Source organism: Paroedura picta, unplaced genomic scaffold (assembly GCF_049243985.1).
Source record: "Paroedura picta isolate Pp20150507F unplaced genomic scaffold, Ppicta_v3.0 Ppicta_v3_sca19, whole genome shotgun sequence".
Lineage (NCBI taxonomy): Eukaryota > Metazoa > Chordata > Lepidosauria > Squamata > Gekkonidae > Paroedura > Paroedura picta.
In genome coordinates, this window is record NW_027518616.1 from 3,452,666 (window position 1) to 3,596,844 (window position 144,179).

Below are 144,179 nucleotides of genomic sequence, written 5' to 3' on the forward strand. Positions count from 1 at the left end.
TTTAAATTTTTCTCTTACAGGTCTAACACTTCCGAAAAACCAAAACAACGCCCACCCGGAACAATATATAAAGCTAAACGAACCGTTCACTGGGCACTTATCCGTACGAAAAACCCTATTGATTTACCTGTTTTTACAAGGAAATAAAATGTGAAAAAAATATTTCTACATCCCATGGCCTTTCCCAACCATTTAAATTTTTCTCTTACAGGTCTAACGCTTCCGAAAAACCAATACAACGCCCACCCGGAACAATATATAAAGCTAAATGAACCGTTCACTGGGTACATATCCGTACGAAAATCCCTATTGATTTTCCTGTTTTTACAAGGAAGTAAAATGTGAAAAAAATATTTCTACATCCCATGGCCTTTCCCAACCATTAAAATATTTCTCTTACAGGTCTAACACTTCCGAAAAACCAATACAACGCCCACCCGGAACAAAATATAAAGCTAAACGAACCGTTCACTTGGTACTTATCCGTACGAAAATCCCTATTGATTTACCTGTTTTTAAAAGGAAATAAAATGTGAAAAAAATATTTCTACATCCCATGGCCTTTCCCAAACATTTAAATTTTTCTCTTACAGGTCTAACACTTCCGAAAAACCAATACAACGCCCACCCGGAACAATATATAAAGCTAAACGAACCGTTCACTGGGTACTTATCCGTACGAAAAACCCTATTGATTTACCTGTTTTTACAAGGAAGTAAATGTGAAAAAAATATTTCTACATCCCATGGCCTTTCCAAACCATTTAAATTTTTCTCTTACAGGTCTAACACTTCCGAAAATCCAATACAACGCCCACCCAGAAGAATATATAAAGATAAAGGAACCGTTCACTAGCTACTTATCCGTACGAAAATCCCTATCGATTTTCCTGTTTTTACAAGGAAGTAAAAAGTGAAAAAAATATTTCTACATCCCATGGCCTTTCCCAACCATTTAAAATTTCTCTTACAGGTCTAACACTTCTGAAAAACCAAAACAACGCCCACCCGGAACAATATATAAAGCTAAACGAACCGTTCACTGGGTACTTATCCATACGAAAATCACTATTGATTTACCTGTTTTTAAACGGAAATAAAATGTGAAAAAAATATTTCTATATCCCATGGCCTTTCCCAACCATTTAAATTTTTCTCTTACAGGTCTAACACTTCCGAAAAATCAATACAACGCCCACCCGGAACAATATATAAAGCTAAACGAACCGTTCACTGGGCACTTATCCGTACGAAAAACCCTATTGATTTACCTGTTTTTACAAGGAAGTAAATGTGAAAAAAATATTTCTACATCCCATGGCCTTTCCCAACCATTTAAATTTTTCTCTTACAGGTCTAACACTTCCGAAAAACCAATACAACGCCCACCCGGAAGAATATATAAAGATAAACGAACCGTTCACTGGGTACTTATCCGTATGAAAATCCCTATCGATTTAACTGTTTTTACAAGGAAGTAAAATGTGAAAAAAATATTTCTACATCCCATGGCCTTTCCCAACCATTTAAATTTTTCTCTTACAGGTCTAACACTTCCGAAAAAACAATACAACGCCCACCCGGAAAAATGTATAAAGCTAAACAAACCGTTCACTGGGCACTTATCCGTACGAAAAACCCTATTGATTTACCTGTTTTTACAAGGAAATAAAATGTGAAAAAAATATTTCTACATCCCATGGCCTTTCCCAACCTTTTAAATTTTTTTCTTACAGGTCTAACGCTTCCGAAAAACCAATACAACGCCCACCCGGAACAATATATAAAGCTAAACGAACCGTTCACTGGGTACATATCCGTACGAAAATCCCTATTGATTTTCCTGTTTTTACAAGGAAGTAAAATGTGAAAAAAATATTTCTACATCCCATGGCCTTTCCCAACCATTTAAATTTTTCTCTTACAGGTCTAACACTTCCGAAAAACCAATACAACGCCCACCCGGAACAATATAGAAAGCTAAACGAACCGTTCACTGGGCACTTATCCGTACGAAAAACCCTATTGATTTACCTGTTTTTACAAGGAAATAAAATGTGAAAAAAATATTTCTACATCCCATGGCCTTTCCCAACCATTTAAATTTTTCTCTTACAGGTCTAACGCTTCCAAAAAACCAATACAACGCCCACCCGGAACAATATATAAAGCTAAACGAACCGTTCACTGGGTACATATCCGTACGAAAATCCCTATTGATTTTCCTGTTTTTATAAGGAAGAAAAATGTGAAAAAAATATTTCTACATCCCATGGCCTTTCCCAACCATTTAAATTTTTCTCTTACAGGTCTAACACTTCTGAAAAACCAATACAACGCCCACCCGGAACAATATATAAAGCTAAACGAACCGTTCACTGGGTACTTATCCGTACGAAAATCACTATTGATTTTCCTGTTTTTAAACGGAAATAAAATGTGAAAAAAATATTTCTACATCCCATGGCCTTTCCCAACCATTTAAATTTTTCTCTTACAGGTCTAACGCTTCCGAAAAACCAATACAACGCCCACCCGGAACAATATATAAAGCTAAAGAACCGTTCACTGGGTACATATCCGTACGAAAATCCCTATTGATTTTCCTGTTTTTACAAGGAAGTAAAATGTGAAAAAAATATTTCTACATCCCATGGCCTTTCCCAACCATTAAAATATTTCTCTTACAGGTCTAACACTTCCGAAAAACCAATACAACGCCCACCCGGAAGAATATATAAAGATAAACGAACCGTTCACTGGGTACTTATCCGTATGAAAATCCCTATCGATTTTCCTGTTTTTACAAGGAATTAAAATGTGAAAAAAATATTTCTACATCCCATGGCCTTTCCCAACCATTTAAATTTTTCTCTTACAGGTCTAACACTTCCGAAAAAACAATACAACGCCCACCCGGAACAATGTATAAAGCTAAACAAACCGTTCACTGGGCACTTATCCGTACGAAAAACCCTATTGATTTACCTGTTTTTACAAGGAAATAAAATGTGAAAAAAATATTTCTACATCCCATGGCCTTTCCCAACCATTTAAATTTTTCTCTTACAGGTCTAACGCTTCCGAAAAACCATTACAACGCCCACCCGGAACAATATATAAAGCTAAATGAACCGTTCACTGGGTTCATATCCGTACGAAAATCCCTATTGATTTTCCTGTTTTTACAAGGAAGTAAAATGTGAAAAAAATATTTCTACATCCCATGGCCTTTCCCAACCATTAAAATATTTCTCTTACAGGTCTAACACTTCCGAAAAACCAATACAACGCCCACCCGGAACAAAATATAAAGCTAAACGAACCGTTCACTTGGTACTTATCCGTACGAAAATCCCTATTGATTTACCTGTTTTTAAAAGGAAATAAAATGTGAAAAAAATATTTCTACATCCCATGGCCTTTCCCAACCATTTAAATTTTTCTCTTACAGGTCTAACACTTCCGAAAAACCAATACAACGCCCACCCGGAACAATATATAAAGCTAAACGAACCGTTCACTGGGTACTTATCCGTACGAAAAACCCTATTGATTTACCTGTTTTTACAAGGAAGTAAATGTGAAAAAAATATTTCTACATCCCATGGCCTTTCCCAACCATTTAAAATTTCTCTTACAGGTCTAACACTTCTGAAAAACCAAAACAACGCCCACCCGGAACAATATATAAAGCTAAACGAACCGTTCACTGGGCACTTATCCGTACGAAAAACCCTATTGATTTACCTGTTTTTACAAGGAAGTAAATGTGAAAAAAATATTTCTACATCCCATGGCCTTTCCCAACCATTTAAATTTTTCTCTTACAGGTCTAACACTTCCGAAAAACCAATACAACGCCCACCCGGAAGAATATATAAAGATAAACGAACCGTTCACTGGGTACTTATCCGTATGAAAATCCCTATCGATTTTCCTGTTTTTACAAGGAAGTAAAATGTGAAAAAAATATTTCTACATCCCATGGCCTTTCCCAACCATTTAAATTTTTCTCTTACAGGTCTAACACTTCCGAAAAAACAATACAACGCCCACCCGGAAAAATGTATAAAGCTAAACAAACCGTTCACTGGGCACTTATCCGTACGAAAAACCCTATTGATTTACCTGTTTTTACAAGGAAATAAAATGTGAAAAAAATATTTCTACATCCCATGGCCTTTCCCAACCTTTTAAATTTTTTTCTTACAGGTCTAACGCTTCCGAAAAACCAATACAACGCCCACCCGGAACAATATATAAAGCTAAACGAACCGTTCACTGGGTACATATCCGTACGAAAATCCCTATTGATTTTCCTGTTTTTACAAGGAAGTAAAATGTGAAAAAAATATTTCTACATCCCATGGCCTTTCCCAACCATTTAAATTTTTCTCTTACAGGTCTAACACTTCCGAAAAACCAATACAACGCCCACCCGGAACAATATAGAAAGCTAAACGAACCGTTCACTGGGCACTTATCCGTACGAAAAACCCTATTGATTTACCTGTTTTTACAAGGAAATAAAATGTGAAAAAAATATTTCTACATCCCATGGCCTTTCCCAACCATTTAAATTTTTCTCTTACAGGTCTAACGCTTCCAAAAAACCAATACAACGCCCACCCGGAACAATATATAAAGCTAAACGAACCGTTCACTGGGTACATATCCGTACGAAAATCCCTATTGATTTTCCTGTTTTTATAAGGAAGAAAAATGTGAAAAAAATATTTCTACATCCCATGGCCTTTCCCAACCATTTAAATTTTTCTCTTACAGGTCTAACACTTCTGAAAAACCAATACAACGCCCACCCGGAACAATATATAAAGCTAAACGAACCGTTCACTGGGTACTTATCCGTACGAAAATCACTATTGATTTCCCTGTTTTTAAACGGAAATAAAATGTGAAAAAAATATTTCTACATCCCATGGCCTTTCCCAACCATTTAAATTTTTCTCTTACAGGTCTAACGCTTCCGAAAAACCAATACAACGCCCACCCGGAACAATATATAAAGCTAAATGAACCGTTCACTGGGTACATATCCGTACGAAAATCCCTATTGATTTTCCTGTTTTTACAAGGAAGTAAAATGTGAAAAAAATATTTCTACATCCCATGGCCTTTCCCAACCATTAAAATATTTCTCTTACAGGTCTAACACTTCCGAAAAACCAATACAACGCCCACCCGGAAGAATATATAAAGATAAACGAACCGTTCACTGGGTACTTATCCGTATGAAAATCCCTATCGATTTTCCTGTTTTTACAAGGAATTAAAATGTGAAAAAAATATTTCTACATCCCATGGCCTTTCCCAACCATTTAAATTTTTCTCTTACAGGTCTAACACTTCCGAAAAAACAATACAACGCCCACCCGGAACAATGTATAAAGCTAAACAAACCGTTCACTGGGCACTTATCCGTACGAAAAACCCTATTGATTTACCTGTTTTTACAAGGAAATAAAATGTGAAAAAAATATTTCTACATCCCATGGCCTTTCCCAACCATTTAAATTTTTCTCTTACAGGTCTAACGCTTCCGAAAAACCATTACAACGCCCACCCGGAACAATATATAAAGCTAAATGAACCGTTCACTGGGTTCATATCCGTACGAAAATCCCTATTGATTTTCCTGTTTTTACAAGGAAGTAAAATGTGAAAAAAATATTTCTACATCCCATGGCCTTTCCCAACCATTTAAATTTTTCTCTTACAGGTCTAACACTTCCGAAAAACAAATACCACGCCCACCCGGAACAATATATAAAGCTAAACGAACCGTTCACTGGGTACTTATCCGTACGAAAATCCCTATTGATTTACCTGTTTTTAAAAGGAAATAAAATGTGAAAAAAATATTTCTACATCCCATGGCCTTTCCCAACCATTTAAATTTTTCTCTTACAGGTCTAACACTTCCGAAAAACCAATACAACGCCCACCCGGAACAATATATAAAGCTAAACGAACCGTTCACTGGGTACTTATCCGTACGAAAAACCCTATTGATTTACCTGTTTTTACAAGGAAGTAAATGTGAAAAAAATATTTCTACATCCCATGGCCTTTCCCAACCATTTAAATTTTTCTCTTACAGGTCTAACACTTCCGAAAATCCAATACAACGCCCACCCGGAAGAATATATAAAGATAAACGAACCGTTCACTAGGTACTTATCCGTCCCAAAATCCCTATCGATTTTCCTGTTTTTACAAGGAAGTAAAATGTGAAAAAAATATTTCTACATCCCATGGCCTTTCCCAACCATTTAAATTTTTCTCTTACAGGTCTAACACTTCCGAAAAACCAATACAACGCCCACCCGGAAGAATATATAAAGATAAACGAACCGTTCACTGGGTACTTATCCGTATGAAAATCCCTATCGATTTTCCTGTTTTTACAAGGAAGTAAAATGTGAAAAAATATTTCTAAATCCCATGGCCTTTCCCAACCATTTAAATTTTTCTCTTAGAGGTCTAACACTTCCGAAAAAACAATACAACGCCCACCCGGAACAATATATAAAGCTATATGAACCGTTCACTGGGCACTTATCCGTACGAAAAACCTTATTGATTTACCTGTTTTTACAAGGAAGTAAATGTGAAAAAAATATTTCTACATCCCATGGCCTTTCCCAACCATTTAAATTTTTCTCTTACAGGTCTAACACTTCCGAAAAACCAATACAACGCCCACACGGAAGAATATATTAAGATAAACGAACCGTTCACTGGGTACTTATCCGTACGAAAATCCCTATCGATTTTCCTGTTTTTACAAGGAAGTAAAATGTGAAAAAAATATTTCTACATCCCATGGCCTTTTCCAACCATTTAAATTTTTCTCTTACAGGTCTAACACTTCCGAAAAACCAAAACAACGCCCACCCGGAACAATATATAAAGCTAAACGAACCGTTCACTGGGCACTTATCCGTACGAAAAACCCTATTGATTTACCTGTTTTTACAAGGAAATAAAATGTGAAAAAAATATTTCTACATCCCATGGCCTTTCCCAACCATTTAAATTTTTCTCTTACAGGTCTAACGCTTCCGAAAAACCAATACAACGCCCACCCGGAACAATATATAAAGCTAAATGAACCGTTCACTGGGTACATATCCGTACGAAAATCCCTATTGATTTTCCTGTTTTTACAAGGAAGTAAAATGTGAAAAAAATATTTCTACATCCCATGGCCTTTCCCAACCATTAAAATATTTCTCTTACAGGTCTAACACTTCCGAAAAACCAATACAACGCCCACCCGGAACAAAATATAAAGCTAAACGAACCGTTCACTTGGTACTTATCCGTACGAAAATCCCTATTGATTTACCTGTTTTTAAAAGGAAATAAAATGTGAAAAAAATATTTCTACATCCCATGGCCTTTCCCAACCATTTAAATTTTTCTCTTACAGGTCTAACACTTCCGAAAATCCAATACAACGCCCACCCAGAAGAATATATAAAGATAAAGGAACCGTTCACTAGCTACTTATCCGTACATAAATCCCTATCGATTTTCCTGTTTTTACAAGGAAGTAAATGTGAAAAAAATATTTCTACATCCCATGGCCTTTCCAAACCATTTAAATTTTTCTCTTACAGGTCTAACACTTCCGAAAATCCAATACAACGCCCACCCAGAAGAATATATAAAGATAAAGGAACCGTTCACTAGCTACTTATCCGTACATAAATCCCTATCGATTTTCCTGTTTTTACAAGGAAGTAAAATGTGAAAAAAATATTTCTACATCCCATGGCCTTTCCCAACCATTTAAAATTTCTCTTACAGGTCTAACACTTCTGAAAAACCAAAACAACGCCCACCCGGAACAATATATAAAGCTAAACGAACCGTTCACTGGGTACTTATCCATACGAAAATCACTATTGATTTACCTGTTTTTAAACGGAAATAAAATGTGAAAAAAATATTTCTATATCCCATGGCCTTTCCCAACCATTTAAATTTTTCTCTTACAGGTCTAACACTTCCGAAAAATCAATACAACGCCCACCCGGAACAATATATAAAGCTAAACGAACCGTTCACTGGGCACTTATCCGTACGAAAAACCCTATTGATTTACCTGTTTTTACAAGGAAGTAAATGTGAAAAAAATATTTCTACATCCCATGGCCTTTCCCAACCATTTAAATTTTTCTCTTACAGGTCTAACACTTCCGAAAAACCAATACAACGCCCACCCGGAAGAATATATAAAGATAAACGAACCGTTCACTGGGTACTTATCCGTATGAAAATCCCTATCGATTTTCCTGTTTTTACAAGGAAGTAAAATGTGAAAAAAATATTTCTACATCCCATGGCCTTTCCCAACCATTTAAAATTTTCTCTTACAGGTCTAACACTTCCGAAAAAACAATACAACGCCCACCCGGAAAAATGTATAAAGCTAAACAAACCGTTCACTGGGCACTTATCTGTACGAAAAACCCTATTGATTTACCTGTTTTTACAAGGAAATAAAATGTGAAAAAAATATTTCTACATCCCATGGCCTTTCCCAACCTTTTAAATTTTTTTCTTACAGGTCTAACGCTTCCGAAAAACCAATACAACGCCCACCCGGAACAATATATAAAGCTAAACGAACCGTTCACTGGGTACATATCCGTACGAAAATCCCTATTGATTTTCCTGTTTTTACAAGGAAGTAAAATGTGAAAAAAATATTTCTACATCCCATGGCCTTTCCCAACCATTTAAATTTTTCTCTTACAGGTCTAACACTTCCGAAAAACCAATACAACGCCCACCCGGAACAATATAGAAAGCTAAACGAACCGTTCACTGGGCACTTATCCGTACGAAAAACCCTATTGATTTACCTGTTTTTACAAGGAAATAAAATGTGAAAAAAATATTTCTACATCCCATGGCCTTTCCCAACCATTTAAATTTTTCTCTTACAGGTCTAACGCTTCCAAAAAACCAATACAACGCCCACCCGGAACAATATATAAAGCTAAACGAACCGTTCACTGGGTACATATCCGTACGAAAATCCCTATTGATTTTCCTGTTTTTATAAGGAAGAAAAATGTGAAAAAAATATTTCTACATCCCATGGCCTTTCCCAACCATTTAAATTTTTCTCTTACAGGTCTAACACTTCTGAAAAACCAATACAACGCCCACCCGGAACAATATATAAAGCTAAACGAACCGTTCACTGGGTACTTATCCGTACGAAAATCACTATTGATTTCCCTGTTTTTAAACGGAAATAAAATGTGAAAAAAATATTTCTACATCCCATGGCCTTTCCCAACCATTTAAATTTTTTTCTTACAGGTCTAACGCTTCCGAAAAACCAATACAACGCCCACCCGGAACAATATATAAAGCTAAACGAACCGTTCACTGGGTACATATCCGTACGAAAATCCCTATTGATTTTCCTGTTTTTACAAGGAAGTAAAATGTGAAAAAAATATTTCTACATCCCATGGCCTTTCCCAACCATTTAAATTTTTCTCTTACAGGTCTAACACTTCCGAAAAACCAATACAACGCCCACCCGGAAGAATATATAAAGATAAACGAACCGTTCACTGGGTACTTATCCGTATGAAAATCCCTATCGATTTTCCTGTTTTTACAAGGAAGTAAAATGTGAAAAAAATATTTCTACATCCCATGGCCTTTCCCAACCATTTAAATTTTTCTCTTACAGGTCTAACACTTCCGAAAAAACAATACAACGCCCACCCGGAAAAATGTATAAAGCTAAACAAACCGTTCACTGGGCACTTATCCGTACGAAAAACCCTATTGATTTACCTGTTTTTACAAGGAAATAAAATGTGAAAAAAATATTTCTACATCCCATGGCCTTTCCCAACCTTTTAAATTTTTTTCTTACAGGTCTAACGCTTCCGAAAAACCAATACAACGCCCACCCGGAACAATATATAAAGCTAAACGAACCGTTCACTGGGTACATATCCGTACGAAAATCCCTATTGATTTTCCTGTTTTTACAAGGAAGTAAAATGTGAAAAAAATATTTCTACATCCCATGGCCTTTCCCAACCATTTAAATTTTTCTCTTACAGGTCTAACACTTCCGAAAAACCAATACAACGCCTACCCGGAACAATATAGAAAGCTAAACGAACCGTTCACTGGGCACTTATCCGTACGAAAAACCCTATTGATTTACCTGTTTTTACAAGGAAATAAAATGTGAAAAAAATATTTCTACATCCCATGGCCTTTCCCAACCATTTAAATTTTTCTCTTACAGGTCTAACGCTTCCAAAAAACCAATACAACGCCCACCCGGAACAATATATAAAGCTAAACGAACCGTTCACTGGGTACATATCCGTACGAAAATCCCTATTGATTTTCCTGTTTTTATAAGGAAGAAAAATGTGAAAAAAATATTTCTACATCCCATGGCCTTTCCCAACCATTTAAATTTTTCTCTTACAGGTCTAACACTTCTGAAAAACCAATACAACGCCCACCCGGAACAATATATAAAGCTAAACGAACCGTTCACTGGGTACTTATCCGTACGAAAATCACTATTGATTTCCCTGTTTTTAAACGGAAATAAAATGTGAAAAAAATATTTCTACATCCCATGGCCTTTCCCAACCATTTAAATTTTTCTCTTAAAGGTCTAACGCTTCCGAAAAACCAATACAACGCCCACCCGGAACAATATATAAAGCTAAATGAACCGTTCACTGGGTACATATCCGTACGAAAATCCCTATCGATTTTCCTGTTTTTACAAGGAATTAAAATGTGAAAAAAATATTTCTACATCCCATGGCCTTTCCCAACCATTTAAATTTTTCTCTTACAGGTCTAACACTTCCGAAAAAACAATACAACGCCCACCCGGAAAAATGTATAAAGCTAAACAAACCGTTCACTGGGCACTTATCCGTACGAAAAACCCTATTGATTTACCTGTTTTTACAAGGAAATAAAATGTGAAAAAAATATTTCTACATCCCATGGCCTTTCCCAACCATTTAAATTTTTTTCTTACAGGTCTAACGCTTCCGAAAAACCAATACAACGCCCACCCGGAACAATATATAAAGCTAAACGAACCGTTCTCTGGGTACATATCCGTACGAAAATCCCTATTGATTTTCCTGTTTTTACAAGGAAGTAAAATGTCAAAAAAATATTTCTACATCCCATGGCCTTTCCCAACCATTTAAATTTTTCTCTTACAGGTCTAACACTTCCGAAAAACCAATACAACGCCCACCCGGAACAATATATAAAGCTAAACGAACCGTTCACTGGGCACTTATCCGTACGAAAAACCCTATTGATTTACCTGTTTTTACAAGGAAATAAAATGTGAAAAAAATATTTCTACATCCCATGGCCTTTCCCAACCATTTAAATTTTTCTCTTACAGGTCTAACGCTTCCGAAAAATCAATACAACGCCCACCCGGAACAATATATAAAGCTAAACGAACCGTTCACTGGGCACTTATCCGTACGAAAAACCCTATTGATTTACCTGTTTTTACAAGGAAGTAAATGTGAAAAAAATATTTCTACATCCCATGGCCTTTCCCAACCATTTAAATTTTTCTTTTACAGGTCTAACACTTCCGAAAAACCAATACAACGCCCACCCGGAAGAATATATAAAGATAAACGAACCGTTCACTGGGTACTTATCCGTATGAAAATCCCTATAGATTTTCCTGTTTTTACAAGGAAGTAAAATATGAAAAAAATATTTCTACATCCCATGGCCTTTCCCAACCATTTAAATTTTTCTCTTACAGGTCTAACACTTCCGAAAAAACAATACAACGCCTACCCGGAAAAATGTATAAAGCTAAACAAACCGTTCACTGGGCACTTATCCGTACGAAAAACCCTATTGATTTACCTGTTTTTACAAGGAAATAAAATGTGAAAAAAATATTTCTACATCCCATGGCCTTTCCCAACCATTTAAATTTTTTTCTTACAGGTCTAACGCTTCCGAAAAACCAATACAACGCCCGCCCGGAACAATATATAAAGCTAAACGAACCGTTCACTGGGTACATATCCGTACGAAAATCCCTATTGATTTTCCTGTTTTTACAAGGAATTAAAATGTGAAAAAAATATTTCTACATCCCATGGCCTTTCCCAACCATTTAAATTTTTCTCTTACAGGTCTAACGCTTCCGAAAAACCAATACAACGCCCACCCGGAACAATATATAAAGCTAAACGAACCGTTCACTGGGTACATATCCGTACGAAAATCCCTATTGATTTTCCTGTTTTTATAAGGAAGAAAAATGTGAAAAAAATATTTCTACATCCCATGGCCTTTCCCAACCATTTAAATTTTTCTCTTACAGGTCTAACACTTCTGAAAAACCAAAACAACGCCCACCCGGAACAATATATAAAGCTAAACGAACCGTTCACTGGGTACTTATCCGTACGAAAATCACTATTGATTTACCTGTTTTTAAACGGAAATAAAATGTGAAAAAAATATTTCTATATCCCATGGCCTTTCCCAACCATTTAAATTTTTCTCTTACAGGTCTAACACTTCCGAAAAATCAATACAACGCCCACCCGGAACAATATATAAAGCTAAACGAACCGTTCACTGGGCACTTATCCGTACGAAAAACCCTATTGATTTACCTGTTTTTACAAGGAAGTAAATGTGAAAAAAATATTTCTACATCCCATGGCCTTTCCCAACCATTTAAATTTTTCTCTTACAGGTCTAACACTTCCGAAAAACCAATACAATGCCCACCCGGAAGAATATATAAAGATAAACGAACCGTTCACTGGGTACTTATCCGTATGAAAATCCCTATCGATTTTCCTGTTTTTACAAGGAATTAAAATGTGAAAAAAATATTTCTACATCCCATGGCCTTTCCCAACCATTTAAATTTTTCTCTTACAGGTCTAACACTTCCGAAAAAACAATACAACGCCCACCCGGAACAATGTATAAAGCTAAACAAACCGTTCACTGGGCACTTATCCGTACGAAAAACCCTATTGATTTACCTGTTTTTACAAGGAAATAAAATGTGAAAAAAATATTTCTACATCCCATGGCCTTTCCCAACCATTTAAATTTTTTTCTTACAGGTCTAACGCTTCCGAAAAACCAATACAACGCCCACCCGGAACAATATATAAAGCTAAACGAACCGTTCTCTGGGTACATATCCGTACGAAAATCCCTATTGATTTTCCTGTTTTTACAAGGAAGTAAAATGTCAAAAAAATATTTCTACATCCCATGGCCTTTCCCAACCATTTAAATTTTTCTCTTACAGGTCTAACACTTCCGAAAAACCAATACAACGCCCACCCGGAACAATATATAAAGCTAAACGAACCGTTCACTGGGCACTTATCCGTACGAAAAACCCTATTGATTTACCTGTTTTTACAAGGAAATAAAATGTGAAAAAAATATTTCTACATCCCATGGCCTTTCCCAACCATTTAAATTTTTCTCTTACAGGTCTAACGCTTCCGAAAAACCAATACAACGCCCACCCGGAACAATATATAAAGCTAAACGAACCGTTCACTGAGTACATATCCGTACGAAAATCCCTATTGATTTTCCTGTTTTTATAAGGAAGAAAAATGTGAAAAAAATATTTCTACATCCCATGGCCTTTCCCAACCATTTAAATTTTTCTCTTACAAGTCTAACACTTCCAAAAAACCAATACAACGCCCACCCGGATCAATATATAAAGCTAAACGAACCGTTCACTGGGTACTTATCCGTACGAAAAAACCTATTGATTTACCTGTTTTTAAAAGGAAATTAAATGTGAAAAAAATATTTCTACATCCCATGGCCTTTCCCAACCATTTAAATTTTTCTCTTACAGGTCTAACACTTCCGAAAAACCAATACAACGCCCACCCGGAACAATATATAAAGCTAAACGAACCGTTCACTGGGCACTTATCCGTACGAAAAACCCTATTGATTTACCTGTTTTTACAAGGAAATAAAATGTGAAAAAAATATTTCTACATCCCATGGCCTTTCCCAACCATTTAAATTTTTTTCTTACAGGTCTAACGCTTCCGAAAAACCAATACAACGCCCACCCGGAACAATATATAAAGCTAAACGAACCGTTCTCTGGGTACATATCCGTACGAAAATCCCTATTGATTTTCCTGTTTTTACAAGGAAGTAAAATGTGAAAAAAATATTTCTACATCCCATGGCCTTTCCCAACCATTTAAATTTTTCTCTTACAAGTCTAACACTTCCAAAAAACCAATACAACGCCCACCCGGAACAATATATAAAGCTAAACGAACCGTTCACTGGGTACTTATCCGTACGAAAAAACCTATTGATTTACCTGTTTTTAAAAGGAAATGAAATGTGAAAAAAATATTTCTACATCCCATGGCCTTTCCCAACCATTTAAATTTTTCTCTTACAGGTCTAACACTTCCGAAAAAACAATACAACGCCCATCCGGAACAATGTATAAAGCTAAACAAACCGTTCACTGGGCACTTATCCGTACGAAAAACCCTATTGATTTACCTGTTTTTACAAGGGAATAAAATGTGAAAAAAATATTTCTACATCCCATGGCCTTTCCCAACCATTTAAATTTTTTTCTTACAGGTCTAACGCTTCCGAAAAACCAATACAACGCCCACCCGGAACAATATATAAAGCTAAACGAACCGTTCTCTGGGTACATATCCGTACGAAAATCCCTATTGATTTTCCTGTTTTTACAAGGAAGTAAAATGTCAAAAAAATATTTCTACATCCCATGGCCTTTCCCAACCATTTAAATTTTTCTCTTACAGGTCTAACACTTCCGAAAAACCAATACAACGCCCACCCGGAACAATATATAAAGCTAAACGAACCGTTCACTGGGCACTTATCCGTACGAAAAACCCTATTGATTTACCTGTTTTTACAAGGAAATAAAATGTGAAAAAAATATTTCTACATCCCATGGCCTTTCCCAACCATTTAAATTTTTCTCTTACAGGTCTAACGCTTCCGAAAAACCAATACAACGCCCACCCGGAACAATATATAAAGCTAAACGAACCGTTCACTGAGTACATATCCGTACGAAAATCCCTATTGATTTTCCTGTTTTTATAAGGAAGAAAAATGTGAAAAAAATATTTCTACATCCCATGGCCTTTCCCAACCATTTAAATTTTTCTCTTACAAGTCTAACACTTCCAAAAAACCAATACAACGCCCACCCGGATCAATATATAAAGCTAAACGAACCGTTCACTGGGTACTTATCCGTACGAAAAAACCTATTGATTTACCTGTTTTTAAAAGGAAATTAAATGTGAAAAAAATATTTCTACATCCCATGGCCTTTCCCAACCATTTAAATTTTTCTCTTACAGGTCTAACACTTCCGAAAAACCAATACAACGCCCACCCGGAACAATATATAAAGCTAAACGAACCGTTCACTGGGCACTTATCCGTACGAAAAACCCTATTGATTTACCTGTTTTTACAAGGAAATAAAATGTGAAAAAAATATTTCTACATCCCATGGCCTTTCCCAACCATTTAAATTTTTTTCTTACAGGTCTAACGCTTCCGAAAAACCAATACAACGCCCACCCGGAACAATATATAAAGCTAAACGAACCGTTCTCTGGGTACATATCCGTACGAAAATCCCTATTGATTTTCCTGTTTTTACAAGGAAGTAAAATGTGAAAAAAATATTTCTACATCCCATGGCCTTTCCCAACCATTTAAATTTTTCTCTTACAAGTCTAACACTTCCAAAAAACCAATACAACGCCCACCCGGAACAATATATAAAGCTAAACGAACCGTTCACTGGGTACTTATCCGTACGAAAAAACCTATTGATTTACCTGTTTTTAAAAGGAAATGAAATGTGAAAAAAATATTTCTACATCCCATGGCCTTTCCCAACCATTTAAATTTTTCTCTTACAGGTCTAACACTTCCGAAAAAACAATACAACGCCCATCCGGAACAATGTATAAAGCTAAACAAACCGTTCACTGGGCACTTATCCGTACGAAAAACCCTATTGATTTACCTGTTTTTACAAGGGAATAAAATGTGAAAAAAATATTTCTACATCCCATGGCCTTTCCCAACCATTTAAATTTTTTTCTTACAGGTCTAACGCTTCCGAAAAACCAATACAACGCCCACCCGGAACAATATATAAAGCTAAACGAACCGTTCACTGGGTACATATCCGTACGAAATTCCCTATTGATTTTCCTTTTTTACAAGGAAGTAAAATGTCAAAAAAATATTTCTACATCCCATGGCCTTTCCCAACCATTTAAATTTTTCTCTTACAGGTCTAACACTTCCGAAAAACCAATACAACGCCCACCCGGAACAATATATAAAGCTAAACGAACCGTTCACTGGGCACTTATCCGTACGAAAAACCCTATTGATTTACCTGTTTTTACAAGGAAATAAAATGTGAAAAAAATATTTCTACATCCCATGGCCTTTCCCAACCATTTAAATTTTTCTCTTACAGGTCTAACGCTTCCGAAAAACCAATACAACGCCCACCCGGAACAATATATAAAGCTAAACGAACCGTTCACTGAGTACATATCCGTACGAAAATCCCTATTGATTTTCCTGTTTTTATAAGGAAGAAAAATGTGAAAAAAATATTTCTACATCCCATGGCCTTTCCCAACCATTTAAATTTTTCTCTTACAAGTCTAACACTTCCAAAAAACCAATACAACGCCCACCCGGATCAATATATAAAGCTAAACGAACCGTTCACTGGGTACTTATCCGTACGAAAAAACCTATTGATTTACCTGTTTTTAAAAGGAAATTAAATGTGAAAAAAATATTTCTACATCCCATGGCCTTTCCCAACCATTTAAATTTTTCTCTTACAGGTCTAACACTTCCGAAAAACCAATACAACGCCCACCCGGAACAATATATAAAGCTAAACGAACCGTTCACTGGGCACTTATCCGTACGAAAAACCCTATTGATTTACCTGTTTTTACAAGGAAATAAAATGTGAAAAAAATATTTCTACATCCCATGGCCTTTCCCAACCATTTAAATTTTTTTCTTACAGGTCTAACGCTTCCGAAAAACCAATACAACGCCCACCCGGAACAATATATAAAGCTAAACGAACCGTTCTCTGGGTACATATCCGTACGAAAATCCCTATTGATTTTCCTGTTTTTACAAGGAAGTAAAATGTGAAAAAAATATTTCTACATCCCATGGCCTTTCCCAACCATTTAAATTTTTCTCTTACAAGTCTAACACTTCCAAAAAACCAATACAACGCCCACCCGGAACAATATATAAAGCTAAACGAACCGTTCACTGGGTACTTATCCGTACGAAAAAACCTATTGATTTACCTGTTTTTAAAAGGAAATGAAATGTGAAAAAAATATTTCTACATCCCATGGCCTTTCCCAACCATTTAAATTTTTCTCTTACAGGTCTAACACTTCCGAAAAAACAATACAACGCCCATCCGGAACAATGTATAAAGCTAAACAAACCGTTCACTGGGCACTTATCCGTACGAAAAACCCTATTGATTTACCTGTTTTTACAAGGGAATAAAATGTGAAAAAAATATTTCTACATCCCATGGCCTTTCCCAACCATTTAAATTTTTTTCTTACAGGTCTAACGCTTCCGAAAAACCAATACAACGCCCACCCGGAACAATATATAAAGCTAAACGAACCGTTCACTGGGTACATATCCGTACGAAATTCCCTATTGATTTTCCTTTTTTACAAGGAAGTAAAATGTGAAAAAAATATTTCTACATCCCATGGCCTTTCCCAACCATTTAAATTTTTCTCTTACAGGTCTAACACTTCCGAAAAACCAATACAACGCCCACCCGGAACAATATATAAAGCTAAACGAACCGTTCACTGGGTACTTATCCATACGAAAATCACTATTGATTTACCTGTTTTTAAACGGAAATAAAATGTGAAAAAAATATTTCTATATCCCATGGCCTTTCCCAACCATTTAAATTTTTCTCTTACAGGTCTAACACTTCCAAAAAACCAATACAACGCCCACCCGGAACAATATATAAAGCTAAACGAACAGTTCACTGGGTACTTATCCGTACGAAAATCCCTATTGATTTACCTGTTTTAAAAAGGAAATAAAATGTGAAAAAAATATTTCTACATCCCATGGCCTTTCCCAACCATTTAAATTTTTCTCTTACAGGTCTAACACTTCCGAAAAACCAATACAACGCCCACCCGGAACAATATATAAAGCTAAACGAACGGTTCACTGGGTACTTATCCGTACGAAAAACCCTATTGATTTACCTGTTTTTACAAGGAAGTAAATGTGAAAAAAATATTTCTACATCCCATGGCCTTTCCCAACCATTTAAATTTTTCTCTTACAGGTCTAACACTTCCGAAAAACCAATACAACGCCCACCCGGAAGAATATATTAAGATAAACGAACCGTTCACTGGGTACTTATCCGTGCGAAAATCCCTATCGATTTTCCTGTTTTTACAAGGAAGTAAAATGTGAAAAAAATATTTCTACATCCCATGGCCTTTTCCAACCATTTAAATGTTTCTCTTACAGGTCTAACACTTCCGAAAAACCAAAACAACGCCCACCCGGAACAATATATAAAGCTAAACGAACCGTTCACTGGGCACTTATCCGTACGAAAAACCCTATTGATTTACCTGTTTTTACAAGGAAATAAAATGTGAAAAAAATATTTCTACATCCCATGGCCTTTCCCAACCATTTAAATTTTTCTCTTACAGGTCTAACGCTTCCGAAAAACCAATACAACGCCCACCCGGAACAATATATAAAGCTAAATGAACCGTTCACTGGGTACATATCCGTACGAAAATCCCTATTGATTTTCCTGTTTTTACAAGGAAGTAAAATGTGAAAAAAATATTTCTACATCCCATGGCCTTTCCCAACCATTTAAATTTTTCTCTTACAGGTCTAACACTTCCGAAAAACAAATACCACGCCCACCCGGAACAATATATAAAGCTAAACGAACCGTTCACTGGGTACTTATCCGTACGAAAATCCCTATTGATTTACCTGTTTTTAAAAGGAAATAAAATGTGAAAAAAATATTTCTACATCCCATGGCCTTTCCCAACCATTTAAATTTTTCTCTTACAGGTCTAACACTTCCGAAAAACCAATACAACGCCCACCCGGAACAATATATAAAGCTAAACGAACCGTTCACTGGGTACTTATCCGTACGAAAAACCCTATTGATTTTCCTGTTTTTACAAGGAAGTAAAATGTGAAAAAAATATTTCTACATCCCATGGCCTTTCCCAACCATTTAAATTTTTCTCTTACAGGTCTAACACTTCCGAAAATCCAATACAACGCCCATCCGGAAGAATATATAAAGATAAACGAACCGTTCACTAGGTACTTATCCGTCCCAAAATCCCTATCGATTTTCCTGTTTTTACAAGGAAGTAAAATGTGAAAAAAATATTTCTACATCCCATGGCCTTTCCCAACCATTTAAATTTTTCTCTTACAGGTCTAACACTTCCGAAAAACCAATACAACGCCCACCCGGAAGAATATATAAAGATAAACGAACCGTTCACTGGGTACTTATCCGTATGAAAATCCCTATCGATTTTCCTGTTTTTACAAGGAAGTAAAATGTGAAAAAATGTTTCTAAATACCATGGCATTTCCCAACCATTTAAATTTTTCTCTTACAGGTCTAACACTTCCGAAAAACCAATACAACGCCCACCCGGAAGAATATATTAAGATAAACGAACCGTTCACTGGGTACTTATCCGTACGAAAATCCCTATCGATTTTCCTGTTTTTACAAGGAAGTAAAATGTGAAAAAAATATTTCTACATCCCATGGCCTTTTCCAACCATTTAAATGTTTCTCTTACAGGTCTAACACTTCCGAAAAACCAAAACAACGCCCACCTGGAACAATATATAAAGCTAAACGAACCGTTCACTGGGCACTTATCCGTACGAAAAACCCTATTGATTTACCTGTTTTTACAAGGAAATAAAATGTGAAAAAAATATTTCTACATCCCATGGCCTTTCCCAACCATTTAAATTTTTCTCTTACAGGTCTAACGCTTCCGAAAAACCAATACAACGCCCACCCGGAACAATATATAAAGCTAAATGAACCGTTCACTGGGTTCATATCCGTACGAAAATCCCTATTGATTTTCCTGTTTTTACAAGGAAGTAAAATGTGAAAAAAATATTTCTACATCCCATGGCCTTTCCCAACCATTTAAATTTTTCTCTTACAGGTCTAACACTTCCGAAAAACAAATACCACGCCCACCCGGAACAATATATAAAGCTAAACGAACCGTTCACTGGGTACTTATCCGTACGAAAATCCCTATTGATTTACCTGTTTTTAAAAGGAAATAAAATGTGAAAAAAATATTTCTACATCCCATGGCCTTTCCCAACCATTTAAATTTTTCTCTTACAGGTCTAACACTTCCGAAAAACCAATACAACGCCCACCCGGAACAATATATAAAGCTAAACGAACCGTTCACTGGGTACTTATCCGTACGAAAAACCCTATTGATTTACCTGTTTTTACAAGGAAGTAAATGTGAAAAAAATATTTCTACATCCCATGGCCTTTCCCAACCATTTAAATTTTTCTCTTACAGGTCTAACACTTCCGAAAATCCAATACAACGCCCACCCGGAAGAATATATAAAGATAAACGAACCGTTCACTAGGTACTTATCCGTCCCAAAATCCCTATCGATTTTCCTGTTTTTACAAGGAAGTAAAATGTGAAAAAAATATTTCTACATCCCATGGCCTTTCCCAACCATTTAAATTTTTCTCTTACAGGTCTAACACTTCCGAAAAACCAATACAACGCCCACCCGGAAGAATATATAAAGATAAACGAACCGTTCACTGGGTACTTATCCGTATGAAAATCCCTATCGATTTTCCTGTTTTTACAAGGAAGTAAAATGTGAAAAAATATTTCTAAATCCCATGGCCTTTCCCAACCATTTAAATTTTTCTCTTACAGGTCTAACACTTCCGAAAAAACAATACAACGCCCACCCGGAACAATATATAAAGCTATATGAACCGTTCACTGGGCACTTATCCGTACGAAAAACCCTATTGATTTACCTGTTTTTACAAGGAAGTAAATGTGAAAAAAATATTTCTACATCCCATGGCCTTTCCCAACCATTTAAATTTTTCTCTTACAGGTCTAACACTTCCGAAAAACCAATACAACGCCCACCCGGAAGAATATATTAAGATAAACGAACCGTTCACTGGGTACTTATCCGTACGAAAATCCCTATCGATTTTCCTGTTTTTACAAGGAAGTAAAATGTGAAAAAAATATTTCTACATCCCATGGCCTTTTCCAACCATTTAAATTTTTCTCTTACAGGTCTAACACTTCCGAAAAACCAAAACAACGCCCACCCGGAACAATATATAAAGCTAAACGAACCGTTCACTGGGCACTTATCCGTACGAAAAACCCTATTGATTTACCTGTTTTTACAAGGAAATAAAATGTGAAAAAAATATTTCTACATCCCATGGCCTTTCCCAACCATTTAAATTTTTCTCTTACAGGTCTAACGCTTCCGAAAAACCAATACAACGCCCACCCGGAACAATAAATAAAGCTAAATGAACCGTTCACTGGGTACATATCCGTACGAAAATCCCTATCGATTTTCCTGTTTTTACAAGGAAGTAAAATGTGAAAAAATATTTCTAAATCCCATGGCCTTTCCCAACCATTTAAATTTTTCTCTTACAGGTCTAACACTTCCGAAAAAACAATACAACGCCCACCCGGAACAATATATAAAGCTATATGAACCGTTCACTGGGCACTTATCCGTACGAAAAACCCTATTGATTTACCTGTTTTTACAAGGAAGTAAATGTGAAAAAAATATTTCTACATCCCATGGCCTTTCCCAACCATTTAAATTTTTCTCTTACAGGTCTAACACTTCCGAAAAACCAATACAACGCCCACCCGGAAGAATATATTAAGATAAACGAACCGTTCACTGGGTACTTATCCGTACGAAAATCCCTATCGATTTTCCTGTTTTTACAAGGAAGTAAAATGTGAAAAAAATATTTCTACATCCCATGGCCTTTTCCAACCATTTAAATTTTTCTCTTACAGGTCTAACACTTCCGAAAAACCAAAACAACGCCCACCCGGAACAATATATAAAGCTAAACGAACCGTTCACTGGGCACTTATCCGTACGAAAAACCCTATTGATTTACCTGTTTTTACAAGGAAATAAAATGTGAAAAAAATATTTCTACATCCCATGGCCTTTCCCAACCATTTAAATTTTTCTCTTACAGGTCTAACGCTTCCGAAAAACCAATACAACGCCCACCCGGAACAATAAATAAAGCTAAATGAACCGTTCACTGGGTACATATCCGTACGAAAATCCCTATTGATTTTCCTGTTTTTACAAGGAAGTAAAATGTGAAAAAAATATTTCTACATCCCATGGCCTTTCCCAACCATTCAAATATTTCTCTTACAGGTCTAACACTTCCGAAAAACCAATACAACGCCCACCCAGAACAAAATATAAAGCTAAACGAACCGTTCACTTGGTACTTATCCGTACGAAAATCCCTATTGATTTACCTGTTTTTAAAAGGAAATAAAATGTGAAAAAAATATTTCTACATCCCATGGCCTTTCCCAACCATTTAAATTTTTCTCTTACAGGTCTAACACTTCCGAAAAACCAATACAACGCCCACCCGGAACAATATATAAAGCTAAACGAACCGTTCACTGGGTACTTATCCGTACGAAAAACCCTATTGATTTACCTGTTTTTACAAGGAAGTAAATGTGAAAAAAATATTTCTACATCCCATGGCCTTTCCAAACCATTTAAATTTTTCTCTTACAGGTCTAACACTTCCGAAAATCCAATACAACGCCCACCCAGAAGAATATATAAAGATAAAGGAACCGTTCACTAGCTACTTATCCGTACGAAAATCCCTATCGATTTTCCTGTTTTTACAAGGAAGTAAAATGTGAAAAAAATATTTCTACATCCCATGGCCTTTCCCAACCATTTAAAATTTCTCTTACAGGTCTAACACTTCTGAAAAACCAAAACAACGCCCACCCGGAACAATATATAAAGCTAAACGAACCGTTCACTGGGTACTTATCCATACGAAAATCACTATTGATTTACCTGTTTTTAAACGGAAATAAAATGTGAAAAAAATATTTCTATATCCCATGGCCTTTCCCAACCATTTAAATTTTTCTCTTACAGGTCTAACACTTCCGAAAAATCAATACAACGCCCACCCGGAACAATATATAAAGCTAAACGAACCGTTCACTGGGCACTTATCCATACGAAAAACCCTATTGATTTACCTGTTTTTACAAGGAAGTAAATGTGAAAAAAATATTTCTACATCCCATGGCCTTTCCCAACCATTTAAATTTTTCTCTTACAGGTCTAACACTTCCGAAAAACCAATACAACGCCCACCCGGAAGAATATATAAAGATAAACGATCCGTTCACTGGGTACTTATCCGTATGAAAATCCCTATCGATTTTCCTGTTTTTACAAGGAAGTAAAATGTGAAAAAAATATTTCTACATCCCATGGCCTTTCCCAACCATTTAAATTTTTCTCTTACAGGTCTAACACTTCCGAAAAAACAATACAACGCCCACCCGGAAAAATGTATAAAGCTAAACAAACCGTTCACTGGGCACTTATCCGTACGAAAAACCCTATTGATTTACCTGTTTTTACAAGGAAATAAAATGTGAAAAAAATATTTCTACATCCCATGGCCTTTCCCAACCTTTTAAATTTTTTTCTTACAGGTCTAACGCTTCCGAAAAACCAATACAACGCCCACCCGGAACAATATATAAAGCTAAACGAACCGTTCACTGGGTACATATCCGTACGAAAATCCCTATTGATTTTCCTGTTTTTACAAGGAAGTAAAATGTGAAAAAAATATTTCTACATCCCATGGCCTTTCCCAACCATTTAAATTTTTCTCTTACAGGTCTAACACTTCCGAAAAACCAATACAACGCCCACCCGGAACAATATAGAAAGCTAAACGAACCGTTCACTGGGCACTTATCCGTACGAAAAACCCTATTGATTTACCTGTTTTTACAAGGAAATAAAATGTGAAAAAAATATTTCTACATCCCATGGCCTTTCCCAACCATTTAAATTTTTCTCTTACAGGTCTAACGCTTCCAAAAAACCAATACAACGCCCACCCGGAACAATATATAAAGCTAAACGAACCGTTCACTGGGTACATATCCGTACGAAAATCCCTATTGATTTTCCTGTTTTTATAAGGAAGAAAAATGTGAAAAAAATATTTCTACATCCCATGGCCTTTCCCAACCATTTAAATTTTTCTCTTACAGGTCTAACACTTCTGAAAAACCAATACAACGCCCACCCGGAACAATATATAAAGCTAAACGAACCGTTCACTGGGTACTTATCCGTACGAAAATCACTATTGATTTCCCTGTTTTTAAACGGAAATAAAATGTGAAAAAAATATTTCTACATCCCATGGCCTTTCCCAACCATTTAAATTTTTCTCTTACAGGTCTAACGCTTCCGAAAAACCAATACAACGCCCACCCGGAACAATATATAAAGCTAAATGAACCGTTCACTGGGTACATATCCGTACGAAAATCCCTATTGATTTTCCTGTTTTTACAAGGAAGTAAAATGTGAAAAAAATATTTCTACATCCCATGGCCTTTCCCAACCATTAAAATATTTCTCTTACAGGTCTAACACTTCCGAAAAACCAATACAACGCCCACCCGGAAGAATATATAAAGATAAACGAACCGTTCACTAGGTACTTATCCGTCCCAAAATCCCTATCGATTTTCCTGTTTTTACAAGGAAGTAAAATGTGAAAAAAATATTTCTACATCCCATGGCCTTTCCCAACCATTTAAATTTTTCTCTTACAGGTCTAACACTTCCGAAAAACCAATACAACGCCCACCCGGAAGAATATATAAAGATAAACGAACCGTTCACTGGGTACTTATCCGTATGAAAATCCCTATCGATTTTCCTGTTTTTACAAGGAAGTAAAATGTGAAAAAATATTTCTACATCCCATGGCCTTTCCCAACCATTTAAATTTTTCTCTTACAGGTCTAACACTTCCAAAAAACCAATACAACGCCCACCCGGATCAATATATAAAGCTAAACGAACCGTTCACTGGGTACTTATCCGTACAAAAAACCCTATTGATTTACCTGTTTTTACAAGGAAGTAAATGTGAAAAAAATATTTCTACATCCCATGGCCTTTCCCAACCATTTAAATTTTTCTCTTACAGGTCTAACACTTCCGAAAAACCAATACAACGCCCACCCGGAAGAATATATTAAGATAAACGAACCGTTCACTGGGTACTTATCCGTACGAAAATCCCTATCGATTTTCCTGTTTTTACAAGGAAGTAAAATGTGAAAAAAATATTTCTACATCCCATGGCCTTTTCCAACCATTTAAATGTTTCTCTTACAGGTCTAACACTTCCGAAAAACCAAAACAACGCCCACCTGGAACAATATATAAAGCTAAACGAACCGTTCACTGGGCACTTATCCGTACGAAAAACCCTATTGATTTACCTGTTTTTAAAAGGAAATAAAATGTGAAAAAAATATTTCTACATCCCATGGCCTTTCCCAACCATTTAAATTTTTCTCTTACAGGTCTAACACTTCCGAAAAACCAATACAACGCCCACCCGGAACAATATATAAAGCTAAACGAACCGTTCACTGGGTACTTATCCGTACGAAAAACCCTATTGATTTTCCTGTTTTTACAAGGAAGTAAAATGTGAAAAAAATATTTCTACATCCCATGGCCTTTCCCAACCATTTAAATTTTTCTCTTACAGGTCTAACACTTCCGAAAATCCAATACAACGCCCATCCGGAAGAATATATAAAGATAAACGAACCGTTCACTAGGTACTTATCCGTCCCAAAATCCCTATCGATTTTCCTGTTTTTACAAGGAAGTAAAATGTGAAAAAAATATTTCTACATCCCATGGCCTTTCCCAACCATTTAAATTTTTCTCTTACAGGTCTAACACTTCCGAAAAACCAATACAACGCCCACCCGGAAGAATATATAAAGATAAACGAACCGTTCACTGGGTACTTATCCGTATGAAAATCCCTATCGATTTTCCTGTTTTTACAAGGAAGTAAAATGTGAAAAAATATTTCTAAATCCCATGGCCTTTCCCAACCATTTAAATTTTTCTCTTACAGGTCTAACACTTCCGAAAAACCAATACAACGCCCACCCGGAAGAATATATTAAGATAAACGAACCGTTCACTGGGTACTTATCCGTACGAAAATCCCTATCGATTTTCCTGTTTTTACAAGGAAGTAAAATGTGAAAAAAATATTTCTACATCCCATGGCCTTTTCCAACCATTTAAATGTTTCTCTTACAGGTCTAACACTTCCGAAAAACCAAAACAACGCCCACCTGGAACAATATATAAAGCTAAACGAACCGTTCACTGGGCACTTATCCGTACGAAAAACCCTATTGATTTACCTGTTTTTACAAGGAAATAAAATGTGAAAAAAATATTTCTACATCCCATGGCCTTTCCCAACCATTTAAATTTTTCTCTTACAGGTCTAACGCTTCCGAAAAACCAATACAACGCCCACCCGGAACAATATATAAAGCTAAATGAACCGTTCACTGGGTTCATATCCGTACGAAAATCCCTATTGATTTTCCTGTTTTTACAAGGAAGTAAAATGTGAAAAAAATATTTCTACATCCCATGGCCTTTCCCAACCATTTAAATTTTTCTCTTACAGGTCTAACACTTCCGAAAAACAAATACCACGCCCACCCGGAACAATATATAAAGCTAAACGAACCGTTCACTGGGTACTTATCCGTACGAAAATCCCTATTGATTTACCTGTTTTTAAAAGGAAATAAAATGTGAAAAAAATATTTCTACATCCCATGGCCTTTCCCAACCATTTAAATTTTTCTCTTACAGGTCTAACACTTCCGAAAAACCAATACAACGCCCACCCGGAACAATATATAAAGCTAAACGAACCGTTCACTGGGTACTTATCCGTACGAAAAACCCTATTGATTTACCTGTTTTTACAAGGAAGTAAATGTGAAAAAAATATTTCTACATCCCATGGCCTTTCCCAACCATTTAAATTTTTCTCTTACAGGTCTAACACTTCCGAAAATCCAATACAACGCCCACCCGGAAGAATATATAAAGATAAACGAACCGTTCACTAGGTACTTATCCGTCCCAAAATCCCTATCGATTTTCCTGTTTTTACAAGGAAGTAAAATGTGAAAAAAATATTTCTACATCCCATGGCCTTTCCCAACCATTTAAATTTTTCTCTTACAGGTCTAACACTTCCGAAAAACCAATACAACGCCCACCCGGAAGAATATATAAAGATAAACGAACCGTTCACTGGGTACTTATCCGTATGAAAATCCCTATCGATTTTCCTGTTTTTACAAGGAAGTAAAATGTGAAAAAATATTTCTAAATCCCATGGCCTTTCCCAACCGTTTAAATTTTTCTCTTACAGGTCTAACACTTCCGAAAAAACAATACAACGCCCACCCGGAACAATATATAAAGCTATATGAACCGTTCACTGGGCACTTATCCGTACGAAAAACCCTATTGATTTACCTGTTTTTACAAGGAAGTAAATGTGAAAAAAATATTTCTACATCCCATGGCCTTTCCCAACCATTTAAATTTTTCTCTTACAGGTCTAACACTTCCGAAAAACCAATACAACGCCCACCCGGAAGAATATATTAAGATAAACGAACCGTTCACTGGGTACTTATCCGTACGAAAATCCCTATCGATTTTCCTGTTTTTACAAGGAAGTAAAATGTGAAAAAAATATTTCTACATCCCATGGCCTTTTCCAACCATTTAAATTTTTCTCTTACAGGTCTAACACTTCCGAAAAACCAAAACAACGCCGACCCGGAACAATATATAAAGCTAAACGAACCGTTCACTGGGCACTTATCCGTACGAAAAACCCTATTGATTTACCTGTTTTTACAAGGAAATAAAATGTGAAAAAAATATTTCTACATCCCATGGCCTTTCCCAACCATTTAAATTTTTCTCTTACAGGTCTAACGCTTCCGAAAAACCAATACAACGCCCACCCGGAACAATAAATAAAGCTAAATGAACCGTTCACTGGGTACATATCCGTACGAAAATCCCTATTGATTTTCCTGTTTTTACAAGGAAGTAAAATGTGAAAAAAATATTTCTACATCCCATGGCCTTTCCCAACCATTCAAATATTTCTCTTACAGGTCTAACACTTCCGAAAAACCAATACAACGCCCACCCAGAACAAAATATAAAGCTAAACGAACCGTTCACTTGGTACTTATCCGTACGAAAATCCCTATTGATTTACCTGTTTTTAAAAGGAAATAAAATGTGAAAAAAATATTTCTACATCCCATGGCCTTTCCCAACCATTTAAATTTTTCTCTTACAGGTCTAACACTTCCGAAAAACCAATACAACGCCCACCCGGAACAATATATAAAGCTAAACGAACCGTTCACTGGGTACTTATCCGTACGAAAAACCCTATTGATTTACCTGTTTTTACAAGGAAGTAAATGTGAAAAAAATATTTCTACATCCCATGGCCTTTCCAAACCATTTAAATTTTTCTCTTACAGGTCTAACACTTCCGAAAAAACAATACAACGCCCACCCGGAACAATATATAAAGCTATATGAACCGTTCACTGGGCACTTATCCGTACGAAAAACCCTATTGATTTACCTGTTTTTACAAGGAAGTAAATGTGAAAAAAATATTTCTACATCCCATGGCCTTTCCCAACCATTTAAATTTTTCTCTTACAGGTCTAACACTTCCGAAAAACCAATACAACGCCCACCCGGAAGAATATATTAAGATAAACGAACCGTTCACTGGGTACTTATCCGTACGAAAATCCCTATCGATTTTCCTGTTTTTACAAGGAAGTAAAATGTGAAAAAAATATTTCTACATCCCATGGCCTTTTCCAACCATTTAAATTTTTCTCTTACAGGTCTAACACTTCCGAAAAACCAAAACAACGCCCACCCGGAACAATATATAAAGCTAAACGAACCGTTCACTGGGCACTTATCCGTACGAAAAACCCTATTGATTTACCTGTTTTTACAAGGAAATAAAATGTGAAAAAAATATTTCTACATCCCATGGCCTTTCCCAACCATTTAAATTTTTCTCTTACAGGTCTAACGCTTCCGAAAAACCAATACAACGCCCACCCGGAACAATAAATAAAGCTAAATGAACCGTTCACTGGGTACATATCCGTACGAAAATCCCTATTGATTTTCCTGTTTTTACAAGGAAGTAAAATGTGAAAAAAATATTTCTACATCCCATGGCCTTTCCCAACCATTCAAATATTTCTCTTACAGGTCTAACACTTCCGAAAAACCAATACAACGCCCACCCAGAACAAAATATAAAGCTAAACGAACCGTTCACTTGGTACTTATCCGTACGAAAATCCCTATTGATTTACCTGTTTTTAAAAGGAAATGAAATGTGAAAAAAATATTTCTACATCCCATGGCCTTTCCCAACCATTTAAATTTTTCTCTTACAGGTCTAACACTTCCGAAAAACCAATACAACGCCCACCCGGAACAATATATAAAGCTAAACGAACCGTTCACTGGGTACTTATCCGTACGAAAAACCCTATTGATTTACCTGTTTTTACAAGGAAGTAAATGTGAAAAAAATATTTCTACATCCCATGGCCTTTCCAAACCATTTAAATTTTTCTCTTACAGGTCTAACACTTCCGAAAATCCAATACAACGCCCACCCAGAAGAATATATAAAGATAAAGGAACCGTTCACTAGCTACTTATCCGTACGAAAATCCCTATCGATTTTCCTGTTTTTACAAGGAAGTAAAATGTGAAAAAAATATTTCTACATCCCATGGCCTTTCCCAACCATTTAAATTTTTCTCTTACAGGTCTAACACTTCTGAAAAAACAATACAACGCCCACCCGGAAAAATGTATAAAGCTAAACAAACCGTTCACTGGGCACTTATCCGTACGAAAAACCCTATTGATTTACCTGTTTTTACAAGGAAATAAAATGTGAAAAAAATATTTCTACATCCCATGGCCTTTCCCAACCTTTTAAATTTTTTTCTTACAGGTCTAACGCTTCCGAAAAACCAATACAACGCCCACCCGGAACAATATATAAAGCTAAACGAACCGTTCACTGGGTACATATCCGTACGAAAATCCCTATTGATTTTCCTGTTTTTACAAGGAAGTAAAATGTGAAAAAAATATTTCTACATCCCATGGCCTTTCCCAACCATTTAAATTTTTCTCTTACAGGTCTAACACTTCCGAAAAACCAATACAACGCCCACCCAGAACAATATAGAAAGCTAAACGAACCGTTCACTGGGCACTTATCCGTACGAAAAACCCTATTGATTTACCTGTTTTTACAAGGAAATAAAATGTGAAAAAAATATTTCTACATCCCATGGCCTTTCCCAACCATTTAAATTTTTCTCTTACAGGTCTAACGCTTCCAAAAAACCAATACAACGCCCACCCGGAACAATATATAAAGCTAAACGAACCGTTCACTGGGTACATATCCGTACGAAAATCCCTATTGATTTTCCTGTTTTTATAAGGAAGAAAAATGTGAAAAAAATATTTCTACATCCCATGGCCTTTCCCAACCATTTAAATTTTTCTCTTACAGGTCTAACACTTCTGAAAAACCAATACAACGCCCACCCGGAACAATATATAAAGCTAAACGAACCGTTCACTGGGTACTTATCCGTACGAAAATCACTATTGATTTCCCTGTTTTTAAACGGAAATAAAATGTGAAAAAAATATTTCTACATCCCATGGCCTTTCCCAACCATTTAAATTTTTCTCTTACAGGTCTAACGCTTCCGAAAAACCAATACAACGCCCACCCGGAACAATATATAAAGCTAAATGAACCGTTCACTGGGTACATATCCGTACGAAAATCCCTATTGATTTTCCTGTTTTTACAAGGAAGTAAAATGTGAAAAAAATATTTCTACATCCCATGGCCTTTCCCAACCATTAAAATATTTCTCTTACAGGTCTAACACTTCCGAAAAACCAATACAACGCCCACCCGGAAGAATATATAAAGATAAACGAACCGTTCACTAGGTACTTATCCGTCCCAAAATCCCTATCGATTTTCCTGTTTTTACAAGGAAGTAAAATGTGAAAAAAATATTTCTACATCCCATGGCCTTTCCCAACCATTTAAATTTTTCTCTTACAGGTCTAACACTTCCGAAAAACCAATACAACGCCCACCCGGAAGAATATATAAAGATAAACGAACCGTTCACTGGGTACTTATCCGTATGAAAATCCCTATCGATTTTCCTGTTTTTACAAGGAAGTAAAATGTGAAAAAATATTTCTACATCCCATGGCCTTTCCCAACCATTTAAATTTTTCTCTTACAGGTCTAACACTTCCAAAAAACCAATACAACGCCCACCCGGATCAATATATAAAGCTAAACGAACCGTTCACTGGGTACTTATCCGTACAAAAAACCCTATTGATTTACCTGTTTTTACAAGGAAGTAAATGTGAAAAAAATATTTCTACATCCCATGGCCTTTCCCAACCATTTAAATTTTTCTCTTACAGGTCTAACACTTCCGAAAAACCAATACAACGCCCACCCGGAAGAATATATTAAGATAAACGAACCGTTCACTGGGTACTTATCCGTACGAAAATCCCTATCGATTTTCCTGTTTTTACAAGGAAGTAAAATGTGAAAAAAATATTTCTACATCCCATGGCCTTTTCCAACCATTTAAATGTTTCTCTTACAGGTCTAACACTTCCGAAAAACCAAAACAACGCCCACCTGGAACAATATATAAAGCTAAACGAACCGTTCACTGGGCACTTATCCGTACGAAAAACCCTATTGATTTACCTGTTTTTACAAGGAAATAAAATGTGAAAAAAATATTTCTACATCCCATGGCCTTTCCCAACCATTTAAATTTTTCTCTTACAGGTCTAACGCTTCCGAAAAACCAATACAACGCCCACCCGGAACAATATATAAAGCTAAATGAACCGTTCACTGGGTTCATATCCGTACGAAAATCCCTATTGATTTTCCTGTTTTTACAAGGAAGTAAAATGTGAAAAAAATATTTCTACATCCCATGGCCTTTCCCAACCATTTAAATTTTTCTCTTACAGGTCTAACACTTCCGAAAAACAAATACCACGCCCACCCGGAACAATATATAAAGCTAAACGAACCGTTCACTGGGTACTTATCCGTACGAAAATCCCTATTGATTTACCTGTTTTTAAAAGGAAATAAAATGTGAAAAAAATATTTCTACATCCCATGGCCTTTCCCAACCATTTAAATTTTTCTCTTACAGGTCTAACACTTCCGAAAAACCAATACAACGCCCACCCGGAACAATATATAAAGCTAAACGAACCGTTCACTGGGTACTTATCCGTACGAAAAACCCTATTGATTTACCTGTTTTTACAAGGAAGTAAATGTGAAAAAAATATTTCTACATCCCATGGCCTTTCCCAACCATTTAAATTTTTCTCTTACAGGTCTAACACTTCCGAAAATCCAATACAACGCCCACCCGGAAGAATATATAAAGATAAACGAACCGTTCACTAGGTACTTATCCGTCCCAAAATCCCTATCGATTTTCCTGTTTTTACAAGGAAGTAAAATGTGAAAAAAATATTTCTACATCCCATGGCCTTTCCCAACCATTTAAATTTTTCTCTTACAGGTCTAACACTTCCGAAAAACCAATACAACGCCCACCCGGAAGAATATATAAAGATAAACGAACCGTTCACTGGGTACTTATCCGTATGAAAATCCCTATCGATTTTCCTGTTTTTACAAGGAAGTAAAATGTGAAAAAATATTTCTAAATCCCATGGCCTTTCCCAACCATTTAAATTTTTCTCTTACAGGTCTAACACTTCCGAAAAAACAATACAACGCCCACCCGGAACAATATATAAAGCTATATGAACCGTTCACTGGGCACTTATCCGTACGAAAAACCCTATTGATTTACCTGTTTTTACAAGGAAGTAAAGGTGAAAAAAATATTTCTACATCCCATGGCCTTTCCCAACCATTTAAATTTTTCTCTTACAGGTCTAACACTTCCGAAAAACCAATACAACGCCCACCCGGAAGAATATATTAAGATAAACGAACCGTTCACTGGGTACTTATCCGTACGAAAATCCCTATCGATTTTCCTGTTTTTACAAGGAAGTAAAATGTGAAAAAAATATTTCTACATCCCATGGCCTTTTCCAACCATTTAAATTTTTCTCTTACAGGTCTAACACTTCCGAAAAACCAAAACAACGCCCACCCGGAACAATATATAAAGCTAAACGAACCGTTCACTGGGCACTTATCCGTACGAAAAACCCTATTGATTTACCTGTTTTTACAAGGAAATAAAATGTGAAAAAAATATTTCTACATCCCATGGCCTTTCCCAACCATTTAAATTTTTCTCTTACAGGTCTAACGCTTCCGAAAAACCAATACAACGCCCACCCGGAACAATATATAAAGCTAAATGAACCGTTCACTGGGTACATATCCGTACGAAAATCCCTATTGATTTTCCTGTTTTTACAAGGAAGTAAAATGTGAAAAAAATATTTCTACATCCCATGGCCTTTCCCAACCATTCAAATATTTCTCTTACAGGTCTAACACTTCCGAAAAACCAATACAACGCCCACCCAGAACAAAATATAAAGCTAAACGAACCGTTCACTTGGTACTTATCCGTACGAAAATCCCTATTGATTTACCTGTTTTTAAAAGGAAATAAAATGTGAAAAAAATATTTCTACATCCCATGGCCTTTCCCAACCATTTAAATTTTTCTCTTACAGGTCTAACACTTCCGAAAAACCAATACAACGCCCACCCGGAACAATATATAAAGCTAAACGAACCGTTCACTGGGTACTTATCCGTACGAAAAACCCTATTGATTTACCTGTTTTTACAAGGAAGTAAATGTGAAAAAAATATTTCTACATCCCATGGCCTTTCCAAACCATTTAAATTTTTCTCTTACAGGTCTAACACTTCCGAAAATCCAATACAACGCCCACCCAGAAGAATATATAAAGATAAAGGAACCGTTCACTAGCTACTTATCCGTACGAAAATCCCTATCGATTTTCCTGTTTTTACAAGGAAGTAAAATGTGAAAAAAATATTTCTACATCCCATGGCCTTTCCCAACCATTTAAAATTTCTCTTACAGGTCTAACACTTCTGAAAAACCAAAACAACGCCCACCCGGAACAATATATAAAGCTAAACGAACCGTTCACTGGGTACTTATCCATACGAAAATCACTATTGATTTACCTGTTTTTAAACGGAAATAAAATGTGAAAAAAATATTTCTATATCCCATGGCCTTTCCCAACCATTTAAATTTTTCTCTTACAGGTCTAACACTTCCGAAAAATCAATACAACGCCCACCCGGAACAATATATAAAGCTAAACGAACCGTTCACTGGGCACTTATCCGTACGAAAAACCCTATTGATTTACCTGTTTTTACAAGGAAGTAAATGTGAAAAAAATATTTCTACATCCCATGGCCTTTCCCAACCATTTAAATTTTTCTCTTACAGGTCTAACACTTCCGAAAAACCAATACAACGCCCACCCGGAAGAATATATAAAGATAAACGAACCGTTCACTGGGTACTTATCCGTATGAAAATCCCTATCGATTTTCCTGTTTTTACAAGGAAGTAAAATGTGAAAAAAATATTTCTACATCCCATGGCCTTTCCCAACCATTTAAATTTTTCTCTTACAGGTCTAACACTTCCGAAAAAACAATACAACGCCCACCCGGAAAAATGTATAAAGCTAAACAAACCGTTCACTGGGCACTTATCCGTACGAAAAACCCTATTGATTTACCTGTTTTTACAAGGAAATAAAATGTGAAAAAAATATTTCTACATCCCATGGCCTTTCCCAACCTTTTAAATTTTTTTCTTACAGGTCTAACGCTTCCGAAAAACCAATACAACGCCCACCCGGAACAATATATAAAGCTAAACGAACCGTTCACTGGGTACATATCCGTACGAAAATCCCTATTGATTTTCCTGTTTTTACAAGGAAGTAAAATGTGAAAAAAATATTTCTACATCCCATGGCCTTTCCCAACCATTTAAATTTTTCTCTTACAGGTCTAACACTTCCGAAAAACCAATACAACGCCCACCCAGAACAATATAGAAAGCTAAACGAACCGTTCACTGGGCACTTATCCGTACGAAAAACCCTATTGATTTACCTGTTTTTACAAGGAAATAAAATGTGAAAAAAATATTTCTACATCCCATGGCCTTTCCCAACCATTTAAATTTTTCTCTTACAGGTCTAACGCTTCCAAAAAACCAATACAACGCCCACCCGGAACAATATATAAAGCTAAACGAACCGTTCACTGGGTACATATCCGTACGAAAATCCCTATTGATTTTCCTGTTTTTATAAGGAAGAAAAATGTGAAAAAAATATTTCTACATCCCATGGCCTTTCCCAACCATTTAAATTTTTCTCTTACAGGTCTAACACTTCTGAAAAACCAATACAACGCCCACCCGGAACAATATATAAAGCTAAACGAACCGTTCACTGGGTACTTATCCGTACGAAAATCACTATTGATTTCCCTGTTTTTAAACGGAAATAAAATGTGAAAAAAATATTTCTACATCCCATGGCCTTTCCCAACCATTTAAATTTTTCTCTTACAGGTCTAACGCTTCCGAAAAACCAATACAACGCCCACCCGGAACAATATATAAAGCTAAATGAACCGTTCACTGGGTACATATCCGTACGAAAATCCCTATTGATTTTCCTGTTTTTACAAGGAAGTAAAATGTGAAAAAAATATTTCTACATCCCATGGCCTTTCCCAACCATTAAAATATTTCTCTTACAGGTCTAACACTTCCGAAAAACCAATACAACGCCCACCCGGAAGAATATATAAAGATAAACGAACCGTTCACTGGGTACTTATCCGTATGAAAATCCCTATCGATTTTCCTGTTTTTACAAGGAATTAAAATGTGAAAAAAATATTTCTACATCCCATGGCCTTTCCCAACCATTTAAATTTTTCTCTTACAGGTCTAACACTTCCGAAAAAACAATACAACGCCCACCCGGAACAATGTATAAAGCTAAACAAACCGTTCACTGGGCACTTATCCGTACGAAAAACCCTATTGATTTACCTGTTTTTACAAGGAAATAAAATGTGAAAAAAATATTTCTACATCCCATGGCCTTTCCCAACCATTTAAATTTTTTTCTTACAGGTCTAACGCTTCCGAAAAACCAATACAACGCCCACCCGGAACAATATATAAAGCTAAACGAACCGTTCTCTGGGTACATATCCGTACGAAAATCCCTATTGATTTTCCTGTTTTTACAAGGAAGTAAAATGTCAAAAAAATATTTCTACATCCCATGGCCTTTCCCAACCATTTAAATTTTTCTCTTACAGGTCTAACACTTCCGAAAAACCAATACAACGCCCACCCGGAACAATATATAAAGCTAAACGAACCGTTCACTGGGCACTTATCCGTACGAAAAACCCTATTGATTTACCTGTTTTTACAAGGAAATAAAATGTGAAAAAAATATTTCTACATCCCATGGCCTTTCCCAACCATTTAAATTTTTCTCTTACAGGTCTAACGCTTCCGAAAAACCAATACAACGCCCACCCGGAACAATATATAAAGCTAAACGAACCGTTCACTGGGTACATATCCGTACGAAAATCCCTATTGATTTTCCTGTTTTTATAAGGAAGAAAAATGTGAAAAAAATATTTCTACATCCCATGGCCTTTCCCAACCATTTAAATTTTTCTCTTACAGGTCTAACACTTCTGAAAAACCAAAACAACGCCCACCCGGAACAATATATAAAGCTAAACGAACCGTTCACTGGGTACTTATCCGTACGAAAATCACTATTGATTTACCTGTTTTTAAACGGAAATAAAATGTGAAAAAAATATTTCTATATCCCATGGCCTTTCCCAACCATTTAAATTTTTCTCTTACAGGTCTAACGCTTCCGAAAAATCAATACAACGCCCACCCGGAACAATATATAAAGCTAAACGAACCGTTCACTGGGCACTTATCCGTACGAAAAACCCTATTGATTTACCTGTTTTTACAAGGAAGTAAATGTGAAAAAAATATTTCTACATCCCATGGCCTTTCCCAACCATTTAAATTTTTCTCTTACAGGTCTAACACTTCCGAAAAACCAATACAACGCCCACCCGGAAGAATATATAAAGATAAACGAACCGTTCACTGGGTACTTATCCGTATGAAAATCCCTATCGATTTTCCTGTTTTTACAAGGAAGTAAAATGTGAAAAAAATATTTCTACATCCCATGGCCTTTCCCAACCATTTAAATTTTTCTCTTACAGGTCTAACACTTCCGAAAAAACAATACAACGCCCACCCGGAAAAATGTATAAAGCTAAACAAACCGTTCACTGGGCACTTATCCGTACGAAAAACCCTATTGATTTACCTGTTTTTACAAGGAAATAAAATGTGAAAAAAATATTTCTACATCCCATGGCCTTTCCCAACCTTTTAAATTTTTTTCTTACAGGTCTAACGCTTCCGAAAAACCAATACAACGCCCACCCGGAACAATATATAAAGCTAAACGAACCGTTCACTGGGTACATATCCGTACGAAAATCCCTATTGATTTTCCTGTTTTTACAAGGAAGTAAAATGTGAAAAAAATATTTCTACATCCCATGGCCTTTCCCAACCATTTAAATTTTTCTCTTACAGGTCTAACACTTCCGAAAAACCAATACAACGCCCACCCGGAACAATATAGAAAGCTAAACGAACCGTTCACTGGGCACTTATCCGTACGAAAAACCCTATTGATTTACCTGTTTTTACAAGGAAATAAAATGTGAAAAAAATATTTCTACATCCCATGGCCTTTCCCAACCATTTAAATTTTTCTCTTACAGGTCTAACGCTTCCAAAAAACCAATACAACGCCCACCCGGAACAATATATAAAGCTAAACGAACCGTTCACTGGGTACATATCCGTACGAAAATCCCTATTGATTTTCCTGTTTTTATAAGGAAGAAAAATGTGAAAAAAATATTTCTACATCCCATGGCCTTTCCCAACCATTTAAATTTTTCTCTTACAGGTCTAACACTTCTGAAAAACCAATACAACGCCCACCCGGAACAATATATAAAGCTAAACGAACCGTTCACTGGGTACTTATCCGTACGAAAATCACTATTGATTTCCCTGTTTTTAAACGGAAATAAAATGTGAAAAAAATATTTCTACATCCCATGGCCTTTCCCAACCATTTACATTTTTCTCTTACAGGTCTAACGCTTCCGAAAAACCAATACAACGCCCACCCGGAACAATATATAAAGCTAAATGAACCGTTCACTGGGTACATATCCGTACGAAAATCCCTATTGATTTTCCTGTTTTTACAAGGAAGTAAAATGTGAAAAAAATATTTCTACATCCCATGGCCTTTCCCAACCATTAAAATATTTCTCTTACAGGTCTAACACTTCCGAAAAACCAATACAACGCCCACCCGGAAGAATATATAAAGATAAACGAACCGTTCACTGGGTACTTATCCGTATGAAAATCCCTATCGATTTTCCTGTTTTTACAAGGAATTAAAATGTGAAAAAAATATTTCTACATCCCATGGCCTTTCCCAACCATTTAAATTTTTCTCTTACAGGTCTAACACTTCCGAAAAAACAATACAACGCCCACCCGGAACAATGTATAAAGCTAAACAAACCGTTCACTGGGCACTTATCCGTACGAAAAACCCTATTGATTTACCTGTTTTTACAAGGAAATAAAATGTGAAAAAAATATTTCTACATCCCATGGCCTTTCCCAACCATTTAAATTTTTTTCTTACAGGTCTAACGCTTCCGAAAAACCAATACAACGCCCACCCGGAACAATATATAAAGCTAAACGAACCGTTCTCTGGGTACATATCCGTACGAAAATCCCTATTGATTTTCCTGTTTTTACAAGGAAGTAAAATGTCAAAAAAATATTTCTACATCCCATGGCCTTTCCCAACCATTTAAATTTTTCTCTTACAGGTCTAACACTTCCGAAAAACCAATACAACGCCCACCCGGAACAATATATAAAGCTAAACGAACCGTTCACTGGGCACTTATCCGTACGAAAAACCCTATTGATTTACCTGTTTTTACAAGGAAATAAAATGTGAAAAAAATATTTCTACATCCCATGGCCTTTCCCAACCATTTAAATTTTTCTCTTACAGGTCTAACGCTTCCGAAAAACCAATACAACGCCCACCCGGAACAATATATAAAGCTAAACGAACCGTTCACTGGGTACATATCCGTACGAAAATCCCTATTGATTTTCCTGTTTTTATAAGGAAGAAAAATGTGAAAAAAATATTTCTACATCCCATGGCCTTTCCCAACCATTTAAATTTTTCTCTTACAGGTCTAACACTTCTGAAAAACCAAAACAACGCCCACCCGGAACAATATATAAAGCTAAACGAACCGTTCACTGGGTACTTATCCGTACGAAAATCACTATTGATTTACCTGTTTTTAAACGGAAGTAAAATGTGAAAAAAATATTTCTATATCCCATGGCCTTTCCCAACCATTTAAATTTTTCTCTTACAGGTCTAACGCTTCCGAAAAATCAATACAACGCCCACCCGGAACAATATATAAAGCTAAACGAACCGTTCACTGGGCACTTATCCGTACGAAAAACCCTATAGATTTTCCTGTTTTTACAAGGAAGTAAAATATGAAAAAAATATTTCTACATCCCATGGCCTTTCCCAACCATTTAAATTTTTCTCTTACAGGTCTAACACTTCCGAAAAAACAATACAACGCCCACCCGGAAAAATGTATAAAGCTAAACAAACCGTTCACTGGGCACTTATCCGTACGAAAATCCCTATCGATTTTCCTGTTTTTACAAGGAATTAAAATGTGAAAAAAATATTTCTACATCCCATGGCCTTTCCCAACCATTTAAATTTTTCTCTTACAGGTCTAACACTTCCGAAAAAACAATACAACGCCCACCCGGAACAATGTATAAAGCTAAACAAACCGTTCACTGGGCACTTATCCGTACGAAAAACCCTATTGATTTACCTGTTTTTACAAGGAAATAAAATGTGAAAAAAATATTTCTACATCCCATGGCCTTTCCCAACCATTTAAATTTTTTTCTTACAGGTCTAACGCTTCCGAAAAACCAATACAACGCCCACCCGGAACAATATATAAAGCTAAACGAACCGTTCTCTGGGTACATATCCGTACGAAAATCCCTATTGATTTTCCTGTTTTTACAAGGAAGTAAAATGTCAAAAAAATATTTCTACATCCCATGGCCTTTCCCAACCATTTAAATTTTTCTCTTACAGGTCTAACACTTCCGAAAAAACAATACAACGCCCACCCGGAACAATATATAAAGCTAAACGAACCGTTCACTGGGTACATATCCGTACGAAAATCCCTATTGATTTTCCTGTTTTTATAAGGAAGAAAAATGTGAAAAAAATATTTCTACATCCCATGGCCTTTCCCAACCATTTAAATTTTTCTCTTACAGGTCTAACACTTCTGAAAAACCAATACAACGCCCACCCGGAACAATATATAAAGCTAAACGAACCGTTCACTGGGTACTTATCCGTACGAAAATCACTATTGATTTCCCTGTTTTTAAACGGAAATAAAATGTGAAAAAAATATTTCTACATCCCATGGCCTTTCCCAACCATTTACATTTTTCTCTTACAGGTCTAACGCTTCCGAAAAACCAATACAACGCCCACCCGGAACAATATATAAAGCTAAATGAACCGTTCACTGGGTACATATCCGTACGAAAATCCCTATTGATTTTCCTGTTTTTACAAGGAAGTAAAATGTGAAAAAAATATTTCTACATCCCATGGCCTTTCCCAACCATTAAAATATTTCTCTTACAGGTCTAACACTTCCGAAAAACCAATACAACGCCCACCCGGAAGAATATATAAAGATAAACGAACCGTTCACTGGGTACTTATCCGTATGAAAATCCCTATCGATTTTCCTGTTTTTACAAGGAATTAAAATGTGAAAAAAATATTTCTACATCCCATGGCCTTTCCCAACCATTTAAATTTTTCTCTTACAGGTCTAACACTTCCGAAAAAACAATACAACGCCCACCCGGAACAATGTATAAAGCTAAACAAACCGTTCACTGGGCACTTATCCGTACGAAAAACCCTATTGATTTACCTGTTTTTACAAGGAAATAAAATGTGAAAAAAATATTTCTACATCCCATGGCCTTTCCCAACCATTTAAATTTTTTTCTTACAGGTCTAACGCTTCCGAAAAACCAATACAACGCCCACCCGGAACAATATATAAAGCTAAACGAACCGTTCTCTGGGTACATATCCGTACGAAAATCCCTATTGATTTTCCTGTTTTTACAAGGAAGTAAAATGTCAAAAAAATATTTCTACATCCCATGGCCTTTCCCAACCATTTAAATTTTTCTCTTACAGGTCTAACACTTCCGAAAAACCAATACAACGCCCACCCGGAACAATATATAAAGCTAAACGAACCGTTCACTGGGCACTTATCCGTACGAAAAACCCTATTGATTTACCTGTTTTTACAAGGAAATAAAATGTGAAAAAAATATTTCTACATCCCATGGCCTTTCCCAACCATTTAAATTTTTCTCTTACAGGTCTAACGCTTCCGAAAAACCAATACAACGCCCACCCGGAACAATATATAAAGCTAAACGAACCGTTCACTGGGTACATATCCGTACGAAAATCCCTATTGATTTTCCTGTTTTTATAAGGAAGAAAAATGTGAAAAAAATATTTCTACATCCCATGGCCTTTCCCAACCATTTAAATTTTTCTCTTACAGGTCTAACACTTCTGAAAAACCAAAACAACGCCCACCCGGAACAATATATAAAGCTAAACGAACCGTTCACTGGGTACTTATCCGTACGAAAATCACTATTGATTTACCTGTTTTTAAACGGAAGTAAAATGTGAAAAAAATATTTCTATATCCCATGGCCTTTCCCAACCATTTAAATTTTTCTCTTACAGGTCTAACGCTTCCGAAAAATCAATACAACGCCCACCCGGAACAATATATAAAGCTAAACGAACCGTTCACTGGGCACTTATCCGTACGAAAAACCCTATAGATTTTCCTGTTTTTACAAGGAAGTAAAATATGAAAAAAATATTTCTACATCCCATGGCCTTTCCCAACCATTTAAATTTTTCTCTTACAGGTCTAACACTTCCGAAAAAACAATACAACGCCCACCCGGAAAAATGTATAAAGCTAAACAAACCGTTCACTGGGCACTTATCCGTACGAAAATCCCTATCGATTTTCCTGTTTTTACAAGGAATTAAAATGTGAAAAAAATATTTCTACATCCCATGGCCTTTCCCAACCATTTAAATTTTTCTCTTACAGGTCTAACGCTTCCGAAAAACCAATACAACGCCCACCCGGAACAATATATAAAGCTAAACGAACCGTTCTCTGGGTACATATCCGTACGAAAATCCCTATTGATTTTCCTGTTTTTACAAGGAAGTAAAATGTCAAAAAAATATTTCTACATCCCATGGCCTTTCCCAACCATTTAAATTTTTCTCTTACAGGTCTAACACTTCCGAAAAACCAATACAACGCCCACCCGGAACAATATATAAAGCTAAACGAACCGTTCACTGGGCACTTATCCGTACGAAAAACCCTATTGATTTACCTGTTTTTACAAGGAAATAAAATGTGAAAAAAATATTTCTACATCCCATGGCCTTTCCCAACCATTTAAATTTTTCTCTTACAGGTCTAACGCTTCCGAAAAACCAATACAACGCCCACCCGGAACAATATATAAAGCTAAACGAACCGTTCACTGGGTACATATCCGTACGAAAATCCCTATTGATTTTCCTGTTTTTATAAGGAAGTAAAATGTGAAAAAAATATTTCTATATCCCATGGCCTTTCCCAACCATTTAAATTTTTCTCTTACAGGTCTAACGCTTCCGAAAAATCAATACAACGCCCACCCGGAACAATATATAAAGCTAAACGAACCGTTCACTGGGCACTTATCCGTACGAAAAACCCTATAGATTTTCCTGTTTTTACAAGGAAGTAAAATATGAAAAAAATATTTCTACATCCCATGGCCTTTCCCAACCATTTAAATTTTTCTCTTACAGGTCTAACACTTCCGAAAAAACAATACAACGCCCACCCGGAAAAATGTATAAAGCTAAACAAACCGTTCACTGGGCACTTATCCGTACGAAAAACCCTATTGATTTACCTGTTTTTACAAGGAAATAAAATGTGAAAAAAATATTTCTACATCCCATGGCCTTTCCCAACCATTTAAATTTTTTTCTTACAGGTCTAACGCTTCCGAAAAACCAATACAACGCCCGCCCGGAACAATATATAAAGCTAAACGAACCGTTCACTGGGTACATATCCGTACGAAAATCCCTATTGATTTTCCTGTTTTTACAAGGAAGTAAAATGTGAAAAAAATATTTCTACATCCCATGGCCTTTCCCAACCATTTAAATTTTTCTCTTACAGGTCTAACACTTCTGAAAAACCAAAACAACGCCCACCCGGAACAATATATAAAGCTAAACGAACCGTTCACTGGGTACTTATCCGTACGAAAATCACTATTGATTTACCTGTTTTTAAACGGAAATAAAATGTGAAAAAAATATTTCTATATCCCATGGCCTTTCCCAACCATTTAAATTTTTCTCTTACAGGTCTAACACTTCCGAAAAATCAATACAACGCCCACCCGGAACAATATATAAAGCTAAACGAACCGTTCACTGGGCACTTATCCGTACGAAAAACCCTATTGATTTACCTGTTTTTACAAGGAAGTAAATGTGAAAAAAATATTTCTACATCCCATGGCCTTTCCCAACCATTTAAATTTTTCTCTTACAGGTCTAACACTTCCGAAAAACCAATACAACGCCCACCCGGAAGAATATATAAAGATAAACGAACCGTTCACTGGGTACTTATCCGTATGAAAATCCCTATCGATTTTCCTGTTTTTACAAGGAATTAAAATGTGAAAAAAATATTTCTACATCCCATGGCCTTTCCCAACCATTTAAATTTTTCTCTTACAGGTCTAACACTTCCGAAAAAACAATACAACGCCCACCCGGAACAATGTATAAAGCTAAACAAACCGTTCACTGGGCACTTATCCGTACGAAAAACCCTATTGATTTACCTGTTTTTACAAGGAAATAAAATGTGAAAAAAATATTTCTACATCCCATGGCCTTTCCCAACCATTTAAATTTTTTTCTTACAGGTCTAACGCTTCCGAAAAACCAATACAACGCCCACCCGGAACAATATATAAAGCTAAACGAACCGTTCTCTGGGTACATATCCGTACGAAAATCCCTATTGATTTTCCTGTTTTTACAAGGAAGTAAAATGTCAAAAAAATATTTCTACATCCCATGGCCTTTCCCAACCATTTAAATTTTTCTCTTACAGGTCTAACACTTCCGAAAAACCAATACAACGCCCACCCGGAACAATATATAAAGCTAAACGAACCGTTCACTGGGCACTTATCCGTACGAAAAACCCTATTGATTTACCTGTTTTTACAAGGAAATAAAATGTGAAAAAAATATTTCTACATCCCATGGCCTTTCCCAACCATTTAAATTTTTCTCTTACAGGTCTAACGCTTCCGAAAAACCAATACAACGCCCACCCGGAACAATATATAAAGCTAAACGAACCGTTCACTGAGTACATATCCGTACGAAAATCCCTATTGATTTTCCTGTTTTTATAAGGAAGAAAAATGTGAAAAAAATATTTCTACATCCCATGGCCTTTCCCAACCATTTAAATTTTTCTCTTACAAGTCTAACACTTCCAAAAAACCAATACAACGCCCACCCGGATCAATATATAAAGCTAAACGAACCGTTCACTGGGTACTTATCCGTACGAAAAAACCTATTGATTTACCTGTTTTTAAAAGGAAATTAAATGTGAAAAAAATATTTCTACATCCCATGGCCTTTCCCAACCATTTAAATTTTTCTCTTACAGGTCTAACACTTCTGAAAAACCAATACAACGCCCACCCGGAACAATATATAAAGCTAAACGAACCGTTCACTGGGTACTTACCCGTACGAAAAACCCTATTGATTTACCTGTTTTTACAAGGAAGTAAATGTGAAAAAATTATTTCTACATCCCATGGCCTTTCCCAACCATTTAAATTTTTCTCTTACAGGTCTAACACTTCCGAAAAACCAATACAACGCCCACCCGGAAGAATATATAAAGATAAACGAACCGTTCACTGGGTACTTATCCGTATGAAAATCCCTATCAATTTTCCTGTTTTTACAAGGAATTAAAATGTGAAAAAAATATTTCTACATCCCATGGCCTTTCCCAACCATTTAAATTTTTCTCTTACAGGTCTAACACTTCCGAAAAAACAATACAACGCCCACCCGGAACAATGTATAAAGCTAAACAAACCGTTCACTGGGCACTTATCCGTACGAAAAACCCTATTGATTTACCTGTTTTTACAAGGAAATAAAATGTGAAAAAAAATATTTCTACATCCCATGGCCTTTCCCAACCATTTAAATTTTTTTCTTACAGGTCTAACGCTTCCGAAAAACCAATACAACGCCCACCCGGAACAATATATAAAGCTAAACGAACCGTTCACTGGGTACATATCCGTACGAAAATCCCTATTGATTTTCCTGTTTTTATAAGGAAGAAAAATGTGAAAAAAATATTTCTACATCCCATGGCGTTTCCCAACCATTTAAATTTTTCTCTTACAAGTCTAACACTTCCAAAAAACCAATACAACGCCCACCCGGAACAATATATAAAGCTAAACGAACCGTTCACTGGGTACTTATCCGTACGAAAAAACCTATTGATTTACCTGTTTTTAAAAGGAAATGAAATGTGAAAAAAATATTTCTACATCCCATGGCCTTTCCCAACCATTTAAATTTTTCTCTTACAGGTCTAACACTTCCGAAAAAACAATACAACGCCCATCCGGAACAATGTATAAAGCTAAACAAACCGTTCACTGGGCACTTATCCGTACGAAAAACCCTATTGATTTACCTGTTTTTACAAGGAAATAAAATGTGAAAAAAATATTTCTACATCCCATGGCCTTTCCCAACCATTTAAATTTTTTTCTTACAGGTCTAACGCTTCCGAAAAACCAATACAACGCCCACCCGGAACAATATATAAAGCTAAACGAACCGTTCACTGGGTACATATCCGTACGAAAATCCCTATTGATTTTCCTGTTTTTACAAGGAAGTAAAATGTGAAAAAAATATTTCTACATCCCATGGCCTTTCCCAACCATTTAAATTTTTCTCTTACAGGTCTAACATTTCCGAAAAACCAATACAACGCCCACCCGGAACAATATATAAAGCTAAACGAACCGTTCACTGGGCACTTATCCGTACGAAAAACCCTATTGATTTACCTGTTTTTACAAGGAAATAAAATGTGAAAAAAATATTTCTACATCCCATGGCCTTTCCCAACCATTTAAATTTTTCTCTTACAGGTCTAACGCTTCCGAAAAACCAATACAACGCCCACCCGGAACAATATATAAAGCTAAACGAACCGTTCACTGGGTACATATCCGTACGAAAATCCCTATTGATTTTCCTGTTTTTATAAGGAAGAAAAATGTGAAAAAAATATTTCTACATCCCATGGCCTTTCCCAACCATTTAAATTTTTCTCTTACAGGTCTAACACTTCCGAAAAAACAATACAACGCCCATCTGGAACAATGTATAAAGCTAAACAATCCGTTCACTGGGCACTTATCCGTACGAAAAACCCTATTGATTTACCTGTTTTTACAAGGGAATAAAATGTGAAAAAAATATTTCTACATCCCATGGCCTTTCCCAACCATTTAAATTTTTTTCTTACAGGTCTAACGCTTCCGAAAAACCAATACAACGCCCACCCGGAACAATATATAAAGCTAAACGAACCGTTCACTGGGTACATATCCGTACGAAAATCCCTATTGATTTTCCTGTTTTACAAGGAAGTAAAATGTGAAAAAAATATTTCTACATCCCATGGCCTTTCCCAACCATTTAAATTTTTCTCTTACAGGTCTAACACTTCCGAAAAACCAATACAACGCCCACCCGGAACAATATATAAAGCTAAACGAACCGTTCACTGGGTACTTATCCATACGAAAATCACTATTGATTTACCTGTTTTTAAACGGAAATAAAATGTGAAAAAAATATTTCTATATCCCATGGCCTTTCCCAACCATTTAAATTTTTCTCTTACAGGTCTAACACTTCCGAAAAATCAATACAACGCCCACCCGGAACAATATATAAAGCTAAACGAACCGTTCACTGGGCACTTATCCGTACGAAAAACCCTATTGATTTACCTGTTTTTACAAGGAAGTAAATGTGAAAAAAATATTTCTACATCCCATGGCCTTTCCCAACCATTTAAATTTTTCTCTTACAGGTCTAACACTTCCGAAAAACCAATACAACGCCCACCCGGAAGAATATATAAAGATAAACGAACCGTTCACTGGGTACTTATCCGTATGAAAATCCCTATCGATTTTCCTGTTTTTACAAGGAAGTAAAATGTGAAAAAAATATTTCTACATCCCATGGCCTTTCCCAACCATTTAAATTTTTCTCTTACAGGTCTAACACTTCCGAAAAAACAATACAACGCCCACCCGGAAAAATGTATAAAGCTAAACAAACCGTTCACTGGGCACTTATCCGTACGAAAAACCCTATTGATTTACCTGTTTTTACAAGGAAATAAAATGTGAAAAAAATATTTCTACATCCCATGGCCTTTCCCAACCTTTTAAATTTTTTTCTTACAGGTCTAACGCTTCCGAAAAACCAATACAACGCCCACCCGGAACAATATATAAAGCTAAACGAACCGTTCACTGGGTACATATCCGTACGAAAATCCCTATTGATTTTCCTGTTTTTACAAGGAAGTAAAATGTGAAAAAAATATTTCTACATCCCATGGCCTTTCCCAAGCATTTAAATTTTTCTCTTACAGGTCTAACACTTCCGAAAAACCAATACAACGCCCACCCGGAACAATATAGAAAGCTAAACGAACCGTTCACTGGGCACTTATCCGTACGAAAAACCCTATTGATTTACCTGTTTTTACAAGGAAATAAAATGTGAAAAAAATATTTCTACATCCCATGGCCTTTCCCAACCATTTAAATTTTTCTCTTACAGGTCTAACGCTTCCAAAAAACCAATACAACGCCCACCCGGAACAATATATAAAGCTAAACGAACCGTTCACTGGGTACATATCCGTACGAAAATCCCTATTGATTTTCCTGTTTTTATAAGGAAGAAAAATGTGAAAAAAATATTTGTACATCCCATGGCCTTTCCCAACCATTTAAATTTTTCTCTTACAGGTCTAACACTTCTGAAAAACCAATACAACGCCCACCCGGAACAATATATAAAGCTAAACGAACCGTTCACTGGGTACTTATCCGTACGAAAATCACTATTGATTTCCCTGTTTTTAAACGGAAATAAAATGTGAAAAAAATATTTCTATATCCCATGGCCTTTCCCAACCATTTAAATTTTTCTCTTACAGGTCTAACACTTCCGAAAAATCAATACAACGCCCACCCGGAACAATATATAAAGCTAAACGAACCGTTCACTGGGCACTTATCCGTACGAAAAACCCTATTGATTTACCTGTTTTTACAAGGAAGTAAATGTGAAAAAAATATTTCTACATCCCATGGCCTTTCCCAACCATTTAAATTTTTCTCTTACAGGTCTAACACTTCCGAAAAACCAATACAACGCCCACCCGGAAGAATATATAAAGATAAACGAACCGTTCACTGGGTACTTATCCGTATGAAAATCCCTATCGATTTTCCTGTTTTTACAAGGAATTAAAATGTGAAAAAAATATTTCTACATCCCATGGCCTTTCCCAACCATTTAAATTTTTCTCTTACAGGTCTAACACTTCCGAAAAAACAATACAACGCCCACCCGGAACAATGTATAAAGCTAAACAAACCGTTCACTGGGCACTTATCCGTACGAAAAACCCTATTGATTTACCTGTTTTTACAAGGAAATAAAATGTGAAAAAAATATTTCTACATCCCATGGCCTTTCCCAACCATTTAAATTTTTTTCTTACAGGTCTAACGCTTCCGAAAAACCAATACAACGCCCACCCGGAACAATATATAAAGCTAAACGAACCGTTCTCTGGGTACATATCCGTACGAAAATCCCTATTGATTTTCCTGTTTTTACAAGGAAGTAAAATGTCAAAAAAATATTTCTACATCCCATGGCCTTTCCCAACCATTTAAATTTTTCTCTTACAGGTCTAACACTTCCGAAAAACCAATACAACGCCCACCCGGAACAATATATAAAGCTAAACGAACCGTTCACTGGGCACTTATCCGTACGAAAAACCCTATTGATTTACCTGTTTTTACAAGGAAATAAAATGTGAAAAAAATATTTCTACATCCCATGGCCTTTCCCAACCATTTAAATTTTTCTCTTACAGGTCTAACGCTTCCGAAAAACCAATACAACGCCCACCCGGAACAATATATAAAGCTAAACGAACCGTTCACTGGGTACATATCCGTACGAAAATCCCTATTGATTTTCCTGTTTTTATAAGGAAGAAAAATGTGAAAAAAATATTTCTACATCCCATGGCCTTTCCCAACCATTTAAATTTTTCTCTTACAAGTCTAACACTTCCAAAAAACCAATACAACGCCCACCCGGAACAATATATAAAGCTAAACGAACCGTTCACTGGGTACTTATCCGTACGAAAAAACCTATTGATTTACCTGTTTTTAAAAGGAAATTAAATGTGAAAAAAATATTTCTACATCCCATGGCCTTTCCCAACCATTTAAATTTTTCTCTTACAGGTCTAACACTTCTGAAAAACCAATACAACCCCCACCCGGAACAATATATAAAGCTAAACGAACCGTTCACTGGGTACTTATCCGTACGAAAATCCCTATCGATTTTCCTGTTTTTACAAGGAAGTAAAATGTGAAAAAAATATTTCTACATCCCATGGCCTTTTCCAACCATTTAAATTTTTCTCTTACAGGTCTAACACTTCCGAAAAACCAAAACAACGCCCACCCGGAACAATATATAAAGCTAAACGAACCGTTCACTGGGCACTTATCCGTACGAAAAACCCTATTGATTTACCTGTTTTTACAAGGAAATAAAATGTGAAAAAAATATTTCTACATCCCATGGCCTTTCCCAACCATTTAAATTTTTCTCTTACAGGTCTAACGCTTCCGAAAAACCAATACAACGCCCACCCGGAACAATATATAAAGCTAAATGAACCGTTCACTGGGTACATATCCGTACGAAAATCCCTATTGATTTTCCTGTTTATACAAGAAAGTAAAATGTGAAAAAAATATTTCTACATCCCATGGCCTTTCCCAACCATTAAAATATTTCTCTTACAGGTCTAACACTTCCGAAAAACCAATACAACGCCCACCCGGAACAAAATATAAAGCTAAACGAACCGTTAACTTGGTACTTATCCGTACGAAAATCCCTATTGATTTACCTGTTTTTAAAAGGAAATAAAATGTGAAAAAAATATTTCTACATCCCATGGCCTTTCCCAACCGTTTAAATTTTTCTCTTACAGGTCTAACACTTCCGAAAAACCAATACAACGCCCACCCGGAACAATATATAAAGCTAAACGAACCGTTCACTGGGTACTTATCCGTACGAAAAACCCTATTGATTTACCTGTTTTTACAAGGAAGTAAATGTGAAAAAAATATTTCTACATCCCATGGCCTTTCCAAACCATTTAAATTTTTCTCTTACAGGTCTAACACTTCCGAAAATCCAATAAACACCCACCCAGAAGAATATATAAAGATAAAGGAACCGTTCACTAGCTACTTATCCGTACGAAAATCCCTATCGATTTTCCTGTTTTTACAAGGAAGTAAAATGTGAAAAAAATATTTCTACATCCCATGGCCTTTCCCAACCATTTAAATTTTTCTCTTACAGGTCTAACACTTCTGAAAAACCAAAACAACGCCCACCCGGAACAATATATAAAGCTAAACGAACCGTTCACTGGGTACTTATCCATACGAAAATCACTATTGATTTACCTGTTTTTAAACGGAAATAAAATGTGAAAAAAATATTTCTATATCCCATGGCCTTTCCCAACCATTTAAATTTTTCTCTTACAGGTCTAACACTTCCGAAAAATCAATACAACGCCCACCCGGAACAATATATAAAGCTAAACGAACCGTTCACTGGGCACTTATCCGTACGAAAAACCCTATTGATTTACCTGTTTTTACAAGGAAGTAAATGTGAAAAAAATATTTCTACATCCCATGGCCTTTCCCAACCATTTAAATTTTTCTCTTACAGGTCTAACACTTCCGAAAAACCAATACAACGCCCACCCGGAAGAATATATAAAGATAAACGAACCGTTCACTGGGTACTTATCCGTATGAAAATCCCTATAGATTTTCCTGTTTTTACAAGGAAGTAAAATATGAAAAAAATATTTCTACATCCCATGGCCTTTCCCAACCATTAAAATATTTCTCTTACAGGTCTAACACTTCCGAAAAACCAATACAACGCCCACCCGGAACAAAATATAAAGCTAAACGAACCGTTCACTTGGTACTTATCCGTACGAAAATCCCTATTGATTTACCTGTTTTTAAAAGGAAATAAAATGTGAAAAAAATATTTCTACATCCCATGGCCTTTCCCAACCGTTTAAATTTTTCTCTTACAGGTCTAACGCTTCTGAAAAACCAATACAACGCCCACCCGGAACAATATATAAAGCTAAACGAACCGTTCACTGGGTACTTATCCGTACGAAAAACCCTATTGATTTACCTGTTTTTACAAGGAAGTAAATGTGAAAAAAATATTTCTACATCCCATGGCCTTTCCAAACCATTTAAATTTTTCTCTTACAGGTCTAACACTTCCGAAAATCCAATAAACACCCACCCAGAAGAATATATAAAGATAAAGGAACCGTTCACTAGCTACTTATCCGTACGAAAATCCCTATCGATTTTCCTGTTTTTACAAGGAAGTAAAATGTGAAAAAAATATTTCTACATCCCATGGCCTTTCCCAACCATTTAAATTTTTCTCTTACAGGTCTAACACTTCTGAAAAACCAAAACAACGCCCACCCGGAACAATATATAAAGCTAAACGAACCGTTCACTGGGTACTTATCCATACGAAAATCACTATTGATTTACCTGTTTTTAAACGGAAATAAAATGTGAAAAAAATATTTCTATATCCCATGGCCTTTCCCAACCATTTAAATTTTTCTCTTACAGGTCTAACACTTCCGAAAAATCAATACAACGCCCACCCGGAACAATATATAAAGCTAAACGAACCGTTCACTGGGCACTTATCCGTACGAAAAACCCTATTGATTTACCTGTTTTTACAAGGAAGTAAATGTGAAAAAAATATTTCTACATCCCATGGCCTTTCCCAACCATTTAAATTTTTCTCTTACAGGTCTAACACTTCCGAAAAACCAATACAACGCCCACCCGGAAGAATATATAAAGATAAACGAACCGTTCACTGGGTACTTATCCGTATGAAAATCCCTATAGATTTTCCTGTTTTTACAAGGAAGTAAAATATGAAAAAAATATTTCTACATCCCATGGCCTTTCCCAACCATTTAAATTTTTCTCTTACAGGTCTAACACTTCCGAAAAACCAATACAACGCCCACCCGGAAAAATGTATAAAGCTAAACAAACCGTTCACTGGGCACTTATCCATACGAAAAACCCTATTGATTTACCTGTTTTTACAAGGAAATAAAATGTGAAAAAAATATTTCTACATCCCATGGCCTTTCCCAACCATTTAAATTTTTTTCTTACAGGTCTAACGCTTCCGAAAAACCAATACAATGCCCACCCGGAACAATATATAAAGCTAAACGAACCGTTCACTGGGTACATATCCGTACGAAAATCCCTATTGATTTTCCTGTTTTTACAAGGAAGTAAAATGTGAAAAAAATATTTCTACATCCCATGGCCTTTCCCAACCATTTAAATTTTTCTCTTACAGGTCTAACGCTTCCGAAAAACCAATACAACGCCCACCCGGAACAATATATAAAGCTAAACGAATCGTTCACTGGGTACATATCCGTACGAAAATCCCTATTGATTTTCCTGTTTTTATAAGGAAGAAAAATGTGAAAAAAATATTTCTACATCCCATGGCCTTTCCCAACCATTTAAATTTTTCTCTTACAGGTCTAACACTTCTGAAAAACCAAAACAACGCCCACCCGGAACAATATATAAAGCTAAACGAACCGTTCACTGGGTACTTATCCGTACGAAAATCACTATTGATTTACCTGTTTTTAAACGGAAATAAAATGTGAAAAAAATATTTCTATATCCCATGGCCTTTCCCAACCATTTAAATTTTTCTCTTACAGGTCTAACACTTCCGAAAAATCAATACAACGCCCACCCGGAACAATATATAAAGCTAAACGAACCGTTCACTGGGCACTTATCCGTACGAAAAACCCTATTGATTTACCTGTTTTTACAAGGAAGTAAATGTGAAAAAAATATTTCTACATCCCATGGCCTTTCCCAACCATTTAAATTTTTCTCTTACAGGTCTAACACTTCCGAAAAACCAATACAACGCCCACCCGGAAGAATATATAAAGATAAACGAACCGTTCACTGGGTACTTATCCGTATGAAAATCCCTATAGATTTTCCTGTTTTTACAAGGAATTAAAATGTGAAAAAAATATTTCTACATCCCATGGCCTTTCCCAACCATTTAAATTTTTCTCTTACAGGTCTAACACTTCCGAAAAAACAATACAACGCCCACCCGGAACAATGTATAAAGCTAAACAAACCGTTCACTGGGCACTTATCCGTACGAAAAACCCTATTGATTTACCTGTTTTTACAAGGAAATAAAATGTGAAAAAAATATTTCTACATCCCATGGCCTTTCCCAACCATATAAATTTTTTTCTTACAGGTCTAACGCTTCCGAAAAACCAATACAACGCCCACCCGGAACAATATATAAAGCTAAACGAACCGTTCTCTGGGTACATATCCGTACGAAAATCCCTATTGATTTTCCTGTTTTTACAAGGAAGTAAAATGTCAAAAAAATATTTCTACATCCCATGGCCTTTCCCAACCATTTAAATTTTTCTCTTACAGGTCTAACACTTCCGAAAAACCAATACAACGCCCACCCGGAACAATATATAAAGCTAAACGAACCGTTCACTGGGCACTTATCCGTACGAAAAACCCTATTGATTTACCTGTTTTTACAAGGAAATAAAATGTGAAAAAAATATTTCTACATCCCATGGCCTTTCCCAACCATTTAAATTTTTCTCTTACAGGTCTAACACTTCTGAAAAACCAATACAACGCCCACCCGGAACAATATATAAAGCTAAACGAACCGTTCACTGGGTACTTACCCGTACGAAAAACCCTATTGATTTACCTGTTTTTACAAGGAAGGAAATGTGAAAAAATTATTTCTACATCCCATGGCCTTTCCCAACCATTTAAATTTTTCTCTTACAGGTCTAACACTTCCGAAAAACCAATACAACGCCCACCCGGAAGAATATATTAAGATAAACGAACCGTTCACTGGGTACTTATCCGTATGAAAATCCCTATCAATTTTCCTGTTTTTACAAGGAATTAAAATGTGAAAAAAATATTTCTACATCCCATGGCCTTTCCCAACCATTTAAATTTTTCTCTTACAGGTCTAACACTTCCGAAAAAACAATACAACGCCCACCCGGAACAATGTATAAAGCTAAACAAACCGTTCACTGGGCACTTATCCGTACGAAAAACCCTATTGATTTACCTGTTTTTACAAGGAAATAAAATGTGAAAAAAATATTTCTACATCCCATGGCCTTTCCCAACCATTTAAATTTTTTTCTTACAGGTCTAACGCTTCCGAAAAACCAATACAACGCCCACCCGGAACAATATATAAAGCTAAACGAACCGTTCACTGGGTACATATCCGTACGAAAATCCCTATTGATTTTCCTGTTTTTACAAGGAAGTAAAATGTGAAAAAAATATTTCTACATCCCATGGCCTTTCCCAACCATTTAAATTTTTCTCTTACAGGTCTAACACTTCCGAAAAACCAATACAACGCCCACCCGGAACAATATATAAAGCTAAACGAACCGTTCACTGGGCACTTATCCGTACGAAAAACCCTATTGATTTACCTGTTTTTACAAGGAAATAAAATGTGAAAAAAATATTTCTACATCCCATGGCCTTTCCCAACCATTTAAATTTTTTTCTTACAGGTCTAACGCTTCCGAAAAACCAATACAACGCCCACCCGGAACAATATATAAAGCTAAACGAACCGTTCTCTGGGTACATATCCGTACGAAAATCCCTATTGATTTTCCTGTTTTTACAAGGAAGTAAAATGTGAAAAAAATATTTCTACATCCCATGGCCTTTCCCAACCATTTAAATTTTTCTCTTACAAGTCTAACACTTCCAAAAAACCAATACAACGCCCACCCGGAACAATATATAAAGCTAAACGAACCGTTCACTGGGTACTTATCCGTACGAAAAAACCTATTGATTTACCTGTTTTTAAAAGGAAATGAAATGTGAAAAAAATATTTCTACATCCCATGGCCTTTCCCAACCATTTAAATTTTTCTCTTACAGGTCTAACACTTCCGAAAAAACAATACAACGCCCATCCGGAACAATGTATAAAGCTAAACAAACCGTTCACTTGGCACTTATCCGTACGAAAAACCCTATTGATTTACCTGTTTTTACAAGGGAATAAAATGTGAAAAAAATATTTCTACATCCCATGGCCTTTCCCAACCATTTAAATTTTTCTCTTACAGGTCTAACACTTCTGAAAAACCAAAACAACGCCCACCCGGAACAATATATAAAGCTAAACGAACCGTTCACTGGGTACTTATCCGTACGAAAATCACTATTGATTTACCTGTTTTTAAACGGAAATAAAATGTGAAAAAAATATTTCTATATCCCATGGCCTTTCCCAACCATTTAAATTTTTCTCTTACAGGTCTAACACTTCCGAAAAATCAATACAACGCCCACCCGGAACAATATATAAAGCTAAACGAACCGTTCACTGGGCACTTATCCGTACGAAAAACCCTATTGATTTACCTGTTTTTACAAGGAAGTAAATGTGAAAAAAATATTTCTACATCCCATGGCCTTTCCCAACCATTTAAATTTTTCTCTTACAGGTCTAACACTTCCGAAAAACCAATACAACGCCCACCCGGAAGAATATATAAAGATAAACGAACCGTTCACTGGGTACTTATCCGTATGAAAATCCCTATAGATTTTCCTGTTTTTACAAGGAATTAAAATGTGAAAAAAATATTTCTACATCCCATGGCCTTTCCCAACCATTTAAATTTTTCTCTTACAGGTCTAACACTTCCGAAAAAACAATACAACGCCCACCCGGAACAATGTATAAAGCTAAACAAACCGTTCACTGGGCACTTATCCGTACGAAAAACCCTATTGATTTACCTGTTTTTACAAGGAAATAAAATGTGAAAAAAATATTTCTACATCCCATGGCCTTTCCCAACCATATAAATTTTTTTCTTACAGGTCTAACGCTTCCGAAAAACCAATACAACGCCCACCCGGAACAATATATAAAGCTAAACGAACCGTTCTCTGGGTACATATCCGTACGAAAATCCCTATTGATTTTCCTGTTTTTACAAGGAAGTAAAATGTCAAAAAAATATTTCTACATCCCATGGCCTTTCCCAACCATTTAAATTTTTCTCTTACAGGTCTAACACTTCCGAAAAACCAATACAACGCCCACCCGGAACAATATATAAAGCTAAACGAACCGTTCACTGGGCACTTATCCGTACGAAAAACCCTATTGATTTACCTGTTTTTACAAGGAAATAAAATGTGAAAAAAATATTTCTACATCCCATGGCCTTTCCCAACCATTTAAATTTTTCTCTTACAGGTCTAACACTTCTGAAAAACCAATACAACGCCCACCCGGAACAATATATAAAGCTAAACGAACCGTTCACTGGGTACTTACCCGTACGAAAAACCCTATTGATTTACCTGTTTTTACAAGGAAGGAAATGTGAAAAAATTATTTCTACATCCCATGGCCTTTCCCAACCATTTAAATTTTTCTCTTACAGGTCTAACACTTCCGAAAAACCAATACAACGCCCACCCGGAAGAATATATTAAGATAAACGAACCGTTCACTGGGTACTTATCCGTATGAAAATCCCTATCAATTTTCCTGTTTTTACAAGGAATTAAAATGTGAAAAAAATATTTCTACATCCCATGGCCTTTCCCAACCATTTAAATTTTTCTCTTACAGGTCTAACACTTCTGAAAAAACAATACAACGCCCACCCGGAACAATGTATAAAGCTAAACAAACCGTTCACTGGGCACTTATCCGTACGAAAAACCCTATTGATTTACCTGTTTTTACAAGGAAATAAAATGTGAAAAAAATATTTCTACATCCCATGGCCTTTCCCAACCATTTAAATTTTTTTCTTACAGGTCTAACGCTTCCGAAAAACCAATACAACGCCCACCCGGAACAATATATAAAGCTAAACGAACCGTTCACTGGGTACATATCCGTACGAAAATCCCTATTGATTTTCCTGTTTTTACAAGGAAGTAAAATGTGAAAAAAATATTTCTACATCCCATGGCCTTTCCCAACCATTTAAATTTTTCTCTTACAGGTCTAACACTTCCGAAAAACCAATACAACGCCCACCCGGAACAATATATAAAGCTAAACGAACCGTTCACTGGGCACTTATCCGTACGAAAAACCCTATTGATTTACCTGTTTTTACAAGGAAATAAAATGTGAAAAAAATATTTCTACATCCCATGGCCTTTCCCAACCATTTAAATTTTTTTCTTACAGGTCTAACGCTTCCGAAAAACCAATACAACGCCCACCCGGAACAATATATAAAGCTAAACGAACCGTTCTCTGGGTACATATCCGTACGAAAATCCCTATTGATTTTCCTGTTTTTACAAGGAAGTAAAATGTGAAAAAAATATTTCTACATCCCATGGCCTTTCCCAACCATTTAAATTTTTCTCTTACAAGTCTAACACTTCCAAAAAACCAATACAACGCCCACCCGGAACAATATATAAAGCTAAACGAACCGTTCACTGGGTACTTATCCGTACGAAAAAACCTATTGATTTACCTGTTTTTAAAAGGAAATGAAATGTGAAAAAAATATTTCTACATCCCATGGCCTTTCCCAACCATTTAAATTTTTCTCTTACAGGTCTAACACTTCCGAAAAAACAATACAACGCCCATCCGGAACAATGTATAAAGCTAAACAAACCGTTCACTTGGCACTTATCCGTACGAAAAACCCTATTGATTTACCTGTTTTTACAAGGGAATAAAATGTGAAAAAAATATTTCTACATCCCATGGCCTTTCCCAACCATTTAAATTTTTTTCTTACAGGTCTAACGCTTCCGAAAAACCAATACAACGCCCACCCGGAACAATATATAAAGCTAAACGAACCGTTCACTGGGTACATATCCGTACGAAATTCCCTATTGATTTTCCTGTTTTTACAAGGAAGTAAAATGTGAAAAAAATATTTCTACATCCCATGGCCTTTCCCAACCATTTAAATTTTTCTCTTACAGGTCTAACACTTCCGAAAAACCAATACAACGCCCACCCGGAACAATATATAAAGCTAAACGAACCGTTCACTGGGCACGTATCCGTACGAAAAACCCTATTGATTTACCTGTTTTTACAAGGAAATAAAATGTGAAAAAAATATTTCTACATCCCATGGCCTTTCCCAACCATTTAAATTTTTCTCTTACAGGTCTAACGCTTCCGAAAAACCAATACAACGCCCACCCAGAACAATATATAAAGCTAAACGAACCGTTCACTGGGTACATATCCGTACGAAAATCCCTATTGATTTTCCTGTTTTTATAAGGAAGAAAAATGTGAAAAAAATATTTCTACATCCCATGGCCTTTCCCAACCATTTAAATTTTTCTCTTACAAGTCTAACACTTCCAAAAAACCAATACAACGCCCACCCGGAACAATATATAAAGCTAAACGAACCGTTCACTGGGTACTTATCCGTACGAAAAAACCTATTGATTTACCTGTTTTTAAAAGGAAATTAAATGTGAAAAAAATATTTCTACATCCCATGGCCTTTCCCAACCATTTAAATTTTTCTCTTACAAGTCTAACACTTCTGAAAAACCAATACAACACCCACCCGGAACAATATATAAAGCTAAACGTACCGTTCACTGGGTACTTATCCGTACGAAAAACCCTATTGATTTACCTGTTTTTACAAGGAAGTAAATGTGAAAAAAATATTTCTACATCCCATGGCCTTTCCCAACAATTTAAATTTTTCTCTTACAGGTCTAACACTTCCGAAAAACCAATACAACGCCCACCCGGAACAATATATAAAGCTAAACGAACGGTTCACTGGGTACTTATCCGTACGAAAAACCCTATTGATTTACCTGTTTTTACAAGGAAGTAAATGTGAAAAAAATATTTCTACATCCCATGGCCTTTCCCAACCATTTAAATTTTTCTCTTACAGGTCTAACACTTCCGAAAAACCAATACAACGCCCACCCGGAACAATATATAAAGCTAAACGAACGGTTCACTGGGTACTTATCCGTACGAAAAACCCTATTGATTTACCTGTTTTTACAAGGAAGTAAATGTGAAAAAAATATTTCTACATCCCATGGCCTTTCCCAACCATTTAAATTTTTCTCTTACAGGTCTAACACTTCCGAAAAACCAATACAACGCCCACCCGGAAGAATATATTAAGATAAACGAACCGTTCACTGGGTACTTATCCGTACGAAAATCCCTATCGATTTTCCTGTTTTTACAAGGAAGTAAAATGTGAAAAAAATATTTCTACATCCCATGGCCTTTTCCAACCATTTAAATTTTTCTCTTACAGGTCTAACACTTCCGAAAAACCAAAACAACGCCCACCCGGAACAATATATAAAGCTAAACGAACCGTTCACTGGGCACTTATCCGTACGAAAAACCCTATTGATTTACCTGTTTTTACAAGGAAATAAAATGTGAAAAAAATATTTCTACATCACATGGCCTTTCCCAACCATTTAAATTTTTCTCTTACAGGTCTAACGCTTCCGAAAAACCAATACAACGCCCACCCGGAACAATATATAAAGCTAAATGAACCGTTCACTGGGTACATATCCGTACGAAAATCCCTATTGATTTTCCTGTTTTTATAAGGAAGAAAAATGTGAAAAAATATTTCTACATCCCATGGCCTTTCCCAACCATTTAAATTTTTCTCTTACAGGTCTAACACTTCTGAAAAACCAATACAACGCCCACCCGGAACAATATATAAAGCTAAACGAACCGTTCACTGGGTACTTATCCGTACGAAAATCACTATTGATTTACCTGTTTTTAAACGGAAATAAAATGTGAAAAAAATATTTCTATATCCCATGGCCTTTCCCAACCATTTAAATTTTTCTCTTACAGGTCTAACACTTCCGAAAAACCAATACAACGCCCACCCGGAACAATATATAAAGCTAAACGAACGGTTCACTGGGTACTTATCCGTACGAAAAACCCTATTGATTTACCTGTTTTTACAAGGAAGTAAATGTGAAAAAAATATTTCTACATCCCATGGCCTTTCCCAACCATTTAAATTTTTCTCTTACAGGTCTAACACTTCCGAAAAACCAATACAACGCCCACCCGGAACAATATATAAAGCTAAACGAACGGTTCACTGGGTACTTATCCGTACGAAAAACCCTATTGATTTACCTGTTTTTACAAGGAAGTAAATGTGAAAAAAATATTTCTACATCCCATGGCCTTTCCCAACCATTTAAATTTTTCTCTTACAGGTCTAACACTTCCGAAAAACCAATACAACGCCCACCCGGAAGAATATATTAAGATAAACGAACCGTTCACTGGGTACTTATCCGTACGAAAATCCCTATCGATTTTCCTGTTTTTACAAGGAAGTAAAATGTGAAAAAAATATTTCTACATCCCATGGCCTTTTCCAACCATTTAAATTTTTCTCTTACAGGTCTAACACTTCCGAAAAACCAAAACAACGCCCACCCGGAACAATATATAAAGCTAAACGAACCGTTCACTGGGCACTTATCCGTACGAAAAACCCTATTGATTTACCTGTTTTTACAAGGAAATAAAATGTGAAAAAAATATTTCTACATCACATGGCCTTTCCCAACCATTTAAATTTTTCTCTTACAGGTCTAACGCTTCCGAAAAACCAATACAACGCCCACCCGGAACAATATATAAAGCTAAATGAACCGTTCACTGGGTACATATCCGTACGAAAATCCCTATTGATTTTCCTGTTTTTATAAGGAAGAAAAATGTGAAAAAATATTTCTACATCCCATGGCCTTTCCCAACCATTTAAATTTTTCTCTTACAGGTCTAACACTTCTGAAAAACCAATACAACGCCCACCCGGAACAATATATAAAGCTAAACGAACCGTTCACTGGGTACTTATCCGTACGAAAATCACTATTGATTTACCTGTTTTTAAACGGAAATAAAATGTGAAAAAAATATTTCTATATCCCATGGCCTTTCCCAACCATTTAAATTTTTCTCTTACAGGTCTAACGCTTCCGAAAAATCAATACAACGCCCACCCGGAACAATATATAAAGCTAAACGAACCGTTCACTGGGCACTTATCCGTACGAAAAACCCTATTGATTTACCTGTTTTTACAAGGAAGTAAATGTGAAAAAAATATTTCTACATCCCATGGCCTTTCCCAACCATTTAAATTTTTCTCTTACAGGTCTAACACTTCCGAAAAACCAATACAACGCCCACCCGGAAGAATATATAAAGATAAACGAACCGTTCACTGGGTACTTATCCGTATGAAAATCCCTATCGATTTTCCTGTTTTTACAAGGAAGTAAAATGTGAAAAAAATATTTCTACATCCCATGGCCTTTCCCAACCATTTAAATTTTTCTCTTACAGGTCTAACACTTCCGAAAAAACAATACAACGCCCGCCCGGAACAATGTATAAAGCTAAACAAACCGTTCACTGGGCACTTATCCGTACGAAAAACCCTATTGATTTACCTGTTTTTACAAGGAAGTAAATGTGAAAAAAATATTTCTACATCCCATGGCCTTTCCCAACCATTTAAATTTTTCTCTTACAGGTCTAACACTTCCGAAAAACCAATACAACGCCCACCCGGAAGAATATATTAAGATAAACGAACCGTTCACTGGGTACTTATCCGTACGAAAATCCCTATCGATTTTCCTGTTTTTACAAGGAAGTAAAATGTGAAAAAAATATTTCTACATCCCATGGCCTTTTCCAACCATTTAAATTTTTCTCTTACAGGTCTAACACTTCCGAAAAACCAAAACAACGCCCACCCGGAACAATATATAAAGCTAAACGAACCGTTCACTGGGCACTTATCCGTACGAAAAACCCTATTGATTTACCTGTTTTTACAAGGAAATAAAATGTGAAAAAAATATTTCTACATCACATGGCCTTTCCCAACCATTTAAATTTTTCTCTTACAGGTCTAACGCTTCCGAAAAACCAATACAACGCCCACCCGGAACAATATATAAAGCTAAATGAACCGTTCACTGGGTACATATCCGTACGAAAATCCCTATTGATTTTCCTGTTTTTATAAGGAAGAAAAATGTGAAAAAAATATTTCTACATCCCATGGCCTTTCCCAACCATTTAAATTTTTCTCTTACAGGTCTAACACTTCTGAAAAACCAATACAACGCCCACCCGGAAAAATATATAAAGCTAAACGAACCGTTCACTGGGTACTTATCCGTACGAAAATCACTATTGATTTACCTGTTTTTAAACGGAAATAAAATGTGAAAAAAATATTTCTATATCCCATGGCCTTTCCCAACCATTTAAATTTTTCTCTTACAGGTCTAACGCTTCCGAAAAATCAATACAACGCCCACCCGGAACAATATATAAAGCTAAACGAACCGTTCACTGGGCACTTATCCGTACGAAAAACCCTATTGATTTACCTGTTTTTACAAGGAAGTAAATGTGAAAAAAATATTTCTACATCCCATGGCCTTTCCCAACCATTTAAATTTTTCTCTTACAGGTCTAACACTTCCGAAAAACCAATACAACGCCCACCCGGAAGAATATATAAAGATAAACGAACCGTTCACTGGGTACTTATCCGTATGAAAATCCCTATCGATTTTCCTGTTTTTACAAGGAAGTAAAATGTGAAAAAAATATTTCTACATCCCATGGCCTTTCCCAACCATTTAAATTTTTCTCTTACAGGTCTAACACTTCCGAAAAAACAATACAACGCCCGCCCGGAACAATGTATAAAGCTAAACAAACCGTTCACTGGGCACTTATCCGTACGAAAAACCCTATTGATTTACCTGTTTTTACAAGGAAGTAAATGTGAAAAAAATATTTCTACATCCCATGGCCTTTCCCAACCATTTAAATTTTTCTCTTACAGGTCTAACACTTCCGAAAAACCAATACAACGCCCACCCGGAAGAATATATTAAGATAAACGAACCGTTCACTGGGTACTTATCCGTACGAAAATCCCTATCGATTTTCCTGTTTTTACAAGGAAGTAAAATGTGAAAAAAATATTTCTACATCCCATGGCCTTTTCCAACCATTTAAATTTTTCTCTTACAGGTCTAACACTTCCGAAAAACCAAAACAACGCCCACCCGGAACAATATATAAAGCTAAACGAACCGTTCACTGGGCACTTATCCGTACGAAAAACCCTATTGATTTACCTGTTTTTACAAGGAAATAAAATGTGAAAAAAATATTTCTACATCACATGGCCTTTCCCAACCATTTAAATTTTTCTCTTACAGGTCTAACGCTTCCGAAAAACCAATACAACGCCCACCCGGAACAATATATAAAGCTAAATGAACCGTTCACTGGGTACATATCCGTACGAAAATCCCTATTGATTTTCCTGTTTTTATAAGGAAGAAAAATGTGAAAAAAATATTTCTACATCCCATGGCCTTTCCCAACCATTTAAATTTTTCTCTTACAGGTCTAACACTTCTGAAAAACCAATACAACGCCCACCCGGAAAAATATATAAAGCTAAACGAACCGTTCACTGGGTACTTATCCGTACGAAAATCACTATTGATTTACCTGTTTTTAAACGGAAATAAAATGTGAAAAAAATATTTCTATATCCCATGGCCTTTCCCAACCATTTAAATTTTTCTCTTACAGGTCTAACGCTTCCGAAAAATCAATACAACGCCCACCCGGAACAATATATAAAGCTAAACGAACCGTTCACTGGGCACTTATCCGTACGAAAAACCCTATTGATTTACCTGTTTTTACAAGGAAGTAAATGTGAAAAAAATATTTCTACATCCCATGGCCTTTCCCAACCATTTAAATTTTTCTCTTACAGGTCTAACACTTCCGAAAAACCAATACAACGCCCACCCGGAAGAATATATAAAGATAAACGAACCGTTCACTGGGTACTTATCCGTATGAAAATCCCTATCGATTTTCCTGTTTTTACAAGGAAGTAAAATGTGAAAAAAATATTTCTACATCCCATGGCCTTTCCCAACCATTTAAATTTTTCTCTTACAGGTCTAACACTTCCGAAAAAACAATACAACGCCCGCCCGGAACAATGTATAAAGCTAAACAAACCGTTCACTGGGCACTTATCCGTACGAAAAACCCTATTGATTTACCTGTTTTTACAAGGAAATAAAATGTGAAAAATTATATCTACATCCCATGGCCTTTCCCAACCATTTAAATTTTTTTCTTACAGGTCTAACACTTCCGAAAAACCAATACAACGCCCACCCGGAACAATATATAAAGCTAAACGAACCGTTCACTGGGTACATATCCGTACGAAAATCCCTATTGATTTTCCTGTTTTTACAAGGAAGTAAAATGTGAAAAAAATATTTCTACATCCCATGGCCTTTCCCAACAATTTAAATTTTTCTCTTACAGGTCTAACACTTCCGAAAAACCAATACAACGCCCACCCGGAACAATATATAAAGCTAAACGAACCGTTCACTGGGCACTTATCCGTACGAAAAACCCTATTGATTTACCTGTTTTTACAAGGAAATAAAATGTGAAAAAAATATTTCTACATCCCATGGCCTTTCCCAACCATTTAAATTTTTCTCTTACAGGTCTAACATTTCCGAAAAACCAATACAACGCCCACCCGGAACAATATATAAAGCTAAACGAACCGTTCACTGGGTACATATCCGTACGAAAATCCCTATTGATTTTCCTATTTTTTTTATAAGGAAGAAAAATGTGAAAAAAATATTTCTACATCCCATGGCCTTTCCCAACCATTTAAATTTTTCTCTTACAGGTCTAACACTTCCAAAAAACCAATACAACGCCTACCCGGAACAATATATAAAGCTAAACGAACCGTTCACTGGGTACTTATCCGTACGAAAAAACCTATTGATTTACCTGTTTTTAAAAGGAAATTAAATGTGAACAAAATATTTCTACATGCCATGGCCTTTCCCAACCATTTAAATTTTTCTCTTACAGGTCTAACACTTCTGAAAAACCAATACAACGCCCACCCGGAACAATATATAAAGCTAAACGAACCGTTCACTGGGTACTTATCCGTACGAAAAACCCTATTGATTTACCTGTTTTTACAAGGAAGTAAATGTGAAAAAAATATTTCTACATCCCATGGCCTTTCCCAACCATTTAAATTTTTCTCTTACAGGTCTAACACTTTCAAAAAACCAATACAACGCCCACCCGGAACAATATATAAAGCTAAACGAACCGTTCACTGGGTACTTATCCGTACGAAAATCCCTATTGATTTACCTGTTTTTAAAAGGAAATAAAATGTGAAAAAAATATTTCTACATCCCATGGCCTTTCCCAACCATTTAAATTTTTCTCTTACAGGTCTAACACTTCCCAAAACCCAATACAACGCCCACCCGGAACAATATATAAAGCTAAACGAACCGTTCACTGGGTACTTATCCGTACGAAAAACCCTATTGATTTACCTGTTTTTACAAGGAAGTAAATGTGAAAAAAATATTTCTACATCCCATGGCCTTTCCCAACCATTTAAATTTTTCTCTTACAGGTCTAACACTTCCGAAAATCCAATACAACGCCCACCCCGAACAATATATAAAGATAAACGAACCGTTCACTAGGTACTTATCCGTCCGAAAATCCCTATCGATTTTCCTGTTTTTACAAGGAAGTAAAATGTGAAAAAAATATTTCTACATCCCATGGCCTTTCCCAACCATTTAAATTTTTCTCTTACAGGTCTAACACTTCCGAAAAACCAATACAACGCCCACCCGGAAGAATATATAAAGATAAACGAACCGTTCACTGTGTACTTATCCGTATGAAAATCCCTATTGATTTACCTGTTTTTACAAGGAATTAAAATGTGAAAAAAATATTTCTACATCCCATGGCCTTTCCCAACCATTTAAATTTTTCTCTTACAGGTCTAACACTTCCGAAAAAACAATACAACGCCCACCCGGAACAATGTATAAAGCTAAACAAACCGTTCACTGGGCACTTATCCGTACGAAAAACCCTATTGATTTACCTGTTTTTACAAGGAAATAAAATGTGAAAAAAATATTTCTACATCCCATGGCCTTTCCCAACCATTTAAATTTTTTTCTTACAGGTCTAACGCTTCCGAAAAACCAATACAACGCCCACCCGGAACAATATATAAAGCTAAACGAACCGTTCTCTGGGTACATATCCGTACGAAAATCCCTATTGATTTTCCTGTTTTTACAAGGAAGTAAAATGTGAAAAAAATATTTCTACATCCCATGGCCTTTCCCAACCATTTAAATTTTTCTCTTACAGGTCTAACACTTCCGAAAAACCAATACAACGCCCACCCGGAACAATATATAAAGCTAAACGAACCGTTCACTGGGCACTTATCCGTACGAAAAACCCTATTGATTTACCTGTTTTTACAAGGAAATAAAATGTGAAAAAAATATTTCTACATCCCATGGCCTTTCCCAACCATTTAAATTTTTCTCTTACAGGTCTAACACTTCCGAAAAACCAATACAACGCCCACCCGGAACAATATATAAAGCTAAACGAACCGTTCACTGGGTACATATCCGTACGAAAATCCCTATTGATTTTCCTGTTTTTATAAGGAAGAAAAATGTGAAAAAAATATTTCTACATCCCATGGCGTTTCCCAACCATTTAAATTTTTCTCTTACAAGTCTAACACTTCCAAAAAACCAATACAACGCCCACCCGGAACAATATATAAAGCTAAACGAACCGTTCACTGGGTACTTATCCGTACGAAAAAATCTATTGATTTACCTGTTTTTAAAAGGAAATGAAATGTGAAAAAAATATTTCTACATCCCATGGCCTTTCCCAACCATTTAAATTTTTCTCTTACAGGTCTAACACTTCTGAAAAACCAATACAACGCCCACCCGGAACAATATATAAAGCTAAACGAACCGTTCACTGGGTACTTATCCGTACGAAAAACCCTATTGATTTACCTGTTTTTACAAGGAAGTAAATGTGAAAAAATTATTTCTACATCCCATGGCCTTTCCCAACCATTCAAATTTTTCTCTTACAGGTCTAACACATGCGAAAAACCAAAACAACGCCCACCCGGAACAATATATAAAGATAAACGAACCGTTCACTGGGTACTTATCCGTATGAAAATCCCTATCGATTTTCCTGTTTTTACAAGGAATTAAAATGTGAAAAAAATATTTCTACATCCCATGGCCTTTCCCAACCATTTAAATTTTTCTCTTACAGGTCTAACACTTCCGAAAAAACAATACAACGCCCATCCGGAACAATGTATAAAGCTAAACAAACCGTTCACTGGGCACTTATCCGTACGAAAAACCCTATTGATTTACCTGTTTTTACAAGGAAATAAAATGTGAAAAAAATATTTCTACATACCATGGCCTTTCCCAACCATTTAAATTTTTTTCTTACAGGTCTAACGCTTCCGAAAAACCAATACAACGCCCACCCGGAACAATATATAAAGCTAAACGAACCGTTCACTGGGTACATATCCGTACGAAAATCCCTATTGATTTTCCTGTTTTTACAAGGAAGTAAAATGTGAAAAAAATATTTCTACATCCCATGGCCTTTCCCAACCATTTAAATTTTTCTCTTACAGGTCTAACACTTCCGAAAAACCAATACAACGCCCACCCGGAACAATATATAAAGCTAAACGAACCGTTCACTGGGCACTTATCCGTACGAAAAACCCTATTGATTTACCTGTTTTTACAAGGAAGTAAATGTGAAAAAATTATTTCTACATCCCATGGCCTTTCCCAACCATTTAAATTTTTCTCTTACAGGTCTAACACTTCCGAAAAACCAATACAACGCCCACCCGGAAGAATATATAAAGATAAACGAACCGTTCACTGGGTACTTATCCGTATGAAAATCCCTATCGATTTTCCTGTTTTTACAAGGAATTAAAATGTGAAAAAAATATTTCTACATCCCATGGCCTTTCCCAACCATTTAAATTTTTCTCTTACAGGTCTAACACTTCCGAAAAAACAATACAACGCCCATGCGGAACAATGTATAAAGCTAAACAAACCGTTCACTGGGCACTTATCCGTACGAAAAACCCTATTGATTTACCTGTTTTTACAAGGAAATAAAATGTGAAAAAAATATTTCTACATCCCATGGCCTTTCCCAACCATTTAAATTTTTTTCTTACAGGTCTAACGCTTCCGAAAAACCAATACAACGCCCACCCGGAACAATATATAAAGCTAAACGAACCGTTCACTGGGTACATATCCGTACGAAAATCCCTATTGATTTTCCTGTTTTTACAAGGAAGTAAAATGTGACAAAAATATTTCTACATCCCATGGCCTTTCCCAACCATTTAAATTTTTCTCTTACAGGTCTAACACTTCCGAAAAACCAATACAACGCCCACCCGGAACAATATATAAAGCTAAACGAACCGTTCACTGGGCACTTATCCGTACGAAAAACCCTATTGATCTACCTGTTTTTACAAGGAAATAAAATGTGAAAAAAATATTTCTACATCCCATGGCCTTTCCCAACCATTTAAATTTTTCTCTTACAGGTCTAACGCTTCCGAAAAACCAATACAACGCCCACACGGAAAAATATATAAAGCTAAACGAACCGTTCACTGGTTACATATCCGTACGAAAATCCCTATTGATTTTCCTGTTTTTATAAGGAAGAAAAATGTGAAAAAAATATTTCTACATCCCATGGCCTTTCCCAACCATTTAAATTTTTCTCTTACAAGTCTAACACTTCCAAAAAACCAATACAACGCCCACCCGGAACAATATATAAAGCTAAACGAACCGTTCACTGGGTACTTATCCGTACGAAAAAACCTATTGATTTACCTGTTTTTAAAAGGAAATTAAATGTGAAAAAAATATTTCTACATCCCATGGCCTTTCCCAACCATTTAAATTTTTCTCTTACAAGTCTAACACTTCTGAAAAACCAATACAACACCCACCCGGAACAATATATAAAGCTAAACGAACCGTTCACTGGGTACTTATCCGTACGAAAAACCCTATTGATTTACCTGTTTTTACAAGGAAGTAAATGTGAAAAAAATATTTCTACATCCCATGGCCTTTCCCAACCATTTAAATTTTTCTCTTACAGGTCTAACACTTCCGAAAAACCAATACAACGCCCACCCGGAACAATATATAAAGCTAAACGAACGGTTCACTGGGTACTTATCCGTACGAAAAACCCTATTGATTTACCTGTTTTTACAAGGAAGTAAATGTGAAAAAAATATTTCTACATCCCATGGCCTTTCCCAACCATTTAAATTTTTCTCTTACAGGTCTAACACTTCCGAAAAACCAATACAACGCCCACCCGGAAGAATATATTAAGATAAACGAACCGTTCACTGGGTACTTATCCGTACGAAAATCCCTATCGATTTTCCTGTTTTTACAAGGAAGTAAAATGTGAAAAAAATATTTCTACATCCCATGGCCTTTTCCAACCATTTAAATTTTTCTCTTACAGGTCTAACACTTCCGAAAAACCAAAACAACGCCCACCCGGAACAATATATAAAGCTAAACGAACCGTTCACTGGGCACTTATCCGTACGAAAATCCCTATTGATTTACCTGTTTTTACAAGGAAATAAAATGTGAAAAAAATATTTCTACATCCCATGGCCTTTCCCAACCATTTAAATTTTTCTCTTACAGGTCTAACGCTTCCGAAAAACCAATACAACGCCCACCCGGAACAATATATAAAGCTAAAGAACCGTTCACTGGGTACATATCCGTACGAAAATCCCTATTGATTTTCCTGTTTTTATAAGGAAGAAAAATGTGAAAAAAATATTTCTACATCCCATGGCCTTTCCCAACCATTTAAATTTTTCTCTTACAGGTCTAACACTTCCGAAAAACCAATACAACGCCCACCCGGAAGAATATATAAAGATAAACGAACCGTTCACTGGGTACTTATCCGTATGAAAATCCCTATCGATTTACCTGTTTTTACAAGGAAGTAAAATGTGAAAAAAATATTTCTACATCCCATGGCCTTTCCCAACCATTTAAATTTTTCTCTTACAGGTCTAACACTTCCGAAAAAACAATACAACGCCCGCCCGGAACAATGTATAAAGCTAAACAAACCGTTCACTGGGCACTTATCCGTACGAAAAACCCTATTGATTTACCTGTTTTTACAAGGAAATAAAATGTGAAAAAAATATATCTACATCCCATGGCCTTTCCCAACCATTTAAATTTTTTTCTTACAGGTCTAACGCTTCCGAAAAACCAATACAACGCCCACCCGGAACAATATATAAAGCTAAACGAACCGTTCACTGGGTACATATCCGTACGAAAATCCCTATTGATTTTCCTGTTTTTACAAGGAAGTAAAATGTGAAAAAAATATTTCTACATCCCATGGCCTTTCCCAACAATTTAAATTTTTCTCTTACAGGTCTAACACTTCTGAAAAACCAATACAACGCCCACCCGGAACAATATATAAAGCTAAACGAACCGTTCACTGGGCACTTATCCGTACGAAAAACCCTATTGATTTACCTGTTTTTACAAGGAAATAAAATGTGAAAAAAATATTTCTACATCCCATGGCCTTTCCCAACCATTTAAATTTTTCTCTTACAGGTCTAACACTTCCGAAAAACCAATACAACGCCCACCCGGAACAATATATAAAGCTAAACGAACCGTTCACTGGGTACATATCCGTACGAAAATCCCTATTGATTTTCCTGTTTTTATAAGGAAGAAAAATGTGAAAAAAATATTTCTACATCCCATGGCCTTTCCCAACCATTTAAATTTTTCTCTTACAGGTCTAACACTTCCAAAAAACCAATACAACGCCTACCCGGAACAATATATAAAGCTAAACGAACCGTTCACTGGGTACTTATCCGTACGAAAAAACCTATTGATTTACCTGTTTTTAAAAGGAAATTAAATGTGAAAAAATATTTCTACATCCCATGGCCTTTCCCAACCATTTAAATTTTTCTCTTACAGGTCTAACACTTCTGAAAAACCAATACAACGCCCACCCGGAACAATATATAAAGCTAAACGAACCGTTCACTGGGTACTTATCCGTACGAAAAACCCTATTGATTTACCTGTTTTTACAAGGAAGTAAATGTGAAAAAAATATTTCTACATCCCATGGCCTTTCCCAACCATTTAAATTTTTCTCTTACAGGTCTAAAACTTTCAAAAAACCAATACAACGCCCACCCGGAACAATATATAAAGCTAAACGAACCGTTCACTGGGTACTTATCCGTACGAAAATCCCTATTGATTTACCTGTTTTTAAAAGGAAATAAAATGTGAAAAAAATATTTCTACATCCCATGGCCTTTCCCAACCATTTAAATTTTTCTCTTACAGGTCTAACACTTCCGAAAATCCAATACAACGCCCACCCCGAACAATATATAAAGCTAAACGAACGGTTCACTGGGTACTTATCCGTACGAAAAACCCTATTGATTTACCTGTTTTTACAAGGAAGTAAAATGTGAAAAAAATATTTCTACATCCCATGGCCTTTCCCAACCATTTAAATTTTTCTCTTACAGGTCTAACACTTCTGAAAAACCAATACAACGCCCACCCTGAACAATATATAAAGCTAAACGAACGGTTCACTGGGTACTTATCCGTACGAAAAACCCTATTGATTTACCTGTTTTTACAAGGAAGTAAATGTGAAAAAAATATTTCTACATCCCATGGCCTTTCCCAACCATTTAAATTTTTCTCTTACAGGTCTAACACTTCCGAAAAACCAATACAACGCCCACCCGGAAGAATATATTAAGATAAACGAACCGTTCACTGGGTACTTATCCGTACGAAAATCCCTATCGATTTTCCTGTTTTTACAAGGAAGTAAAATGTGAAAAAAATATTTCTACATCCCATGGCCTTTTCCAACCATTTAAATTTTTCTCTTACAGGTCTAACACTTCCGAAAAACCAAAACAACGCCCACCCGGAACAATATATAAAGCTAAATGAACCGTTCACTGGGCACTTATCCGTACGAAAAACCCTATTGATTTACCTGTTTTTACAAGGAAATAAATTGTGAAAAAAATATTTCTACATCCCATGGCCTTTCCCAACCATTTAAATTTTTCTCTTACAGGTCTAACGCTTCCGAAAAACCAATACAACGCCCACCCGGAACAATATATAAAGCTAAATGAACCGTTCACTGGGTACATATCCGTACGAAAATCCCTATTGATTTTCCTGTTTTTATAAGGAAGAAAAATGTGAAAAAAATATTTCTACATCCCATGGCCTTTCCCAACCATTTAAATTTTTCTCTTACAGGTCTAACACTTTCAAAAAACCAATACAACGCCCACCCGGAACAATATATAAAGCTAAACGAACCGTTCACTGGGTACTTATCCGTACGAAAATCACTATTGATTTACCTGTTTTTAAACGGAAATAAAATGTGAAAAAAATATTTCTATATCCCATGGCCTTTCCCAACCATTTAAATTTTTCTCTTACAGGTCTAACGCTTCCGAAAAATCAATACAACGCCCACCCGGAACAATATATAAAGCTAAACGAACCGTTCACTGGGCACTTTTCCGTACGAAAAACCCTATTGATTTACCTGTTTTTACAAGGAAGTAAATGTGAAAAAAATATTTCTACATCCCATGGCCTTTCCCAACCATTTAAATTTTTTTCTTACAGGTCTAACGCTTCCGAAAAACCAATACAACGCCCACCCGGAACAATATATAAAGCTAAACGAACCGTTCACTGGGTACATATCCGTACGAAAATCCCTATTGATTTTCCTGTTTTTACAAGGAAGTAAAATGTGAAAAAAATATTTCTACATCCCATGGCCTTTCCCAACAATTTAAATTTTTCTCTTACAGGTCTAACACTTCTGAAAAACCAATACAACGCCCACCCGTAACAATATATAAAGCTAAACGAACCGTTCACTGGGCACTTATCCGTACGAAAAACCCTATTGATTTACCTGTTTTTACAAGGAAATAAAATGTGAAAAAAATATTTCTACATCCCATGGCCTTTCCCAACCATTTAAATTTTTCTCTTACAGGTCTAACGCTTCCGAAAAACTAATACAACGCCCACCCGGAACAATATATAAAGCTAAACGAACCGTTCACTGGGTACATATCCGTACGAAAATCCCTATTGATTTTCCTGTTTTTATAAGGAAGAAAAATGTGAAAAAAATATTTCTACATCCCATGGCCTTTCCCAACCATTTAAATTTTTCTCTTACTGGTCTAACACTTCCAAAAAACCAATACAACGCCTACCCGGAACAATATATAAAGCTAAACGAACCGTTCACTGGGTACTTATCCGTACGAAAAAACCTATTGATTTACCTGTTTTTAAAAGGAAATTAAATGTGAAAAAAATATTTCTACATCCCATGGCCTTTCCCAACCGTTTAAATTTTTCTCTTACAGGTCTAACACTTCTGAAAAACCAATACAACGCCCACCCGGAACAATATATAAAGCTAAACGAACCGTTCACTGGGTACTTATCCGTACGAAAAACCCTATTGATTTACCTGTTTTTACAAGGAAGTAAATGTGAAAAAAATATTTCTACATCCCATGGCCTTTCCCAACCATTTAAATTTTTCTCTTACAGGTCTAACACTTTCAAAAAACCAATACAACGCCCACCCGGAACAATATATAAAGCTAAACGAACCGTTCACTGGGTACTTATCCGTACGAAAATCACTATTGATTTACCTGTTTTTAAACGGAAATAAAATGTGAAAAAAATATTTCTATATCCCATGGCCTTTCCCAACCATTTAAATTTTTCTCTTACAGGTCTAACGCTTCCGAAAAATCAATACAACGCCCACCCGGAACAATATATAAAGCTAAACGAACCGTTCACTGGGCACTTTTCCGTACGAAAAACCCTATTTATTTACCTGTTTTTACAAGGAAGTAAATGTGAAAAAAATATTTCTACATCCCATGGCCTTTCCCAACCATTTAAATTTTTCTCTTACAGGTCTAACACTTCCGAAAAACCAATACAACGCCCACCCGGAAGAATATATAAAGATAAACGAACCGTTCACTGGGTACATATCCGTATGAAAATCCTATCGATTTTCCTGTTTTTACAAGGAAGTAAAATGTGAAAAAAATATTTCTACATCCCATGGCCTTTCCCAACCATTTAAATTTTTCTCTTACAGGTCTAACACTTCCGAAAAAAAAATACAACGCCCGCCCGGAACAATGTATAAAGCTAAACAAACCGTTCACTGGGCACTTATCCGTACGAAAAACCCTATTGATTTACCTGTTTTTACAAGGAAATAAAATGTGAAAAAAATATATCTACATCCCATGGCCTTTCCCAACCATTTAAATTTTTTTCTTACAGGTCTAACGCTTCCGAAAAACCAATACAACGCCCATCCGGAACAATATATAAAGCTAAACGAACCGTTCACTGGGTACATATCCGTACGAAAATCCCTATTGATTTTCCTGTTTTTACAAGGAAGTAAAATGTGAAAAAAATATTTCTACATCCCATGGCCTTTCCCAACAATTTAAATTTTTCTCTTACAGGTCTAACACTTCCGAAAAACCAATACAACGCCCACCCAGAACAATATATAAAGCTAAACGAACCGTTCACTGGGCACTTATCCGTACGAAAAACCCTATTGATTTACCTGTTTTTACAAGGAAATAAAATGTGAAAAAAATATTTCTACATCCCATGGCCTTTCCCAACCATTTAAATTTTTCTCTTACAGGTCTAACACTTCCGAAAAACCAATACAACGCCCACCCGGAACAATATATAAAGCTAAACGAACCGTTCACTGGGTACATATCCGTACGAAAATCCCTATTGATTTTCCTGTTTTTATAAGGAAGAAAAATGTGAAAAAAATATTTCTACATCCCATGGCCTTTCCCAACCATTTAAATTTTTCTCTTACAGGTCTAACACTTCCAAAAAACCAATACAACGCCTACCCGGAACAATATATAAAGCTAAACGAACCGTTCACTGGGTACTTATCCGTACGAAAAAACCTATTGATTTACCTGTTTTTAAAAGGAAATTAAATGTGAAAAAAATATTTCTACATCCCATGGCCTTTCCCAACCATTTAAATTTTTCTCTTACAGGTCTAACACTTCCGAAAAACCAATACAACGCCCACCCGGAACAATATATAAAGCTAAACGAACCGTTCACTGGGCACTTATCCGTACGAAAAACCCTATTGATTTACCTGTTTTTACAAGGAAATAAAATGTGAAAAAAATATATCTACATCCCATGGCCTTTCCCAACCATTTAAATTTTTTTCTTACAGGTCTAACGCTTCCGAAAAACCAATACAACGCCCACCCGGAACAATATATAAAGCTAAACGAACCGTTCCCTGGGTACATATCCGTACGAAAAACCCTATTGATTTTCCTGTTTTTACAAGGAAGTAAAATGTGAAAAAAATATTTCTACATCCCATGGCCTTTCCCAACAATTTAAATTTTTCTCTTACAGGTCTAACACTTCCGAAAAACCAATACAACGCCCACCCGGAACAATATATAAAGCTAAACGAACCGTTCACTGGGTACATATCCGTACGAAAATCCCTATTGATTTTCCTGTTTTTATAAGGAAGAAAAATGTGAAAAAAATATTTCTACATCCCATGGCCTTTCCCAACCATTTAAATTTTTCTCTTACAGGTCTAACACTTCCAAAAAACCAATACAACGCCTACCCGGAACAATATATAAAGCTAAACGAACCGTTCACTGGGTACTTATCCGTACGAAAAAACCTATTGATTTACCTGTTTTTAAAAGGAAATTAAATGTGAAAAAAATATTTCTACATCCCATGGCCTTTCCCAACCATTTAAATTTTTCTCTTACAGGTCTAACACTTCTGAAAAACCAATACAACGCCCACCCGGAACAATATATAAAGCTAAACGAACCGTTCACTGGGTACTTATCCGTACGAAAAACCCTATTGATTTACCTGTTTTTACAAGGAAGTAAATGTGAAAAAAATATTTCTACATCCCATGGCCTTTCCCAACCATTTAAATTTTTCTCTTACAGGTCTAACACTTTCAAAAAACCAATACAACGCCCACCCGGAACAATATATAAAGCTAAACGAACGGTTCACTGGGTACTTATCCGTACGAAAATCCCTATTGATTTACCTGTTTTTAAAAGGAAATAAAATGTGAAAAAAATATTTCTACATCCCATGGCCTTTCCCAACCATTTAAATTTTTCTTTTACAGGTCTAACACTTCCCAAAACCCAATACAACGCCCACCCGGAACAATATATAAAGCTAAACGAACCGTTCACTGGGTACTTATCCGTACGAAAAACCCTATTGATTTACCTGTTTTTACAAGGAAGTAAATGTGAAAAAAATATTTCTACATCCCATGGCCTTTCCCAACCATTTAAATTTTTCTCTTTCAGGTCTAACACTTCCGAAAATCCAATACAACGCCCACCCCGAACAATATATAAAGATAAACGAACCGTTCACTAGGTACTTATCCGTCCGAAAATCCCTATCGATTTTCCTGTTTTTACAAGGAAGTAAAATGTGAAAAAAATATTTCTACATCCCATGGCCTTTCCCAACCATTTAAATTTTTCTCTTACAGGTCTAACACTTCCGAAAAACCAATACAACGCCCACCCGGAAGAATATATAAAGATAAACGAACCGTTCACTGGGTACTTATCCGTATGAAAATCCCTATCGATTTTCCTGTTTTTACAAGGAATTAAAATGTGAAAAAAATATTTCTACATCCCATGGCCTTTCCCAACCATTTAAATTTTTCTCTTACAGGTCTAACACTTCCGAAAAAACAATACAACGCCCACCCGGAACAATGTATAAAGCTAAACAAACCGTTCACTGGGCACTTATCCGTACGAAAAACCCTATTGATTTACCTGTTTTTACAAGGAAATAAAATGTGAAAAAAATATTTCACCATCCCATGGCCTTTCCCAACCATTTAAATTTTTTTCTTACAGGTCTAACGCTTCCGAAAAACCAATACAACGCCCACCCGGAACAATATATAAAGCTAAACGAACCGTTCTCTGGGTACATATCCGTATGAAAATCCCTATTGATTTTCCTGTTTTTACAAGGAAGTAAAATGTGAAAAAAATATTTCTACATCCCATGGCCTTTCCCAACCATTTAAATTTTTCTCTTACAGGTCTAACACTTCCGAAAAACCAATACAACGCCCACCCGGAACAATATATAAAGCTAAACGAACCGTTCACTGGGCACTTATCCGTACGAAAAACCCTATTGATTTACCTGTTTTTACAAGGAAATAAAATGTGAAAAAAATATTTCTACATCCCATGGCCTTTCCCAACCATTTAAATTTTTCTCTTACAGGTCTAACGCTTCCGAAAAACCAATACAACGCCCACACGGAACAATATATAAAGCTAAACGAACCGTTCACTGGGTACATATCCGTACGAAAATCCCTATTGATTTTCCTGTTTTTATAAGGAAGAAAAATGTGAAAAAAATATTTCTACATCCCATGGCCTTTCCCAACAATTTAAATTTTTCTCTTACAGGTCTAACACTTCCGAAAAACCAATACAACGCCCACCCGGAACAATATATAAAGCTAAACGAACCGTTCACTGGGCACTTATCCGTACGAAAAACCCTATTGATTTACCTGTTTTTACAAGGAAATAAAATGTGAAAAAAATATTTCTACATCCCATGGCCTTTCCCAACCATTTAAATTTTTCTCTTACAGGTCTAACACTTCCGAAAAACCAATACAACGCCCACCCGGAACAATATATAATGCTAAACGAACCGTTCACTGGGTACATATCCGTACGAAAATCCCTATTGATTTTCCTGTTTTTATAAGGAAGAAAAATGTGAAAAAAATATTTCTACATCCCATGGCCTTTCCCAACCATTTAAATTTTTCTCTTACAGGTGTAACACTTCCAAAAAACCAATACAACGCCTACCCGTCACAATATATAAAGCTAAACGAACCGTTCACTGGGTACTTATCCGTACGAAAAAACCTATTGATTTACCTGTTTTTAAAAGGAAATTAAATGTGAAAAAAATATTTCTACATCCCATGGCCTTTCCCAACCATTTAAATTTTTCTCTTACAGGTCTAACACTTCTGAAAAACCAATACAACGCCCACCCGGAACAATATATAAAGCTAAACGAACGGTTCACTGGGTACTTATCCGTACGAAAATCCCTATTGATTTACCTGTTTTTAAAAGGAAATAAAATGTGAAAAAAATATTTCTACATCCCATGGCCTTTCCCAACCATTTAAATTTTTCTTTTACAGGTCTAACACTTCCCAAAACCCAATACAACGCCCACCCGGAACAATATATAAAGCTAAACGAACCGTTCACTGGGTACTTATCCGTACGAAAAACCCTATTGATTTACCTGTTTTTACAAGGAAGTAAATGTGAAAAAAATATTTCTACATCCCATGGCCTTTCCCAACCATTTAAATTTTTCTCTTACAGGTCTAACACTTCCGAAAATCCAATACAACGCCCACCCCGAACAATATATAAAGATAAACGAACCGTTCACTAGGTACTTATCCGTCCGAAAATCCCTATCGATTTTCCTGTTTTTACAAGGAAGTAAAATGTGAAAAAAATATTTCTACATCCCATGGCCTTTCCCAACCATTTAAATTTTTCTCTTACAGGTCTAACACTTCCGAAAAAACAATACAACGCCCACCCGGAACAATGTATAAAGCTAAACAAACCGTTCACTGGGCACTTATCCGTACGAAAAACCCTATTGATTTACCTGTTTTTACAAGGAAATAAAATGTGAAAAAAATATTTCTACATCCCATGGCCTTTCCCAACCATTTAAATTTTTTTCTTACAGGTCTAACGCTTCCGAAAAACCAATACAACGCCCACCCGGAACAATATATAAAGCTAAACGAACCGTTCTCTGGGTACATATCCGTACGAAAATCCCTATTGATTTTCCTGTTTTTACAAGGAAGTAAAATGTGAAAAAAATATTTCTACATCCCATGGCCTTTCCCAACCATTTAAATTTTTCTCTTACAGGTCTAACACTTCCGAAAAACCAATACAACGCCCACCCGGAACAATATATAAAGCTAAACGAACCGTTCACTGGGCACTTATCCGTACGAAAAACCCTATTGATTTACCTGTTTTTACAAGGAAATAAAATGTGAAAAAAATATTTCTACATCCCATGGCCTTTCCCAACCATTTAAATTTTTCTCTTACAGGTCTAACGCTTCCGAAAAACCAATACAACGCCCACCCGGAACAATATATAAAGCTAAACGAACCGTTCACTGGGTACATATCCGTACGAAAATCCCTATTGATTTTCCTGTTTTTATAAGGAAGAAAAATGTGAAAAAAATATTTCTACATCCCATGGCGTTTCCCAACCATTTAAATTTTTCTCTTACAAGTCTCACACTTCCAAAAAACCAATACAACGCCCACCCGGAACAATATATAAAGCTAAACGAACCGTTCACTGGGTACTTATCCGTACGAAAAAACCTATTGATTTACCTGTTTTTAAAAGGAAATGAAATGTGAAAAAAATATTTCTACATCCCATGGCCTTTCCCAACCATTTAAATTTTTCTCTTACAGGTCTAACACTTCCGAAAAACCAATACAACGCCCACCCGGAAGAATATATAAAGATAAACGAACCGTTCACTGGGTACTTATCCGTATGAAAATCCCTATCGATTTTCCTGTTTTTACAAGGAATTAAAATGTGAAAAAAATATTTCTACATCCCATGGCCTTTCCCAACCATTTAAATTTTTCTCTTACAGGTCTAACACTTCCGAAAAAACAATACAACGCCCATCCGGAACAATGTATAAAGCTAAACAAACCGTTCACTGGGCACTTATCCGTACGAAAAACCCTATTGATTTACCTGTTTTTACAAGGAAATAAAATGTGAAAAAAATATTTCTACATCCCATGGCCTTTCCCAACCATTTAAATTTTTTTCTTACAGGTCTAACGCTTCCGAAAAACCAATACAACGCCCACCCGGAACAATATATAAAGCTAAACGAACCGTTCACTGGGTACATATCCGTACGAAAATCCCTATTGATTTTCCTGTTTTTACAAGGAAGTAAAATGTGAAAAAAATATTTCTACATCCCATGGCCTTTCCCAACCATTTAAATTTTTCTCTTACAGGTCTAACACTTCCGAAAAACCAATACAACGCCCACCCGGAACAATATATAAAGCTAAACGAACCGTTCACTGGGCACTTATCCGTACGAAAAACCCTATTGATTTACCTGTTTTTACAAGGAAATAAAATGTGAAAAAAATATTTCTACATCCCATGGCCTTTCCCAACCATTAAAATTTTTCTCTTACAGGTCTAACGCTTCCGAAAAACCAATACAACGCCCACCCGGAACAATATATAAAGCTAAACGAACCGTTCACTGGGTACATATCCGTACGAAAATCCCTATTGATTTTCCTGTTTTTATAAGGAAGAAAAATGTGAAAAAAATATTTCTACATCCCATGGCCTTTCCCAACCGTTTAAATTTTTCTCTTACAAGTCTAACACTTCCAAAAAACCAATACAACGCCCACCCGGAACAATATATAAAGCTAAACGAACCGTTCACTGGGTACTTATCCGTACGAAAAAACCTATTGATTTACCTGTTTTTAAAAGGAAATTAAATGTGAAAAAAATATTTCTACATCCCATGGCCTTTCCCAACCATTTAAATTTTTCTCTTACAAGTCTAACACTTCTGAAAAACCAATACAACACCCACCCGGAACAATATATAAAGCTAAACGAACCGTTCACTGGGTACTTATCCGTACGAAAAACCCTATTGATTTACCTGTTTTTACAAGGAAGTAAATGTGAAAAAAATATTTCTACATCCCATGGCCTTTCCCAACCATTTAAATTTTTCTCTTACAGGTCTAACACTTCCGAAAAACCAATACAACGCCCACCCGGAACAATATATAAAGCTAAACGAACGGTTCACTGGGTACTTATCCGTACGAAAAACCCTATTGATTTACCTGTTTTTACAAGGAAGTAAATGTGAAAAAAATATTTCTACATCCCATGGCCTTTCCCAACCATTTAAATTTTTCTCTTACAGGTCTAACACTTCCGAAAAACCAATACAACGCCCACCCGTAAGAATATATTAAGATAAACGAACCGTTCACTGGGTACTTATCCCTACGAAAATCCCTATCGATTTTCCTGTTTTTACAAAGAAGTAAAATGTGAAAAAAATATTTCTACATCCCATGGCCTTTTCCAACCATTTAAATTTTTCTCTTACAGGTCTAACACTTCCGAAAAACCAAAACAACGCCAACCCGGAACAATATATAAAGCTAAACGAACCGTTCACTGGGCACTTATCCGTACGAAAAACCCTATTGATTTACCTGTTTTTACAAGGAAATAAAATGTGAAAAAAATATTTCTACATCCCATGGCCTTTCCCAACCATTTAAATTTTTCTCTTACAGGTCTAACGCTTCCGAAAAACCAATACAACGCCCACCCGGAACAATATATAAAGCTAAATGAACCGTTCACTGGGTACATATCCGTACGAAAATCCCTATTGATTTTCCTGTTTTTATAAGGAAGAAAAATGTGAAAAAAATATTTCTACATCCCATGGCCTTTCCCAACCATTTAAATTTTTCTCTTACAGGTCTAACACTTCTGAAAAACCAATACAACGCCCACCCGGAACAATATATAAAGCTAAACGAACCGTTCACTGGGTACTTATCCGTACGAAAATCACTATTGATTTACCTGTTTTTAAACGGAAATAAAATGTGAAAAAAATATTTCTATATCCCATGGCCTTTTCCAACCATTTATATTTTTCTCTTACAGGTCTAACGCTTCTGAAAAATCAATACAACGCCCACCCGGAACAATATATAAAGCTAAACGAACCGTTCACTGGGCACTTATCCGTACGAAAAACCCTATTGATTTACCTGTTTTTACAAGGAAGTAAATGTGAAAAAAATATTTCTACATCCCATGGCCTTTCCCAACCATTTAAATTTTTCTCTTACAGGTCTAACACTTCCGAAAAACCAATACAACGCCCACCCGGAAGAATATATAAAGATAAACGAACCGTTCACTGGGTACTTATCCGTATGAAAATCCCTATCGATTTTCCTGTTTTTACAAGGAAGTAAAATGTGAAAAAAATATTTCTACATCCCATGGCCTTTCCCAACCATTTAAATTTTTCTCTTACAGGTCTAACACTTCCGAAAAAACAATACAACGCCCGCCCGGAACAATGTATAAAGCTAAACAAACCGTTCACTGGGCACTTATCCGTACGAAAAACCCTATTGATTTACCTGTTTTTACAAGGAAATAAAATGTGAAAAAAATATATTTACATCCCATGGCCTTTCCCAACCATTTAAATTTTTTTCTTACAGGTCTAACGCTTCCGAAAAACCAATACAACGCCCACCCGGAACAATATATAAAGCTAAACGAACCGTTCACTGGGTACATATCCGTACGAAAATCCCTATTGATTTTCCTGTTTTTACAAGGAAGTAAAATGTGAAAAAAATATTTCTACATCCCATGGCCTTTCCCAACCATTTAAATTTTTCTCTTACAGGTCTAACACTTCCGAAAAACCAATACAACGCCCACCCGGAACAATATATAAAGCTAAACGAACTGTTCACTGGGCACTTATCCGTACGAAAAACCCTATTGATTTACCTATTTTTACAAGGAAATAAAATGTGAAAAAAATATTTCTACATCCCATGGCCTTTCCCAACCATTTAAATTTTTCTCTTACAGGTCTAACGCTTCCGAAAAACCAATACAACGCCCACCCGGAACAATATATAAAGCTAAACGAACCGTTCACTGGGTACATATCCGTACGAAAATCCCTATTGATTTTCCTGTTTTTAAAAGGAAATTAAATGTGAAAAAAATATTTCTACATCCCATGGCCTTTCCCAACCATTTAAATTTTTCTCTTACAGGTCTAACACTTCTGAAAAACCAATACAACGCCCACCCGGAACAATATATAAAGCTAAACGAACGGTTCACTGGGTACTTATCCGTACGAAAATCCCTATTGATTTACCTGTTTTTAAAAGGAAATAAAATGTGAAAAAAATATTTCTACATCCCATGGCCTTTCCCAACCATTTAAATTTTTCTTTTACAGGTCTAACACTTCCCAAAACCCAATACAACGCCCACCCGGAACAATATATAAAGCTAAACGAACCGTTCACTGGGTACTTATCCGTACGAAAAACCCTATTGATTTACCTGTTTTTACAAGGAAGTAAATGTGAAAAAAATATTTCTACATCCCATGGCCTTTCCCAACCATTTAAATTTTTCTCTTACAGGTCTAACACTTCCGAAAATCCAATACAACGCCCACCCCGAACAATATATAAAGATAAACGAACCGTTCACTAGGTACTTATCCGTCCGAAAATCCCTATCGATTTTCCTGTTTTTACAAGGAAGTAAAATGTGAAAAAAATATTTCTACATCCCATGGCCTTTCCCAACCATTTAAATTTTTCTCTTACAGGTCTAACACTTCCGAAAAAACAATACAACGCCCACCCGGAACAATGTATAAAGCTAAACAAACCGTTCACTGGGCACTTATCCGTACGAAAAACCCTATTGATTTACCTGTTTTTACAAGGAAATAAAATGTGAAAAAAATATTTCTACATCCCATGGCCTTTCCCAACCATTTAAATTTTTTTCTTACAGGTCTAACGCTTCCGAAAAACCAATACAACGCCCACCCGGAACAATATATAAAGCTAAACGAACCGTTCTCTGGGTACATATCCGTACGAAAATCCCTATTGATTTTCCTGTTTTTACAAGGAAGTAAAATGTGAAAAAAATATTTCTACATCCCATGGCCTTTCCCAACCATTTAAATTTTTCTCTTACAGGTCTAACACTTCCGAAAAACCAATACAACGCCCACCCGGAACAATATATAAAGCTAAACGAACCGTTCACTGGGCACTTATCCGTACGAAAAACCCTATTGATTTACCTGTTTTTACAAGGAAATAAAATGTGAAAAAAATATTTCTACATCCCATGGCCTTTCCCAACCATTTAAATTTTTCTCTTACAGGTCTAACGCTTCCGAAAAACCAATACAACGCCCACCCGGAACAATATATAAAGCTAAACGAACCGTTCACTGGGTACATATCCGTACGAAAATCCCTATTGATTTTCCTGTTTTTATAAGGAAGAAAAATGTGAAAAAAATATTTCTACATCCCATGGCGTTTCCCAACCATTTAAATTTTTCTCTTACAAGTCTCACACTTCCAAAAAACCAATACAACGCCCACCCGGAACAATATATAAAGCTAAACGAACCGTTCACTGGGTACTTATCCGTACGAAAAAACCTATTGATTTACCTGTTTTTAAAAGGAAATGAAATGTGAAAAAAATATTTCTACATCCCATGGCCTTTCCCAACCATTTAAATTTTTCTCTTACAGGTCTAACACTTCCGAAAAACCAATACAACGCCCACCCGGAAGAATATATAAAGATAAACGAACCGTTCACTGGGTACTTATCCGTATGAAAATCCCTATCGATTTTCCTGTTTTTACAAGGAATTAAAATGTGAAAAAAATATTTCTACATCCCATGGCCTTTCCCAACCATTTAAATTTTTCTCTTACAGGTCTAACACTTCCGAAAAAACTATACAACGCCCATCCGGAACAATGTATAAAGCTAAACAAACCGTTCACTGGGCACTTATCCGTACGAAAAACCCTATTGATTTACCTGTTTTTACAAGGAAATAAAATGTGAAAAAAATATTTCTACATCCCATGGCCTTTCCCAACCATTTAAATTTTTTTCTTACAGGTCTAACGCTTCCGAAAAACCAATACAACGCCCACCCGGAACAATATATAAAGCTAAACGAACCGTTCACTGGGTACATATCCGTACGAAAATCCCTATTGATTTTCCTGTTTTTACAAGGAAGTAAAATGTGAAAAAAATATTTCTACATCCCATGGCCTTTCCCAACCATTTAAATTTTTCTCTTACAGGTCTAACACTTCCGAAAAACCAATACAACGCCCACCCGGAACAATATATAAAGCTAAACGAACCGTTCACTGGGCACTTATCCGTACGAAAAAACCTATTGATTTACCTGTTTTTAAAAGGAAATTAAATGTGAAAAAAATATTTCTACATCCCATGGCCTTTCCCAACCATTTAAATTTTTCTCTTACAAGTCTAACACTTCTGAAAAACCAATACAACGCCCACCCGGAACAATATATAAAGCTAAACGAACCGTTCACTGGGTACTTATCCGTACGAAAAACCCTATTGATTTACCTGTTTTTACAAGGAAGTAAATGTGAAAAAAATATTTCTACATCCCATGGCCTTTCCCAACCATTTAAATTTTTCTCTTACAGGTCTAACACTTCCGAAAAACCAATACAACGCCCACCCGGAACAATATATAAAGCTAAACGAACGGTTCACTGGGTACTTATCCGTACGAAAAACCCTATTGATTTACCTGTTTTTACAAGGAAGTAAATGTGAAAAAAATATTTCTACATCCCATGGCCTTTCCCAACCATTTAAATTTTTCTCTTACAGGTCTAACACTTCCGAAAAACCAATACAACGCCCACCCGTAAGAATATATTAAGATAAACGAACCGTTCACTGGGTACTTATCCCTACGAAAATCCCTATCGATTTTCCTGTTTTTACAAGGAAGTAAAATGTGAAAAAAATATTTCTACATCCCATGGCCTTTTCCAACCATTTAAATTTTTCTCTTACAGGTCTAACACTTCCGAAAAACCAAAACAACGCCAACCCGGAACAATATATAAAGCTAAACGAACCGTTCACTGGGCACTTATCCGTACGAAAAACCCTATTGATTTACCTGTTTTTACAAGGAAATAAAATGTGAAAAAAATATTTCTACATCCCATGGCCTTTCCCAACCATTTAAATTTTTCTCTTACAGGTCTAACGCTTCCGAAAAACCAATACAACGCCCACCCGGAACAATATATAAAGCTAAATGAACCGTTCACTGGGTACATATCCGTACGAAAATCCCTATTGATTTTCCTGTTTTTATAAGGAAGAAAAATGTGAAAAAAATATTTCTACATCCCATGGCCTTTCCCAACCATTTAAATTTTTCTCTTACAGGTCTAACACTTCTGAAAAACCAATACAACGCCCACCCGGAACAATATATAAAGCTAAACGAACCGTTCACTGGGTACTTATCCGTACGAAAATCACTATTGATTTACCTGTTTTTAAACGGAAATAAAATGTGAAAAAAATATTTCTATATCCCATGGCCTTTCCCAACCATTTATATTTTTCTCTTACAGGTCTAACGCTTCTGAAAAATCAATACAACGCCCACCCGGAACAATATATAAAGCTAAACGAACCGTTCACTGGGCACTTATCCGTACGAAAAACCCTATTGATTTACCTGTTTTTACAAGGAAGTAAATGTGAAAAAAATATTTCTACATCCCATGGCCTTTCCCAACCATTTAAATTTTTCTCTTACAGGTCTAACACTTCCGAAAAACCAATACAACGCCCACCCGGAAGAATATATAAAGATAAACGAACCGTTCACTGGGTACTTATCCGTATTAAAATCCCTATCGATTTTCCTGTTTTTACAAGGAAGTAAAATGTGAAAAAAATATTTCTACATCCCATGGCCTTTCCCAACCATTTAAATTTTTCTCTTACAGGTCTAACACTTCCGAAAAAACAATACAACGCCCACCCGGAACAATATATAAAGCTAAACGAACCGTTCACTGGGTACATATCCGTACGAAAATCCCTATTGATTTTCCTGTTTTTACAAGGAAGTAAAATGTGAAAAAAATATTTCTACATCCCATGGCCTTTCCCAACCATTTAAATTTTTCTCTTACAGGTCTAACACTTCCGAAAAACCAATACAACGCCCACCCGGAACAATATATAAAGCTAAACGAACTGTTCACTGGGCACTTATCCGTACGAAAAACCCTATTGATTTACCTATTTTTACAAGGAAATAAAATGTGAAAAAAATATTTCTACATCCCATGGCCTTTCCCAACCATTTAAATTTTTCTCTTACAGGTCTAACGCTTCCGAAAAACCAATACAACGCCCACCCGGAACAATATATAAAGCTAAACGAACCGTTCACTGGGTACATATCCGTACGAAAATCCCTATTGATTTTCCTGTTTTTATAAGGAAGAAAAATGTGAAAAAAATATTTCTACATCCCATGGCCTTTCCCAACCATTTAAATTTTTCTCTTACAAGTCTAACACTTCCAAAAAAACCAATACAACGCCCACCCGGAACAATATATAAAGCTAAACGAACCGTTCACTGGGTACTTATCCGTACGAAAAAACCTATTGATTTACCTGTTTTTAAAAGGAAATTAAATGTGAAAAAAATATTTCTACATCCCATGGCCTTTCCCAACCATTTAAATTTTTCTCTTACAAGTCTAACACTTCTGAAAAACCAATACAACACCCACCCGGAACAATATATAAAGCTAAACGAACCGTTCACTGGGTACTTATCCGTACGAAAAACCCTATTGATTTACCTGTTTTTACAAGGAAGTAAATGTGAAAAAAATATTTCTACATCCCATGGCCTTTCCCAACCATTTAAATTTTTCTCTTACAGGTCTAACACTTCCGAAAAACCAATACAACGCCCACCCGGAACAATATATAAAGCTAAACGAACGGTTCACTGGGTACTTATCCGTACGAAAAACCCTATTGATTTACCTGTTTTTACAAGGAAGTAAATGTGAAAAAAATATTTCTACATCCCATGGCCTTTCCCAACCATTTAAATTTTTCTCTTACAGGTCTAACACTTCCGAAAAACCAATACAACGCCCACCCGTAAGAATATATTAAGATAAACGAACCGTTCACTGGGTACTTATCCGTACGAAAATCCCTATCGATTTTCCTGTTTTTACAAGGAAGTAAAATGTGAAAAAAATATTTCTACATCCCATGGCCTTTTCCAACCATTTAAATTTTTCTCTTACAGGTCTAACACTTCCGAAAAACCAAAACAACGCCCACCCGGAACAATATATAAAGCTAAACGAACCGTTCACTGGGCACTTATCCGTACGAAAAACCCTATTGATTTACCTGTTTTTACAAGGAAATAAAATGTGAAAAAAATATTTCTACATCCCATGGCCTTTCCCAACCATTTAAATTTTTCTCTTACAGGTCTAACGCTTCCGAAAAACCAATACAATGCCCACCCGGAACAATATATAAAGCTAAATGAACCGTTCACTGGGTACATATCCGTACGAAAATCCCTATTGATTTTCCTGTTTTTATAAGGAAGAAAAATGTGAAAAAAATATTTCTACATCCCATGGCCTTTCCCAACCATTTAAATTTTTCTCTTACAGGTCTAACACTTCTGAAAAACCAATACAACGCCCACCCGGAACAATATATAAAGCTAAACGAACCGTTCACTGGGTACTTATCCGTACGAAAATCACTATTGATTTACCTGTTTTTAAACGGAAATAAAATGTGAAAAAAATATTTCTATATCCCATGGCCTTTCCCAACCATTTAAATTTTTCTCTTACAGGTCTAACGCTTCCGAAAAACCAATACAACGCCCACCCGGAACAATATATAAAGCTAAACGAACCGTTCACTGGGTACATATCCGTACGAAAATCCCTATTGATTTTCCTGTTTTTATAAGGAAGAAAAATGTGAAAAAAATATTTCTACATCCCATGGCCTTTCCCAACCATTTAAATTTTTCTCTTACAAGTCTAACACTTCCAAAAAACCAATACAACGCCCACCCGGAACAATATATAAAGCTAAACGAACCGTTCACTGGGTACTTATCCGTACGAAAAAACCTATTGATTTACCTGTTTTTAAAAGGAAATTAAATGTGAAAAAAATATTTCTACATCCCATGGCCTTTCCCAACCATTTAAATTTTTCTCTTACAAGTCTAACACTTCTGAAAAACCAATACAACACCCACCCGGAACAATATATAAAGCTAAACGAACCGTTCACTGGGTACTTATCCGTACGAAAAACCCTATTGATTTACCTGTTTTTACAAGGAAGTAAATGTGAAAAAAATATTTCTACATCCCATGGCCTTTCCCAACCATTTAAATTTTTCTCTTACAGGTCTAACACTTCCGAAAAACCAATACAACGCCCACCCGGAACAATATATAAAGCTAAACGAACGGTTCACTGGGTACTTATCCGTACGAAAAACCCTATTGATTTACCTGTTTTTACAAGGAAGTAAATGTGAAAAAAATATTTCTACATCCCATGGCCTTTCCCAACCATTGACATTTTTCTCTTACAGGTCTAACACTTCCGAAAAACCAATACAACGCCCACCCGTAAGAATATATTAAGATAAACGAACCGTTCACTGGGTACTTATCCGTACGAAAATCCCTATCGATTTTCCTGTTTTTACAAGGAAGTAAAATGTGAAAAAAATATTTCTACATCCCATGGCCTTTTCCAACCATTTAAATATTTCTCTTACAGGTCTAACACTTCCGAAAAACCAAAACAACGCCCACCCGGAACAATATATAAAGCTAAACGAACCGTTCACTGGGCACTTATCCGTACGAAAAACCCTATTGATTTACCTGTTTTTACAAGGAAATAAAATGTGAAAAAAATATTTCTACATCCCATGGCCTTTCCCAACCATTTAAATTTTTCTCTTACAGGTCTAACGCTTCCGAAAAACCAATACAACGCCCACCCGGAACAATATATAAAGCTAAATGAACCGTTCACTGGGTACATATCCGTACGAAAATCCCTATTGATTTTCCTGTTTTTATAAGGAAGAAAAATGTGAAAAAAATATTTCTACATCCCATGGCCTTTCCCAACCATTTAAATTTTTCTCTTACAGGTCTAACACTTCTGAAAAACCAATACAACGCCCACCCGGAACAATATATAAAGCTAAACGAACCGTTCACTGGGTACTTATCCGTACGAAAATCACTATTGATTTACCTGTTTTTAAACGGAAATAAAATGTGAAAAAAATATTTCTATATCCCATGGCCTTTCCCAACCATTTAAATTTTTCTCTTACAGGTCTAACGCTTCCGAAAAATCAATACAACGCCCACCCGGAACAATATATAAAGCTAAACGAACCGTTCACTGGGCACTTCTCCGTACGAAAAACCCTATTGATTTACCTGTTTTTACAAGGAAGTAAATGTGAAAAAAATATTTCTACATCCCATGGCCTTTCCCAACCATTTAAATTTTTCTCTTACAGGTCTAACACTTCCGAAAAACCAATACAACGCCCACCCGGAAGAATATATAAAGATAAACGAACCGTTCACTGGGTACTTATCCGTATGAAAATCCCTATCGATTTTCCTGTTTTTACAAGGAAGTAAAATGTGAAAAAAATATTTCTACATCCCATGGCCTTTCCCAACCATTTAAATTTTTCTCTTACAGGTCTAACACTTCCGAAAAAACAATACAACGCCCGCCCGGAACAATGTATAAAGCTAAACAAACCGTTCACTGGGCACTTATCCGTACGAAAAACCCTATTGATTTACCTGTTTTTACAAGGAAATAAAATGTGAAAAAAATATATCTACATCCCATGGCCTTTCCCAACCATTTAAATTTTTTTCTTACAGGTCTAACGCTTCCGAAAAACCAATACAACGCCCACCCGGAACAATATATAAAGCTAAACGAACCGTTCACTGGTTACATATCCGTACGAAAATCCCTATTGATTTTCCTGTTTTTACAAGGAAGTAAAATGTGAAAAAAATATTTCTACATCCCATGGCCTTTCCCAACAATTTAAATTTTTCTCTTACAGGTCTAACACTTCCGAAAAACCAATACAACGCCCACCCGGAATAATATATAAAGCTAAACGAACCGTTCACTGGGCACTTATCCGTACGAAAAACCCTATTGATTTACCTGTTTTTACAAGGAAATAAAATGTGAAAAAAATATTTCTACATCCCATGGCCTTTCCCAACCATTTAAATTTTTCTCTTACAGGTCTAACTCTTCCGAAAAACCAAAACAATGCCCACCCGGAACAATATATAAAGCTAAACGAACGGTTCACTCGGTACTTATCCGTACGAAAAACCCTATTGATTTTCCTGTTTTTACAAGGAAGTAAAATGTGAAAAGAATATTTCTACATCCCATGGCCTTTCCCAACCATTTAAATTTTTCTCTTACAGGTCTAACACTTCCGAAAAAACAATACAACGCCCACCCGGAACAATATATAAAGCTAAACGAACGGTTCACTGGGTACTTATCCGTACGAAAAACCCTATTGATTTACCTGTTGTTACAAGGAAGTAAATGTGAAAAAAATATTTCTACATCCCATGGCCTTTCCCAACCATTTAAATTTTTCTCTTACAGGTCTAACACTTCCGAAAAACCAATACAACGCCCCCCCGGAAGAATATATAAATATAAACGAACCGTTCACTGGGTACTTATCCGTATGAAAATCCCTATCGATTTTCCTGTTTTTACAAGGAAGTAAAATGTGAAAAAAATATTTCTACATCCCATGGCCTTTCCCAACCATTTAAATTTTTCTCTTACAGGTCTAACGCTTCCGAAAAACCAATACAACGCCCACCCGGAACAATATATAAAGCTAAACGAACCGTTCCCTGGGTACATATCCGTACGAAAATCCCTATTGATTTTCCTGTTTTTATAAGGAAGTAAAATGTGAAAAAAATATTTCTACATCCCATGGCCTTTCCCAACCATTTAAATTTTTCTCTTACAGGTCTAACACTTCCAAAAAACCAATACAACGCCCACCCGGAACAATATATAAAGCTAAACGAACCGTTCACTGGGTACATATCCGTACGAAAATCCCTATCGATTTTCCTGTTTTTACAAGGAAGTAAAATGTGAAAAAAATATTTCTACATCCCATGGCCTTTCCCAACCATTTAAATTTTTCTCTTACAGGTCTAACACTTCTGAAAAACCAATACAACGCCCAACCGGAACAATATATAAAGCTAAACGAACCGTTCACTGGGTACTTATCCATATGAAAAACCCTATTGATTTACCTGTTTTTACAAGGAAGTAAATGTGAAAAAAATATTTCTACATCCCATGGCCTTTCCCAACCATTTAAATTTTTCTCTTACAGGTCTAACACTTCCAAAAAACCAATACAACGCCCACCCGGAACAATATATAAAGCTAAACGAACCGTTCACTGGGTACTTATCCGTACGAAAATCCCTATCGATTTTCCTGTTTTTACAAGGAAGTAAAATGTGAAAAAAATATTTCTACATCCCATGGCCTTTCCCAACCATTTAAATTTTTCTCTTACAGGTCTAACACTTCCGAAAAAACAATACAACGCCCACCCGGAACAATGTATAAAGCTAAACAAACCGTTCACTGGGCACTTATCCGTACGAAAAACCCTATTGATTTACCTGTTGTTACAAGGAAGTAAATGTGAAAAAAATATTTCTACATCCCATGGCCTTTCCCAACCATTTAAATTTTTCTCTTACAGGTCTAACACTTCCGAAAAACCAATACAACGCCCCCCCGGAAGAATATATAAATATAAACGAACCGTTCACTGGGTACTTATCCGTATGAAAATCCCTATCGATTTTCCTGTTTTTACAAGGAAGTAAAATGTGAAAAAAATATTTCTACATCCCATGGCCTTTCCCAACCATTTAAATTTTTCTCTTACAGGTCTAACGCTTCCGAAAAACCAATACAACGCCCACCCGGAACAATGTATAAAGCTAAACAAACCGTTCACTGGGCACTTATCCGTACGAAAAACCCTATTGATTTACCTGTTTTTACAAGGAAATAAAATGTGAAAAAAATATTTCTACATCCCATGGCCTTTCCCAACCATTTAAATTTTTCTCTTACGGGTCTAACGCTTCCGAAAAACCAATACAACGCCCACCCGGAACAATGTATAAAGCTAAACAAACCGTTCACTGGGCACTTATCCGTACGAAAAACCCTATTGATTTACCTGTTTTTACAAGGAAATAAAATGTGAAAAAAATATTTCTACATCCCATGGCCTTTCCCAACCATTTAAATTTTTCTCTTACATGTCTAACACTTCCAAAAAACCAATACAACGCCCACCCGGAACAATATATAAAGCTAAACGAACCGTTCACTGGGTAATTATCCGTACGAAAATCCCTATCGATTTTCCTGTTTTTACAAGGAAGTAAAATGTGAAAAAAATATTTCTACATCCCATGGCCTTTCCCAACCATTCAAATTTTTCTCTTACAGGTCTAACACTTCCGAAAAAACAATACAACGCCCACCCGGAACAATGTATAAAGCTAAACAAACCGTTCACTGGGCACTTATCCGTACGAAAAACCCTATAGATTTACCTGTTTTTACAAGGAAATAAAATGTAAAAAAAATATTTCTACATCCCATGGCCTTTCCCAACCATTTAAATTTTTTTCTTACAGGTCTAACGCTTCCGAAAAACCAATACAACGCCCACCCGGAACAATATATAAAGCTAAACGAACCGTTCACTGGGTACATATCCGTACGAAAATCCCTATTGATTTTCCTGTTTTTATAAGGAAGTAAAATGTGAAAAAAATATTTCTACATCCCATGGCCTTTCCCAACCATTTAAATTTTTCTCTTACAGGTCTAACACTTCCGAAAAACCAATACAACGCCCACCCGGAAGAATATATTAAGATAAACGAACGGTTCACTGGGTACTTATCCGTACGAAAAACCCTATTGATTTACCTGTTTTTACAAGGAAGTAAATGTGAAAAAAATATTTCTACATCCCATGGCCTTTCCCAACCATTTAAATTTTTCTCTTACAGGTCTAACACTTCCGAAAAACCAATACAACGCCCACCCGGAAGAATATATTAAGATAAACGAACGGTTCACTGGGTACTTATCCGTACGAAAAACCCTATTGATTTACCTGTTTTTACAAGGAAGTAAATGTGAAAAAAATATTTCTACATCCCATGGCCTTTCCCAACCATTTAAATTTTTCTCTTACAGGTCTAACACTTCCGAAAAACCAATACAACGCCCACCCGGAAGAATATATAAAGATAAACGCACCGTTCACTGGGTACTTATCCGTATGAAAATCCCTATCGATTTTCCTGTTTTTACAAGGAAGTAAAATGTGAAAAAAATATTTCTACATCCCATGGCCTTTCCCAACCATTTAAATTTTTCTCTTACAGGTCTAACACTTCTGAAAAACCAATACAACGCCCACCCGGAACAATATATAAAGCTAAACGAACCGTTCACTGGGTACTTATCCGTACGAAAAACCCTATTGATTTACCTGTTTTTACAAGGAAGTAAATGTGAAAAAAATATTTCTACATCCCATGGCCTTTCCCAACCATTTAAATTTTTCTCTTACAGGTCTAACACTTCCGAAAAACCAATACAACGCCCACCCGGAACCATATATAAAGCTAAACGAACCGTTCACTGGGTACATATCCGTACGAAAAACCCTATTGATTTACCTGTTTTTATAAGGAAGTAAAATGTGAAAAAAATATTTCTACATCCCATGGCCTTTCCCAACCATTTAAATTTTTCCTCTTACAGGTCTAACACTTCCGAAAAAACAATACAACGCCCACCCGGAAGAATATATAAAGATAAACGAACCGTTCACTGGGTACTTATCCGTATGAAAATCCCTATCGATTTTCCTGTTTTTACAAGGAAGTAAAATGTGAAAAAAATATTTCTACATCCCATGGCCTTTCCCAACCATTTAAATTTTTCTCTTACAGGTCTAACACTTCTGAAAAAACAATACAACGCCCACCCGGAACAATGTATAAAGCTAAACAAACCGTTCACTGGGCACTTATCCGTACGAAAAACCCTATTGATTTACCTGTTTTTAAAAGGAAATAAAATGTGAAAAAAATATTTCTACATCCCATGGCCTTTCCCAACCATTTAAATTTTTTTCTTACAGGACTAACGCTTCCGAAAATCCAATACAACGCCCACCCGGAACCATATATAAAGCTAAACGAACCGTTCACTGGGTACATATCCGTACGAAAAACCCTATTGATTTACCTGTTTTTATAAGGAAGTAAAATGTGAAAAAAATATTTCTACATCCCATGGCCTTTCCCAACCATTTAAATTTTTCTCTTACAGGTCTAACACTTCCGAAAAACCAAAACAACGCCCACCCGGAACAATATATAAAGCTAAACGAACGGTTCACTGGGCACTTATCCGTACGAAAAACCCTATTGATTTACCTGTATTACAAGGAAATAAAATGTGAAAAAAATATTTCTACATCCCATGGCCTTTCCCAACCATTTAAATTTTTCTCTTACAGGTCTAACACTTCCGAAAAACCAAAACAACGCCCACCCGGAACAATATATAAAGCTAAACGAACTGTTCACTGGGTACTTATCCGTACGAAAATCCCTATTGATTTTCCTGTTTTTACAAGGAAGTAAAATGTGAAAAAAATATTTCTACATCCCATGGCCTTTCCCAACCATTTAAATTTTTCTCTTACAGGTCTAACACTTCCGAAAAACCAAAACAACGCCCACCCGGAATAATATATAAAGCTAAACGAACGGTTCACTGGGCACTTATCCGTACGAAAAACCCTATTGATTTACCTGTATTACAAGGAAATAAAATGTGAAAAAAATATTTCTACATCCCATGGCCTTTCCCAACCATTTAAATTTTTCTCTTACAGGTCTAACACTTCCGAAAAACCAAAACAACGCCCACCCGGAACAATATATAAAGCTAAACGAACGGTTCACTGGGTACTTATCCGTACGAAAATCCCTATTGATTTTCCTGTTTTTACAAGGAAGTAAAATGTGAAAAAAATATTTCTACATCCCATGGCCTTTCCCAACCATTTAAATTTTTCTCTTACAGGTCTAACACTTCCGAAAAACCAAAACAACGCCCACCCGGAATAATATATAAAGCTAAACGAACGGTTCACTGGGTACTTATCCGTACGAAAATCCCTATTGATTTTCCTGTTTTTACAAGGAAGTAAAATGTGAAAAAAATATTTCTACATCCCATGGCCTTTCCCAACCATTTAAATTTTTCTCTTACAGGTCTAACACTTCCGAAAAAACAATACAACGCCCACCCGGAACAATGTATAAAGCTAAACAAACCGTTCACTGGGCACTTATCCGTACGAAAAACCCTATTGATTTACCTGTTGTTACAAGGAAGTAAATGTGAAAAAAATATTTCTACATCCCATGGCCTTTCCCAACCATTTAAATTTTTCTCTTACAGGTCTAACACTTCCGAAAAACCAATACAACGCCCCCCCGGAAGAATATATAAATATAAACGAACCGTTCACTGGGTACTTATCCGTATGAAAATCCCTATCGATTTTCCTGTTTTTACAAGGAAGTAAAATGTGAAAAAAATATTTCTACATCCCATGGCCTTTCCCAACCATTTAAATTTTTCTCTTACAGGTCTAACGCTTCCGAAAAACCAATACAACGCCCACCCGGAACAATGTATAAAGCTAAACAAACCGTTCACTGGGCACTTATCCGTACGAAAAACCCTATTGATTTACCTGTTTTTACAAGGAAATAAAATGTGAAAAAAATATTTCTACATCCCATGGCCTTTCCCAACCATTTAAATTTTTCTCTTACGGGTCTAACGCTTCCGAAAAACCAATACAACGCCCACCCGGAACAATGTATAAAGCTAAACAAACCGTTCACTGGGCACTTATCCGTACGAAAAACCCTATTGATTTACCTGTTTTTACAAGGAAATAAAATGTGAAAAAAATATTTCTACATCCCATGGCCTTTCCCAACCATTTAAATTTTTCTCTTACATGTCTAACACTTCCAAAAAACCAATACAACGCCCACCCGGAACAATATATAAAGCTAAACGAACCGTTCACTGGGTAATTATCCGTACGAAAATCCCTATCGATTTTCCTGTTTTTACAAGGAAGTAAAATGTGAAAAAAATATTTCTACATCCCATGGCCTTTCCCAACCATTCAAATTTTTCTCTTACAGGTCTAACACTTCCGAAAAAACAATACAACGCCCACCCGGAACAATGTATAAAGCTAAACAAACCGTTCACTGGGCACTTATCCGTACGAAAAACCCTATTGATTTACCTGTTTTTACAAGGAAATAAAATGTAAAAAAAATATTTCTACATCCCATGGCCTTTCCCAACCATTTAAATTTTTTTCTTACAGGTCTAACGCTTCCGAAAAACCAATACAACGCCCACCCGGAACAATATATAAAGCTAAACGAACCGTTCACTGGGTACATATCCGTACGAAAATCCCTATTGATTTTCCTGTTTTTATAAGGAAGTAAAATGTGAAAAAAATATTTCTACATCCCATGGCCTTTCCCAACCATTTAAATTTTTCTCTTACAGGTCTAACACTTCCGAAAAACCAATACAACGCCCACCCGGAAGAATATATTAAGATAAACGAACGGTTCACTGGGTACTTATCCGTACGAAAAACCCTATTGATTTACCTGTTTTTACAAGGAAGTAAATGTGAAAAAAATATTTCTACATCCCATGGCCTTTCCCAACCATTTAAATTTTTCTCTTACAGGTCTAACCCTTCCGAAAAACCAATACAACGCCCACCCGGAAGAATATATAAAGATAAACGCACCGTTCACTGGGTACTTATCCGTATGAAAATCCCTATCGATTTTCCTGTTTTTACAAGGAAGTAAAATGTGAAAAAAATATTTCTACATCCCATGGCCTTTCCCAACCATTTAAATTTTTCTCTTACAGGTCTAACACTTCTGAAAAACCAATACAACGCCCACCCGGAACAATATATAAAGCTAAACGAACCGTTCACTGGGTACTTATCCGTACGAAAAACCCTATTGATTTACCTGTTTTTACAAGGAAGTAAATGTGAAAAAAATATTTCTACATCCCATGGCCTTTCCCAACCATTTAAATTTTTCTCTTACAGGTCTAACACTTCCGAAAAACCAATACAACGCCCACCCGGAACCATATATAAAGCTAAACGAACCGTTCACTGGGTACATATCCGTACGAAAAACCCTATTGATTTACCTGTTTTTATAAGGAAGTAAAATGTGAAAAAAATATTTCTACATCCCATGGCCTTTCCCAACCATTTAAATTTTTCCTCTTACAGGTCTAACACTTCCGAAAAAACAATACAACGCCCACCCGGAAGAATATATAAAGATAAACGAACCGTTCACTGGGTACTTATCCGTATGAAAATCCCTATCGATTTTCCTGTTTTTACAAGGAAGTAAAATGTGAAAAAAATATTTCTACATCCCATGGCCTTTCCCAACCATTTAAATTTTTCTCTTACAGGTCTAACACTTCTGAAAAAACAATACAACGCCCACCCGGAACAATGTATAAAGCTAAACAAACCGTTCACTGGGCACTTATCCGTACGAAAAACCCTATTGATTTACCTGTTTTTAAAAGGAAATAAAATGTGAAAAAAATATTTCTACATCCCATGGCCTTTCCCAACCATTTAAATTTTTTTCTTACAGGACTAACGCTTCCGAAAATCCAATACAACGCCCACCCGGAACCATATATAAAGCTAAACGAACCTTTCACTGGGTACATATCCGTACGAAAAACCCTATTGATTTACCTGTTTTTATAAGGATGTAAAATGTGAAAAAAATATTTCTACATCCCATGGCCTTTCCCAACCATTTAAATTTTTCCTCTTACAGGTCTAACACTTCCAAAAAACCAATACAACGCCCACCCGGAACAATATATAAAGCTAAACGAACCGTTCACTGGGTACTTATCCATACGAAAATCCCTATTGATTTACCTGTTTTTAAAAGGAAATAAAATGTGAAAAAAATATTTCTACATCCCATGGCCTTTCCCAACCATTTAAATTTTTCTCTTACAGGTCTAACACTTCTGAAAAACCAATACAACGCCCACCCGGAACAATATATAAAGCTAAACGAACCGTTCACTGGGTACTTATCCGTACGAAAAACCCTATTGATTTACCTGTTTTTACAAGGAAGTATATGTGAAAAAAATATTTCTACATCCCATGGCCTTTCCCAACCATTTAAATTTTTCTCTTACAGGTCTAACACTTCCGAAAAACCAAAACAACGCCCACCCGGAACAATATATAAAGCTAAACGAACGGTTCACTGGGCACTTATCCGTACGAAAAACCCTATTGATTTACCTGTATTACAAGGAAATAAAATGTGAAAAAAATATTTCTACATCCCATGGCCTTTCCCAACCATTTAAATTTTTCTCTTACAGGTCTAACACTTCCGAAAAACCAAAACAACGCCCACCCGGAACAATATATAAAGCTAAACGAACGGTTCACTGGGTACTTATCCGTACGAAAATCCCTATTGATTTTCCTGTTTTTACAAGGAAGTAAAATGTGAAAAAAATATTTCTACATCCCATGGCCTTTCCCAACCATTTAAATTTTTCTCTTACAGGTCTAACACTTCCGAAAAACCAAAACAACGCCCACCCGGAATAATATATAAAGCTAAACGAACGGTTCACTGGGCACTTATCCGTACGAAAAACCCTATTGATTTACCTGTATTACAAGGAAATAAAATGTGAAAAAAATATTTCTACATCCCATGGCCTTTCCCAACCATTTAAATTTTTCTCTTACAGGTCTAACACTTCCGAAAAACCAAAACAACGCCCACCCGGAACAATATATAAAGCTAAACGAACGGTTCACTGGGTACTTATCCGTACGAAAATCCCTATTGATTTTCCTGTTTTTACAAGGAAGTAAAATGTGAAAAAAATATTTCTACATCCCATGGCCTTTCCCAACCATTTAAATTTTTCTCTTACAGGTCTAACACTTCCGAAAAACCAAAACAACGCCCACCCGGAATAATATATAAAGCTAAACGAACGGTTCACTGGGTACTTATCCGTACGAAAATCCCTATTGATTTTCCTGTTTTTACAAGGAAGTAAAATGTGAAAAAAATATTTCTACATCCCATGGCCTTTCCCAACCATTTAAATTTTTCTCTTACAGGTCTAACACTTCCGAAAAACCAATACAACGCCCACCCGGAAGAATATATAAAGATAAACGAACCGTTCACTGGGTACTTATCCGTATGAAAATCCCTATCGATTTTCCTGTTTTTACAAGGAAGTAAAATGTGAAAAAAATATTTCAACATCCCATGGCCTTTCCCAACCATTTAAATTTTTCTCTTACAGGTCTAACACTTCTGAAAAACCAATACAACGCCCACCCGGAACAATATATAAAGCTAAACGAACCGTTCACTGGGTACTTATCCGTACGAAAAACCCTATTGATTTACCTGTTTTTACAAGGAAGTAAATGTGAAAAAAATATTTCTACATCCCATGGCCTTTCCCAACCATTTAAATTTTTCTCTTACAGGTCTAACACTTCCGAAAAACCAATACAACGCCCACCCGGAACAATATATAAAGCTAAACGAACCGTTCACTGGGTACTTATCCGTACGAAAAACCCTATTGATTTACCTGTTTTTACAAGGAAGTATATGTGAAAAAAATATTTCTACATCCCATGGCCTTTCCCAACCATTTAAATTTTTCTCTTACAGGTCTAACGCTTCCGAAAAACCAATACAACGCCCACCCGGAACAATATATAAAGCTAAATGAACCGTTCACTGGGTACATATCCGTACGAAAATCCCTATTGATTTTCCTGTTTTTATAAGGAAGAAAAATGTGAAAAAAATATTTCTACATCCCATGGCCTTTCCCAACCATTTAAATTTTTCTCTTACAGGTCTAACACTTCTGAAAAACCAATACAACGCCCACCCGGAACAATATATAAAGCTAAACGAACCGTTCACTGGGTACTTATCCGTACGAAAATCACTATTGATTTACCTGTTTTTAAACGGAAATAAAATGTGAAAAAAATATTTCTATATCCCATGGCCTTTCCCAACCATTTAAATTTTTCTCTTACAGGTCTAACGCTTCCGAAAAATCAATACAACGCCCACCCGGAACAATATATAAAGCTAAACGAACCGTTCACTGGGCACTTATCCGTACGAAAAACCCTATTGATTTACCTGTTTTTACAAGGAAGTAAATGTGAAAAAAATATTTCTACATCCCATGGCCTTTCCCAACCATTTAAATTTTTCTCTTACAGGTCTAACACTTCCGAAAAACCAATACAACGCCCACCCGGAAGAATATATAAAGATAAACGAACCGTTCACTGGGTACTTATCCGTATGAAAATCCCTATCGATTTTCCTGTTTTTACAAGGAAGTAAAATGTGAAAAAGATATTTCTACATCCCATGGCCTTTCCCAACCATTTAAATTTTTCTCTTACAGGTCTAACACTTCCAAAAAAACAATACAACGCCCGCCCGGAACAATGTATAAAGCTAAACAAACCGTTCACTGGGCACTTATCCGTACGAAAAACCCTATTGATTTACCTGTTTTTACAAGGAAATAAAATGTGAAAAAAATATATCTACATCCCATGGCCTTTCCCAACCATTTAAATTTTTTTCTTACAGGTCTAACGCTTCCGAAAAACCAATACAACGCCCACCCGGAACAATATATAAAGCTAAACGAACCGTTCACTGGGTACATATCCGTACGAAAATCCCTATTGATTTTCCTGTTTTTACAAGGAAGTAAAATGTGAAAAAAATATTTCTACATCCCATGGCCTTTCCCAACCATTTAAATTTTTCTCTTACAGGTCTAACACTTCCGAAAAACCAATACAACGTCCACCCGGAACAATATATAAAGCTAAACGAACCGTTCACTGGGCACTTATCCGTACGAAAAACCCTATTGATTTACCTGTTTTTACAAGGAAATAAAATGTGAAAAAAATATTTCTACATCCCATGGCCTTTCCCAACCATTTAAATTTTTCTCTTACAGGTCTAACACTTCCGAAAAACCAATACAACGCCCACCCGGAACCATATATAAAGCTAAACGAACCGTTCACTGGGCACTTATCCGTACGAAAAACCCTATTGATTTACCTGTTTTTACAAGGAAGTAAATGTGAAAAAAATATTTCTACATCCCATGGCCTTTCCCAACCATTTAAATTTTTCTCTTACAGGTCTAACACTTCCGAAAAACCAATACAACGCCCACCCGGAAGAATATATAAAGATAAACGAACCGTTCACTGGGTACTTATCCGTATGAAAATCCCTATCGATTTTCCTGTTTTTACAAGGAAGTAAAATGTGAAAAAGATATTTCTACATCCCATGGCCTTTCCCAACCATTTAAATTTTTCTCTTACAGGTCTAACACTTCCAAAAAAACAATACAACGCCCGCCCGGAACAATGTATAAAGCTAAACAAACCGTTCACTGGGCACTTATCCGTACGAAAAACCCTATTGATTTACCTGTTTTTACAAGGAAATAAAATGTGAAAAAAATATATCTACATCCCATGGCCTTTCCCAACCATTTAAATTTTTTTCTTACAGGTCTAACGCTTCCGAAAAACCAATACAACGCCCACCCGGAACAATATATAAAGCTAAACGAACCGTTCACTGGGTACATATCCGTACGAAAATCCCTATTGATTTTCCTGTTTTTACAAGGAAGTAAAATGTGAAAAAAATATTTCTACATCCCATGGCCTTTCCCAACCATTTAAATTTTTCTCTTACAGGTCTAACACTTCCGAAAAACCAATACAACGTCCACCCGGAACAATATATAAAGCTAAACGAACCGTTCACTGGGCACTTATCCGTACGAAAAACCCTATTGATTTACCTGTTTTTACAAGGAAATAAAATGTGAAAAAAATATTTCTACATCCCATGGCCTTTCCCAACCATTTAAATTTTTCTCTTACAGGTCTAACACTTCCGAAAAACCAATACAACGCCCACCCGGAACCATATATAAAGCTAAACGAACCGTTCACTGGGTACATATCCGTACGAAAAACCCTATTGATTTACCTGTTTTTATAAGGAAGTAAAATGTGAAAAAAATATTTCTACATCCCATGGCCTTTCCCAACCATTTAAATTTTTCCTCTTACAGGTCTAACACTTCCGAAAAAACAATACAACGCCCACCCGGAAGAATATATAAAGATAAACGAACCGTTCACTGGGTACTTATCCGTATGAAAATCCCTATCGATTTTCCTGTTTTTACAAGGAAGTAAAATGTGAAAAAAATATTTCTACATCCCATGGCCTTTCCCAACCATTTAAATTTTTCTCTTACAGGTCTAACACTTCTGAAAAAACAATACAACGCCCACCCGGAACAATGTATAAAGCTAAACAAACCGTTCACTGGGCACTTATCCGTACGAAAAACCCTATTGATTTACCTGTTTTTAAAAGGAAATAAAATGTGAAAAAAATATTTCTACATCCCATGGCCTTTCCCAACCATTTAAATTTTTTTCTTACAGGACTAACGCTTCCGAAAATCCAATACAACGCCCACCCGGAACCATATATAAAGCTAAACGAACCGTTCACTGGGTACATATCCGTACGAAAAACCCTATTGATTTACCTGTTTTTATAAGGATGTAAAATGTGAAAAAAATATTTCTACATCCCATGGCCTTTCCCAACCATTTAAATTTTTCCTCTTACAGGTCTAACACTTCCAAAAAACCAATACAACGCCCACCCGGAACAATATATAAAGCTAAACGAACCGTTCACTGGGTACTTATCCATACGAAAATCCCTATTGATTTACCTGTTTTTAAAAGGAAATAAAATGTGAAAAAAATATTTCTACATCCCATGGCCTTTCCCAACCATTTAAATTTTTCTCTTACAGGTCTAACACTTCTGAAAAACCAATACAACGCCCACCCGGAACAATATATAAAGCTAAACGAACCGTTCACTGGGTACTTATCCGTACGAAAAACCCTATTGATTTACCTGTTTTTACAAGGAAGTATATGTGAAAAAAATATTTCTACATCCCATGGCCTTTCCCAACCATTTAAATTTTTCTCTTACAGGTCTAACACTTCCGAAAAACCAAAACAACGCCCACCCGGAACAATATATAAAGCTAAACGAACGGTTCACTGGGCACTTATCCGTACGAAAAACCCTATTGATTTACCTGTATTACAAGGAAATAAAATGTGAAAAAAATATTTCTACATCCCATGGCCTTTCCCAACCATTTAAATTTTTCTCTTACAGGTCTAACACTTCCGAAAAACCAAAACAACGCCCACCCGGAACAATATATAAAGCTAAACGAACGGTTCACTGGGTACTTATCCGTACGAAAATCCCTATTGATTTTCCTGTTTTTACAAGGAAGTAAAATGTGAAAAAAATATTTCTACATCCCATGGCCTTTCCCAACCATTTAAATTTTTCTCTTACAGGTCTAACACTTCCGAAAAACCAAAACAACGCCCACCCGGAATAATATATAAAGCTAAACGAACGGTTCACTGGGCACTTATCCGTACGAAAAACCCTATTGATTTACCTGTATTACAAGGAAATAAAATGTGAAAAAAATATTTCTACATCCCATGGCCTTTCCCAACCATTTAAATTTTTCTCTTACAGGTCTAACACTTCCGAAAAACCAAAACAACGCCCACCCGGAACAATATATAAAGCTAAACGAACGGTTCACTGGGTACTTATCCGTACGAAAATCCCTATTGATTTTCCTGTTTTTACAAGGAAGTAAAATGTGAAAAAAATATTTCTACATCCCATGGCCTTTCCCAACCATTTAAATTTTTCTCTTACAGGTCTAACACTTCCGAAAAACCAAAACAACGCCCACCCGGAATAATATATAAAGCTAAACGAACGGTTCACTGGGTACTTATCCGTACGAAAATCCCTATTGATTTTCCTGTTTTTACAAGGAAGTAAAATGTGAAAAAAATATTTCTACATCCCATGGCCTTTCCCAACCATTTAAATTTTTCTCTTACAGGTCTAACACTTCCGAAAAACCAATACAACGCCCACCCGGAAGAATATATAAAGATAAACGAACCGTTCACTGGGTACTTATCCGTATGAAAATCCCTATCGATTTTCCTGTTTTTACAAGGAAGTAAAATGTGAAAAAAATATTTCAACATCCCATGGCCTTTCCCAACCATTTAAATTTTTCTCTTACAGGTCTAACACTTCTGAAAAACCAATACAACGCCCACCCGGAACAATATATAAAGCTAAACGAACCGTTCACTGGGTACTTATCCGTACGAAAAACCCTATTGATTTACCTGTTTTTACAAGGAAGTAAATGTGAAAAAAATATTTCTACATCCCATGGCCTTTCCCAACCATTTAAATTTTTCTCTTACAGGTCTAACACTTCCGAAAAACCAATACAACGCCCACCCGGAACAATATATAAAGCTAAACGAACCGTTCACTGGGTACTTATCCGTACGAAAAACCCTATTGATTTACCTGTTTTTACAAGGAAGTATATGTGAAAAAAATATTTCTACATCCCATGGCCTTTCCCAACCATTTAAATTTTTCTCTTACAGGTCTAACACTTCCGAAAAACCAAAACAACGCCCACCCGGAACAATATATAAAGCTAAACGAACCGTTCACTGGGTACTTATCCGTACGAAAAACCCTATTGATTTACCTGTTTTTACAAGGAAGTAAATGTGAAAAAAATATTTCTACATCCCATGGCCTTTCCCAACCATTTAAATTTTTCTCTTACAGGTCTAACACTTCCGAAAAACCAATACAACGCCCACCCGGAACAATATATAAAGCTAAACGAACCGTTCACTGGGTACTTATCCGTACGAAAAACCCTATTGATTTACCTGTTTTTACAAGGAAGTATATGTGAAAAAAATATTTCTACATCCCATGGCCTTTCCCAACCATTTAAATTTTTCTCTTACAGGTCTAACGCTTCCGAAAAACCAATACAACGCCCACCCGGAACAATATATAAAGCTAAATGAACCGTTCACTGGGTACATATCCGTACGAAAATCCCTATTGATTTTCCTGTTTTTATAAGGAAGAAAAATGTGAAAAAAATATTTCTACATCCCATGGCCTTTCCCAACCATTTAAATTTTTCTCTTACAGGTCTAACACTTCTGAAAAACCAATACAACGCCCACCCGGAACAATATATAAAGCTAAACGAACCGTTCACTGGGTACTTATCCGTACGAAAATCACTATTGATTTACCTGTTTTTAAACGGAAATAAAATGTGAAAAAAATATTTCTATATCCCATGGCCTTTCCCAACCATTTAAATTTTTCTCTTACAGGTCTAACGCTTCCGAAAAATCAATACAACGCCCACCCGGAACAATATATAAAGCTAAACGAACCGTTCACTGGGCACTTATCCGTACGAAAAACCCTATTGATTTACCTGTTTTTACAAGGAAGTAAATGTGAAAAAAATATTTCTACATCCCATGGCCTTTCCCAACCATTTAAATTTTTCTCTTACAGGTCTAACACTTCCGAAAAACCAATACAACGCCCACCCGGAAGAATATATAAAGATAAACGAACCGTTCACTGGGTACTTATCCGTATGAAAATCCCTATCGATTTTCCTGTTTTTACAAGGAAGTAAAATGTGAAAAAGATATTTCTACATCCCATGGCCTTTCCCAACCATTTAAATTTTTCTCTTACAGGTCTAACACTTCCAAAAAAACAATACAACGCCCGCCCGGAACAATGTATAAAGCTAAACAAACCGTTCACTGGGCACTTATCCGTACGAAAAACCCTATTGATTTACCTGTTTTTACAAGGAAATAAAATGTGAAAAAAATATATCTACATCCCATGGCCTTTCCCAACCATTTAAATTTTTTTCTTACAGGTCTAACGCTTCCGAAAAACCAATACAACGCCCACCCGGAACAATATATAAAGCTAAACGAACCGTTCACTGGGTACATATCCGTACGAAAATCCCTATTGATTTTCCTGTTTTTACAAGGAAGTAAAATGTGAAAAAAATATTTCTACATCCCATGGCCTTTCCCAACCATTTAAATTTTTCTCTTACAGGTCTAACACTTCCGAAAAACCAATACAACGTCCACCCGGAACAATATATAAAGCTAAACGAACCGTTCACTGGGCACTTATCCGTACGAAAAACCCTATTGATTTACCTGTTTTTACAAGGAAATAAAATGTGAAAAAAATATTTCTACATCCCATGGCCTTTCCCAACCATTTAAATTTTTCTCTTACAGGTCTAACACTTCCAAAAAACCAATACAACGCCTACCCGGAACAATATATAAAGCTAAACGAACCGTTCACTGGGTACTTATCGGTACGAAAAAACCTATTGATTTACCTGTTTTTAAAAGGAAATAAAATGTGAAAAAAATATTTCTACATCCCATGGCCTTTCCCAACCATTTAAATTTTTCTCTTACAGGTCTAACACTTCTGAAAAACCAATACAACGCCCACCCGGAACAATATATAAAGCTAAACGAACCGTTCACTGGGTACTTATCGGTACGAAAAAACCTATTGATTTACCTGTTTTTAAAAGGAAATTAAATGTGAAAAAAATATTTCTACATCCCATGGCCTTTCCCAACCATTTAAATTTTTCTCTTACAGGTCTAACACTTCTGAAAAACCAATACAACGCCCACCCGGAACAATATATAAAGCTAAACGAACCGTTCACTGGGTACTTATCCGTACGAAAAACCCTATTGATTTACCTGTTTTTACAAGGAAGTAAATGTGAAAAAAATATTTCTACATCCCATGGCCTTTCCCAACCATTTAAATTTTTCTCTTACAGGTCTAACACTTTCAAAAAACCAATACAACGCCCACCCGGAACAATATATAAAGCTAAACGAACCGTTCACTGGGTACTTATCCGTACGAAAATCCCTATTGATTTACCTGTTTTTAAAAGGAAATAAAATGTGAAAAAAATATTTCTACATCCCATGGCCTTTCCCAACCATTTAAATTTTTCTCTTACAGGTCTAACACTTCCGAAAATCCAATACAACGCCCACCCCGAACAATATATAAAGCTAAACGAACGGTTCACTGGGTACTTATCCGTACGAAAAACCCTATTGATTTACCTGTTTTTACAAGGAAGTAAAATGTGAAAAAAATATTTCTACATCCCATGGCGTTTCCCAACCATTTAAATTTTTCTCTTACAGGTCTAACACTTCTGAAAAACCAATACAACGCCCACCCGGAACAATATATAAAGCTAAACGAACCGTTCACTGGGCACTTATCCGTACGAAAAACCCTATTGATTTACCTGTTTTTACAAGGAAATAAAATGTGAAAAAAATATTTCTACATCCCATGGCCTTTCCCAACCATTTAAATTTTTCTCTTACAGGTCTAACACTTCCGAAAAACCAATACAACGCCCACCCGGAACAATATATAAAGCTAAACGAACCGTTCACTGGGTACTTATCCGTCCGAAAATCCGTATCGATCTTCCTGTTTTTACAAGGAAGTAAAATGTGAAAAAAATATTTCTACATCCCATGGCCTTTCCCAACCATTTAAATTTTTCTCTTACAGGTCTAACTCTTCCGAAAAACCAAAACAATGCCCACCCGGAACAATATATAAAGCTAAACGAACGGTTCACTCGGTACTTATCCGTACGAAAAACCCTATTGATTTTCCTGTTTTTACAAGGAAGTAAAATGTGAAAAGAATATTTCTACATCCCATGGCCTTTCCCAACCATTTAAATTTTTCTCTTACAGGTCTAACACTTCCGAAAAAACAATACAACGCCCACCCGGAACAATATATAAAGCTAAACGAACGGTTCACTGGGTACTTATCCGTACGAAAAACCCTATTGATTTACCTGTTGTTACAAGGAAGTAAATGTGAAAAAAATATTTCTACATCCCATGGCCTTTCCCAACCATTTAAATTTTTCTCTTACAGGTCTAACACTTCCGAAAAACCAATACAACGCCCCCCCGGAAGAATATATTAAGATAAAGGAACCGTTCACTAGCTACTTATCCGTACGAAAATCCCTATCGATTTTCCTGTTTTTACAAGGAAGTAAAATGTGAAAAAAATATTTCTACATCCCATGGCCTTTCCCAACCATTTAAATTTTTCTCTTACAGGTCTAACACTTCTGAAAAACCAATACAACGCCCACCCGGAACAATATATAAAGCTAAACGAACCGTTCACTGGGTACTTATCCGTACGAAAAACCCTATTGATTTACCTGTTTTTACAAGGAAGTAAATGTGAAAAAATATTTCTACATCCCATGGCCTTTCCCAACCATTTAAATTTTTCTCTTACAGGTCTAACACTTCCGAAAAACCAATACAACGCCCACCCGGAACAATATATAAAGCTAAACGAACCGTTCACTGGGTACTTATCCGTACGAAAAACCCTATTGATTTACCTGTTTTTACAAGGAAGTAAAATGTGAAAAAAATATTTCTACATCCCATGGCCTTTCCCAACCATTTAAATTTTTCTCTTACAGGTCTAACTCTTCCGAAAAACCAAAACAATGCCCACCCGGAACAATATATAAAGCTAAACGAACGGTTCACTCGGTACTTATCCGTACGAAAAACCCTATTGATTTTCCTGTTTTTACAAGGAAGTAAAATGTGAAAAGAATATTTCTACATCCCATGGCCTTTCCCAACCATTTAAATTTTTCTCTTACAGGTCTAACACTTCCGAAAAAACAATACAACGCCCACCCGGAACAATATATAAAGCTAAACGAACGGTTCACTGGGTACTTATCCGTACGAAAAACCCTATTGATTTACCTGTTGTTACAAGGAAGTAAATGTGAAAAAAATATTTCTACATCCCATGGCCTTTCCCAACCATTTAAATTTTTCTCTTACAGGTCTAACACTTCCGAAAAACCAATACAACGCCCACCCGGAAGAATATATAAAGATAAACGAACCGTTCACTGGGTACTTATCCGTACGAAAAACCCTATTGATTTACCTGTTTTTACAAGGAAGTAAATGTGAAAAAAATATTTCTACATCCCATGGCCTTTCCCAACCATTTAAATTTTTCTCTTACAGGTCTAACACTTCCGAAAAACCAATACAACGCCCACCCGGAACAATATATAAAGCTAAACGAACCGTTCACTGGGTACTTATCCGTACGAAAAACCCTATTGATTTACCTGTTTTTACAAGGAAGTATATGTGAAAAAAATATTTCTACATCCCATGGCCTTTCCCAACCATTTAAATTTTTCTCTTACAGGTCTAACACTTCCGAAAAACCAAAACAACGCCCACCCGGAACAATATATAAAGCTAAACGAACCGTTCACTGGGTACTTATCCGTACGAAAAACCCTATTGATTTACCTGTTTTTACAAGGAAGTAAATGTGAAAAAAATATTTCTACATCCCATGGCCTTTCCCAACCATTTAAATTTTTCTCTTACAGGTCTAACACTTCCGAAAAACCAATACAACGCCCACCCGGAACAATATATAAAGCTAAACGAACCGTTCACTGGGCACTTATCCGTACGAAAAACCCTATTGATTTACCTGTTTTTACAAGGAAATAAAATGTGAAAAAAATATTTCTACATCCCATGGCCTTTCCCAACCATTTAAATATTTCTCTTACAGGTCTAACACTTCCAAAAAACCAATACAACGCCTACCCAGAACAATATATAAAGCTAAACGAACCGTTCACTGGGTACTTATCGGTACGAAAAAACCTATTGATTTACCTGTTTTTAAAAGGAAATAAAATGTGAAAAAAATATTTCTACATCCCATGGCCTTTCCCAACCATTTAAATTTTTCTCTTACAGGTCTAACACTTCTGAAAAACCAATACAACGCCCACCCGGAACAATATATAAAGCTAAACGAACCGTTCACTGGGTACTTATCGGTACGAAAAAACCTATTGATTTACCTGTTTTTAAAAGGAAATTAAATGTGAAAAAAATATTTCTACATCCCATGGCCTTTCCCAACCATTTAAATTTTTCTCTTACAGGTCTAACACTTCTGAAAAACCAATACAACGCCCACCCGGAACAATATATAAAGCTAAACGAACCGTTCACTGGGCACTTATCCGTACGAAAAACCCTATTGATTTACCTGTTTTTACAAGGAAATAAAATGTGAAAAAAATATTTCTACATCCCATGGCCTTTCCCAACCATTTAAATTTTTCTCTTACAGGTCTAACACTTCCGAAAAACCAATACAACGCCCACCCGGAACAATATATAAAGCTAAACGAACCGTTCACTGGGTACTTATCCGTCCGAAAATCCGTATCGATCTTCCTGTTTTTACAAGGAAGTAAAATGTGAAAAAAATATTTCTACATCCCATGGCCTTTCCCAACCATTTAAATTTTTCTCTTACATGTCTAACTCTTCCGAAAAACCAAAACAATGCCCACCCGGAACAATATATAAAGCTAAACGAACGGTTCACTCGGTACTTATCCGTACGAAAAACCCTATTGATTTTCCTGTTTTTACAAGGAAGTAAAATGTGAAAAGAATATTTCTACATCCCATGGCCTTTCCCAACCATTTAAATTTTTCTCTTACAGGTCTAACACTTCCGAAAAAACAATACAACGCCCACCCGGAACAATATATAAAGCTAAACGAACGGTTCACTGGGTACTTATCCGTACGAAAAACCCTATTGATTTACCTGTTGTTACAAGGAAGTAAATGTGAAAAAAATATTTCTACATACCATGGCCTTTCCCAACCATTTAAATTTTTCTCTTACAGGTCTAACACTTCCGAAAAACCAATACAACGCCCCCCCGGAAGAATATATAAATATAAACGAACCGTTCACTGGGTACTTATCCGTATGAAAATCCCTATCGATTTTCCTGTTTTTACAAGGAAGTAAAATGTGAAAAAAATATTTCTACATCCCATGGCCTTTCCCAACCATTTAAATTTTACTCTTACAGGTCTAACGCTTCCGAAAAACCAATACAACGCCCACCCGGAACAATATATAAAGCTAAACGAACCGTTCACTGGGTACATATCCGTACGAAAATCCCTATTGATTTTCCTGTTTTTATAAGGAAGTAAAATGTGAAAAAAATATTTCTACATCCCATGGCCTTTCCCAACCATTTAAATTTTTCTCTTACAGGTCTAACACTTCTGAAAAACCAATACAACGCCCACCCGGAACAATATATAAAGCTAAACGAACCGTTCACTGGGTACTTATCCATATGAAAAACCCTATTGATTTACCTGTTTTTACAAGGAAGTAAATGTGAAAAAAATATTTCTACATCCCATGGCCTTTTCCAACCATTTAAATTTTTCTCTTACAGGTCTAACACTTCCAAAAAACCAATACAACGCCCACCCGGAACAATATATAAAGCGAAACGAACCGTTCACTGGGTACTTATCCGTACGAAAATCCCTATCGATTTTCCTGTTTTTACAAGGAAATAAAATGTGAAAAAAATATTTCTACATCCCATGGCCTTTCCCAACCATTTAAATTTTTCTCTTACAGGTCTAACACTTCCGAAAAAACAATACAACGCCCACCCGGAACAATGTATAAAGCTAAACAAACCGTTCACTGGGCACTTATCCGTACGAAAAACCCTATTGATTTACCTGTTGTTACAAGGAAGTAAATGTGAAAAAAATATTTCTACATCCCATGGCCTTTCCCAACCATTTAAATTTTTCTCTTACAGGTCTAACGCTTCCGAAAAACCAATACAACGCCCACCCGGAACAATGTATAAAGCTAAAAAAACCGTTCACTGGGCACTTATCCGTACGAAAAACCCTATTGATTTACCTGTTTTTACAAGGAAATAAAATGTGAAAAAAATATTTCTACATCCCATGGCCTTTCCCAACCATTTAAATTTTTCTCTTACAGGTCTAACGCTTCCGAAAAACCAATACAACGCCCACCCGGAACAATGTATAAAGCTAAACAAACCGTTCACTGGGCACTTATCCGTACGAAAAACCCTATTGATTTACCTGTTTTTACAAGGAAATGAAATGTGAAAAAAATATTTCTACATCCCATGGCCTTTCCCAACCATTTAAATTTTTTTCTTACAGGTCTAACGCTTCCGAAAAACCAATACAACGCCCACCCGGAACAATATATAAAGCTAAATGAACCGTTCACTGGGTAATTATCCGTACGAAAAACCCTATTGATTTACCTGTTTTTACAAGGTAGTAAAATGTGAAGAAAATATTTCTACATCCCATGGCCTTTCCCAACCATTTAAATTTTTCTCTTACAGGTCTAACACTTCCGAAAAACCAATACAACGCCCCCCCGGAAGAATATATAAATATAAAAGAACCGTTCACTGGGTACTTATCCGTATGAAAATCCCTATCGATTTTCCTGTTTTTACAAGGAAGTAAAATGTGAAAAAAATATTTCTACATCCCATGGCCTTTCCCAACCATTTAAATTTTTCTCTTACAGGTCTAACGCTTCCGAAAAACCAATACAACGCCCACCCGGAACAATATATAAAGCTAAACGAACCGTTCACTGGGTACATATCCGTACGAAAATCCCTATTGATTTTCCTGTTTTTATAAGGAAGTAAAATGTGAAAAAAATATTTCTACATCCCATGGCCTTTCCCAACCATTTAAATTTTTCTCTTACAGGTCTAACACTTCCAAAAAACCAATACAACGCCCACCCGGAACAATGTATAAAGCTAAACGAACCGTTCACTGCATACATATCCGTACGAAAATCCCTATTGATTTTCCTGTTTTTATAAGGAAGTAAAATGTGAAAAAAATATTTCTACATCCCATGGCCTTTCCCAACCATTTAAATTTTTCTCTTACATGTCTAACACTTCCAAAAAACCAATACAACGCCCACCCGGAACAATATATAAAGCTAAACGAACCGTTCACTGGGTAATTATCCGTACGAAAATCCCTATCGATTTTCCTGTTTTTACAAGGAAGTAAAATGTGAAAAAAATATTTCTACATCCCATGGCCTTTCCCAACCATTCAAATTTTTCTCTTACAGGTCTAACACTTCCGAAAAAACAATACAACGCCCACCCGGAACAATGTATAAAGCTAAACAAACCGTTCACTGGGCACTTATCCATACGAAAAACCCTATTGATTTACCTGTTTTTACAAGGAAATAAAATGTAAAAAAAATATTTCTACATCCCATGGCCTTTCCCAACCATTTAAATTTTTTTCTTACAGGTCTAACGCTTCCGAAAAACCAATACAACGCCCACCCGGAACAATATATAAAGCTAAACGAACCGTTCACTGGGTACTTATCCGTACGAAAAACCCTATTGATTTACCTGTTTTTACAAGGAAGTAAATGTGAAAAAAATATTTCTACATCCCATGGCCTTTCCCAACCATTTAAATTTTTCTCTTACAGGTCTAACACTTTCAAAAAACCAATACAACGCCCACCCGGAACAATATATAAAGCTAAACGAACCGTTCACTGGGTACTTATCCGTACGAAAATCCCTATTGATTTACCTGTTTTTAAAAGGAAATAAAATGTGAAAAAAATATTTCTACATCCCATGGCCTTTCCCAACCATTTAAATTTTTCTCTTACAGGTCTAACACTTCCGAAAATCCAATACAACGCCCACCCCGAACAATATATAAAGCTAAACGAACGGTTCACTGGGTACTTATCCGTACGAAAAACCCTATTGATTTACCTGTTTTTACAAGGAAGTAAAATGTGAAAAAAATATTTCTACATCCCATCGCCTTTCCCAACCATTTAAATTTTTCTCTTACAGGTCTAACACTTCTGAAAAACCAATACAACGCCCACCCGGAACAATATATAAAGCTAAACGAACCGTTCACTGGGCACTTATCCGTACGAAAAACCCTATTGATTTACCTGTTTTTACAAGGAAATAAAATGTGAAAAAAATATTTCTACATCCCATGGCCTTTCCCAACCATTTAAATTTTTCTCTTACAGGTCTAACACTTCCGAAAAACCAATACAACGCCCACCCGGAACAATATATAAAGCTAAACGAACCGTTCACTGGGTACTTATCCGTCCGAAAATCCGTATCGATCTTCCTCTTTTTACAAGGAAGTAAAATGTGAAAAAAATATTTCTACATCCCATGGCCTTTCCCAACCATTTAAATTTTTCTCTTACAGGTCTAACTCTTCCGAAAAACCAAAACAATGCCCACCCGGAACAATATATAAAGCTAAACGAACGGTTCACTCGGTACTTATCCGTACGAAAAACCCTATTGATTTTCCTGTTTTTACAAGGAAGTAAAATGTGAAAAGAATATTTCTACATCCCATGGCCTTTCCCAACCATTTAAATTTTTCTCTTACAGGTCTAACACTTCCAAAAAAACAATACAACGCCCACCCGGAACAATATATAAAGCTAAACGAACGGTTCACTGGGTACTTATCCGTACGAAAAACCCTATTGATTTACCTGTTGTTACAAGGAAGTAAATGTGAAAAAAATATTTCTACATCCCATGGCCTTTCCCAACCATTTAAATTTTTCTCTTACAGGTCTAACACTTCTGAAAAACCAATACAACGCCCACCCGGAACAATGTATAAAGCTAAACGAACCGTTCACTGGGTACTTATCCGTACGAAAATCCCTATCGATTTTCCTGTTTTTACAAGGAAGTAAAATGTGAAAAAAATATTTCTACATCCCATGGCCTTTCCCAACCATTTAAATTTTTCTCTTACAGGTCTAACACTTCCGAAAAAACAATACAACGCCCACCCGGAACAATGTATAAAGCTAAACAAACCGTTCACTGGGCACTTATCCGTACGAAAAACCCTATTGATTTACCTGTTTTTACAAGGAAATAAAATGTGAAAAAAATATTTCCACATCCCATGGCCTTTCCCAACCATTTAAATTTTTTTCTTACAGGTCTAACGCTTCCGAAAAACCAATGCAACGCCCACCCGGAACAATATATAAAGCTAAACGAACCGTTCACTGCATACATATCCGTACGAAAATCCCTATTGATTTTCCTGTTTTTATAAGGAAGTAAAATGTGAAAAAAATATTTCTACATCCCATGGCCTTTCCCAACCATTTAAATTTTTCTCTTACATGTCTAACACTTCCAAAAAACCAATACAACGCCCACCCGGAACAATATATAAAGCTAAACGAACCGTTCACAGGTTATTATCCGTACGAAAATCCCTATCGATTTTCCTGTTTTTACAAGGAAGTAAAATGTGAAAAAAATATTTCTACATCCCATGGCCTTTCCCAACCATTCAAATTTTTCTCTTACAGGTCTAACACTTCCGAAAAAACAATACAACGCCCACCCGGAACAATGTATAAAGCTAAACAAACCGTTCACTGGGCACTTATCCATACGAAAAACCCTATTGATTTACCTGTTTTTACAAGGAAATAAAATGTAAAAAAAATATTTCTACATCCCATGGCCTTTCCCAACCATTTAAATTTTTTTCTTACAGGTCTAACGCTTCCGAAAAACCAATACAACGCCCACCCGGAACAATATATAAAGCTAAACGAACCGTTCACTGGGTACTTATCCGTACGAAAAACCCTATTGATTTACCTGTTTTTACAAGGAAGTAAATGTGAAAAAAATATTTCTACATCCCATGGCCTTTCCCAACCATTTAAATTTTTCTCTTACAGGTCTAACACTTTCAAAAAACCAATACAACGCCCACCCGGAACAATATATAAAGCTAAACGAACCGTTCACTGGGTACTTATCCGTACGAAAATCCCTATTGATTTACCTGTTTTTAAAAGGAAATAAAATGTGAAAAAAATATTTCTACATCCCATGGCCTTTCCCAACCATTTAAATTTTTCTCTTACAGGTCTAACACTTCCGAAAATCCAATACAACGCCCACCCCGAACAATATATAAAGCTAAACGAACGGTTCACTGGGTACTTATCCGTACGAAAAACCCTATTGATTTACCTGTTTTTACAAGGAAGTAAAATGTGAAAAAAATATTTCTACATCCCATCGCCTTTCCCAACCATTTAAATTTTTCTCTTACAGGTCTAACACTTCTGAAAAACCAATACAACGCCCACCCGGAACAATATATAAAGCTAAACGAACCGTTCACTGGGCACTTATCCGTACGAAAAACCCTATTGATTTACCTGTTTTTACAAGGAAATAAAATGTGAAAAAAATATTTCTACATCCCATGGCCTTTCCCAACCATTTAAATTTTTCTCTTACAGGTCTAACACTTCCGAAAAACCAATACAACGCCCACCCGGATCAATATATAAAGCTAAACGAACCGTTCACTGGGTACTTATCCGTCCGAAAATCCGTATCGATCTTCCTGTTTTTACAAGGAAGTAAAATGTGAAAAAAATATTTCTACATCCCATGGCCTTTCCCAACCATTTAAATTTTTCTCTTACAGGTCTAACTCTTCCGAAAAACCAAAACAATGCCCACCCGGAACAATATATAAAGCTAAACGAACGGTTCACTCGGGACTTATCCGTACGAAAAACCCTATTGATTTTCCTGTTTTTACAAGGAAGTAAAATGTGAAAAGAATATTTCTACATCCCATGGCCTTTCCCAACCATTTAAATTTTTCTCTTACAGGTCTAACACTTCCAAAAAAACAATACAACGCCCACCCGGAACAATATATAAAGCTAAACGAACGGTTCACTGGGTACTTATCCGTACGAAAAACCCTATTGATTTACCTGTTGTTACAAGGAAGTAAATGTGAAAAAAATATTTCTACATCCCATGGCCTTTCCCAACCATTTAAATTTTTCTCTTACAGGTCTAACACTTCTGAAAAACCAATACAACGCCCACCCGGAACAATGTATAAAGCTAAACGAACCGTTCACTGGGTACTTATCCATATGAAAAACCCTATTGATTTACCTGTTTTTACAAGGAAGTAAATGTGAAAAAAATATTTCTACATCCCATGGCCTTTCCCAACCATTTAAATTTTTCTCTTACAGGTCTAACACTTCCAAAAAACCAATACAACGCCCACCCGGAACAATATATAAAGCTAAACGAACCGTTCACTGGGTACTTATCCGTACGAAAATCCCTATCGATTTTCCTGTTTTTACAAGGAAGTAAAATGTGAAAAAAATATTTCTACATCCCATGGCCTTTCCCAACCATTTAAATTTTTCTCTTACAGGTCTAACACTTCCGAAAAAACAATACAACGCCCACCCGGAACAATGTATAAAGCTAAACAAACCGTTCACTGGGCACTTATCCGTACGAAAAACCCTATTGATTTACCTGTTTTTACAAGGAAATAAAATGTGAAAAAAATATTTCCACATCCCATGGCCTTTCCCAACCATTTAAATTTTTTTCTTACAGGTCTAACGCTTCCGAAAAACCAATGCAACGCCCACCCGGAACAATATATAAAGCTAAACGAACCGTTCACTGCGTACATATCCGTACGAAAATCCCTATTGATTTTCCTGTTTTTATAAGGAAGTAAAATGTGAAAAAAATATTTCTACATCCCATGGCCTTTCCCAACCATTTAAATTTTTCTCTTACATGTCTAACACTTCCAAAAAACCAATACAACGCCCACCCGGAACAATATATAAAGCTAAACGAACCGTTCACTGGGTAATTATCCGTACGAAAATCCCTATCGATTTTCCTGTTTTTACAAGGAAGTAAAATGTGAAAAAAATATTTCTACATCCCATGGCCTTTCCCAACCATTCAAATTTTTCTCTTACAGGTCTAACACTTCCGAAAAAACAATACAACGCCCACCCGGAACAATGTATAAAGCTAAACGAAGGGTTCACTGGGTACATATCCGTACGAAAATCCCTATTGATTTTCCTGTTTTTATAAGGAAGTAAAATGTGAAAAAAATATTTCTACATCCCATGGCCTTTCCCAACCATTTAAATTTTTCTCTTACAGGTCTAACGCTTCCGAAAAACCAATACAACGCCCACCCGGAACAATATATAAAGCTAAACGAACCGTTCACTGGGTACTTATCCATATGAAAAACCCTATTGATTTACCTGTTTTTACAAGGAAGTAAATGTGAAAAAAATATTTCTACATCCCATGGCCTTTCCCAACCATTTAAATTTTTCTCTTACAGGTCTAACACTTCCAAAAAACCAATACAACGCCCACCCGGAACAATATATAAAGCTAAACGAACCGTTCACTGGGTACTTATCCGTACGAAAATCCCTATCGATTTTCCTGTTTTTACAAGGAAGTAAAATGTGAAAAAAATATTTCTACATCCCATGGCCTTTCCCAACCATTTAAATTTTTCTCTTACAGGTCTAACACTTCCGAAAAAACAATACAACGCCCACCCGGAACAATGTATAAAGCTAAACAAACCGTTCACTGGGCACTTATCCGTACGAAAAACCCTATTGATTTACCTGTTTTTACAAGGAAATAAAATGTGAAAAAAATATTTCCACATCCCATGGCCTTTCCCAACCATTTAAATTTTTTTCTTACAGGTCTAACGCTTCCGAAAAACCAATGCAACGCCCACCCGGAACAATATATAAAGCTAAACGAACCGTTCACTGCATACATATCCGTACGAAAATCCCTATTGATTTTCCTGTTTTTATAAGGAAGTAAAATGTGAAAAAAATATTTCTACATCCCATGGCCTTTCCCAACCATTTAAATTTTTCTCTTACATGTCTAACACTTCCAAAAAACCAATACAACGCCCACCCGGAACAATATATAAAGCTAAACGAACCGTTCACTGGGTAATTATCCGTACGAAAATCCCTATCGATTTTCCTGTTTTTACAAGGAAGTAAAATGTGAAAAAAATATTTCTACATCCCATGGCCTTTCCCAACCATTCAAATTTTTCTCTTACAGGTCTAACACTTCCGAAAAAACAATACAACGCCCACCCGGAACAATGTATAAAGCTAAACAAACCGTTCACTGGGCACTTATCCATACGAAAAACCCTATTGATTTACCTGTTTTTACAAGGAAATAAAATGTAAAAAAAATATTTCTACATCCCATGGCCTTTCCCAACCATTTAAATTTTTTTCTTACAGGTCTAACGCTTCCGAAAAACCAATACAACGCCCACCCGGAACAATATATAAAGCTAAACGAACCGTTCACTGGGTACTTATCCGTACGAAAAACCCTATTGATTTACCTGTTTTTACAAGGAAGTAAATGTGAAAAAAATATTTCTACATCCCATGGCCTTTCCCAACCATTTAAATTTTTCTCTTACAGGTCTAACACTTTCAAAAAACCAATACAACGCCCACCCGGAACAATATATAAAGCTAAACGAACCGTTCACTGGGTACTTATCCGTACGAAAATCCCTATTGATTTACCTGTTTTTAAAAGGAAATAAAATGTGAAAAAAATATTTCTACATCCCATGGCCTTTCCCAACCATTTAAATTTTTCTCTTACAGGTCTAACACTTCCGAAAATCCAATACAACGCCCACCCCGAACAATATATAAAGCTAAACGAACGGTTCACTGGGTACTTATCCGTACGAAAAACCCTATTGATTTACCTGTTTTTACAAGGAAGTAAAATGTGAAAAAAATATTTCTACATCCCATCGCCTTTCCCAACCATTTAAATTTTTCTCTTACAGGTCTAACACTTCTGAAAAACCAATACAACGCCCACCCGGAACAATATATAAAGCTAAACGAACCGTTCACTGGGCACTTATCCGTACGAAAAACCCTATTGATTTACCTGTTTTTACAAGGAAATAAAATGTGAAAAAAATATTTCTACATCCCATGGCCTTTCCCAACCATTTAAATTTTTCTCTTACAGGTCTAACACTTCCGAAAAACCAATACAACGCCCACCCGGATCAATATATAAAGCTAAACGAACCGTTCACTGGGTACTTATCCGTCCGAAAATCCGTATCGATCTTCCTGTTTTTACAAGGAAGTAAAATGTGAAAAAAATATTTCTACATCCCATGGCCTTTCCCAACCATTTAAATTTTTCTCTTACAGGTCTAACTCTTCCGAAAAACCAAAACAATGCCCACCCGGAACAATATATAAAGCTAAACGAACGGTTCACTCGGTACTTATCCGTACGAAAAACCCTATTGATTTTCCTGTTTTTACAAGGAAGTAAAATGTGAAAAGAATATTTCTACATCCCATGGCCTTTCCCAACCATTTAAATTTTTCTCTTACAGGTCTAACACTTCCAAAAAAACAATACAACGCCCACCCGGAACAATATATAAAGCTAAACGAACGGTTCACTGGGTACTTATCCGTACGAAAAACCCTATTGATTTACCTGTTGTTACAAGGAAGTAAATGTGAAAAAAATATTTCTACATCCCATGGCCTTTCCCAACCATTTAAATTTTTCTCTTACAGGTCTAACACTTCTGAAAAACCAATACAACGCCCACCCGGAACAATGTATAAAGCTAAACGAACCGTTCACTGGGTACTTATCCATATGAAAAACCCTATTGATTTACCTGTTTTTACAAGGAAGTAAATGTGAAAAAAATATTTCTACATCCCATGGCCTTTCCCAACCATTTAAATTTTTCTCTTACAGGTCTAACACTTCCAAAAAACCAATACAACGCCCACCCGGAACAATATATAAAGCTAAACGAACCGTTCACTGGGTACTTATCCGTACGAAAATCCCTATCGATTTTCCTGTTTTTACAAGGAAGTAAAATGTGAAAAAAATATTTCTACATCCCATGGCCTTTCCCAACCATTTAAATTTTTCTCTTACAGGTCTAACACTTCCGAAAAAACAATACAACGCCCACCCGGAACAATGTATAAAGCTAAACAAACCGTTCACTGGGCACTTATCCGTACGAAAAACCCTATTGATTTACCTGTTTTTACAAGGAAATAAAATGTGAAAAAAATATTTCCACATCCCATGGCCTTTCCCAACCATTTAAATTTTTTTCTTACAGGTCTAACGCTTCCGAAAAACCAATGCAACGCCCACCCGGAACAATATATAAAGCTAAACGAACCGTTCACTGCGTACATATCCGTACGAAAATCCCTATTGATTTTCCTGTTTTTATAAGGAAGTAAAATGTGAAAAAAATATTTCTACATCCCATGGCCTTTCCCAACCATTTAAATTTTTCTCTTACATGTCTAACACTTCCAAAAAACCAATACAACGCCCACCCGGAACAATATATAAAGCTAAACGAACCGTTCACTGGGTAATTATCCGTACGAAAATCCCTATCGATTTTCCTGTTTTTACAAGGAAGTAAAATGTGAAAAAAATATTTCTACATCCCATGGCCTTTCCCAACCATTCAAATTTTTCTCTTACAGGTCTAACACTTCCGAAAAAACAATACAACGCCCACCCGGAACAATGTATAAAGCTAAACGAAGGGTTCACTGGGTACATATCCGTACGAAAATCCCTATTGATTTTCCTGTTTTTATAAGGAAGTAAAATGTGAAAAAAATATTTCTACATCCCATGGCCTTTCCCAACCATTTAAATTTTTCTCTTACAGGTCTAACGCTTCCGAAAAACCAATACAACGCCCACCCGGAACAATATATAAAGCTAAACGAACCGTTCACTGGGTACATATCCGTACGAAAATCCCTATTGATTTTCCTGTTTTTATAAGGAAGAAAAATGTGAAAAAAATATTTCTACATCCCATGGCCTTTCCCAACCATTTAAATTTTTCTCTTACAGGTCTAACACTTCTGAAAAACCAAAACAACGCCCACCCGGAACAATATATAAAGCTAAACGAACCGTTCACTGGGTACTTATCCGTACGAAAAACCCTATTGATTTACCTGTTTTTACAAGGAAGTAAATGTGAAAAAAATATTTCTACATCCCATGGCCTTTCCCAACCATTTAAATTTTTCTCTTACAGGTCTAACACTTTCAAAAAACCAATACAACGCCCACCCGGAACAATATATAAAGCTAAACGAACCGTTCACTGGGTACTTATCCGTACGAAAATCCCTATTGATTTACCTGTTTTTAAAAGGAAATAAAATGTGAAAAAAATATTTCTACATCCCATGGCCTTTCCCAACCATTTAAATTTTTCTCTTACAGGTCTAACACTTCCGAAAATCCAATACAACGCCCACCCCGAACAATATATAAAGCTAAACGAACGGTTCACTGGGTACTTATCCGTACGAAAAACCCTATTGATTTACCTGTTTTTACAAGGAAGTAAAATGTGAAAAAAATATTTCTACATCCCATCGCCTTTCCCAACCATTTAAATTTTTCTCTTACAGGTCTAACACTTCTGAAAAACCAATACAACGCCCACCCGGAACAATATATAAAGCTAAACGAACCGTTCACTGGGCACTTATCCGTACGAAAAACCCTATTGATTTACCTGTTTTTACAAGGAAATAAAATGTGAAAAAAATATTTCTACATCCCATGGCCTTTCCCAACCATTTAAATTTTTCTCTTACAGGTCTAACACTTCCGAAAAACCAATACAACGCCCACCCGGAACAATATATAAAGCTAAACGAACCGTTCACTGGGTACTTATCCGTCCGAAAATCCGTATCGATCTTCCTGTTTTTACAAGGAAGTAAAATGTGAAAAAAATATTTCTACATCCCATGGCCTTTCCCAACCATTTAAATTTTTCTCTTACAGGTCTAACTCTTCCGAAAAACCAAAACAATGCCCACCCGGAACAATATATAAAGCTAAACGAACGGTTCACTCGGTACTTATCCGTACGAAAAACCCTATTGATTTTCCTGTTTTTACAAGGAAGTAAAATGTGAAAAGAATATTTCTACATCCCATGGCCTTTCCCAACCATTTAAATTTTTCTCTTACAGGTCTAACACTTCCAAAAAAACAATACAACGCCCACCCGGAACAATATATAAAGCTAAACGAACGGTTCACTGGGTACTTATCCGTACGAAAAACCCTATTGATTTACCTGTTGTTACAAGGAAGTAAATGTGAAAAAAATATTTCTACATCCCATGGCCTTTCCCAACCATTTAAATTTTTCTCTTACAGGTCTAACACTTCTGAAAAACCAATACAACGCCCACCCGGAACAATGTATAAAGCTAAACGAACCGTTCACTGGGTACTTATCCATATGAAAAACCCTATTGATTTACCTGTTTTTACAAGGAAGTAAATGTGAAAAAAATATTTCTACATCCCATGGCCTTTCCCAACCATTTAAATTTTTCTCTTACAGGTCTAACACTTCCAAAAAACCAATACAACGCCCACCCGGAACAATATATAAAGCTAAACGAACCGTTCACTGGGTACTTATCCGTACGAAAATCCCTATCGATTTTCCTGTTTTTACAAGGAAGTAAAATGTGAAAAAAATATTTCTACATCCCATGGCCTTTCCCAACCATTTAAATTTTTCTCTTACAGGTCTAACACTTCCGAAAAAACAATACAACGCCCACCCGGAACAATGTATAAAGCTAAACAAACCGTTCACTGGGCACTTATCCGTACGAAAAACCCTATTGATTTACCTGTTTTTACAAGGAAATAAAATGTGAAAAAAATATTTCCACATCCCATGGCCTTTCCCAACCATTTAAATTTTTTTCTTACAGGTCTAACGCTTCCGAAAAACCAATGCAACGCCCACCCGGAACAATATATAAAGCTAAACGAACCGTTCACTGCGTACATATCCGTACGAAAATCCCTATTGATTTTCCTGTTTTTATAAGGAAGTAAAATGTGAAAAAAATATTTCTACATCCCATGGCCTTTCCCAACCATTTAAATTTTTTTCTTACAGGTCTAACACTTCCAAAAAACCAATACAACGCCCACCCGGAACAATATATAAAGCTAAACGAACCGTTCACTGGGTAATTATCCGTACGAAAATCCCTATCGATTTTCCTGTTTTTACAAGGAAGTAAAATGTGAAAAAAATATTTCTACATCCCATGGCCTTTCCCAACCATTCAAATTTTTCTCTTACAGGTCTAACACTTCCGAAAAAACAATACAACGCCCACCCGGAACAATGTATAAAGCTAAACAAACCGTTCACTGGGCACTTATCCATACGAAAAACCCTATTGATTTACCTGTTTTTACAAGGAAATAAAATGTAAAAAAAATATTTCTACATCCCATGGCCTTTCCCAACCATTTAAATTTTTTTCTTACAGGTCTAACGCTTCCGAAAAACCAATACAACGCCCACCCGGAACAATATATAAAGCTAAACGAACCGTTCACTGGGTACTTATCCGTACGAAAAACCCTATTGATTTACCTGTTTTTACAAGGAAGTAAATGTGAAAAAAATATTTCTACATCCCATGGCCTTTCCCAACCATTTAAATTTTTCTCTTACAGGTCTAACACTTTCAAAAAACCAATACAACGCCCACCCGGAACAATATATAAAGCTAAACGAACCGTTCACTGGGTACTTATCCGTACGAAAATCCCTATTGATTTACCTGTTTTTAAAAGGAAATAAAATGTGAAAAAAATATTTCTATATCCCATGGCCTTTCCCAACCATTTAAATTTTTCTCTTACAGGTCTAACACTTCCGAAAATCCAATACAACGCCCACCCCGAACAATATATAAAGCTAAACGAACGGTTCACTGGGTACTTATCCGTACGAAAAACCCTATTGATTTACGTGTTTTTACAAGGAAGTAAAATGTGAAAAAAATATTTCTACATCCCATCGCCTTTCCCAACCATTTAAATTTTTCTCTTACAGGTCTAACACTTCTGAAAAACCAATACAACGCCCACCCGGAAAAATATATAAAGCTAAACGAACCGTTCACTGGGCACTTATCCGTACGAAAAACCCTATTGATTTACCTGTTTTTACAAGGAAATAAAATGTGAAAAAAATATTTCTACATCCCATGGCCTTTCCCAACCATTTAAATTTTTCTCTTACAGGTCTAACACTTCCGAAAAACCAATACAACGCCCACCCGGAACAATATATAAAGCTAAACGAACCGTTCACTGGGTACTTATCCGTCCGAAAATCCGTATCGATCTTCCTGTTTTTACAAGGAAGTAAAATGTGAAAAAAATATTTCTACATCCCATGGCCTTTCCCAACCATTTAAATTTTTCTCTTACAGGTCTAACTCTTCCGAAAAACCAAAACAATGCCCACCCGGAACAATATATAAAGCTAAACGAACGGTTCACTCGGTACTTATCCGTACGAAAAACCCTATTGATTTTCCTGTTTTTACAAGGAAGTAAAATGTGAAAAGAATATTTCTACATCCCATGACCTTTCCCAACCATTTAAATTTTTCTCTTACAGGTCTAACACTTCCGAAAAAACAATACAACGCCCACCCGGAACAATATATAAAGCTAAACGAACGGTTCACTGGGTACTTATCCGTACGAAAAACCCTATTGATTTACCTGTTTTTACAAGGAAGTATATGTGAAAAAAATATTTCTACATCCCATGGCCTTTCCCAACCATTTAAATTTTTCTCTTACAGGTCTAACACTTCCGAAAAACCAAAACAACGCCCACCCGGAACAATATATAAAGCTAAACGAACGGTTCACTGGGCACTTATCCGTACGAAAAACCCTATTGATTTACCTGTATTACAAGGAAATAAAATGTGAAAAAAATATTTCTACATCCCATGGCCTTTCCCAACCATTTAAATTTTTCTCTTACAGGTCTAACACTTCCGAAAAACCAAAACAACGCCCACCCGGAACAATATATAAAGCTAAACGAACGGTTCACTGGGTACTTATCCGTACGAAAATCCCTATTGATTTTCCTGTTTTTACAAGGAAGTAAAATGTGAAAAAAATATTTCTACATCCCATGGCCTTTCCCAACCATTTAAATTTTTCTCTTACAGGTCTAACACTTCCGAAAAAACAATACAACGCCCACCCGGAAGAATATATAAAGATAAACGAACCGTTCACTGGGTACTTATCCGTATGAAAATCCCTATCGATTTTCCTGTTTTTACAAGGAAGTAAAATGTGAAAAAAATATTTCTACATCCCATGGCCTTTCCCAACCATTTAAATTTTTCTCTTACAGGTCTAACACTTCCGAAAAAACAATACAACGCCCACCCGGAACAATGTATAAAGCTAAACAAATCGTTCACTGGGCACTTATCCGTACGAAAAACCCTATTGATTTACCTGTTTTTAAAAGGAAATAAAATGTGAAAAAAATATTTCTGCATCCCATGGCCTTTCCCAACCATTTAAATTTTTTTCTTACAGGACTAACGCTTCCGAAAATCCAATACAACGCCCACCCGGAACAATATATAAAGCTAAACGAACCGTTCACTGGGTACATATCCGTACGAAAAACCCTATTGATTTACCTGTTTTTATAAGGAAGTAAAATGTGAAAAAAATATTTCTACATCCCATGGCCTTTCCCAACCATTTAAATTTTTCCTCTTACAGGTCTAACACTTCCAAAAAACCAATACAACGCCCACCCGGAACAATATATAAAGCTAAACGAACCGTTCACTGGGTACTTATCCGTACGAAAATCCCTATTGATTTACCTGTTTTTAAAAGGAAATAAAATGTGAAAAAAATATTTCTACATCCCATGGCCTTTCCCAACCATTTAAATTTTTCTCTTACAGGTCTAACACTTCTGAAAAACCAATACAACGCCCACCCGGAACAATATATAAAGCTAAACGAACCGTTCACTGGGTACTTATCCGTACGAAAAACCCTATTGATTTACCTGTTTTTACAAGGAAGTATATGTGAAAAAAATATTTCTACATCCCATGGCCTTTCCCAACCATTTAAATTTTTCTCTTACAGGTCTAACACTTCCGAAAAACCAAAACAACGCCCACCCGGAACAATATATAAAGCTAAACGAACGGTTCACTGGGCACTTATCCGTACGAAAAACCCTATTGATTTACCTGTATTACAAGGAAATAAAATGTGAAAAAAATATTTCTACATCCCATGGCCTTTCCCAACCATTTAAATTTTTCTCTTACAGGTCTAACACTTCCGAAAAACCAAAACAACGCCCACCCGGAACAATATATAAAGCTAAACGAACGGTTCACTGGGTACTTATCCGTACGAAAATCCCTATTGATTTTCCTGTTTTTACAAGGAAGTAAAATGTGAAAAAAATATTTCTACATCCCATGGCCTTTCCCAACCATTTAAATTTTTCTCTTACAGGTCTAACACTTCCGAAAAAACAATACAACGCCCACCCGGAACAATATATAAAGCTAAACGAACGGTTCACTGGGTACTTATCCGTACGAAAAACCCTATTGATTTAACTGTTTTTACAAGGAAGTAAATGTGAAAAAAATATTTCTACATCCCATGGCCTTTCCCAACCATTTAAATTTTTCTCTTACAGGTCTAACACTTCCGAAAAACCAATAAAACGCCCACCCGGAAGAATATATAAAGATAAACGAACCGTTCACTGGGTACTTATCCGTACGAAAATCCCTATTGATTTTCCTGTTTTTACAAGGAAGTAAAATGTGAAAAAAATATTTCTACATCCCATGGCCTTTCCCAACCATTTAAATTTTTCTCTTGCAGGTCTAACACTTCCGAAAAACCAAAACAACGCCCACCCGGAAAAATATATAAAGCTAAACGAACGGTTCCCTGGGTACTTATCCGTACGAAAATCCCTATTGATTTTCCTGTTTTTACAAGGAAGTAAAATGTGAAAAAAATATTTCTACATCCCATGGCCTTTCCCAACCATTTAAATTTTTCTCTTACAGGTCTAACACTTCCGAAAAACCAATACAACGCCCACCCGGAAGAATATATAAAGATAAACGAACCGTTCACTGGGTACTTATCCGTATGAAAATCCCTATCGATTTTCCTGTTTTTACAAGGAAGTAAAATGTGAAAAAAATATTTCTACATCCCATGGCCTTTCCCAACCATTTAAATTTTTCTCTTACAGGTCTAACACTTCTGAAAAACCAATACAACGCCCACCCGGAACAATATATAAAGCTAAACGAACCGTTCACTGGGTACTTATCCATACGAAAAACCCTATTGATTTACCTGTTTTTACAAGGAAGTAAATGTGAAAAAAATATTTCTACATCCCATGGCCTTTCCCAACCATTTAAATTTTTCTCTTACAGGTCTAACACTTCTGAAAAACCAATACAACGCCCACCCGGAACAATATATAAAGCTAAACGAACCGTTCACTGGGTACTTATCCGTACGAAAAACCCTATTGATTTACCTGTTTTTACAAGGAAGTATATGTGAAAAAAATATTTCTACATCCCATGGCCTTTCCCAACCATTTAAATTTTTCTCTTACAGGTCTAACACTTCCGAAAAACCAAAACAACGCCCACCCGGAACAATATATAAAGCTAAACGAACCGTTCACTGGGCACTTATCCGTACGAAAAACCCTATTGATTTACCTGTATTACAAGGAAATAAAATGTGAAAAAAATATTTCTACATCCCATGGCCTTTCCCAACCATTTAAATTTTTCTCTTACAGGTCTAACACTTCCGAAAAACCAAAACAACGCCCACCCGGAACAATATATAAAGCTAAACGAACGGTTCACTGGGTACTTATCCGTACGAAAATCCCTATTGATTTTCCTGTTTTTACAAGGAAGTAAAATGTGAAAAAAATATTTCTACATCCCATGGCCTTTCCCAACCATTTAAATTTTTCTCTTACAGGTCTAACACTTCCGAAAAAACAATACAACGCCCACCCGGAACAATATATAAAGCTAAATGAACGTTTCACTGGGTACTTATCCGTACGAAAAACCCTATTGATTTACCTGTTTTTACAAGGAAGTAAATGTGAAAAAAATATTTCTACATCCCATGGCCTTTCCCAACCATTTAAATTTTTCTCTTACAGGTCTAACACTTCTGAAAAACCAATACAACGCCCACCCGGAAGAATATATAAATATAAACGAACCGTTCACTGGGTACTTATCCGTATGAAAATCCCTATCGATTTTCCTGTTTTTACAAGGAAGTAAAATGTGAAAAAAATATTTCTACATCCCATGGCCTTTCCCAACCATTTAAATTTTTCTCTTACAGGTCTAACACTTCTGAAAAAACAATACAACGCCCACTCGGAACAATATATAAAGCTAAACGAACGGTTCACTGGGTACTTATCCGTACGAAAAACCCTATTGATCTACCTGTTTTTACAAGGAATTAAATGTGAAAAAAATATTTCTACATCCCATGGCCTTTCCCAACCATTTAAATTTTTCTCTTACAGGTCTAACACTTCTGAAAAACCAATACAACGCCCACCCGGAAGAATATATAAATATAAACGAACCGTTCACTGGGTACTTATCCGTATGAAAATCCCTATCGATTTTCCTGTTTTTACAAGGAAGTAAAATGTGAAAAAAATATTTCTACATCCCATGGCCTTTCCCAACCATTTAAATTTTTCTCTTACAGGTCTAACACTTCCGAAAAACCAATACAACGCCCACCCGGAAGAATATATAAAGATAAACGAACCGTTCACTGGGTACTTATCCGTATGAAAATCCCTATCGATTTTCCTGTTTTTACAAGGAAGTAAAATGTGAAAAAAATATTTCTACATCCCATGGCCTTTCCCAACCATTTAAATTTTTCTCTTACAGGTCTAACACTTCTGAAAAACCAATACAACGCCCACCCGGAACAATATATAAAGCTAAACGAACCGTTCACTGGGTACTTATCCGTACGAAAAACCCTATTGATTTACCTGTTTTTACAAGGAAGTAAATGTGAAAAAACTATTTCTACATCCCATGGCCTTTCCCAACCATTTAAATTTTTCTCTTACAGGTCTAACACTTCCGAAAAACCAATACAACGCCCACCCGGAACAATATATAAAGCTAAACGAACCGTTCACTGGGTACTTATCCGTACGAAAAACCCTATTGATTTACCTGTTTTTACAAGGAAGTATATGTGAAAAAAATATTTCTACATCCCATGGCCTTTCCCAACCATTTAAATTTTTCTCTTACAGGTCTAACACTTCCGAAAAACCAAAACAACGCCCACCCGGAACAATATATAAAGCTAAACGAACCGTTCACTGGGCACTTATCCGTACGAAAAACCCTATTGATTTACCTGTATTACAAGGAAATAAAATGTGAAAAAAATATTTCTACATCCCATGGCCTTTCCCAACCATTTAAATTTTTCTCTTACAGGTCTAACACTTCCGAAAAACCAAAACAACGCCCACCCGGAACAATATATAAAGCTAAACGAACGGTTCACTGGGTACTTATCCGTACGAAAATCCCTATTGATTTTCCTGTTTTTACAAGGAAGTAAAATGTGAAAAAAATATTTCTACATCCCATGGCCTTTCCCAACCATTTAAATTTTTCTCTTACAGGTCTAACACTTCCGAAAAAACAATACAACGCCCACCCGGAACAATATATAAAGCTAAACGAACGGTTCACTGGGTACTTATCCGTACGAAAAACCCTATTGATTTACCTGTTTTTACAAGGAAGTAAATGTGAAAAAAATATTTCTACATCCCATGGCCTTTCCCAACCATTTAAATTTTTCTCTTACAGGTCTAACACTTCCGAAAAACCAATACAACGCCCACCCGGAAGAATATATAAAGATAAACGAACCGTTCACTGGGTACTTATCCGTATGAAAATCCCTATCGATTTTCCTGTTTTTACAAGGAAGTAAAATGTGAAAAAAATATTTCTACATCCCATGGCCTTTCCCAACCATTTAAATTTTTCTCTTACAGGTCTAACACTTCTGAAAAACCAATACAACGCCCACCCGGAACAATATATAAAGCTAAACGAACCGTTCACTGGGTACTTATCCGTACGAAAAACCCTATTGATTTACCTGTTTTTACAAGGAAGTAAATGTGAAAAAACTATTTCTACATCCCATGGCCTTTCCCAACCATTTAAATTTTTCTCTTACAGGTCTAACACTTCCGAAAAACCAATACAACGCCCACCCGGAACAATATATAAAGCTAAACGAACCGTTCACTGGGTACTTATCCGTACGAAAAACCCTATTGATTTACCTGTTTTTACAAGGAAGTATATGTGAAAAAAATATTTCTACATCCCATGGCCTTTCCCAACCATTTAAATTTTTCTCTTACAGGTCTAACACTTCCGAAAAACCAAAACAACGCCCACCCGGAACAATATATAAAGCTAAACGAACCGTTCACTGGGCACTTATCCGTACGAAAAACCCTATTGATTTACCTGTATTACAAGGAAATAAAATGTGAAAAAAATATTTCTACATCCCATGGCCTTTCCCAACCATTTAAATTTTTCTCTTACAGGTCTAACACTTCCGAAAAACCAAAACAACGCCCACCCGGAACAATATATAAAGCTAAACGAACGGTTCACTGGGTACTTATCCGTACGAAAATCCCTATTGATTTTCCTGTTTTTACAAGGAAGTAAAATGTGAAAAAAATATTTCTACATCCCATGGCCTTTCCCAACCATTTAAATTTTTCTCTTACAGGTCTAACACTTCCGAAAAAACAATACAACGCCCACCCGGAACAATATATAAAGCTAAACGAACGGTTCACTGGGTACTTATCCGTACGAAAAACCCTATTGATTTACCTGTTTTTACAAGGAAGTAAATGTGAAAAAAATATTTCTACATCCCATGGCCTTTCCCAACCATTTAAATTTTTCTCTTACAGGTCTAACACTTCCAAAAAACCAATACAACGCCCACCCGGAAGAATATATAAAGATAAACGAACCGTTCACTGGGTACTTATCCGTATGAAAATCCCTATCGATTTTCCTGTTTTTACAAGGAAGTAAAATGTGAAAAAAATATTTCTACATCCCATGGCCTTTCCCAACCATTTAAATTTTTCTCTTACAGGTCTAACACTTGCGAAAAACCAAAACAACGCCCACCCGGAACAATATATAAAGCTAAACGAACGGTTCACTGGGTACTTATCCGTACGAAAATCCCTATTGATTTTCCTGTTTTTACAAGGAAGTAAAATGTGAAAAAAATATTTCTACATCCCATGGCCTTTCCCAACCATTTAAATTTTTCTCTTACAGGTCTAACACTTCCGAAAAAACAATACAACGCCCACCCGGAACAATATATAAAGCTAAACGAACGGTTCACTGGGTACTTATCCGTACGAAAAACCCTATTGATTTACCTGTTTTTACAAGGAAGTAAATGTGAAAAAAATATTTCTACATCCCATGGCCTTTCCCAACCATTTAAATTTTTCTCTTACAGGTCTAACACTTCTGAAAAACCAATACAACGCCCACCCGGAAGAATATATAAATATAAACGAACCGTTCACTGGGTACTTATCCGTATGAAAATCCCTATCGATTTTCCTGTTTTTACAAGGAAGTAAAATGTGAAAAAAATATTTCTACATCCCATGGCCTTTCCCAACCATTTAAATTTTTCTCTTACAGGTCTAACACTTCTGAAAAAACAATACAACGCCCACTCGGAACAATATATAAAGCTAAACGAACGGTTCACTGGGTACTTATCCGTACGAAAAACCCTATTGATCTACCTGTTTTTACAAGGAATTAAATGTGAAAAAAATATTTCTACATCCCATGGCCTTTCCCAACCATTTAAATTTTTCTCTTACAGGTCTAACACTTCTGAAAAACCAATACAACGCCCACCCGGAAGAATATATAAATATAAACGAACCGTTCACTGGGTACTTATCCGTATGAAAATCCCTATCGATTTTCCTGTTTTTACAAGGAAGTAAAATGTGAAAAAAATATTTCTACATCCCATGGCCTTTCCCAACCATTTAAATTTTTCTCTTACAGGTCTAACACTTCCGAAAAACCAATACAACGCCCACACGGAAGAATATATAAAGATAAACGAACCGTTCACTGGGTACTTATCCGTACGAAAATCCCTATCGATTTTCCTGTTTTTACATGGAAGTAAAATGTGAAAAAAATATTTCTACATCCCATGGCCTTTCCCAACCATTTAAATTTTTCTCTTACAGGTCTAACACTTCTGAAAAACCAATACAACGCCCACCCGGAACAATATATAAAGCTAAACGAACCGTTCACTGGGTACTTATCCGTACGAAAAACCCTATTGATTTACCTGTTTTTACAAGGAAGTAAATGTGAAAAAACTATTTCTACATCCCATGGCCTTTCCCAACCATTTAAATTTTTCTCTTACAGGTCTAACACTTCCGAAAAACCAATACAACGCCCACCCGGAACAATATATAAAGCTAAACGAACCGTTCACTGGGTACTTATCCGTACGAAAAACCCTATTGATTTACCTGTTTTTACAAGGAAGTATATGTGAAAAAAATATTTCTACATCCCATGGCCTTTCCCAACCATTTAAATTTTTCTCTTACAGGTCTAACACTTCCGAAAAACCAAAACAACGCCCACCCGGAACAATATATAAAGCTAAACGAACCGTTCACTGGGCACTTATCCGTACGAAAAACCCTATTGATTTACCTGTATTACAAGGAAATAAAATGTGAAAAAAATATTTCTACATCCCATGGCCTTTCCCAACCATTTAAATTTTTCTCTTACAGGTCTAACACTTCCGAAAAACCAAAACAACGCCCACCCGGAACAATATATAAAGCTAAACGAACGGTTCACTGGGTACTTATCCGTACGAAAATCCCTATTGATTTTCCTGTTTTTACAAGGAAGTAAAATGTGAAAAAAATATTTCTACATCCCATGGCCTTTCCCAACCATTTAAATTTTTCTCTTACAGGTCTAACACTTCCGAAAAAACAATACAACGCCCACCCGGAACAATATATAAAGCTAAACGAACGGTTCACTGGGTACTTATCCGTACGAAAAACCCTATTGATTTACCTGTTTTTACAAGGAAGTAAATGTGAAAAAAATATTTCTACATCCCATGGCCTTTCCCAACCATTTAAATTTTTCTCTTACAGGTCTAACACTTCCAAAAAACCAATACAACGCCCACCCGGAAGAATATATAAAGATAAACGAACCGTTCACTGGGTACTTATCCGTATGAAAATCCCTATCGATTTTCCTGTTTTTACAAGGAAGTAAAATGTGAAAAAAATATTTCTACATCCCATGGCCTTTCCCAACCATTTAAATTTTTCTCTTACAGGTCTAACACTTGCGAAAAACCAAAACAACGCCCACCCGGAATAATATATAAAGCTAAACGAACGGTTCACTGGGTACTTATCCGTACGAAAATCCCTATTGATTTTCCTGTTTTTACAAGGAAGTAAAATGTATAAAAAATATTTCTACATCCCATGGCCTTTCCCAACCATTTAAATTTTTCTCTTACAGGTCTAACACTTCTGAAAAAACAATACAACGCCCACTCGGAACAATATATAAAGCTAAACGAACCGTTCACTGGGTACATATCCGTACGAAAAACCCTATTGATTTACCTGTTTTTATAAGGAAGTAAAATGTGAAAAAAATATTTCTACATCCCATGGCCTTTCCTAACCATTTAAATTTTTCCTCTTACAGGTCTAACACTTCCAAAAAACCAATACAACGCCCACCCGGAACAATATATAAAGCTAAACGAACCGTTCACTGGGTACTTATCCGTACGAAAATCCCTATTGATTTACCTGTTTTTAAAAGGAAATAAAATGTGAAAAAAATATTTCTACATCCCATGGCCTTTCCCAACCATTTAAATTTTTCTCTTACAGGTCTAACACTTCTGAAAAACCAATACAACGCCCACCCGGAACAATATATAAAGCTAAACGAACCGTTCACTGGGTAATTATCCGTACGAAAAACCCTATTGATTTACCTGTTTTTACAAGGAAGTAAATGTGAAAAAAATATTTCTACATCCCATGGCCTTTCCCAACCATTTAAATTTTTCTCTTACAGGTCTAACACTTCCGAAAAACCAATACAACGCCCACCCGGAACAATATATAAAGCTAAACGAACCGTTCACTGGGTACTTATCCGTACGAAAAACCCTATTGATTTACCTGTTTTTACAAGGAAGTATATGTGAAAAAAATATTTCTACATCCCATGGCCTTTCCCAACCATTTAAATTTTTCTCTTACAGGTCTAACACTTCCGAAAAACCAAAACAACGCCCACCCGGAACAATATATAAAGCTAAACGAACCGTTCACTGGGCACTTATCCGTACGAAAAACCCTATTGATTTACCTGTATTACAAGGAAATAAAATGTGAAAAAAATATTTCTACATCCCATGGCCTTTCCCAACCATTTAAATTTTTCTCTTACAGGTCTAATACTTCCGAAAAACCAAAACAACGCCCACCCGGAACAATATATAAAGCTAAACGAACGGTTCACTGGGTACTTATCCGTACGAAAATCCCTATTGATTTTCCTGTTTTTACAAGGAAGTAAAATGTGAAAAAAATATTTCTACATCCCATGGCCTTTCCCAACCATTTAAATTTTTCTCTTACAGGTCTAACACTTCCGAAAAAACAATACAACGCCCACCCGGAACAATATATAAAGCTAAACGAACGGTTCACTGGGTACTTATCCGTACGAAAAACCCTATTGATTTACCTGTTTTTACAAGAAAGTAAATGTGAAAAAAATATTTCTACATCCCATGGCCTTTCCCAACCATTTAAATTTTTCTCTTACAGGTCTAACACTTCCGAAAAACCAATACAACGCCCACCCGGAAGAATATATAAAGATAAACGAACCGTTCACTGGGTACTTATCCGTATGAAAATCCCTATCGATTTTCCTGTTTTTACAAGGAAGTAAAATGTGAAAAAAATATTTCTACATCCCATGGCCTTTCCCAACCATTTAAATTTTTCTCTTACAGGTCTAACACTTGCGAAAAACCAAAACAACGCCCACCCGGAATAATATATAAAGCTAAACAAACGGTTCACTGGGTACTTATCCGTACGAAAATCCCTATTGATTTTCCTGTTTTTACAAGGAAGTAAAATGTATAAAAAATATTTCTACATCCCATGGCCTTTCCCAACCATTTAAATTTTTCTCTTACAGGTCTAACACTTCCAAAAAACCAATACAACGCCCACCCGGAACAATATATAAAGCTAAACGAACCGTTCACTGGGTAATTATCCGTACGAAAATCCCTATTGATTTACCTGTTTTTAAAAGGAAATAAAATGTGAAAAAAATATTTCTACATCCCATGGCCTTTCCCAACCATTTAAATTTTTCTCTTACAGATCTAACACTTCTGAAAAACCAATACAACGCCCACCCGGAACAATATATAAAGCTAAACGAACCGTTCACTGGGTACTTATCCGTACGAAAAACCCTATTGATTTACCTGTTTTTACAAGGAAGTAAATGTGAAAAAAATATTTCTACATCCCATGGCCTTTCCCAGCCATTTAAATTTTTCTCTTACAGGTCTAACACTTCCAAAAAACCAATACAACGCCCACCCGGAACAATATATAAAGCTAAACGAACCGTTCACTGGGTACTTATCCGTACGAAAATCCCTATTGATTTACCTGTTTTTAAAAGGAAATAAAATGTGAAAAAAATATTTCTACATCCCATGGCCTTTCCCAACCATTTAAATTTTTCTCTTACAGGTCTAACACTTCTGAAAAACCAATACAACGCCCACCCGGAACAATATATAAAGCTAAACGAACCGTTCACTGGGTACTTATCCGTACGAAAAACCCTATTGATTTACCTGTTTTTACAAGGAAGTAAATGTGAAAAAAATATTTCTACATCCCATGGCCTTTCCCAACCATTTAAATTTTTCTCTTACAGGTCTAACACTTCCGAAAAACCAATACAACGCCCACCCGGAACAATATATAAAGCTAAACGAACCGTTCACTGGGTACTTATCCGTACGAAAAACCCTATTGATTTACCTGTTTTTACAAGGAAGTATATGTGAAAAAAATATTTCTACATCCCATGGCCTTTCCCAACCATTTAAATTTTTCTCTTACAGGTCTAACACTTCCGAAAGACCAAAACAACGCCCACCCGGAACAATATATAAAGCTAAACGAACGGTTCACTGGGTACTTATCCGTACGAAAATCCCTATTGATTTTCCTGTTTTTACAAGGAAGTAAAATGTGAAAAAAATATTTCTACATCCCATGGCCTTTCCCAACCATTTAAATTTTTCTCTTACAGGTCTAACACTTCCGAAAAACCAATAAAACGCCCACCCGGAAGAATATATAAAGATAAACGAACCGTTCACTGGGTACTTATCCGTACGAAAATCCCTATTGATTTTCCTGTTTTTACAAGGAAGTAAAATGTGAAAAAAATATTTCTACATCCCATGGCCTTTCCCAACCATTTAAATCTTTCTCTTACAGGTCTAACACTTCCGAAAAACCAAAACAACGCCCACCCGGAATAATATATAAAGCTAAACGAACGGTTCACTGGGTACTTATCCGTACGAAAATCCCTATTGATTTTCCTGTTTTTACAAGGAAGTAAAATGTGAAAAAAATATTTCTACATCCCATGGCCTTTCCCAACCATTTAAATTTTTCTCTTACAGGTCTAACACTTCCGAAAAACCAATACAACGCCCACCCGGAAGAATATATAAAGCTAAACGAACCGTTCACTGGGTACTTATCCGTACGAAAAATCCTATTGATTTACCTGTTTTTACAAGGAAGTAAATGTGAAAAAAATATTTCTACATCCCATGGCCTTTCCCAACCATTTAAATTTTTCTCTTACAGGTCTAACACTTCCGAAAAACCAATACAACGCCCACCCGGAACAATATATAAAGCTAAACGAACCGTTCACTGGGTACTTATCCGTACGAAAAACCCTATTGATTTACCTGTTTTTACAAGGAAGTATATGTGAAAAAAATATTTCTACATCCCATGGCCTTTCCCAACCATTTAAATTTTTCTCTTACAGGTCTAACACTTCCGAAAAACCAAAACAACGCCCACCCGGAACAATATATAAAGCTAAACGAACCGTTCACTGGGCACTTATCCGTACGAAAAACCCTATTGATTTACCTGTTTTTACAAGGAAGTAAAATGTGAAAAAAATATTTCTACATCCCATGGCCTTTCCCAACCATTTAAATTTTTCTCTTACAGGTCTAACACTTCCGAAAAAACAATACAACGCCCACCCGGAAGAATATATAAAGATAAACGAACCGTTCACTGGGTACTTATCCGTATGAAAATCCCTATCGATTTTCCTGTTTTTACAAGGAAGTAAAATGTGAAAAAAATATTTCTACATCCCATGGCCTTTCCCAACCATTTAAATTTTTCTCTTACAAGTCTAACACTTCCGAAAAAAACAATACAACGCCCACCCGGAACAATGTATAAAGCTAAACAAACCGTTCACTGGGCACTTATCCGTACGAAAAACCCTATTGATTTACCTGTTTTTAAAAGGAAGTAAATGTGAAAAAAATATTTCTACATCCCATGGCCTTTCCCAACCATTTAAATTTTTCTCTTACAGGTCTAACACTTCTGAAAAACCAATACAACGCCCACCCGGAAGAATACATAAATATAAACGAACCGTTCACTGGGTACTTATCCGTATGAAAATCCCTATCGATTTTCCTGTTTTTACAAGGAAGTAAAATGTGAAAAAAATATTTCTACATCCCATGGCCTTTCCCAACCATTTAAATTTTTCTCTTACAGGTCTAACACTTCCAAAAAACCAATACAACGCCCACCCGGAACAATATATAAAGCTAAACGAACCTTTCACTGGGCACTTATCCGTACGAAAAACCCTATTGATTTTTCTGTTTTTATAAGGAAGTAAAATGTGAAAAAAATATTTCTACATCCCATGGCCTTTCCCAACCATTTAAATTTTTCTCTTACAGGTCTAACACTTCCAAAAAACCAATACAACGCCCACCCGGAACAATATATAAAGCTAAACGAACCGTTCACTGGGTAATTATCCGTACGAAAATCCCTATTGATTTACCTGTTTTTAAAAGGAAATAAAATGTGAAAAAAATATTTCTACATCCCATGGCCTTTCCCAACCATTTAAATTTTTCTCTTACAGGTCTAACACTTCTGAAAAACCAATACAACGCCCACCCGGAACAATATATAAAGCTAAACGAACCGTTCACTGGGTACTTATCCGTACGAAAAACCCTATTGATTTACCTGTTTTTACAAGGAAGTAAATGTGAAAAAAATATTTCTACATCCCATGGCCTTTCCCAGCCATTTAAATTTTTCTCTTACAGGTCTAACACTTCCAAAAAACCAATACAACGCCCACCCGGAACAATATATAAAGCTAAACGAACCGTTCACTGGGTACTTATCCGTACGAAAAACCCTATTGATTTACCTGTTTTTACAAGGAAGTATATGTGAAAAAAATATTTCTATATCCCATGGCCTTTCCCAACCATTTAAATTTTTCTCTTACAGGTCTAACACTTCCGAAAAACCAAAACAACGCCCACCCGGAACAATATATAAAGCTAAACGAACCGTTCACTGGGCACTTATCCGTACGAAAATCCCTATTGATTTACCTGTTTTTACAAGGAATTAAAATGTGAAAAAAATATTTCTACATCCCATGGCCTTTCCCAACCATTTAAATTTTTCTCTTACAGGTCTAACACTTCCGAAAAAACAATACAACGCCCACCCGGAAGAATATATAAAGATAAACGAACCGTTCACTGGGTACTTATCCGTATGAAAATCCCTATCGATTTTCTTGTTTTTACAAGGAAGTAAAATGTGAAAAAAATATTTCTACATCCCATGGCCTTTCCCAACCATTTAAATTTTTCTCTTACAGGTCTAACACTTCCGAAAAAAACAATACAACGCCCACCCGGAACAATGTATAAAGCTAAACAAACCGTTCACTGGGCACTTATCCGTACGAAAAACCCTATTGATTTACCTGTTTTTAAAAGGAAATAAAATGTGAAAAAAATATTTTTACATCCCATGGCCTTTCCCAACCATTTAAATTTTTTTCTTACAGGACTAACGCTTCCGAAAATCCAATACAACGCCCACCCGGAACAATATATAAAGCTAAACGAACCGTTCACTGGGTACATATCCGTACGAAAAACCCTATTGATTTACCTGTTTTTATAAGGAAGTAAAATGTGAAAAAAATATTTCTACATCCCATGGCCTTTCCCAACCATTTAAATTTTTCCTCTTACAGGTCTAACACTTCCAAAAAACCAATACAACGCCCACCCGGAACAATATATAAAGCTAAACGAACCGTTCACTGGGTACTTATCCGTACGAAAATCCCTATTGATTTACCTGTTTTTAAAAGGGAATAAA